At 43.6% G+C, this 125,634-nt stretch overlaps 1 protein-coding gene across 2 annotated transcripts; it reads right to left on the bottom strand.

Annotated features, from left to right (window-relative positions):
- Window positions 1-9,850: 9,850 nt before the first annotated feature.
- Window positions 9,851-99,583, bottom strand: SUSD6 (sushi domain containing 6). 2 transcript variants are annotated; one of them, XM_081140703.1, is made up of 6 exons: window positions 99,320-99,583; window positions 59,450-59,650; window positions 21,427-21,624; window positions 20,053-20,191; window positions 16,133-16,542; window positions 9,851-13,918 (listed from the first exon to the last, which is right to left on the bottom strand). In XM_081140703.1, the coding sequence occupies exons 2-6, from the start codon at window positions 59,568-59,570 to the stop codon at window positions 13,893-13,895; spliced, it is 894 nt and encodes a 297-aa protein (XP_080996829.1). In that variant the 5' UTR covers window positions 59,571-59,650; window positions 99,320-99,583; the 3' UTR covers window positions 9,851-13,892. The 2 variants fall into 2 exon arrangements, with proteins under 2 accessions (XP_080996829.1, XP_080996830.1); XM_081140704.1 differs by having other exon boundaries at window positions 98,948-99,339.
- Window positions 99,584-125,634: the final 26,051 nt, after the last annotated feature.

Raw genomic sequence — 125,634 nt, 5'->3', positions numbered from 1 at the left:
GTCTCCGGGATTCAGCCCCGATCTGCCGGCGTCTCCCCCCTCCTACCGGTCTCAGTGCTTCTTCAGTTCCCTGGTTGTAGGGCTTCTGTGCAGCCAGACTTCAGGAGGCTCTGAGTGATGGTGGTTCTGTATTTTAGTTGTAATTTTGATGGGTTGCGGGAGGCGGCGGTGCAGCTGTTACCTACGCCGCCATCTTGATTCCTCCTCGACCTATTAAAAAAATTCTTAACTAAAAGCTGGTCGTGGCCCTGGTCCAGTATCTTAGTGGTTAGAGTGTCCTCCCAATACTCCAAGGTTGCAGGTTCCATCCCCAGTCAGGGCACATACAAGAATCCCCAATTTTTTAAATGCACACAAGATTTGGACATTTAAACCAAAGAAGAAAAATGAATGGCAAATAAGCACCTAAAAAGATGCTCCACATCAGTAGTCAAAAATGTAAATACAGTGGAACCTGGGTTCTCAAACTTAATTCATTCTGGAAAGCTGTTCCAGAAGCGATTTGTTAGAAAACTGAGTAATTTTCCCCCACTAGAAATAATGCAAATTGAATTAATCCATTCCAGACCCCCAAATGATTCCCTGTTTTAACCTTTCTTATATACAGTACATGTCTAATGTACTGTTTAATCTATAAATCAGTATTTCTTTCCTTAAATTTATTGAACCGCCCCTACTAGCCTTAAAGAAATCACCCTGAGCACCCGCTCCAGGGGTCTTTCAGGTCAGCATGCAGCATCTTTGCTTTTTCACCTATCACTGCCTCCGAAATGCTGTCGCAGGCTAACTGCTTTTCGTTTATCTACAGTTTGTCTACCTCTTCAATTGCCTGTGATCATTGTTTCTTTCACACCCTTAGCAACATTAGTGCACTTGATGACCTCTTTATGTTTTAAAATTGTGCTAATCATTGATTTAGCCAGCAACAAAAACATTCTCTCCTTTGTGTGTTGCCTGAGAGACACTTTTTGTCATGCTGAGGTATCAGCATGAAAGGTTGTCAGGTCAAAAAACTGAAGTTTGGTTTGACAACCAAGACGTTCCCCCTACCCCGCCCCCACTCATGAACTACGTGGTCCAGAACCGAATTGTTCGAGATGGGAGACATTTGAGAAACGAGGTGTGACTGTAACCCAAACGTCCTTTAACTGATGAATGAATAAACCAATGATACATCTCTACATTGGATATATTTAGCGATAAACAAAATGACTTACTGATACATGTAAAAACATGGACAAAAACCAAGTGCATTATGCTAAGTAAAAGAAGCCAGACTCAAAAGCTACATAATGTATGATTCTATTTATATGACATCTGTAAAAAGCAAAACTATAAAAACAGAAAAATACACAACAGTGGTTGCCGGGGGCTGGGTTGGAGGAGGGGTTGGCTACAGGAATATAAAGGAAACAGACAAACTTCTGGTAGGACTGATCAAGAAAAAAGAGAAAGTCACACAAGTAAAGAATTTTGAAGCTTGAGAAACATAAAAGAAAACATGATTACAGATAATAAAATTTTATAAATCAAAACAGAATATCCTTGAACCACTTTATACAAATTAATTTGAAAAACATATTAAAACAGATAACTTTAGAAAAAAATCACCAAAATTATCTCAATAAAATGAAAAATACTAACGAAATCAATAAGCATTCAGGAAGTTTCACTGGTAATCAAAAGTCCCTCCCACCAAAAGACACCAGGCACATATGGTTTTATAGGTCAGTTTTATCCAACTGTTAAGAAACTAATAAACTTTATATCCTACAAACTCAGACAATTAAAGAGGGAAGCTGCGAGTGTCATTTTATGAGGCTTGTATAGCTCTGAAAGCAAACAAGGACCAGAAAAGAAAATTATAGACCATTTTCACTTATGAACATAAATACATCCATTAAAAACAGCAGTGCATTTTAAAACACACAAGCATGCATGCCTACATGCTCTTATCATAACCAAGGAGAGTTTAGCAAGGATACAAAGATGGTTTGATAGCAATAACTTCTATCAATAGTATAATATTCAATAGTATAATACATTACATTAACAGATTAAAGAAAAACATGTCAGCATCTTAATAGATGCAGAAAAGTGTTTGGTAAAATCAAACACTGGTTCACTGTAAACAACACTCAGCCAACTAGAAATTAAAAGACAGTTTCTTAACCATGTTGAAACCCAAAGCCAAAGACTATAGGGACACATCTCAAGTCACACAGACTGTGTTCCTTGGTACTTGTTGCCACAAGAGACATTGTACACCTTGGTGAGGAGATGCCACCAGGGGCTTATTTTGGAAGTCAGGCTTGTGTTAAGTATTTTGGGGGAAGTTCCAAGGCAGCGTGGTTTAATTCTAGGTGCTGCCAGAAAGTGGGGTAAGTCCTGTGATTGGATATTTTCATTTTTATCCAAGAGGCCTGCTGGTCTTCATGCACGGTCTGCACTACCCAGTGACTATGACACCTACAGGGTGCTTTAAAGCCTCCCAGGCTGCCCCTCCACCTACAGGATCATATTTACAACCATGAGAATGGCCCTCAGAGCCATTCATCAGACCAGAATCTCCAGGTCCCTGGCACTTGGCAGCAAGCCCCCACCCATATACTGGGTTCACCAAACTGAACTCTCCCCAACATCACAGCCCCATTCACCATTCCAGGCCCTAGTTCAAGTCACACTGTTAGCTCGGCCTGCAAGGCCCTGCCCCCTTGTCATTCCTCTTCTGCCTAGCAAACTCCCATTGCTGCAAGACCCAGCTCAAATGTCACTTGCTCTGCAAAGGCTCCAGCCAACTGTTCTGTGGCCTTTCCCCCGTGTCATCTCCCTCCTCACCATTCCCGCAGCCTTATTTCCCCTCTCCTGCCCTACTTCAGTGAAATGCTGAGCCTCTGGGCCTGCCCTGCCGGTGCTGAGGAGTCAGGGGTGAAGCAGGAGGCCACAGATCAGTGACTGAACAAAGAGTCACCCGTGAGCACCTCAAGGACAGAGCAGTGTCTAGTATTCAGCTCCGCAGGCCCTGCCCCCAGCACAGGCCTGGCATTTTGCAGGTGCTCAGGGAACATCTGTGAGATGAAAAGAATCTGTGCAGTCTGAATCCTGTGTCTCCCTCCCCCAAAATAAGTCCTAACCCCCAGTACCTGTGGATGTGACCTCACTTGGAAACGGGTCTTTGCAGATGTAATCAAGTCAAGATGAGGTCATCCTGGATTGGACAGGTCTTAACGTGGTCACCAGTGTCCTCATAAGTAGAGGGAAATATGGACACAGACACACAGGGAAGAACTCCATGTAAAGATGAGGCAGAGATTGGAACGATGCACATAAGCCAGCAAAGGCCAGCGGCCACCAGAAGCTGGAAGGGGCAAGGAAGGATCCTCTCCTGGAGCCTGCAGAGAGAAAACAGCTCCACTGGCACCTTACTGTTGGACTTCTAGCCTCCAGAACTGGAGAGAATACATTTCTGTGGCTTCAAGCCACCTAGCTAGTGGTGATTTGTTACCACAACCCTAGAAACTAATACAGTGCCTCCTTGCTCTGAACTCCTAGATTCGCGTTTCTACCGCGCCCCAAACTCCACCGCAGGCTGGTGCTCAGCTTCCCCCTCAATCCCACCCGCCCGCCTAAGCCTCCCCCCTGTGACCAGCGGCGGACCCGCCTCCGGACACTAGGTGGCGCCCGCGTGCCGAGCCATCCAGCCCCGTGGGCCCCGAGGGCAGCCAAAGGGCCTGAGCGTGGGGGGAGCCACGTGGGGGGAGCCACCTACGGGCCCAGCTCCCAAATTCAACACGAGGATCAGACGTCAACTTCTTTAAGTTCTTCCCAGAGAAGTGGCTTTTGTTCCGTCAGAGAGAGGAAATCGGATTCTCTCCCCTGCAGGCTGTCTTGCAGGCAATCGCTGTTCGCTCTTTCCGGCCTCGGAGTTTGAGTAGATGGGGGAGAGATCAGAAGGGGCAGATTAGGGGTCCCAGGATCTGCCTTCACAGGCTGGCTGTGCTTGGGTTCTTCCAGTTCCCCTCCATATGCCTGCGGAAGTCCAGCCATTCTGTTTTCACCCCAGATGCAATTCCCTGAAACAGGCTTTGGTGCTCCCACTGATTGGGTGTGATGGACTCTCCCTGGGTCTTGGTCTCTCAGTCCCAGGCTCCTCCATGACTATTTAGGTTCTTTTCAAATTGCAATGAATAGCTTGTACACGTAGAATATTTCAAATATAAGTAAGGACATCTGTAGGGATAATTCCTGAAAGAATTTCTAGGTTAAAGGGTGCATTGTAATATTTTTAAGTAAATAATTTTATTTAGAAACAATCACAAACTTACAGAAAGATTTCTGAACCATTTGGAAGTTTGCTGCCCAGTCCCCTTCAAGTACTTTAACATGTATTTCCTACAAACAAGAACATTCTCCTATATAACCACAATATAACCAACAAATCAAGGCATTAACACGGATACATGTCTACCCTCTAATCTTTGCAAGTTTTACCAACTGTTGCAATAAATAACATCTTTCATGACAAAGGGGTCCAGTTCAGAATTGTGCCTTGCATTTCTCCTTATGTATCTTCAGTCTCCTTTAGTCTGAAACAATTCTTCAGTCTTTCCTTGACTTTCATGACCTTCACATTTTGAAGATTACAGGCCAATTCTTTCATAAAATAGTACTCAGTTTGGGTTGTGTCATTCTTTCATGTTTGGTGGGAATATCGTGAAAGTGGTGCTGGGTTCTCTCATTGCATCCTATCAGGTGCAATAATGTGTCCCTCTTGATTATAATAATGTCTACCAGGCTTCTCACTGTCAACTTTGTCTTTATGGACTCAGGGTCTCCTATTCTATTCAGTGAATTGTAATCCATTATCATCACTGTTTTCATGCTCAAATTGTTCCTGATTTGGTCAGTAGAAGCCCCCTTGAGTGGGCGTCCTTTGGGCATGTGCTCATGACTCTTTAAGCACTTTCTTACTTTCTGATACAACAGAATGTTCCAGGCTCCTCTTGTAGTCTTCCTGCCTCGGCTCTGGAATCAGCCACTTTTCCAGAGCCCTGGTTCCTTTGTAGTGGAAAACAGTATTGAAAAGCCAAGATCTGAACTCTCTATGTGCTCCCTACCATTGAAGTGTCACTGCTCCCAAGCCCTCTGGGAGGAGCTAGGGAGTGTGTACATGTACATATGCATTATATCTCTATGCATTTCTATATCCATTTATGTGGATCGAAAACCATGAGTTCACACCAATACCTACAATTCCAATCTCATGCTGCAGGGTTCACCTGCTTGTTTTATTGCCCTTTCTGAATGTGTAGTCCTGCCTCCACTTAATCGCTTCAGAACGGAATTAATTGTTCAGGAAGAAGAGGGAAGATGAACTGCAATGGTGCTTTGACAGTTGTTGCCAAATTGTCCTTCATAGAGAAAGTACCAGTTCACACTCCCACTAGATATTTTAAAGCTTTTTCTTTTGCCAGTCTGATGGGCAAAAAATATTATTTCTGATGTTTTAACATTTTATTACTATTGTTATAAGTTGGCTTAATTATTTTTAATGTTTCTAATGAAAAACAGAAAAGAAACTTAATGAGGAAAGAGTGTTGTAACTGGATTTAACAACTGTCCCTCAATTTTTGGCCTAAGCAAAATAATAAAAATGAGCCAAAATGCCTGTTAACATTGGAATGGCTGCCTGGCTGTTGCTGGCAGAAACTTAGTTGTAAGCAACGGGTGTCACGGCTGTTGTTCGTCCCAAAGAGCAACCGACTTGCCCCGTACTACAGACTTGAACCTTTTACAGGATTTCTGAAGACACTGCCTGCAGGCAGGGGACAGGAGCTAGTGGGTTATACCCAGAAAGTCAGCTATGCTCAGTGCTCTATTTCTTCTTGTGATTAAAATAATTAAAGTTTAGGCAACCCAGAGAAAAAAGGTATTTCTAATTTTGGCAGATCTTTTTTTGTTTGTTAATCTTCACCCAAGGATATTTTTTCCATTGATTTTTAGAAAGGGAGGGAGGGAGGGGAAGAGAGTGTGTGTGAGGGAGATACATCGATGGGTTGTCTCCTGCACTCACCCTGACTGGGGCTGGGGCGCCAACCTACAACCCAGGTACACACCCTTGACCTGGAATCGAACCCATGACCCTTCCATGCGCAGGCTGATGCTCTAACCACTGAGCATGGCAGCCAGGGCTAATTTTGGCAGATTTTAATACAATTATGTATTAGGCTGAAATTGCCCATATGTGACTTTTTTTTATTAACCTGCAAAAAAATGGCAATTTCATATGATTCATAGTTTTATATGTTGGTACTTTTGTTCCTATAGGTCTCTACAGCCAAAAAGTCCTCTTCTTCATGCTTTCCCCCCCTACAGCTCCTTGTTCACTCACTTCTCAATTCATGCTGGAGCTCCATTTGAGCTTTCTCTTCTTAAATTCTGCCTTAAGTTGTAGATAGATGTTTAATCTCCTCCCACATTAGTCTGCAAACTCTCTGAGGGCAAAGACTGAGCCTTATTCACGGCTGTGCCCTGGACCTAGTACCAGGCTTTGTATAAAATCCTAAAAAATATTTTTTGTTGCTGTTGAATGAATTGGCAAATGAATGAATGAAGAAATGATTGCAGCTGGAGTGGGAATGGTCGTCCCACAGAAAGGCTATAGCACCAGAAGTTCCTACATCCCTTTGGAGCCCAGATGCTTAAGGGCCTGAAGAGACCACCCAGAAGCCTCAGCAGCACCCCCGCCCCAGCCCCACCTTAGTGTGTTAGTGTGTTTGGGTTGAGCCCTTCCTACACACACGCACGCCCAGGTGTTCAGCCCCAGCCAGCAGGCTTAACCTGCAAGCAGGCTGCCCTTGGGGGAGGCCGCCAGGCTACTTGCCTCCCCAGCGAGCTCCGCTGGGGGAAGTCCACCCTTGCTAAACCCTCTGCGCTGCCTGCCAAGTTGAGAATCATTTCCTGCCCGGGTCTCAGAGACAGCTCAAGCTGCCCCAGACAGGCTGCTCAGGACATTCCTATGTTGTGAAATTTCCTTCTCTGGGGCATTGGGTGTCATGGGAAATATGAAACGCCGAACAGCTGTACACCTCTTGCTGTGGGATGGGACTGTCCCCAAGCCCTGTAATGCCCCTGGTGCTCCTCTACCAGGGAGCTTGGAGGAGGGACCCAGGGCTTCCTTGGGAATGTGTCAGTCTTGCCCCAGGTTCAGATTAATTCCTTGCCTCAGGAATTTAAGATGAAATTATATATATATGGAAAAGTCAAAACTGTGATGCCCCTCTAAATTAAATTAAATAATCCACGTATTTTATATATTCCACAGTCCAATAATCCATACGTAATTCAGAGAGGAAATCACATTTTTTACTTTTCCTCTCAAACACGGACATCTTGGACATCAAACATGGACAGTTTTCAGTATGTCTTTGTAATAAAGGGTAAGCACACATATATTTTAAAAATTAATAAGACAAATGTGAATTAAAACAATATCATTTTCTTTCAACAGGCATATTTTTTTAAATTGATAATTGCCAATTCTGGTGAGGTTGTGGGAAACGAACACTGCCAATGAAAATATAATTTTGAATAACTTTCATTGTGGACAATTTGAGATATATCAAAAGCCCTAAAATGTGCATTTCTTTTGATCCAGCAATTTTCTTTCCAGCAATTTATCCTAAGAAAATAATTTAAAATGCTATCAAACTATTGGTTATAAGAGTAAAAAAGGCAACCTGGAAGTTCAAATTACCAACGTTAGAAAATTTTGCAGCCGTTTAAGTGATGTAGATGAATGTTTTATGGGATCCTAGACTGTAAAGTTTAAAAAATCAAAATACTATTAAAAAGTGATCTTTTAAAAGAGGAAAATACAGGCATAGAAAAAACATTGCCAATAGGGTGATTTTATGGGTGGCATTATGGGTGATTTTAATTTTCTTTCTACTGAGATAAAAATGTATTACTTTGGCGTATTTAAAGGCGTATTTAAATGTATTACTTTGGCGTATTTAAAGGTTTTTAAGGCATTTTTAAATACCCTTAGAAAGACGCTAAGAGCTTGTTACTGCTTTTGTTGCTATCTAGGGGTCTCAACTTTGCAAGTTGTAACATGGGGTTCAGCAGCAGGGCAGGAAATTCCTTTTCTCTCCTCCCATCCACCTTTCCCAACCCCAGGCAACCACTTCAAAGACAGCCCTCCCGCAGCAGCTCTGCAGGTTTTGTGGGCTTTGTTATCTTTGTCCCCACCCACCACCTGCTTTCGCCAATGGGGAGCAAGGCAGCAACCCCAGCTCCCCAGCTCTGACCCCATGTTGCCATCTCCCTTCCCCAGCATTCCTTACCTGCTGGGACACGTTTCTTCCCGTTTTCTACCTGAAACCGGTTGGTTAGAACAGACTCTGAAAGGCAGATGGGAGGCGGTGAGGGTCTTGAGAGGCAGGCCGTGTCTGATGGGGTAGGAAAGGGGCAGGGGCGGGAGTCATTTCAGCAGAACTGCCTGGGTTTGAATTAAATCCTGGCTCCACCTTAGGCAAGTCCATGCAGGTCTTCATGCCTTGGCTTTGTTATGTATGGCCTGGGGCTGCAGGCGATAATGGTGCCTGCCTTGTCGAGTTGCCTGTGGATTCCACAGTTTCCAACCCTGCCCGGTACATGTAAGTGGTTTTTAAGTATCAGCTATTATCACCATTTTAAGAGTCAGTGAAATGTTCTTCCCTTCACCCTCCTTGCAACTAACAAATGGCAACGGTGTTTGGGTGGACCCTCCTGAGGGTGGGTGCTACTAAGATTCAGACTAAAGTATTTCCCACCCAACACTGCTTGTTAGGAAAACACATCCTCCTGACCATTACACCCAGGGCAAGGGTCAGCATGGCCTGGTTTTTAACCCAAAATACCCTGTGCATCCCTCTGCTCACACCCTTACCGCCTGCTGTGACTGTCAGCCTCACCTACCTGGCAGTGACCTCTTTACCTCGATGTCCTCTGCCTTTTCATCTCTAGATCTCCAACATTCCCCCTCCCAACCGGCCTTCCGCTTTTCCATCTGAGGACTGCTGGTCAGGTGCTCAAGCTGTCTTCTCCCCCACAGACCAGCAATGTCTTACATGGCCTCTAGGTACAGTATGCTTTATCGGCCCAAATTTTCTCTTCCTAGGACCTGGGGAGAGCTTCCCCTACTCCCCCAAAATGCAGAGCTTAGTAAATTAATCTGCTACTTAAACGTGTAAGGCACTTTCCCTTGCTCTTAGGATGAAGAGAAACTTCCCAGCTTGGCTGGTGAAGGCCTCTACAACCCAGCCTCTGCCCCCCTCCTTCAGCTCATCCTGAGCCCCCCTCCTCTCAGCCCTGCCATATGGCAGCACTAGACTTTGTTTCTCAAACTGGCTGTGCTTTCTGCTGCCTTTGTGCTCACACACACGTAGTGTTCTGCCCCTTAGCCTCACTGTACCAGCCCTTCACATCTCAGCTTAAATGCCGTTTTGTCCAAAAGGAGTTTTCTGACTGATCACAACCATCACTGCATACTGTAGTGACTGCCTGCCTTCCCAGCACATCAGAAATCCATGCTGACCCCAAGTACATGGTCCTGCTCACTGCTGAATCCCAGCCTGAGAACAGTGGTTGGCACACAGAACATTTTAAAAAAGAGAAACTTATTTCCACTTACGTTTGTGGTCTCTCTTCCTTGTGGCATGGACCATCTCCCTGTCTCATCTCCTGTGAGGTTACCTGTCTCCCCAGAGCTAGTGCTTCATCCCTTCATGAGCTCCTACCCACATGCAATCTTTTCAACCTAGGGTTTCTATAAAAACTTTATGGAAGGATCACATCTCTCACAACTGCCTCATAAGAACTTTTTTATTATTATTATTTAGAAATGCAGTTATATACATAGAACAATTAAAATTAAATTAAACTTTATACAAATATTAAAATACTATCTTCACACCCACTGCAATGTACAGGATACCAAAAAAATATATATAAAATAAAGCAAACCCAAAATGATTGAGTGACATCCTGCACATAGTCAATTGATGCACGTGTTGTTTTAAACCATTATTTGAGTACCATTCTGCAAAAGATTCCATAGTGGTGCAATAAGCCAGGGCAGGGTGTGGTGGGCGGCCACGGAACACACATCCATCTCTCCCCCCTGCTTGGCAATCCAAGTGCTTTGCCCCTGCAGCCTCTCCAGAGCTCTGCTGCCTGGCACAGGGTTCAACTTTGGGGTTTTCATTCAAAATTCTACTGTTTTCAACTGGAGATTAAGAGGAGTTTCCCAGCAAATCTGAGCTTGCCAACCAAAATCCTCTCTGAGCCCTTCTCTGAGCATCAGTAATGACTGTCCCTATACTGAGCATCTGGAGCCCCAGCAGGCCCCATGAGAGAAGCTCCCAGCAGGCACATCTGGGGTTCAGCTGGAAAGCCTGCATACCACTTCCCTTCTGGGTCCTTTATTCTCTTTAGGAGGAAAACAGGCAGGGATGTAGAAATGTGTGCAGCATAGTCCACTCCTGATGCAAAGATGTAACCTGGGAATGGAAGTGACGTTATGGAGGAAGCAAGTGGTCTGAGGGCTCAGCTGAGGGTGGGAGGGGAAAGGCTGAGTGCTACCAATCCCTGTGCCACCACCAATGAGGCAGGAAGAGTATACCTTTGTCTGTCTTGCCATTCAGCTTCTCCACAGAACTTTGGGAGGGAAAGGTGAATGGGGAAGGTAACATTAGTTCCAGTTCTGTTTGCAAATGGAGTGTTAGAACACATACTGAAATGCCTTATGAAACCGAAAGAACTCAAAGTGGCCAGGACTCAGCCTGTTTCCCGGTTCACACTGAGTGAAATGGGAACACAGCACATGAAATTCAGAAGTGGCGAAAGACAGTGCCTGCTTGCTAAACCAAGGCATTGAAAGGGAGGGAAGTTTTATGTGATTTTTCACTATATACTGGCCCTTTTAAGTCACTGGAATGTAACTGCAAGTTGCCAGGATATAAAACCTGCATTGAGTTAGCTCACATGTGCAAAAAAATACCTTTTTAAAGAAAGTCCTTTGGTGCTGACCATTCTCCTGGACAAGCCCTCTGCTGGACTCCCCTAGAGGTGAGCCCAGAAAAGCCAGGCTATGGGCAGTTTTCCCATCTGCTCCAGGCTCCTCTGACAGCCTCCTTCCTAGCAGCCTGCCACCTGCCACCGTTCTGTCTCTTAGCCAGGCTCCACCTTAAGGCAGCTGTAAAGTCCCTAATCCCTTGCAAGGGACAAAACCCAGAAGCCCCTGAAACAGCAGCACTTGGCTGATGACTAAGAAACTACTTTAGGGAAAAGAGAACTAATAGCTGTTGTGGATGTCAGCAGGATGAGGCCTGCTTCCTGCACCCACAGGCCCTAAGCCTCGGAGGTGGGCCTCGTCAAAGTCAGTGACAAGGGGGGGAGGGGACTGGAGAGGAGAGGAGGTGGGGCAGAAACGGGAGGCTCCCATTTACTCTTCCCTTTCCTTCCAGGCACACAGCCTGGGTTTGGAACCCAGGACAGCGTGGATGGCGGGGAGTTGGAAGAATGCTTCAGAAGGAAGGCTTTTCATTTTCCCCAAGGCCTGAGCGGGTAACCTATGTGGCTGAATCAACCTGAAACAAAAGTGCAATCTCTCAGGGGGAAAGGCCAGGATATGAAAATGGGGTAAGATCTTTCATTAAAAGAAAAAATTCTAGGCTAGAATTCAGATTTTGGATGACTGGAAATAAAAGCTGCAGGTTCAGCCAACTCCAGATCCCACACCATTCACCCCTGCTTTCTTTTTTGAAGACAAGGGTACCCCTGTGGGGAAGGAGAGCCTATGCCTGGTGAGGCCGCTGGGTCATTAGGGACCCTCCAGATAGGCCCAGAACCAGCAACTGCTGGCAGGCACTCTCTAGAAATGGCCTCTTCTGAGGCCAAGGACAGCCCCCTGGTACATTTCATCTCCCTCAATGGCTCTGCGTTCTAGTTCTGGCACCTTTGACAATCTGTTCCATATCTAACCACGCTAGCCTGGGCTTTGGGCACAGCATTCTCGGGCTCCTGGGTGGGGCAGGGGAGAGAGGTGGAAGTGGCCAACAGGCACAGCAGGCACTGCCCTTACCCTGAGAGAAAGAAGACAACAGAGGCTGCAAGAGGCCAGGAACAAGCGGGCAGTAAAGTGCGTGTGAGAGTGGAGGCAGGAGGCTGAGAGAAGGCCATTCCCCTAATCTTCCAGGCCACCCACTCCTGGAGCTACCCTGTTTGGTCAGGTACTGAAAATATATCGGGCTCTTTATTACTTTTACCACCCCAAACAGAGAGGCTCAAGGGAGGAGCAGAGGTGCAGCATGGGGTCAGCTCTGAAGTCCCCCAGCCCCAATGTTTCAGAAACAACTATTACTTAACACTACATCTTTTGAAGATAGAAGCAGCCAGCTTGAGCTCTGCCATCCCAGCCTTGTCAGCATTCACGACATGGCTGAGGGAGAGACAGTGAGTGGAAGCATCTGGAGCATCAAGCCCACTCCTGCAATACCAGGCCCCAGGTGCCAGGCTGCTTTGCAACCCTTCACTCACTGTGGCCGGCAAGGTGGGGGGTGTGAAGACTGTCTCTCAACCCCTGCCCCAGGTGCCAGAGAAGACCAGGAAGTCATTTGTCAGCTGTGAACAGGAGTAGGGGAGAGCAGGGGAGGGCAGAAGTAAGAAAAGCAGCAGTGCAGCAAGCAGCAGGACGCTTCCTGGAACAGTTACTAAGGCACATGACTGTGGTGAGGAGGGCCCTCAGGACCGGGGCTGAAGCTGCCTGCAGCTGCCTGGGGACTTAGTCTGTGCCTCTCAGGTTCCCCTCCATCACCACGAACCCAGAACGGGCAACTTGCCCCAAATGTAAGTCACCATGTGGGCAGTCCATGGCATCTCAGCAATCTCCTGTCCCAGGGATAATTCACCTTGGGCCTCTGTGGGCAGCAAGGACGCAGGAGCTGCCCAGGTAAAGCCCAGGAGGCAGCATGCAACTTCCCCTTATACTCCAGGGAAAGAAAAAACGGAGGCCAGAAAGGCCAATGCTGAAGTAGGCGAGAACTTGCATATTAGGAAGACAATCATCATCAGCCACGTTCCTGCCCTCCCTTGGGATCTTCTGGATGTTTCCTGGAAACTCAATTCAGCAGGGCGAGGAGCCGGCACCTCTAAGCTAGACAGCTGGGTGCTGGGACAGCCCTGGCAGGATTTCTCACACCCTCCATCCCCAGCCAAGGAAATATGCTACCAGTGTCAACCAAGGGCAAGCGCAGGGACCCACACTCTTGCTCCAATTAAGAGTCCCTCTTGTCTCCCCAGCTCTCACTCTTGGATCTGCTCCTGGTAAGGGCAGTGGTGCCAGCCTTCAAAGGAAACAAGCCAGCCCCAGGCCCAGCCCCTTGTGTGACATGGGGCAGCAGTGCAGCCACTAAGGCTTGTAGGACAGCAACAGGCCTGCGTCACAGGGAGCCTGGACAGGGTGGGGGGAAGGCACAAGTAAACACAGCGGCTCTCTGGCCCATGTGGGCTGGTGGGGGCTGCCACCAAATAGCTGGCTGGAGGGGACCCAGAGGGCTCAGGGAAAGGAAGGGTTCAATCCAGCACATTCATATATGTTCCCGGCAAAGATGGGAAGGTTGGGCCAGGCAAAAAGCCAGCTCCTCCAGCTGTCCAGCAGGCAGATGGCAAGAATCTTCCTTGAGTTTCCAGCGAGGTGGGCTTACAGGCCCTCAGAGGTCCACAGATCCACAGGTGGCAGCTCAGATATCCGGGCAGGGTGGCTGGAGTACAGGGTGCTCAAACCCACAGGGAGAGGGGAAAAGAGCAGAGAGGATCATTGCAGAGAGGAGAGAGGACGGTGGCAAACCTCATGCTTCTTTCAACAGTGGGATATCTATAGGAAGAGAAGGAAAGTACTGTTTGTTACCTCAAATGGGTCTCCGCAGCACACCTGATCCCACTGCAGGGATCCGCATGAAACTCTTAGTTTAAACAAATAAAATGCACTACTCATACTCTCCTAGGTAGTCTAAATCCCGTGTCTCTCTTTTAGGACTTTCTTGCTTATCTTTCCCTCTACCTATGTGACAACATCTGAATGTTCAGTCTGGTATTCAAACTCCTTCTGGTCCTACCAACTTGAACCCTCCTCTGCCTTAACTGCTGGTCTGGTTGCTTCTCTTTCTGTCCTTAATCTCATCTGATAAGAGTACTAAGCGCTGCTTAAGTCCTACCTCCTCCTTAATGTCACTGTCCAGCTGTGTGAGTGAATAAATCATTCCCCCTCCCTGGGTCGAAGTCAGCAGGGTTAGACTGATGCCTCAAGGTCCTGACTTCCTACTGTACTGTCAGTCCCAGGCAGTCCCATGGCCTGCAACAAGCTTGAATACCTATGTGTTTTGTTTTTTGAATCCTTCATTCTGACACGGACCATATGATTCTTGGTTTCATTATTTCTTGAGTGTAAGCCCCGTCTTCTCAAGTGAATGACAGTCCAAGCAGACAGAGAGAATGTTTTATGTTTCTTTGTATCACCCCTGAAATCTAATCTGGCACCAGGAACAAGATGGGCTCTCAAAAATGCTTATTCAGCCTGGCCAGGCGTGGCTCAGCGGTTGAGCATCGACCTATGATCCAGGAGATCCTCATTCAATTCCTGGTTAGGGCACATGCCTGGGTTGCAGGCTTGATCCCCAGTGGGGTGGGGGGGCGGGGGGGGGAGGAGGCAGCCAATCAATGACTCTCATCATTGATGTTTCTATCTCTCTCTCTCCCTCTCCTTTCCTCTCTCTGAAATCAATAGATATATTTTTTAAAAACTGCTTGTTCAGTACATGGAACAAAGCAAGATAGCAAGAAGGGAAAGCACAGGCACCCTCTTGGCTCCTTAGGAAGGATAAGGGCCGAGATTTGCACTTGGGACATCTGTCAATCTGCATGGACATAGAATATGTGTGCACTTAGACAGACAGTATATGTGGGTGGCTACCCATGGGGTCAATGATTTCCACCTTTAAACCTGGGTCAACTATTTAGTGGCTTTTCCTAGCTCTATATCCTGCCAAGTAAAAGGAAGGCATGTTGCTGATAATTGGGAAACTCCATAAACATGATCTGCATTCAAGAATTTCCAATTTTTTTGCTTTCAGATATGCTAAACCATAGGCACTTTACTGTGCCTCAGATTCCCTGGAAGCATAACGTTTTCTCAAGGGGGTGGGGGTGGGGAAGAGGTTTGTAAGTGCAAAAGTACTCGCTGTCAAAAGGGAAATGTCTAGGTTTTGTCTGCATCCTGAACCACACTGGGATTTTATGTAAAGTGAGAGTCAATCCCAACATTCAACTCTCCAGGCCCCAGCAAAAGCATAGGTGTCGGGAGGTAGCAATTTTGTTCTAGAGCTGGTTTGCCACAAAGGACCTGGAGACATCTGGGAGGCAGCATGGCACCATGGGGTTATAAATGCAGGCTTTGGAACCAGATCCACCTGGCTTCATATCCCAGTTCAACCAATTACCAATGGGCAAGTGACTTAGCCTCTTGGAGCCTCAGTTTCCTCACCTGTAAAATGAGGACAGTAGTATATAGTAATACCTACCCCCTCAGGATCACTGTGAGGTTTAACTGAGATAGTGTAAGAAAACCAACTAGCACAAGCCCTGATACACTCCTATTTGAGATGAAGCAGCTGAATGCTATGGTAAAAAACAGGCACCAATTTTCTTCTTAATATGACCCCACAATACCTCATCATTCCTGTCCTTTCAGGAATATGAAAATTACGATGAGAAGACAGACCCCACCCTCACCTCCAAACAGCTGTCTACCCTTTGATTTAGCACAGCCATGGCAACGAATAATTCTGGAGATTCCAAACTATCAAAATTCACAGACCACAATGAAAGTCTCCCTATACAGAGCCCAAAGAGCTATGTGGAGCTAAAAGTAAAATACTGTTTTTCAGGCTAATACCCCAGGTATTATCTTTCTTTGCCCCTCCTCCGTCCCCCCCCCCCCGTCCCCCCCCAATTATTAGAGGCTCACATCCTTCCTTATTCCCAGCAAGGACCTGGAGCCACTAGTAACTCATGATCGGCGCAGACCACCTACCATCTGTGTAGTCCTCCGATGTGAGGGATAAAAGGCTTTGAATGTCACTGTTCTCTGAATCTGGGGCTTCTTTGTGTGCCAGTCGGCTGTTCCCTGAGCCGGCCACCCAGGAAGAGGTGGTTGCCTGATGCACTATCACAGTCTCTGAACCCCGAGAGCCCCAGGCTTCACACAGTCCAGACTGGCCTGGGGCCTCCTCCTCTCCACCTGGAGAGGAGCAGGCCTCCTGGTCCTGTAGCTGCTGTTCCCTTGGCCCAGATCCTTCTGACAGCACAATCTGCACTCTGGGGTCAGCGGGCGGCACACTGTGACCGGAACTGCCGTACACAGCCTCCTCATACGACGGTAGTGCAACTTGGACTCCATCCACTATGATGGAGACCTGGTCCCCAGATACCCCCTGGTCACGCCTGTATCCGGAGGAGGAAAAGACAAAGGAAGAATTAAAATACACAGACAAATAAATACCGTAATACTGTACTAACACCACCAACCATTTTTGAGCACTTACTATGCGCCAGACACTACATGCTTTATATACTTGATCACACTGAATCCTCACTTGAGCCCTTTCAGGTAAAACTTCACCAACAATGCAGATAAGGCTCAGAGAAGTTAAATAACTTGCTCACAGTCACACATCTAGTAAAGGAGGAAGCTGGGATTTGAATCCAGTTCCACCTGCTTCCAGAAACTGTGCTCTTAACCTCTGGGTACACAGGCACCTAGCTCTCTGGTTCTGTGCAAAACTAGGAATCCAGAGACCTGGAAATAAAGCCACTCACTCAGCACAGCTAGAACAGAAGTGAGAAAGGATGAAGGATGAAGGATGACTACTACCTGTGAATACAACTAAAAACCATTGTCTGGATACTTAAATGATATGTAAAATATAACTCCATAAAGCTGTTTTTATCTTTTTTTATTTGTTTATTATCCTCACCTGAGGATGTGTTTATTGATTTTTAGAGAGGAAGGGGGAGGGACGGGAGGAAAAGGGGGAGGAGAGCAGGGGAGGGAGGGAGGGAGGGAAAGAGAGGAAGAGATAGATTGAGAGAGAAACATCAATGTGAGAGAGAAACATCGATGGACTACCTCCCATATGCGCCCTGACCGGGGATCAAACTCTCAGCCTAGGTATGTGTCCTGACCGGGAATCAAACCTGCAACCTTCTTGGTGTATGGGACGATGCTCCAGCCAGCGGAGCCACCCAGCCAAGGCACTATAAAGCTGTTTTTTAAAAAGGAGAGGAAAAGAAGCACTATGGTCTTGAAATGGGTCATGTACTTGAACTGAGAAGAATTTTGTTCTTCTGACTCAGCCACTTTGATTGCCTTTTATTATTTTTTAAACTTTGTAAATTATTATATGTGAATTATAACACAAATATAGAAAAGAACACATAGAAAAACATGTAACTCACTGACTTATCCCAAGGGTAACAGTGTATCACCCCTACCTAGGTCAAGAAAGAGAACACTGCCAGCATCCTAGACACCCCTTGTACCTGTCCCAATCACTTCTCATTGCCTCATATCACACTAAGTAACTGGTATCCTAACTTTCATGAAAATCACTCCTTTGCCTTTTATTTTAATAGTTTTATAGCCTACATATGAATCCTCCCATACCAGTTTATTTTTGCATTTCTGAGATTTATATGAATGGGATATAAATGTGTGTGTGTAAACATGTGTATGTGTCTGGCTTCTTTTACTCAACATTACATTTGTAAGATTTGTTCATGCAGACACCTTTTGGGGAAATCACTTGTTACACACACACACACACATACACACACTTTTTAAAGTTTATCTGAACCATTTTGAAAGTTAGTTGAAGACATTATTGAGTATACACCTCCCAAGAACCTCGTCTCCTATATAACTACAGTATCATTACATCTTGGAAAATTTAACATTGGTATAATACTGTAACACAAATTTTTTCAACTATCCACAAATATATCCATTTCAGCTGTTTGTTTTCATCCAGGACCCAATTAAAAATCATGCACTGCATTTAATTGTCCTGTCTCTCTTATCTCCTTTAATCTGGAACAGTTCCCTGCAGCATTTTTTTATGACAATTTTTTATAGACTCCAGGCCAGCTGTATCCTAGAATGTCCCACATTCTGGACTTGTCTAATTAGATGCAAGCCAATTTTTGGCTAGAATACAACACAGGTGATGTGTCCTTCTCAGTGCATCACAAGAGGAGATATGTGGTCTATGGCCGAAGAGCATTACTGCTAGACTGTTATTAATTCTCAATTTTTTCATCTGTACTTGGAGATAAAATCTGTGCTACTCAATTCAAATGGTGTACACACTGTGAGGATGACAGATGTGGCTGATAAAAGTACTTAGAAGTTTCTGGAAGGAAGACAAACTTTGATGGCAAGGTGGCATAGAAGTGGTTTGTATTCTGGCATGTGCTTAACTTTCATTATTCAAAATAAAAATTTTTGTTTAAAACGTACACAGTACAAAATTTAAATAGGGTCTCAAGTGAAAACCAAATCTCCCTTCCACTCAAGTCAGGCAAAATCAGCCAGTTACTTTTCACAGACTTACTAGGTAACTGCAAAGGGGGAAAACTCCCTAATGTGAATTAAATGTCGAATGTATCAGCTTGACTTTATGTGGAAATAGCAGATTCCTCAAGTAAATGGTCCCTTCCAAATCCTCTTTATTCTACTAACTGCTTAACCACCTTTAAAATTGCTGTTATCCCCTCCCACAAACAAAACCAAATAAAAAGCAGAAAAATCACACATAGTACATGAAGATTAAACTGAGCCTGGTCCTTGTCTGTAATTCCAAACCAGAAGCATTTTATTTAATGCAGTTTAGTCTGTTCCTTCATTCCTTGAGCCTGTGAGTAACAACAGTGACTGATGAAGGGCCATGAATGAATAGGAACTGTTCCAGAGACAGGGAATGAGCTACTGCAGAGGTTATGATGGCCGAGGAGAGAAATCCATCCTAAGGGATCCACTCCCCACCATTTGCCAACCCCCTCCTAAACACACCCACCCAGCCTGGGATGATTTGTGGCTAATGCACTCAAGTGGAAAAAAATATTGGGCAAGAAAACCACCTCCTCTGTTTTAGTATGGTATAGGGCACTGGCCCCAAGTCCTAGCTGCAATTTCGAACCAACTGAGGAGCTTTATAAAACACTAGTGCCAGATTCCCACTCCAAACCCAATAAATCAGAATGCCTGGGGGTGGAGGCCCAGGTGTTGGTATTTGTTTTCAACTCCCAGCAGGAGTCTCCATGTACAGCCAGGATTGGGAACCAGGTATAGGGCAGTGGCTTGTAAATATGAGCCTGCAATGAATACCAGGAGGAATTGTGAAACCCTGTGACTGGGCCTCAATCCCAGAGTTTCTAACTCAGTTGGTTTGGGGTGGGGCTGAAAATTTGCATTCCTAAAAGTTCCCAGGTGATACTGATGCCGCTGGAATCACACTTTGAGAACCACTGATGTAGGGAAAAGGACATGGTTCTGGAGTTGGACAGATGAGTTCAAATCTCAGCTCTGTCATCATCTAGCGGGATGACCATCAGTAAATGACAACCTTTCTGAGCCTCGGTTTCCTTATTTGCAATGTTCCTGTGAGGGGTTTTTTAAAATTGAACTTATTGGGGTTACACTGGTTAATAAAATTATATAGGTTTAAGGTGTACAATTCTATAATACATCATCTGTATACTGTATAGTGTGTTCATCCTATGAGGATTAAGATAATGTATGCAAAGCAATAAGTGCAGTCTTGGGCACATGAGTACATGACAGAACCCTCCCCTTCCCCTGGGATCTACAGACCAGCAGAGTCTGGTACACATAACAGCAACCCTTTGCTAGTCAAAGGCCAGACCCCACAATGATGCCTGCCACCCCATGCTCACCTGCTGTGATGGAAAGACTTCAGCTTTGGCTGCAGCAGCACAAACAGCACCACAAGGAGGAGAATGAGTGCCACGGAGCTGGCAGTGGAAGCCACTATAGAAAGCGTGGGGACCCCGAGTGATGTCTTGGTGTCTTTCTCTACAAAAACAAGCCATCATCAGAAGAGGTTTGCATCCAGACACATACAACATGAGCCCCACAGCTGATCTTATCAAAGGCCCCCTACATGGTGCCATGCAGACACACACTTTTGCCAGGGCCATTTTAGGAGTAACAGTGCAAAGCAGTTTATACACACAAGAAAAGGGGGCCATTTCCCTATCCTGCTCCTGAATCTAATATCCCCTTCCCTGTGGGCCTTTGAGGACCATCTTACACCTACAATCACTCAGCTAGAGATCTTACCTTTATAAACCACTTCTGCTCCTGTCCTTCAGTAGACAGTTGGTAGACATCAACCATTTAAATAAACACATGCTTTTAAGTCCCACCTATCTTTTTCCTCACATGGCAGAAAAAATTTGTAAGAGCTAGGCTGTAATAACCCCCTGTTCTAAGATCCTGTCGCTCTGTAACTCTCAGGTCAGTCCCCACCCTTCTCTGGGTGTGATGGCCTCAAAGCCCAAGTATGAAGCACAAAGATGGCTGTATGACACATTCTTCCCTGCAGACAGCTGGATTTTCCTGTCATGCATGACAGGAGGAAGAGGAGGACTGGGAGAGGTCTTCTGTCCAGCTGGACTGTAGGTCCATAACAAAACAGTTCATTATCATTCAAGAAAAAATAAGATAGTCCGGCCAGCATGGTTCAGTGGTTGAGCAACGACCTATGATCAAGGAGATCAAGGTTCAATTCCCTGTCAGGGCACATGCCCGGGTTGCGGGCTCAATCCCTGGTGGGACCATGCAGAAGGCAAGCCGATCAATGACTCTCTTATCATTGATGTTTCTATCTCTCTCTCTCTCTCCCTTCCTCTCTCTGAAATCAGTAAAGATATATTTTTAAAAAAAGAAAGAAAAAAAGACACTATAAAAGGTGTTAGCATCGTGCTCATGTGTTAGTAGAACATGGTCAAATGTCACCAGCACTTGGCTAGGCAAATGAGATCATGAGCATCAAAGGGATCTTACATAGCAGAACAGATGCCACAGCAAAGCCACTGAGGCCCTCAGTGGCTCAGCTGAACCACAGTGGGACATACACCAGCAATCTCAAATGTCTTTCACAAAGACACATGAAATCCCAAAGGAAGGGAGTCTGCAGGGCATCAAAGGGCCCATACTGCCCCACATCACAGGATGCTCAGGAGGAAGTGGGCACTACTTCCCTTGAGTTAAAAGAAAACAGACCCTTTCTCATCTGCCAAACTGACCTTCATTAAGATGGCAGCTAATCTCCATGGCTGGTTTCCATTCGCCATTCTTACACGTCAGGTATTTGTAATCACCCTTTAACATGTAGCCTTCAGCACACAAGTACTCGATGACACTGCCCGAGTTCAGGGAGTCTTTGCAGGGCCGGGGGTGGCAGACGTAGCCACCATTCTCTGGTTCTGGGGGCAGGGAACACACTGCAAAGACAAAGAGAGAGTGAGTTACAGTGATGAGGTTTTCCAGTGGGAGTCCTCTCAGTGACTCAGAGGAGGGCAGTTCCAAAGATCTCAACAAGAAACACATGAGGAGCACATGGTCCGTTTCTTGGAAAGGCTGTTGGCCCAACTGTGGAAATGTAGGTTGCCACTGAGAGAGGGAAGAGCACTGGCAACGATGAAGTTTGGTTGTTTGCAACATGTCCCCTTCCTCTCCCCACTGTTCCTTAAGAAAAGTGCATCCACTATATCCTAAGAAACCCGAAACACCAATCAGAAAGAACTTATGCACCCCTATGTTCATAGCAGCGCAATTTACAATAGCTAAGATCTGGAAACAGCCCAAGTACCCATCAGTAGATGAGTGGATAAAAAAGCTGTGGGACATTTATACCATGGAATACTATGCAGCTGTAAAAAAGAAAGATCTCTTACCCTTTGGGACAGTATGGATGGAACTGGAGAGTATTACGCTAAGCAAAATAAGCCAGTCAGACAAACACAAGTATCACATGGTCTCACTCATATGTGGAATATAATGAACAAATAAACTGATGAACAAAATAGATCCAGAGACACAGAAGCATGGAACATACTGAGGAAACTCAGGGGGGAGGCAGGGGTCGGGGAGTGGGCGGGGAGAGAGTAATCAAAGAACCTATATGCATACATGCATAACCCACAGACAGATAATAACATGGGAAGGTCTGGGGGTGAGGCAGATGTAGGGTGGAGGGGATCAATGTGGGGGGAAGAGGACATCTGTAATATTTTCAACAATAAAGATAAAAGAAAAAGAAAACTGCATCCACAAGTGAATGGTAAACTCTGACCAAGTCCTGAACTTACAAAGATCTAGCACATAATATGGCTTTAATAACACCTACTGAAACAAACAATGAATCAATGAAAGGTGGTAAAATACTTTTAACCTGCGTGGGGGAAATGTTAGCCTTGTTTCCAGGATTGATACCAGAAAGGACTCCACCGTGTAATAAAAATGAGTTCCTCAGCGGCAGAGGGGATTTCTGATGGATTTTCTGGGAGCACTTCCCATTTCCTGACTGGAATAGTCACTGGCATCATTTGTCTCCGGCCCATAGTAAATCCCACATTTTTTGTTGGGTAGGGTAGGACTGTCTAGTTTTAAAAGCACCTTACCCAATACAATATATAAATGATGTATTATAGAATTGTACACTTGAAGCCTATATAATTTTATTAACCAATGCAAACCCAATAAATTCAATAAAAATATTTTTTAAAAAACAAAAGCACCTTCACCTCCTATCTTATTAATTCATTCTGACAACTCCATGAGGTAGTTATCCTGACTCCTCTTTGAAGACGAGGATACTGAGGCCCAATGAATTAAATGACTTTTAGCCAAGTGTAAGTAGACTAAATGGCAGACCTGGGAGCAGAGTCAAGTCAAATGGTTCCAAAACCTGTGCTCTTTTCACCAGCAGACACTGCTTCTACCCCATGAGCTGAGTGGGCCCTTATGAAGTGTATCAAGGAGATGGCAAGTGGTGCGTAAGTGTGGTAGGAACCTCAGTGTAGGGAAACTGAAGTAATGATAAGTCAGAGGAGCTGGAAGGTGGAAGGTCTGAGCAGTCCTGGAGAGGTGATTCCATGGCCTGCCCTTCCAACCCTGGACAGACAAAGCAGACCTGAAGTTCCAGGAAGTGGATTAAGCGGTGTACCTAGCCAAAACAGGAGGGACACAGTGTGGGCACTACGGGATCACTGTTTGGAAGACTAAGCTAGGGGAGAAGACCCACTGGCAGGATGGCCAGGCATCCACAAACTTCAACTTCCAAAGCCCTACAAATGCAAGAAAGATAAAAGTTTCCAAAGGACATTTGATTTTGCTGACAAATACCCTATTCTGAATACCACAAGGATATCAATATGAGAATAGGAACTGTGGGTTTCTTTTTTTTCATTTCCTCTAACAGACCTAGAGTGTCTGTCTGTCCCAGATAAGGTGCTCTCCCATTCAGAAGCTGACCCACCACTCTCTCTCAGATGTGCCCTTATAGCCTCTCACCAAATACCACTTCCCTTCAACCTACAAACTGCTCTTAAGCAAGCTGACAGTTGGTCCGGCTGGAGGGTGGATATCAAGTCTAAAAGGAGAGGACAGCTCCCTGTGCTGTCACTAAGATGGGGACAAACTCCATTTTTAAAGAGCTGTTAATAAAACAAAGCTGGGGTAGGTGCCACAGGGATCAGGAGGAGAAGTCTGAGCAGCTTCTCTGAAACTAGTAGATGAGTCCACAGGTCTCCTCGGTCCCCTCTAAGGACACACCTTCTCCAAACTGTTCCCACGCCACCCACCTCACCGAAAGTCTTGAACAGGACGAAGAGAGGCGCCAAACACTCCTTCTGGTGCTTCTTTAAACTTTGGCCAAATCGTTCAAAGAGCTGGTCAGCTAAATTTCCAAAGAAACCTCAGCAAACTGCTTCCCTCTTTACACTTTCTCTTTCGTTCAGGCAACAAGCATGCCGCACAGATCCCTCCAGCTCTCCTCCAACTGTGTCTAATTGGCTCATTTCCTCAGCATAATTAATGCTGAGCATCCCAGGACAGCTCCTGAAAGTAGGCAGGACCCACACACAGGTCCGATGTGCTGGGAAGGATGGTCTCTGGGGAAGAGCTGCTGATTCTCAAGCCACTCCTGCTTTGCTGGGAATTTATGCTCTTAAAGCCTACATCTTCACAGAATTTTTGAGCGAGACGCTGAAGGTTACCTAGCATTCATTTTTATAAGTAAAAAAAAGGAAGTCTACAAAGAAGTGACTTGCATTTGAATTTCATTTCAATTCAACTAGTATTTATTGATTATTCTGTAGGAGTCATTTGTGCCACGCTCTGAAAAAGGATTCAAACATAAGCACTTCGCCTGTCCAGTGTGGCTCAGTTGGTTGAGTGTCATCCCATGTACCAAGAGGTCACCAGTTCGATTCCCAGTCAGGGTACATGCCTGGGTTGTGGGCTCAATTCCCAGTGGGAGGTTTGAAGGAGGCAGCTGATCAATGATTCTCTCATCACTGATGGTTCTATCTCTCTCCTTTCCTCTCTCTGAAATCAATAAAGACATTAAAAAATTTTTTAAAAAAAAAGGTACTTTAGGATGCCAAAAACACAAGAGAAAAAAAAAATAGCCCTCTTGCCAATTCAAAGAGCATAGTGGGAGAGTGTTGGCAAAGGGCAGGTTTTGGAGAGGACCCTCTCAGTGATGCCTAGGGTTAGTAGGAAAGGGAAGATAAGAATAGCAAATAAATCACCTAGTGGCTTCCTGAAGCTACCGCTTGGGCAAGAGGCTGACTTAATCTGAGCATCAGGCTCACTCTCTGACAACCCCTGATCCGCAGAGGGAGTTTCAAGCTCTGTTCTCAACCCCAAGAAGACAATGAACTCATCTGATTTGGCAAAGCTGCATAATTTTAAAAAGAGAGGGAGAAAGCCAAAAGGTAGAAATTTTACAGGAAAAAAAAAATCAATTCTCCTTGCTTAGCTTTCTTCTCTGCTGTCCATTATCTCTTACAACCACTTAGGCCTCCAGTGAACACACAGGAAGCAGTGAGATATGCTTGGGGGGGGGGGGGCGCCTCCCCCCCCCCAGCATGCCTGACACATAGTAGTCATTCAGTAACAGACTAGCCAAACAGCTGGTGAGGGTGCAGACAGAGGAGAAGCAAAATGATCTGGCCGATATTTCCACCTTAGACCACTGCAGCCTCAAAACCTCAGCAGAAATTAACAAGAACCCTCAATCTGATCTTCAAACTTTTTTGCATTTGTTGTTTTGGGAATCAGCTTTTTAGGAGGCGGCGGCAACTTAAAACAAAACAAAACTTCATAAGATTCCATAAAAAGCAATTCAAAACAAGCTCCAGGAAAAACCAGGGGTCATGATGTTCAGTTTAACAAACTAAATAAATACTTAAGTTCCTTCAAAACAAAGTGTGGGGAGTAGGTCCTGTGAAGATCAGTTTGAGGTGGGGAAACAGATGTTTAAATACCTAGTGCATTTAAAAAAGATCTCAGTAAAAGAGGTTTCTGGCTGACGACAGATATCAAGAAAACAACACTCCTGAACACAGTGACTGAGGGCTTAAGAAACTGTCAGTGTTCACTCACAGATTTGAAATAATGTAGTTTAGACAAAATCAGTGTGGTAGAACTCAACTGGGCACAGAGAAACAGGGTGCTGAATAAAAGTTTGGCTGGAGAAAGATTTCCTGGGAATTTAGGGGAGAACAAAGAGATTCTCCAAACCCAGCTGCCAACATAGCAGTTGTAATCATGAGGGACACAGTTGAGGCAGTATCATAAATGTTCCTATTTGGTTGTAATTCCACCAAATGATTAAAACAGGCCTTTCCACACACGATGCCCTAGGAGGACCATAAAACTGAAGGTGACAGGACTGTGCCCTCAAAAAGCTTACAATCTAGGGAGGACACAGACATGCACACAGCCAAGTCCAACATAAATCAAAGAAGGAAATGTTCAAAGGTGTGCTTTTCTATTAGCCTGGGTATCCTTCTAAGCAGATATCCCATTCATCTGAGAACTGCCCGAAACCAGAGGAAGCAGGTAAAATTTATTTATTTACTTACTTATTTCTTATTATTTTTAATCCTTTACCAGAGGACATGCGGGAGGGAGGGAGGGAGGGAGGGAGGGAGGGAGGGAGGGAGGAACGGAGGGAGGAACGGAGGGAGGAACGGAGGGAGGGAGGGAGGGAAACATCAATCGGTTGCCTTCCTCGTATGCTTCCTGATTAGGGATCAAACCTGCAATCCAGGTATGTACCCTGACCAGGAATTGAACTGGCAACCCTTCAGTGCACAGGAAGATGCTCAACCAACTGAGCCACTCAGGCTGGGCTAAAATTTATTTTATTAATATATTTTATTTAACCCAATATATATGAAAGATCGATTATACCTCAACATGCAATTGACATAAAAATTTATTAATGAGATAATTTCTATCTTTTCATAGTAAGTTTTTATATTCACAGCACATCTCAAGGCAGACTAACCACATTTCAAGTCCTCAGTAGCCAATGGGGCTAGTGGCCACTGTATTGGAGAACACAAGTGCTAAGTGCAGGAGGAGTGTGTGTCTGAGAGTCACAGGATGAGTCTAGGGATCTGGAAACAGTGAAAAGGGTTCAGAACCACACCACAGGGAATGAAGTATTAGGTTAAACAATAGATGTGGAAAGATGATAGCACTGAGCACTGAGGGTCCCTTTGGGTTGTTTTAAAAAGCACCACTTATATATACTTGCTTTCAAAACCCTTTCTTGATATATGAAGGTCTAATTTCTACTTCTAACTCTAAATGGTTTGTTAGGGCCCAGCCGGCGTGGCACAGTGGTTGAGCATCGACCTATGATCCAAGAGATTGTGGTTTGGTTTCTGGTTGCGGACACATGCCCGGTTGCAGGCTCGATCCCCAGTAGGGGCATGCAGGAGGCAGCTAATCAATGACTTTTTCATCATTGATGTTTCTGTCTTTCCCTCTCTAAAATCAATAAAAATATATTTTAGAAATAAATAAGTAAATGGTTTATTAGGAACATAGAGAGCCAGAGAAAGATCAAGGTGAAAACAGGAAAAAAAAGGTGTTTAAATGAGTGTGTTTTGGTGAGGGGGCATGTGGGAGGGACACAGACATGGAAGATAATTACTATAAACAGTGTATTAATGTGCCAGGCACTCTACTGAGCTCTCTCATTATATGAAGCAGGTACTATATTTTCTTCACTTTACAAATAAGAGCATTGAGTCTTAGAGGAATAATTTGCCCCAAATCCCACTTTTGTAAATGATGAAGCTGGATTCAATAGGCACTATGGCTCCTAAGCTGCAGGCTTGACTGCTAAGCTAACCTGGGCCAGCTGAGCAGGGCAGGACACCAGGTCCCACTCTGTGGTTCACCCTCTGGAGCTTTTGTAACACCTAGCTCCTCTGTATGCTGAAAGGGAAAGTCATGCTATAGTGTAAACAGACTAATTCAAAGGGGAGGTGATGCTCTTCAAAAAAGCCTCTCAAGAAAGTTGGGGCTGGGCATTCCAGGCAAATGCAAATGAGGGGGAGGGGAATGAGCACATCTAATTACAGTCAAAGGTTTCTTCTAAGGCCTCTTTTAAATATCAGCAATAACATATTTATTGACCACCTATTACACACTATTATACACCTATTAAACACTAGTCAAAGCACTTTACATGTATAACTCATTTAAGCTTCATAAAATCCCTTTAAAAACATATTACAACAGCCCTAGCTGGTGAGGCCCCGTGTACTGGAAGGTCACAGGTTCCATTCTCAATCAGAGCACACACCCAAGTTGCAGGTTTGATCCCCAGTGGGCCACGTATGGAGGTAGGAGTCAGGGACAACCAATAGATGTGTCTCTGTCACATTGATGTTTCTCTCTCTCTGCCTTCCTCCCTCTCTTAAAACGCCCCCATAAAAACATATTACAGCATTAGACAGATAAGCAAATCGAGAGGTGAAGAAACTTGCTTATGGTCACTCAGCAGGGGGCAGTACTTGCTCATGGTCACAATGGCAGTAGGTAGTAACAAAGAATTTCTGAGCCCAGCTTCTCCCATACTCACATCCTGGAAAGGGAGCTAGTGAGGGGAGACCAGTGACAAAGACAATCTGGATATTGCCTATGGACACTAGCCTCTCTGGACCTCAGTTTCAGTACCTGAGGGCACTGAACCAGATGACTTCAGCGGTCTCTTCTAACATTTGCAAATTTGTCTCGAGTTGGGTGGGTGTCTTGGCTGTCCTGGCCTCACCATCTATTTGAGGTTCCTTCACTGAAGTCCTACAGCTGCTGTGGTTTTTGAAATGAGCATGGGGTGTGAGAGGGTTGAGAAGCATCCTCTATGTACAGAAGCTACTGCATCTGTCAGGGCAGGTGGGAGCAGGGAAAACAGTTCAATTTCTCAAAAGATACCCAAGGGCTCTTCAGTCTATGGCTCTCTCTGGCTTTCCCCTACTTTCTGCCTTCCTGCCCGTGCCCACCCCCCACCCCAACTCAAACAGTCAAAACTCTAAAAACAGGCTGCAGCAAGAAAGAGGAGAGGATTTCTCATGCCATTTGCAACGTTCCTCTTCCCTAAGACAAACCTTCCAAGCAGTGAGACAGGAAGCCCATTGTCTAGCCAGGATCCCTTTTCTCATGAGAACTTCCCACACAACGGGGGAAGGCCAGCCTTTCCCAGGGTGTGGCCCTGGGGAAGGGGTAGGAACAGAGGGAGAAACCACCCATGGCTTAGGCTGCTCCCTACAGCTCCTCCTAGGCCCCACCATCACTTTCCTAAGAGAGGGCAAGCCCAAGCCCTGCAACTCACAAGTGGGTCTGGCTTCAGAGCTAGTCCATCTTATTTTAAGTCCCTCCACCTCACAGGAGAAGGGAAATACCAACCAGCAGCTTCAGAGTCAACAAGAAGGAACAACATTTTCTTTATTGGACCCTGGCCCAAACATGAAAACTCTTGTCACCTGGAAGCAGCCACCAAAGTCCTTAGTCATTCTGGAAGAAGTTCTGTTTCTCTCCTCAGCCTGAAGAGCACCTGACCTGAAAGCACTTGTGGTCAGCTGAAACCCCACCCATCTTTCAAGATTCAGAACTGTCTTGCACCAAGAAACCCAAACCAGACCAGAAAATATTAGAGAGAATTAAGCAGCACAAGGTACAGCTTACCAGCATGGGCCTAAAATGAGAGTGCCCAGGTGTGTACTGCCTGACAGTTACCCACAGTGTGGGCTTGGGCAGGTCTTCCTACTCTTCAGTTCCCTCTGATTTGTAAAATGGGCATACTAAAGGTGTCTACCTCACAGGGTTGCTATGCAGATTAACCACAATTTTGCAGGTACAGTACCTGGTGTTGGGTCTGTAGCTTTATTATTCTTCTGTGTTCTCATAACAACCTCTTCACTCCTCTCTGTAAACTATCACTACACTGTCTCTGCAGTTAGTTTCTCACAAATCAGTCGTCCCTCCACCTCTCTACTATAGGGCAAGCATTTGTTCTGCTCATTTTTGTATCTCCAGTTCTTGGCACAGAATCTGAAAGAGGGGAGATGCTTAGTAGAAAACTACTAAACTTGCAAAATTTCGCCCATATTTCAAGCCACTGTCTTGTTTCTAACTGCAAAGGGTCACATGGTTTCTGATTTAAGTTTCAAGAACAGATAACATCAAAGAGGCCCCTAGGATCAAGGCCAAGGGGTAGGGTTGGGGGAGGTCAGAGCACGGTCTTGGGTGTCAGGCAGATTAATCTGGGTTTGACCAGGGGGTCCACTCTCCAACCCCGTCAACTGCCTGAACTCTTCTGAGCCTCACTCTTTAACAGACAATACCCACTTCTATGAAGTATTTGTAAGGACAGATAAAACTATGTACCTGAAATTGTTTGCATCATGCCTGGCACATACCAGGCACTGATAACTTTTGTACATTTATTTTCACAAAGCAAACCAAACCCTTACCTCTGGTTTTTGGACTGGGGTAAGGCAAAGAAAAGAAAAAGGACTGTTTCAGAAATTTCTGGATCTCTGGAGAGGGGACACTAGGGAATCTTGTTTTGCTCTCCCCTTGCTCCAGCTCAGTAATATGCCAGCCCCTTTCCCTACTTCCCTTCTCAGCAGAACAGACCAGGATGCTCTTGGCTGAAAAATGGCTTCCATATGGCCTGTTACCCTTTCACCTCCTCTTGTTCTCACAGCTCAGGAACTTAGGGGAGTAGGCTACCAGCTGGGGCTGCCCCTCCCCCTCCCCACACTGCCAATCCCACTATACGCCTGCCAAAAGAAGGGCAGGCAGGGAGAACCACTCTTCTTCATCTGACTGCTCCAGGCCTGGGTCATTCAGTGTCTAAATCCACCCGCCCAGTGCACTGACAGAGCAGAGCCCACAGTTGTCCCCCCAGCCTCATCCCTAGGATGATGGGATGACAGTAGGCCATTCCATGTGCATTAACAAATATTACTATGTTCCCCTTGACAGTGGTAGTTAAAGGGTTAAGAGAAAGCAAATGATGTTTATTTACTTCCTCATCAGCACTTGCTAGTTCCTGGACTTCTCTGAGTCACTGTATCATCTAACTAAGCTGCACTTGTATTTGCTCTCCCCCTTAGAATTCCCACCTCCAGGAGGATGCAGGCTGGTCCTCTGGAGAAGGCTCCAGTCATCTGCTTAAGGTACTGTCCAACCTCAGAAGGGTAATTGGTGAGCAGGTGATAATGATTTAGGAGTCTGCCTTGGAGTTTAAAACAGGGTTGGACTCGGGTACAAAGGTCACAGCTATGGATTCATTTCCAACTCCACAATCTAACTGAACTCCTAATGCCAAGTCCAGTGCCAAGAAACACACAGTAGCCCTCCAAGAAACACAAATTTAAATTTAAAATAAATTTTAAGATGTTTTACGTTCAACAGGGTAGAAGTGAGGAAAAGAGTTAACATTTATTACCAGGCACAACACTGGACACTTTAAAGCTGCCACCCTATTTAATTTTCCTGTCCTGTGAGGAAAGTGCTATAATTACTCAATTTGCTCAGATGAAGAAACTGAGGCTTTGAAAAATTTAGTAATGGCCTGAGGTTACAGGGCTACTAAGTATTAAGAATCTAAATTCAAACTCTGGCTTGCCCTTCTCTCTATTATAGGAAAGCCCCTTGTGATTACAGATGCCACTGAAAACATTTAGCCCAAGTCCTACAGTGTAGCATGGGCGTGGAGTACATCTGGGCAAAAGTAGCAGTGATCCCTGTCTGGAGAAGAATGTGGACTGGTGGGTTTACTTGAGCCCAAAGGACTCAGCTGATATCTCTAGTGGGGCCACATTTTTCCAGAGAAGGGGGGTAGGGAGGCAAGACAGACAGTTTCCTTCACTAATCTCTGAGCACTACGAACAATGGAGCTATTTAAGCATCACAGATACCAAAGCTGCAAATGAGAAAGATATAGGAGCATTTTCAGCTGAGAACACAGTCTTACAGGGCATCTCTACTGAAGCCCAAACTAAACAACCTCTGCCATGTACCACCAAACAGCGAGTCAGGAAGCGTTTTGTTTCTCCCAGGTGCTCAAAAGACCACTGTTAGGCACTGTAGCCTACATGGCTGCAAAGAATGAAAAGAAATACAGTAATCGGTAAACTAGTTATGGATATGGCAGAAATCTGCTGAGATGATCGCCTAAAACCAGCGAAACACCAGAGTTGTTTGAAAACCACTTACCAGTCATAGGTAAAGGTCTGAATGGAATTTTCTGAAGAAAGAGATGTGATTGTGTCTCCTTGTGACAGACAAATTATATCTAACAAACCATGATACTAAGCCATGCCATGATGTGAGCCCTGTACGTTCTGTGGATGCTTGTATTGGACCTGACCTTCCCGGGAGACAGGGACTAGTAAATATAAAAGGGAAGAGAAAAGGCAGATTTGTGGGGGGCGGGGGGCGGTGAATGAAGTTGCCAGGGCTATGGGTCCTGCCTTTATCACCTCTAAACCAGCTAGGATAAGAAACAGTGACAAGTGAGCATGGACAGATGAAGTCAAAAGTTATAAAGGCTACTGATCTGGACATTCTTCCTCCTTCCACCTTGTGGGGGATGGGATTCTCTTCTTTAAATCACCCATCTCAAACCACCCTTTCCCATGCAGCCACCACAGGAAAAGCAGCTTGTCACACCTTCTTGGTTTCCTTCAAACCTCACAGAAGCGGAACTTATCACCCTGTGCTATCATCAGCTGATCAAGGGCAGGGAGGAGTCAAAACCACCCAGGGTTGTTTTTTTCCCCTCTTCCTTACTCCCAACATTTGGGTCTTTCTAAAGATCTGGACCATATGAGGCAATAAAGGTCAATCGAGGGGTTGCATGCCACAGAGTACTCCTAGCAGATTCCTCTCCTCCACTCAGACAGCAAGGAAGAGCCTCTCCCCTCCTGTGAATTCTTCCCACTTAGTTTTCTCTGAGAAAGCCTTACTGAAGCTTCTTTAAGGAACTTTAAAAACAAGAATCCAAATAAACCTTCTGTGAGGTCCAAAGCAGGGCACTTGGTCCTCCCGGTGCTTTCCCAAGTGCCTGAGACTTGTTCACCTTTGATTTTTAACCTGTGATTTATTAGCCTGGCTCTAGCATATTGTTAAGACACCTTGATCGCTAACTAAACAGAGCAACCTCAAAACAGATAGATTAGTAAAACTTGGGCCTTGATCTGGTTAGAGTCAGCAGTAGACTCAACTCTGCTTTTAAGTCACACTGAGGCCCACGGCTTCCCTTTTTCTCTCTTGTTCTTTGGACTCTTTACTCTGGCAAGCCACTTTTGACTGACCAGACTGAGATTCCTGGTCAGAAGATTTGCCTGTTGCAGCCTCACCCATTTAATGCCGTGTGTCAGTAGATAACTATGTTCAAATGTCACATAGATGAATAGAAAATATCCTTTAATCTTTTGTTTTCCAAAGAATGGATTTAATAACTTTCACCCAGAAGAGAGGAAAAAACATTTACAAGTGTTGATTCTTATTCTCTCTGGTTTCACTTTCCTAATAGAAACTCCTTAATTAATTTAACAAATATCTATCGAGCTCTAGCAATGTGCTAATGTATCAGACTTTAGGGGGGAGTAGGATTGTGACCTTGTAAAAGATAGTGACTGAGACTGTGCCTGTGATAAAGGAGTAGGAAGAATGTGTAAGGAAGAGATAAGGGTACTAGCAATGGCAAAGAAGCAAGAAGAGGTGATATATGTATGGAAACCAGCAAATGATTCCAGGTTTAAAAGAAAGCTGGAAATTTAGAAAATCAGGCTGGCACCAGAACAAGGAAGGTCCTGAATATAAGGCAAAGGAATGAAAAATCTTAGGTTCTTCTTCCATAAAATGAGATTTTAAGGATCCTTCCAATCCTAAACTGCAAAGTCATATTACTACTAAGAAAATGAAAGTCTGTTCTATTGTACTAATCCAACCAAAGAAACCAGCCATATAAATCTTCCTGGGCCCTGTGGCGTGGCTCAGCAGTTGAGCATCCACCTATGATCCAGGAGATTGTGGTTCGATTTCCTGTCAGGGCACATGCTCGGGTTATGGGCTCAATCCCCAGTGGGGGGCGTGCAGGAGGCAGCCGATTGAAGACTCTCTAATCATTGATGTTTCTATCTCTCCCTCTCCCTTCCTCTCTCTGAAATCAATAAAGATATATTAAAAAAAAATCTTCCCGGGGACAGGGGAAGGACAATAGATTCATCATTCTTCTAAAGTTTGCCTAGGAGTGGCCCTGGCTGGGAACTCAGTTGGTTTAGAGTGTCGTCCCAATATGCCAAGGTTGTGGGTTCCATCTCCAGTCAGGGCACATACAAAAACCAACCAATGAATACACAAATAAGTGGATCAACAAACTGATGTTTCTCTCTCTCGAAAATCAATAAATAAAGTTTGCCTAGGAGAAGGGGGCCAAGAAAGAACTGGAGGGACTGGAGCAGAGGAAAGAAATACAAAGATACCTTGGGTCAATTTCTTTTCTCAGGGTTCCCTCACATGGCAGCAGATGGCCTATCCCTGGAGGATTAGGTCTCAAAAAGCAGCTGCTTCCAGGTCCTGATTCTAACAGCTAGGGTCACAGGACCTCTCTGCACGAGCTGAATGCCAGAAATCAATGGCCTCCATTGTGCCTGCATGCATGAATTCTCATATCCAGGCTCATGCCCTATGCCTGCCTGGAACAGAGGACTGGGAAAAATCACACTACACAGTTTGCACTTTATAATACTCTATCTTGCAAAATTAACGGAAGATAGAGTATTATAAAGTCCAATTTTATTTAAATTACCTTGATTTTCCTAGGAAACTATTGAGATGCTAATAATTTGAGAGATAAAGGACTTGCCCATAAGAGTTGGTCAAGGTGGGGAGGCCTCTGGGCAAAGGGGGCAGATCATAACCAGAGGAAAATCACTAATTACCTCTGGTCCTTCCTCTTCTTGCTGCCCAATGCACGGGGGAGTTTGACTCTGCCATACCAACCAAAAAGCAGGCTGGATGTTTCATGTAAGAAAAAGGGATTAAAAAAAATCCATGAAACGGCTCGGCTGACATGGCTCAGTGGTTTATGATCCAGGAGATCCTGGTTCCATTCCTGATCAGGGCACATGCCCAGATTGCGGGCTTCTCTCTCTCTCTTCCTCTCTCTGAAATCAATAAAGACATATTAAAAAAATTTTTTTAAATCCATGGAACGATGTGTGTACACAGAGGAGTATAAGTGTATGATTACATAATTAGACAAATTAAAGTATTTATACTGCTGAGACTAAAAGCCCCTATTCAAAGGCATTCCACCAAAGTTGAAAGGGGAAAAAGAAAATAGAAAATAAAGCATCTAATTGCAATCTTTCACAAAGCCAGACATCCCCAGCTGGTGCCACAGCTGAATTCTCTTAATTAACATGTTATAATGGCAAGTATGAAAGACACTGTATGCTTATCAACTCCATACTTCAGCCAGACAGGCATAGGAGAGGCCCGAAACACTGTTATAATTAGAGGTTTTTCTCTTTCTATTAAAATGGTAACCTGGTGTGGGGATTTTTTGTTTCCTTAAAAACTTAGTTGCTTAAAGCACAAACATACAACAACTCTGTATCCACAAAGATAGGGACTGAGACTGAAGAACATAAAAAGTTTATAATCTAGGAGATAGTTTATTTGTTGGTGGTTGTTTTCTCTTACCTCCCCAAACTTGGGGCTTTACAAAATAGAGAGGGCTAGCAATGTTTGAGCAGCCTAGTCTTTTAAATAGAAGCCCATCTGACAGCTTAAAATCATAGGTTAAATGTATCCAAATGGAAGAAAGTTGACAGAAATTACCATATAAATGAGTACAATGCAGGGGAAAGGCATTCATCCATCAAGGGAGTGGTCAACATGAAATGTATTCCAAAGAACATATTCTCACAGTTTTAGAAAGGCCTTGCACACCTACAAAAAGGGGTTTGTTTTTGCACAACTCTTAGTCACACCAGAACCTGGTTATAGGTAGTCCCCCCATTTCCCTGAAAAGGTCCCCCAAAGTCAAACAATAGGCTTATATATTATAAGTCGTGTTCTCAGAAAGCGAAATAAAATCGTAAAATGCCTAATTATACTCTGCTTTTTAGATACAATCTTGTACAATATAATTTGTGCGTTTTATATATTATTCTTTAACTCTTTTTTTCATCTTCACAACTGAGCAGGGCTATTGACTTATAGTCAGCGAGTGTTCACAGACACTTATGATTCCTTCCATGCTCACTAAATTTCAAAATCTTTCCCTCAATTATATCAACTTTAGAAAACCTACCCTTCTTACACCTACCGTCAGCAATGTCATTTTTAAAAGTCCAAAAATTCAAGTTACTGCACCAGCATCCGTGGCCGTACAGATGAAGCCAGTGACACTGCTCAGTGTGCTGTCGGCTGGCAGGCAGCAGCATCTCAAGACTGCTCAAGAGGTTTTCTCAGGTGCTGCGCAAAAGTCCAAATCCATTACACAAAGGTGACTGGGGTGTCAATGTATAACATACCATAGTACAGGTTGTTCCTAAGACAAATGTTTAAAAGCAGAGTACTCAGCATTGCTTCAAAACCACCTCACAGACTACCAAGTTTGGATCTCTTGCCTCCTCACTCCCCTAACTCCAAAGGCACAGAATCATTCTGGTAAGCCCAGAGAAAATATATTTAATGGGCCCACATACAAATGAAGAATGTGTCCAAAGCCAAGGATCTTTGGCACTCAGCAGCACACACACACGTGCATTTCACAAAGAAACCAGGACTGCATCCAGGGCTCAAAGGTTTGCATTGCACGAAGGGAAGTCAAACTGGTCAGCACCTGCCACAGGCCTGTTACTCAGGATGACAGGTCATCCTGGTTTCCCCAGCCTCTATGCTTTGTTGATGGAAAAGGCTTGTCACGCATGCAATCAGGGATCCAAAGTCCTTGCAGATGCTTCCAGCCAGACCTTACAATAGAATAATGTTAGTAGAACAATAGTTCCTTCCCCAATTGGGAGCAACTTAGCCTATGGTAAGAATCAGTGTGCCTCACATACTCTGCACATGGGTAATGTCCTCTAGAGCTAGTCCATTTGTACTTGCAGCCCTTCTGCAAAACCAAATGAAACCACACACCCCAAAATGGCACAGAAGTTGCAGAGTAACTGATTCTGGATCGGCTGCTTTCTCCCTTTACCAATCCCCTCAATCTTTCCAGCTAGCCTCATCTCTCAGAGGGACAGAGAAAAACAAAAGCAAAGACCACTGGGCTTTCTGCAAATTTGGGCAGGGCCACTGAAACTCAAGCCTTCTTTTAGGAACCACCCTGTTGCTCAACTGTAACAAAATGATTACTCAGAATGGTTTTAGTAGTTTATCTACCAGCCATCCAGAACAGAGTATCAGGGGCCTCACAGCTTTCACAAAAAAAGAAAGTAAGTGCTGGTCTTTAAAGGCAGTGACGTGAGGCAAAAGCTGAAGACTCAAAGCTCCAAGCTGTGTTCCTCACTAGCACTTCCCCTGCACAAGGGCTCCAAATCCCTCAGCGGAGAGAGCTAAGGCTGGCAGTGAAGCCTCTGCCTGGCCTACGCCCTGGCCTGGCAACAGGCTGGGATGATCCCCAAAGAGGAACTGCTTGCTTCCTAGAGCTGCAAACATGATGTTTTGCACTGGACATGTCCTGGGTCTGTGCCAGGGAGTTTGGGGTGGGTCAGCCGGGAGTGGCAGGTCTGGCCCAGGCACAGCAACTGGTATTGAAACTGTTATTCATTTTCCGATACCTGGGCAGTACCTCCCAAGGCAATCATTTACTTTTCTCTCCTTCTACTGGAAATTAATAGATCTTATGGTAAGCATAACATGTTTATGCTTTTTTGTCCCCACTGATACACTCTCTCTCAACAAAAATTTTCCCAATTTCCATTTTCACTAAGAGCAACTACTAGATAGATGCTCCATAAAGAAAAGCATTTTTTTACCTGTCCTCTTTGATTTTACTAATAATCCAAAGTTACCTGAATTCCTCATTTAAAATTGTTAAGGGGTACAGGGCACAGGTAAAGGTGATAACACTCAGCATTGGCAAAGGTTTTGGAAATAGCAATCTTTCACTGCTGATTAGGCATGAGGTGACTGGTGTCACCTGGACCTAAGCAATAATCCCTGGACAATCACATTCTAAAATGACCAGCCAAAGGCTTGGAACCTGCTGCATATTATACCTGGGCCCACTGGACCCACCAGGGGATATCACCTCCACACTGACAAGGGCCTAATCAAAGCTTTACTCTGGGTGGCACCCAATAGCTGGTCCTACTCAGCCAGCAACAACCTTATAGCCTGAGATGCTATGCCCTGCCAGGGGGAGCTGTAGAGGGCCACAGGCCACAGGTACTGTGGGACCATGCTCATGCAAGACAGGAAAAGCCTTCTACCAGGCCATCCTCCCTCCAGAGTACCTAACATCACAACTTCCTTCCAAGAACTACTGCACACCTGGAGGCAAATCCAATTTACTCTGGTAAGCTACTCTTCCCCCAAAATACATTTTTCCTAATGACTCTCTAGTCAGAATATTTAAAAGGCGGCTAATGTCTAAAAATGTTTCTGCTGGATATGCAAGGCTCTCCACAATTTGGCTTGTTCCGTTTCTCCAACATCAAGTCCTACTAGGCTACCCCCACTGGCCTCACTCACCCATGATCATGGCCTGAGATCAGCCTCCTGGCTCTTCTCAACTCCTTCTTCTTCCCCTCTCCTCAATATCCTCCACTTTTTCCTCTGTCAACTCAAACCTACCCACAATGCAAGGACTGATCTTAGTGCTCTCTTCTATAAAAATTTCCTTTCTCTGAACTAAAGCAACCATGGCCACATGATCCAGCACAGTTACATATCATTTGTCTACCACTGCTCTACATATGAGTTGATCCAGCCTCTCCAGGGTACCATAAGCATCTCAAAAGGGCAGAGAACCCACTTTCACCAGCCTGGGGACATTTAAGACAAATATCTGATGGAGCCTGTATCCAAAAGGGCTGATACCTCTTACAACACGGAATGACTAGATGCTTAAAAAGACCCCAGCTCTTGCTTGTATCTCATGGAGTCTCTCTTCTCTACATTCCACTCCTGGCAAACTCTGAGACTTCTGCCTGCAGACAGCCAGCATTCTTGCTCACATCAAAGTGGCAGACAAAGGATTTCACAACACCTCCACACCCCCTCAGGCTCCAAAGCTCTTCAAGGGCACCCTGTTTAAACAAGAGGTGCAGTATATTTTTGGGAAATGATGAAACAACTTCCCACAAGAGGCAAAAAAAAAAATTCCCCAAGTGCAAAAAGGCTTCTGAGAAAACAAACAGAACAGTTTCCCTGCCAGGACAGAGAAAGGATCTGACATCCAGGCTCTTCATCCTTGGCAAAGGAGCCTGTTGTGCAGGGCACATGAGACATGAGAGCTTGCAGTGGGGAAAAAAGGAAACAAATTCTTATGACCAGATGTAGAACTCAGCATAGTTTTCGGAGTTGGAGGCCCAACCAAATGCTTCGTTTGATACTGCCCAAGATGACAGTGGGAGTTCCCCCACCTTTTCTTTCTCTTACATACCTTGAAAAACAGATGTGATCCTAAAAAGTTGGGTGCTAAGACTATCATATTTTACATACACAGGAACACTTGCTATTTAAAAACAACTGCAGTGACTCCTTTGGTGGATGGTAAATCCTTTTGAAATAACAACGCTTTTTTTAAAATTGGGGGGGGGAGTAATCTTGTATTTCATACATTTGGTTTGATTATAAGGATTGTTTTCTCACATATTCTAGAGTGCCTGGGTTTCAGGGGAGGGGGGAGGGGCAAACCAGGGTAGATCATGTTGCTTGATCTGCAAAATTTATCTAACAACTACTCCTCATGTTTCATTTTTAAAACTACTACTAATCAAACATTACAGCAACATTACCAACACTCTTTAAGTAAGGACAAAGAAAAGCACCATCCACAAAGGAAAGCTCTCAGATCCATGTCAGTATGAAGACCTAAAGTAAGCGAGTAACACAGCATTTGTGAGTGTTCAGACGTCACTTCTTTGGCATAAGCCCTTTCTCCGGAACTTGGGAAGATCCACCTAGCCTGTTTGCAACAAATCAAATCCTAACTTTGTTCTCATTAGCAATGAGCCAAGGAATGACTCTTCCCCTTTTGCCATCTTATTTTCCCCATCTATTTAGTGACCATTCTCAAGAACTAATAAAAGGACCATAAACAAGCTGCAAAGAAAGTAAACTTTTTCAGATGCAATAATGAAGGTTCCTACAATCATACAGTCTCTGGCTTGATTCCCCCCTGCAGAAACTTCCCCTTCTCAGTTCCCCACTCCAGTCCTTTTACTGTATGTAGGCCACTGGGGCCTGTCTGCAGTCTTTCAAGCAGAAGGAACCCCTTTTCTCCATACCCGGGTGGATTCCTGCTGTAATGCTTTTTCAGAAAAATGAAAGTTAATCTACCTAATTTCCATCTCTAACATTTCAAGGTTTTGTGAAATTTAATTTTTTAGGCTGCTGAAGGGGAGGGAGGAGGCTGGGTGTGGCTAAATGGGAAAAACAGCACCATGCAGAACTCTTGCCCTGAGCAGGGCCAGCAGCATTAACTCACACATGCAACTTATGCACCACTTTTAAAGTATGCCAGTCAGTTTAAAATAATGTCAACTTACTATTTTTCAAAATGAGCAATAACTGAATTGGTGGTGGGGAAAGTGAGAGACTACATGTTTCCACCCATAGACCTGAAGACAATTCATCAGATGTCTGTATCAGCACTTTAACCACAGAAAAGAAATACCCTGCTCTTGCAGCTACTAAAAGAACTGGGTTCCAAAATGACTGAGACCAATCCTGTAAATAGAATTTATGCAGAAAGAACTTGTAGGGAAGGGGTGGAGATGTAGCAGCTGTCCCCTAACAAAGCCACAAGTGAAACAAAGACTAATGAAAATTAACTCTGAGTCTTCATTTTACTTGGAAAGGCTGAATCAGTCGGGAGACCAAGATGAAAAAGGAATCATCCTCTGCCCTGGCTGGTGTGGGTCAGTGGTTAGACAGTCAGCCTGCACACTGAAGGGGCACGGGTTTAATTCCCAGGTCAAGAGCATGTACCTGGGTTGCAAGTTCAATCCCTGGCAATAAACTAATAAACTCAAGGATCCATTTCAAGGACAGGCTGTTGTATTCTGCAAAATACTAGGAGGCTCTCTTGAACAAAAGGGGTCTGGAGAAGGTGACAAAAATCCCTGCCTAGCCTTCCCCCATCCTCTCACACTCCCCCCATCCCCCCAAAAAAGAAAAACTAAAAAAAAAAAAACTAAAAAAAAAATGCCTTTATAAGGATAGACGTGGAAAATGTTCTATTCAGGCTATATAAATGTTTTTGAGAAGGTATAAAAATTTAAAAACTATTCCTAGTGGCAGAAGGGCCTTGGAAATGGCATATACCACCCACAAAAATACATTCCAAAACTTCTAAAAGAAAATAAGAGCACATCCTTATGAAATTTGGAAAGCAGTTCTTAAACAAGATAAAGAAAACACATTCCAGAAAGGAAAAAAATATTAATAAAGCTGCCAGTGTAAAGCAGCAGTGGTTCTCAAACTCTTTGTTCATAGGGCTCTTTGCACAAGTGAAAATATTTGAGGACCTCCAAAGAGTTGTCTATGTGTTGCATCTATCAACATATACCATAGCTGAAAATAAAACTAAAAAAAAATTTTCTTTGTAAATTCGTTTAAAAAAATAAGAATAATAAGTATCAGAATGGATATGTCAATACATGCCATGTATCCTCTGGGAACTCCCACTACACACCTATGAAAGAATAAGTGCAAAAAAGGCAAATAGCATTTTAGTATTAATATGACAATAGTTGGACTACGTCACTCTCCTGAAAAGATCTCGAGGACTCTTGAGAACCACTGCCATAGAGAAAGTTAAAATAATCTACAAATCAGGAGAAGATAATCAAGGAAATACAAAATTAAAGCCACATAGGAGTTCCATTTTATGTACATCAGATTGGCAAAAATTAATATCTAACAATACCAGTTGTTGCAAAGCATGTGGAGACCTAAGAATTTTCTTGTATGTCACTACTGGTGTAAACTAAAACAACTGGTTTGGAGAGCTATTTGGCAATATGTAGAGTTGAAGCTGTGCACTTCTAGTAATCCAGCAACTCCACTGCTAGAGATGCATACATCAGAGGAATCTTGTATACATGCTTAGGATACATAGGCACAGGATATTCCTTACAATATTGTTCCTAACAGTGAATAACTGAAGTCACCTATATATCCATCAATGAGAGAATGGTTACAAATAGTTTGGTATGTTAATGCAATGGAATGCTATACTGCAGGTAAAACAAACCTGTCAACATGGCTAAATTTAAAAAAACAACAATGTTGAGTGAACAAAAGGAGGCTATGGAAGATTACATACACTTTAAAACATATAAAACAATACTCTATATTGCTTAGGAATCAATTTTTAGGGATGTAAAACCTGTACATGTAAATGTACAGAAACATAGAAACATGGTTGGAAGGATACATATCAACTAAGGATATTGGTTACCTCTGGAGGAAAACATCTGAAGCAAACATGGCAAAATATTAAATCTAAGTGGTATATACACATGTATGATATTAGTCTCTGCATTTTTAAATGAATGAAATATTTCACTGAAAAACTGAAATAGATTTAAAGTGGCTGCTTTAACACCAAATACATATATGTATATAAATTTTAAAACGGGCAGAGGACCTGAATAGACATTACTCCCAAGAGGACATACAGATGGCTAACAGAAACATATAAAGATTCAACATCACCAATGATCAGGAAAATGCAAATTAAAGCCACAAAGAAATAACCTCACACTTGTCAGAATGGCTATCATCAATAAATCAACAAATAAATTGGTGAGAATGTGAAAAAAAGGAACAAACCCTGGTACACTGTTGATGGGATTGTAAATTTGTGTAGCAACTACGGAAAACAGTATAAAGATTCCTCAAAAAATTAAAAATAGCGGTGCCACACAATCCAGCAATTCCATTCTGGGTATTTATCTGAAGAAAACAAAAACACTAATTTGAAAAACATATGCACTTCTATGTTCACTGAAGCATTATTAATAATGAAGACACGAAAGCAACCTAGATATCCATCAATAGATGAATGGGTAAAGAAGATGTGATACGTACATATACACACAATATTATTCAGCAATAAATAAGAGTGAAATCTTGCCATTTGCAATAGTATGGATGGACATAGAAGGTACTATGCTAAGTGAAATAAATCAGACAAAGACAAATACCATATGGAATCTCACATGTGGAATCTACAAAAACAAAATAAATTTATAAACAAAACAGAAACAGACCCAGAGACACAGAGAACAAACTGATGGTTGCCAAAGGGGAAGGGTGGGGGAATGGGAAAAAATAAATATAATGTGTGGATATAAAAAGAAATAAATAAACTTGAGAATTCAAAAACATAAAGTGGCTATTACCTGGAACATATTGCACATGTAAGTGTTAATTCTTTTCATTATATTTACAGGTATTTTTAACAACGCAAAACTAAGGCATATCATTTCTTAGCAGGGTATTTGGTAATTTTTCTAATCTTCACAACCACCCTATCCATTTGGTCCCAAAATACAGACAGAAATTGTAAAATTCACCAAAACTGCTAAATCCTATGGAAGACAAGGATTTATCTTTTCCAGGGATCTCAATGTATATGACCCTTAATCCCAGACCTGTTTCTACCTACACACTGACTGACTTCTGAACCCCTCCCTAAAACACACTCAACTGAAAGCTAAGCTACTAAACAATATCTGTAAAAACACTTCTCTTAACAGTCAGAGGAATGTGCAGTAACTCTGGGCATGGACTTTGTTTTAAAGGTACTCAGTCTCAATGGCCCCACCACCTACCTTCAAATCAAGGAAGCAGCCAGAATGACGCAGCTGCTATCAGAGTCAACTTAACTTATATCATTTAATATCCACTCCTCCCATTCCTCCTTAGTTAGGATAAACAGACCTCAGAAGTGGGATCTCTATGATGTCAAAACCCAAGTCCCCAATCCCTAACGATTCCTGCAACATGGAGGGTACCAGTATTCCCTTAGGGAACAGTGTTTCTCAAAGTGTGGGCTACTCTCACCACCTGCAGCAGAACTATGGGGGCAACAGTTCTGTCTCTGGAAGGGAACAAATGAAACCTGTACCCTTGGTTTCTTCTCTTCAAGGGGGGAGAACTGAATAGCTGGGAGACTGTTTCATATTATTTAAAAACTTTTAAAGAATGCAGATTGCAGGGCTACACCCCAGATCATATGAATGACTCTTTGTGGGCATGGGGTGTGGGGTGTGGGAATCTAATTTTAAAAGCACAGTCAAGCTGGAAAAGCATCATCCCAGAGGATATTGGTTTTCTAAGTTTGATGAAGGAATCAAACCTCACTACCTTCTCAGTATCCCATCCAAATGCCCACCAAACTCCCCTTCCCAGCACTCCCTAGGTTTGGATCCTACCTTCCCACCAGGCCCAGTGTTAAGTCTCAGCTCTTCTGGAAGCCTTCCTGGATGATGTCAGGGTTAATTCTCTTCTAAGAGCATGTAGTACCTGAACCACTCAAGGGGAACAAAGGTGTACACTCCACCTTATCTTTTCCCCCAATTAGACTGTAAGGTCCTCAGTTCCCGGCAGAGGGCCCAGTGTGTATGTAATAGCTTCTTAACATTTAAATGGTTGAAATAATGTTAAAGACAATGGCATGAGGAAATCAGTATTAAAAGAGCATGTGTGTGTGTGCGTACACACACACACACAATGTAGTACAAAAAATATTTGATTTGCAATGGGAAGACTTGGGTTCAAATCCCAGCTTTATCCTTTAAAGGCTATGATAACTTTATTGTGAAGACACCAATACTACATAATACAAGAAAGTGTTCTGCATCTTGTCAACTGCCAATAGTGGTAAGCTGTTACAGCTATTGCTACCCATTATTTCTCTGATCTCGAGGTGATTCATATTACTTATTCCTCTTTAGAGCCAAGAAAGGTAAAGTACAGAAATAGGCATTGCAACCATAAAAACACAGAGAATGAAAGTCTCAAAGACTACAGTTCCCAAGGTCTATGAGTAGCCACCACCCTCCTGAAACCTCGCCTACTTAGGCCTCTGTGCTTCCACCAGGGCAGGGAGGAGGTGCCAGGGAAACACTCAGGAACTAAAACAGTGCCTGGCACACCCCAGGAGGTCTACAACTACCAAATGATAAAAAAGTTGCATATACTGCCTGGGACAAGAGAGCATTCATGGGGACCCTTTCTACCTGCACACCAATAACTAAGTAAGCAGTTTTATAGGAGCAAAGTGAGCAAGACTGAGGCCTCCAAGTGAGTATGAACTTAAGCACAGCAACAGTCTTTACTTCTGGACTTACTGTGAAAGCCAGTCATTAAAATCATCTTCAAACTGCTCTTCCAGTCAATGAAAAAGCAGACTGCAGTATCCAGCTGCCTCAGATTAAAGCAGGGTAGGAGGGTGGGGGGATGAGAAACAGAGACAGGATTTCCCATTACTGCTAACAGGAGGGTGTTCAGAAGGGAGAAAACTAATGGAGCCATCAAAAGGCTGGTGATTTCACTTAATATGAATTAAATCGATCCAATCTTTCCCTGTTTCAACAAAGATCTCAGGTTAGTCAGTGCCTGAGCTGCCTGAAAGCTGCCCAGGTAGGATCAGAGGGGCTAAGTGACCATTAACCAAGGCTGGGAAATCTTCCTTGTGCCCCTTCACGCAGAGGCTGGAAAGACAGGGCCAGACAATGGTTCTGAGGCAGGATGCACCCGTGTCCTTTAGCCTGCCAATACCAACAGCAGGAAATAAAGGCCGAAAACAGGGTCAAATTCAATCAAAAGAACAGCAAACTCCCCTAGGATGGTGAAAACAATTCTGTAACTCACAGCCTAGATAAAGTGGGTGAAGAGAGAAGAGAAAAGAAAAAAGCCCTCTGGGTGTGACCCTCACACAGATGGCTTAAGTAGGATCTTTTGTGATCTCCACAGGCACACCCCAACCCTTAACACACTCAATATACAAACACTGATGGCCAGCTCTGCCAGAGTGCAGATGAGTTAAAGTGAGTACAGAGAAAGGAGAGGGAGGGAGGGAGAGGAGATGGAGAGTAGAAGGGCAAAGCAAGATAACATACGAAGCTAAGAAGGGAGAGAGAAACTAAAGGAAAGGAAAGGATACAACCTTCTATTTTATTCACCCAGCAAATATTGACACAGGCCTACCATGAGCACAGTGCCAGGCAGTGGAGAATGTGGAATGACAATCCCCAGCACCCTGGAAACTAGAATTGATCAGCCAGCCTGCAAAACCTTCCAGTCAAATGCAATGATCTAGAGTAAAGGGATCAGGACCCAACAAGAAGGCTAAGTCATTCCTCTCTGGGCACAGGTTTTATGGAAACAGCATAACTGCAGAGGCCACAGACTCTAAAAAGAAAAGTTACTCAATTCTCAAACTTTTCTCTAGTTTCACTTTCAGTAAGCCAGTCTCTGTATGGGATTCTGATTTAGTACAGCTTATCAACAGAAGTTCTCACACACATAAAAATAAATAAATAAATAAATAAATAAATAAATAAATAAATAAATAAGTAAATAAATAAATAGAAACAAGTAATAAGCAAGCAAAGCTCCTGAAACTGGGGGAGGAAGTAGTCAGAGGAATCCAGGGTATCAGAGTTCAAAGGGCCTTGGGTAGCTAATCCAACCCTCCCTTCACCCTTGAGCAAAGTGAGGGATCTTCAAGTTACTGCTCATTAGAGGTGGTAGTGGTGATGATGCCTGGGATCCCCAGTTCAGGGCTCTGTTCTTCATACCACGACCCCAAGCTGTGGGAAGACTTCCTAAAATTCAGACTTTCAGAGCTCATTGCTAAGAGGGCAGAATAAGAAGTGGAGGAAGGAGATGCCCAAGGTGACCCAGCTAGGGACTCATCAACCAGCCTGGCTCTTCTCTCTGAAGGATAACTGGCAAGGACCAAATCCAGCCCAGAAAAGATAAGAGAGAGACCTGCCAACATCCTCCTTCATCATTTAGTCTTTTCCCTGTTTTCAAATTAGGCTGGTCCATCTGTAGGATCCTACTTCTGAACCACCTCTCTCTCCAGTGGGTTAAAGTCCGCTCCATTTCTCTGTTCCCACCTTACCAAACAAAACGTACTCTGAAAAGGGTGAGATGAGCTTGTTTACCCCAAGTGCAAACTGGCGGTTCTCAAAGTGTGGTCCCCAGATCACCAGCAGCAGCAAGTAAGAACTTCATAGAAATGCAAATTCTCAGTCCTCATCACATGCCTGCTGAATCAGAATCTCTGAAGGTGGTGTCTTGCAATCTAAGCCCTCCAGGGCATTCTGATGCACACTCAAATTTGCGATCCAATGGAACACATAATCTAGAAAGTTGAGCCCGCTGATTCTCTCACAGGTATGTGACTATTAACTGACACACTTGAATGACTTCTAGAATTTCAAGCCTAGGAGCCCACATAGCTGCCACTGGAGGAAGGAGGAATGTCCCAACTCAGCATATCCTTCTCCTGCTTCCAGGGTTCAAGACCTTGTGCAAGAATGCACACAAACTGTCCTTTAAGCTTTGACCAGAGGCAGGAAAGCATGGGCTATGGGGAAAAGGTCCTGATGACCCTTTGGGCCTCACCTAGTAATGTGAAGGAAGCAGAACCTCTCTTCGCCAGCTCTAGACTCTTCAGGAGACCTTAGAAGGGACAAAGGTGGGCCAACAGGCCCAGGCCTCCATCTGGCTGGAGGGTTACATGAAGTCAATCTGCCAAATGCCATCTTGCTGTATGTAGGATACAGTGTTTGTTCTGCAGTAAAACTGCCCTGGGCCATACAGATACTCAAGGAGCTTCCTGAACCCACCTCCATAGTGTTTCACCATAGGACTGCAGAATAGAATAAGCAATTCTATTCTTAGAGGGTCTGAGGGTCCTCCTGACACTTCTTGGGTTACATCAGAATGGCAAGTGGGTTTCCACTGGTGTGTACCAGGAAGTTGGCATTGTGGTGCAGAATCTGGCACCTCGGGTACCACCAATCACAACCTAAACATAACAGAATTAAGAACTCTGCCAGCTCCCTTTCTGCTTCCCTGTTCTTTGCCCCAAACCTACTCTGATTAGCCCTTTGCTTCTCCAATTTACACCAGTCCTGATTCCCAACAGGGACTCTGTGGCTTCTCAGTGGAAAATGGATGTCAGATTTCCAGGTCTCTCAAAATCCTGACTATGACACCATTGTCTGATATGACCAGTTTGTGAGGAAAAATGCATTTTTTAAATGATCTCCTTTCTCCTCGGACCTTCTTTATTCCCAGGAATGAGGCATTATCATATTCAGAGGTCTAATCTTTAGACTTAGACTCCACAGATTTAGGTTTCAAACTATGTTGGAAACTTTAGTTTGATCTTATATACAAAGGAGGCTATTAAATGCCAGCCTCCAGCCCAGGGATGTATGAAGGATTAACCAGTTAGTGTTAACTTAAGTGCTTTGAGCAATTCAGAAAAGGGATACTGACTAAAAAATAGAGCATTTTCAGCCCGACCGCGTGTGGCTCAGCAGTTGAGCGTCAACCTAGGATCCAGGCGATCAGGGTTCAATTCCCGGTCAGGGCACATGCCTGGTTTGAGGGCTCAATCAATGACTCATCATTGATGTTTCTATCTCTGTCTCTCTCTCTCCTTTCCTCTCTCTGAAATCAATAAAGATATATTTAATAAAATAAAATAAAAAATAGAGCATGTTCATAATCCCCTCCATTGAAATACTTTTATTGTTGACCCAGCAACTTTACATATAATATCTCACTTAATCCTATTATTCACAATCTTAATTATTCTGGCAAGGCCAGGGTCTGGCATTACTGGCAACAGAATTTCTGAATGCCAGGGAGAGGGACTACAAAGCCTCTAAACTGCTAAGAACAAAGTACTGAGAACAATAGCATGGAGAACAGGTTCCTATGCTGAAAGCCACTCTAAAGAAACCTGAGACACACCTCTGCTGGAAGTCACAACAGTTCTTTGCACCCCTGAACACATCAAATCACAGAGAGTCCTCACCCCAACGTTTCCAATTACGCTGGCCTGATCCAAGATGAAATACATCCGAATGCCCCAGATGCCAGCAGCTCCTCCCTCTTCTTCCTTCCCCCTCAGTTAGGAACTTCCCACACCCTCTGGCCTCCCTGTGGAATCTGTGACTCCATCTAAGACCACATAGGATCCTGTGTGGTGGTGTGTCAGACTGGCTGAAGTAAAGTCCTTGTCAGACATGCCTCCCACAGGCTTGCTGGGCTGAGGAAGAGGATGAGGGGTCTGCCCTGAGTCCCCCTGCCCCCAACCTTGGGCAGGCTGGAAGGGCAGCCTCACTTAGGCAGTCACTTCCTGTTCCCCTGGGCAAACAGGAGCCTGATTGCCATTTTTCTCATCCCCAATTTTGTTCACAATTTGTACCAAAATCAACACACACCTCCAGCCCTCTTTATTTCCCTGTTTAGACTCATTCAACCCTTAATCCATTAACTGGTGTTTGTTTTTTCTTTAACCCTGTGATCTTTAGGACACTCCAGCACAGGGAGCTTGTTCCTCCTCCTCCTCCTCTTCCTTCTTCCTCCTCCCTCCCCTGCGATTCTGACAACTCAGGAAAGGTACCTATCTCCACCAGCAGCACCTCACCCTTCTGGTTGCTTCCCCCAAACTATGCTTTTGGTGATGTTGAGCCCAAATCTCTTAAACTTAGCCTGAGGCTACACTTTATTTATCTTTCTTTTTGAAACTCCAGCTTTACAACTTACTCCAAAGTAGAGACCACTCATTCACCCACCAAGGTGAGAGGCAAACTAATTTGGGGGATAGAGTATATTGGACTCCCAAAGTTTCAACAGAAGTGACATGGCAAGTTCCAAAAAAAGGGAATGTCAAGGTGAGCAGAGCAGATACTATCTAACTTTCCCTCTCCTCCCTCCAGACTGTGCCCAACATGCTGGCCGTACCTGCCACTGGTGAGGTGCCACATAATAACAAAGAGGGTAACACCACAATTTCACACAAATGAAAACCAAAGGACATTACCTTCGAGAAACTTGCTCAAAATTACACAACATGTTAGTGGCAGAACTAGGCTTCTAAACCAGCCTGTCTGGTCCGAGAGACTACATTCCTAACCTACTATACCACCTTGTCTCCCCTACTCACAGCCCCTACTTGCTGTCAGGTTTCGCTATACATTTTCCTTTCTCAGAAAAGTCTTCCATGACCATCCCAATCTGAGTCAGGAGCCCTCTGTATGTGTATTCCAGTATGGTTCAATGATTCCCTGATCACAGCATTTCTCACACAGAGCTAGCTGGTACAGTCTTGGCATTCAGCAGGAGCTCAACAAGAAACTGTGAATAAATCACAGTGCTAAACCGTCAGCTCTGTATTCTTCCTGGTGTAGAGTACTGTTTCTGGCTCAGCGGCCCTCTTCTCACAGGCTGGCCATAAGGACCAAACTACATGTGATAGCTTCCATCGAGATCAGTCCAGGACCTTGTCCCAGAAAGCTCTCCATGGCATCACATTATCTCCTGTTGTCCTCCCTGCCCACCTTATGTCAATACATACTGGCTAAATGAGTTAATGCCATTTAAGAAAATACCAAACCCAATCTGTCCCACAGCAACCCTGGCAACTCTCGGTGGTCGTTAGGAGCAAGTCTATAGGGTTTGTGTATCATGACCTACAGAACAAAGGGTTCAAAGTTCCCCAAAGCTACAATTCCCAGAAGTCTTTTTTTTTTTTTTTTTTGATTAATCCTCACTCAAGGATATTTTGTCCATGGATTTTTTTTAGAGAGAGTGGGAGGGAGAGAGAGGGAGGGAGAGAGAAAGAGAGAGAGAAAAAGAGAGAGAGAACATCCATGTGAGAGACACACATCGATTGGTTGCCGCCAGCACATTCCCCCAACTGAGCCAGGGATTGAACCTGAAACCCAGGTACATGCCCTTGACCGGAAATCAAATCTGTAACCCTTCAGTGTGAGGACCGACGCTCTAACCACTGAGCCACACTGGCCAGGGCCCCAGAAGTCTTAAAGAGCTGCCTAAACCCTTCAAATTAAAGTCAAGATTTTTGGAAATAGTATCCTGTTCATAGGAAACCTCTCTGACATCCTCCCAAAAGAAAGAACTGAGACCAGTAGCTCCTGCTAATTTCATTTAAAAAATATACACAAAGCCTACTCTCCTTCCTTCAGACCCTACTGATTCTAGGGTAAAGGGATGGGTGGTGTCTCACAAAGGAGGTGACTTTGAAACGGATCTTAAAGGATGAAGAGAAGTATGGGAGGGAGGATAAGAACAGGTTTGAAGGTGCTTATGTTCAGGAAAAGGTGAAAAAGGAGTCTCCTTAGCCTTTAGGGACTAAGCTACAGGGAACTGTGAGTGAGGAAGGGAAGCCAAACCCATCCAAGCTGCCCTTCCCCAGGCCCTCTCTAACATCAGGATAGGTTTTAGAGCCAGCATGGTTTTTATATGGGTTCCCCCACGTGTTCTTCACTCCCCACAGGCAATAAAGGTCTACTTTTCCTCCCTCCTCATGACCTAAGGGGACCTGCACTGGGTTCAAAGATCTTCATCCAAGTTGAAAGTTAGTATGCTCCACAATAAACTCTCCTGGGCAGCCTGCCCAGTCGTACTCCTTTCCCCTCAGAAGAGCCCCACCACCTGCATCCTGAGTCACGAAGACACTTTCACATGCTTCCTGACTTCCCAGGCTCTTACGGGGAACCATAAATCAAAAAGGTGGCCCCACAGGTGGCTGCTGCTCACAGGGTTGTGGACTTGTCCTGCTCATCCTCACATACAGGATAGGCCTCGATTCTGCACAATCCTGCCAGGAGTGACCTCCCACTTTCCCCCAAGCACCTTCTCCAGGATGTGCTTGTTGGGTCCACCTGGGATGATCGTTGGCCTAGTTACAGCAAAGTATAAAGAACTTTGTCCCTGCCTTCGAGGAGCTTATGTGCAAACACAAAACCAAGTATACAGAACAAGAACCAAGACTGAAAGACACATTTATATAAAAGAAGACCTCAAATATCAAAGACTGAAGGTGTCTACTGTATGAGGAGTGTAAAGTAGAGATCCACACAGCCTACTGAAATCACCAGCTAAATTCACAGGCCATTAATCAGCAATCCTGGGCAACCACACATGGTTATCAGGAGACTTAGTGGGGCTGCACTGGCTCAAAACACGAACACGGGGTCCTCTGCATTCTGGCCTCCAAAGTAATGAGATCAACTGGGAAGCAGAAGCATCCAAGGCTTCTCCCCACACTTCTGTGTTTAGCTCAGTGCTCAGTAAACACTGACAAGCAGCACCACACGCCCACTTAGTCCTTATTCATTGTGTGACAATCCCAGCAACATTCTCTTGTGCCTCCTCCTACCACTGCCAGAGTCAACAAAGCTAAACTGTCAGAACTCAAGCCAGTGACAACAAACACACAGGTCCTGCCCTTTCCCAAGGAGACATGTGCCTACTACACGTGAAGCACTGATCATCAGGCCCTCTGTATTTCATAAAGTGTCATTGTTACTCACAATAACATGGGCTATAGCAGAATTACTTTATAACCCTATTTGTACTTGGCCATAACTTCCTGAAACACATTTCCCCTCCTGGGTTGAAATGCCTAAAATAGTTCTGTGAATTTAAAAAGAAAAAAAAAAAGCTTTGCAAAGAAAAAAATCTTAAGGGAATCTGTTTATCTTCTCTGCACTGTGTCCAGAATTTTAAATTATCAAATGAAATGTACTTTTAAAAATTTGGCTATTGGCAAAGCTAGTAAGTCAAAGAAGTTAAACAAGGGAGAAATATCCAACTCTGGGAAAGCAAATGAATCTAGGTGGGAAAGGCTCTTAAAAGAAGGAATGCTGTCCATTATCGCTAAGAAGAGTAGGAGGTGGCAAAGGACTACCAAATGGAGAGAAGATAAGAAGAGTTCTTATTTTTTTTATTCTAATGTTGTATTCTCCCAGATGTGTTTAGGAATCTTTTAAAATGTAATCCTTCAATCACATCTTGGTGCTGATGAAATGAAATACATCTTTTAAAGAACAGACCCTTGGCATTCTCAACTTTATAAGGTTTCAAAAATGACTCCAAAAATTCCTAACAAATAGCAGCGTTGAGGAACCTGGGCTCAGAAATGCCAATAAGACAGCCTCACTGAAGGGAATGGCTTACTGTGAGGTTACCTAGCTGACCTTCCCCCACCCCAGCACCAACAATGCAAAAGTATTACTGCTCTTTTCTACTTGTCTTCATGTGTGGAATGCCAAGATGTGGCATTTGAGATTTAGAAATACGAATTATGAATAACTCATGCAGTATGCAGGATGTATTGAATCAAATCTGAGAAGAAACAAGGAGCATTTTCCAACCCTGGGTCTGTCTCTGAACTAGTGAGGTGTGGTGTCAGAAGAATAGGCTGTACCAATTGGTGCTAGAATTTGATCTTCCAACCTGGGAATTACTTCTTTGTATGCCAGGAATTGTCCTAAGTGCTTTACATATATGTACTATCTTATTCAATCCTTGCAACAATCTTCTGCACTATTATCATTCCTATTCTAGGGAAACATTGATAGTGAGGTTAGGAAAATTATCCAAGGTAACAAAGGTAGTTAGGAGTAGAAGCAGTACTCGAACCCAGGCACTCTGACTCCAGAGTCCATTCTTTTAACCAGACTACACTGACTCTCTAAAAACCAAGGGATGGGGTTGTAGCATAATGACAGCTAGTTATTATACTGAGCTGTACTAGTGACCTCATTGGCTGCAGGCGGTATTTGCCATTTATGAATTGAATCCTATTCCACCTGACAAGAGACAGCTATGTGAAGAAACCCTAAGGTTTTTCAATAGTTGTAATCTCACCCTCATCCTACAGTGAATTCACATTTCATGCTTTAGGTTTGTTTAAGGTGAGGTAGGTGAACAGGGCTGGGAGAAGTCAGTAGTCAGCACCTCTCTCACTCATACCACACCACAGACAGGTTGTCTCTAAATGCTGCTGTCCCTCTAAGTCCCCAAACTAAACATGAGGTAGGCCAAGGTCACTCCTGATCTGGCCACAGTCCAGGCAGCCAGCCATAGCAGCACAAGCCACCTGGACTGGGGGAGCTGTTCAAACCCTCTGCAGGTTCACGTTTCTGTGTGATGGGGAGGAAAGGAATCTTTCAGCGGGTAAGATATGCTGAGAAGAGTTCATCTGCAAACCTACCTAGGATTAAAGATTGAGTGCTAACCTTAGTTTTTTTATTAGCACTCTGTGACCCTTGTATGCAGAAAGAGTTGAGCAAATAGGATAACTTCCAAGCTCTACAGTTAGCCCGTGATAGTGGGGCACCTTTGCTTGGCAAATGGAATCTGTTTTTAATGAGGGCTTTAACCCAACTGAGACCCACTCTGGTTCCAGTTTGGTGGACTTCTGGTTTCTTTTGTTCAAAAGTTACAGTGCAAGGTCTGTATCATGTGTTTGCAATGTCCTAAACATGGCACATCAATTAGCCTGCAGAGGATAATTTCTCAATGTCTTTTCATGACACCAGGGTGTGACAAGCTCTATAATGATCTATCCAGCCTCCTACCACAATCCTCAAGTCTTTTTATAGTCACAGGTAATTGCACCATGGAGAGATTACATCACTTTGTCAGCAGGTTTGCAGCTGGCAGGAAGATGCTCTGCGGATGTTTTGGGAACTACATTCTCCTTTAGCAAACAATTTGCTGTGGTCCCTATTGATCCTTCCCAAGAACAGAACTACCTTGGCAAATCTTGTGCCTAAACTGAGATCCAAACAACCAAGGGCCATGGTAAAGAGAACAGAAACCACCACAGAGGGAAGCACGGTAACTCCTGCATCCTTTACCCAGGACAGAAAATAGATGGTGTCTGTCTTCCTTTGTCAAAATAATCTTCTAAAGGTGGATCTGAGTCCTCCAATAGAGCAACACAAGGAATGGGCCTCAGAGGAGCCTGCAACTCAGCACAGGGAGTGTAGTTCCCAGCAGATCATGGGCAACAGAGTCAGACAGACTGGGCACAAATCCCAACCAGCGTCACCACCTACAACTGCCTGTCTCTGGGCAAGTTATCTAACCTCTCTGTGCCTCAGTTTCTCATTTTTAAAGTGGATACATGATCACCTAGCTCAAACGCAGTATGAGAGCTCTAAATGGAATGATAACACAGATCCTGACAAATAAATAATGCTCTATGTGCATCAGTTTCCTACCGGTCCTCTCCTCTCAGGTCAGTTAACATTATCTCTGACTCCAGGTCCCTCAGAGACAGGGAGGTGAGCCAGGGCCCCCTGCCAACATCTTTCTGCCATAGCAATGTTAAGGGCCACAGCACATCGTCTCCCTTCGAGCCTAGTTCTCAACATTTTCCATCTTCAATGAACAAAGAGCCTGGCTTTCTCTCTGCTATGTAGGAATACTGGTGTCTGCTTTCCCTGCTACTTTAAATTTGCTTTAGGTGCTTATGTGATGTTTAACATGGCCTAAAGTGTCATGGCAACATTTTAAGGGGAATAAAGTCAGAAACTAATAAAATACTGAGTTTTTTCAGTAAATATGCTAAGGTGGGAAGTGAAAATCAAAAGCTTTTTATATGAGTCAGCAAGCCAACTTGGTTGAGACCATCAAACTATGCTAACATGGAAGACAAAGGAGATTCCAGAAGTAATCAATCCTTCCTCAACTGGTCAAATGTGACACCTTATCCCCAACCCAAAAAGTGACTTTGCATCTTCAGTTTTGTTTTTGAAAGATAGTAAGTGATGCTATTTGCATAGTCTCCTGCCCAGCATGACTCAACAGTAGGTCACATACCATCTCTGTTGTTAGTATCTGAGAATTACACTGCATATTTTATAGTCAAGTGCCTTCCAATCATTTTTATTAGTCTACATACCACCAAACTAGCATCCTTAAGTATCTTGTTTCTGTTTTATAGAAGAGACAAAGAGGTCAAGTAGATTTGCCTAAGGTCATACAGCAAGTTTCTGAAGATCACAGGTAAAGGGAAGGAATTGAGAAATCTGAGAGAGGCTGCACATAGCCAGGATCCTAATTCCTCTCTAGCCCCCCACCCCCACAAAGGCAAGTTGGGTAGAATGAGCATAGATCTTATTTTTAATTCTGATCTTCCCCTGCATGATGTTACCAGGTGTGAAGAGTAAGATAGGCTTCCTTTTGCCACTCCTAAACAGGAAACTCAATTTCCTCCATCTCTGCTAAAGGAATGACCTAGGTGGAATCTAGACCCAGTGCCACTCTTACACCTCCTTTATAACAACAAACCTCGAGCTATAGATAAATCAGAACGAAAAATTGAATCCCAAACATGACATAACTTTATTCCAGAACTTTCAACTGCCACTTTATAAATGATTCTCTTCTTCTACACCTGAGCAAGTATGACCAAGACTAGAGGGTGACTAGTATTTAGGACCAGAGACTATGCAGACAAATTGGCCCCCAGAATATGCACACTTACCTATGTCCAGTGGGGTTTTAGGTCATGAATGTGCATATACACACAAACATATTTAGGGTATACTAGAATCCACTGGATAACAAGGCTGTGTAGTTTACAAGCACCTCATTTAAAATGCCTCTAGAATGAGTGTTCAGGGACAGCTACAGAAGGCAAGAAACGCAGGATGATGAAGACAGGACCTTTCCTTAACTAAATTGCCTTTCCTTGGCTTCAGAATACCAGAGAATCTTAGTTTCTCGGCAAGCTTGCTTGGCACATCACTCACGGCAGGCATGGCCATACAGGTGTGCTCTGGGTTTCAGGCCAAGGACTGGGCACCTCCTTCCCTCAGAAACCACTCAAGAGAGGGAAAAATATTGGCAGCAACTTGGTGCACTGGATCTAAGAAATGGCAAAACCCTTTTTCCCTTCATGTACCCTGCTGTGTGCCAATGCACATGTTTCATGGGGATTAGACAGACTCGGGGAGGTCGGCAGGGGAGGGAGGATTCTTTGCAGATGGGGGAATAGAGAACAACAGAGAAAACTTTCTTATCCTGGGCTAAGCTCACACTATAGATATATATTTTTCCACACTGTAGAATAATAATCCCTTTTATCCAGGCAGTCTGGAACCATCAGTCCCTGTAATTGATTTCAGACTTTGGATGGAGACTTGGGAAGGTATGGATAGTTGGAAAATGGGAGGAGGCAGGGGTGAAGCCCATAAAAAGGAAGGTGAGGTGGGGGTATGGCTTCATGAAGGAAACTAAAGACTTCAGACACAGAAGGCAGACCCTAATACTGCCAGGTAACAAAATGAGACAGCTTCCCCAACGAAGTCTTGGAAGAGGATGGTTGTGGTAGTGCACCAGGCACTAGGCCAAGTTCTGGTCCTGGCCCTAAGACCCTGGGCAAATGTACAACCTCTAAAGTCCTTCCTAGCTCTGACCAGTTCTAGCTTCCTTCCTGCTCTGACAGTCATTCCATTCATGCACATACTTATTAAGCACTATTTGTTCTGGGCTAGGGTAGGATGGCAAATCTCTTCTATGAAGGGCAAAATATTTTAAAGTCTAAATATTTTAGGCTTTGGGGGCCACAGTCTATGTGACAACTATTCAACTCTGCCACTGTAGCACAAAAGCAGCCGTAGACAATATATACACAAATGAACACTGCTATGTTCCAATAAAATTTTATTTATGGATACTGAAATATGAGTTTCATATAATTTTTACATATCGTAAAATATTATTCTTTTGATTTTTTTCAACTAGTTAAAAATATAAAAACCATTGTTGGCTCACAGGCCATAGAAAAGGAAGACAGAAGGTAGGATTTGGCCTGTGGACCAGTTTGCCAACTTCCACTTGAGATACAGTAGTGAACAAGAGAGGGTCTCCACATTCTATGGTTCTATGACTACCATTCTCGAGGCCTCCTCTGGCTTTGGAATGGCACTATGAATGTAAGCCATGATTCATTTTGTTGCACACTGGTGTAAGTTGGCCTTCTGTTCCTTTGAAACCTCACATAACCATGATGTTCACATGGTGGGGCACCAATCTTGGTTGTACCAGGGGCTCCCATAGACAATGAGATCTCAGGTTTATGGGAAGGTTTCGGTTAAGTGTCAGAATGAGATGACTGAGAGATGGCAGCAGCAGCAGAAATCTGCTGTGGTGAGGAAAGCTATGAATTAGTAATTGTTTCTCCCAAAAATTCAGAAGAAAAAAATAAGATTAAATGAGATTGCACCATTATCTGTATGTGTTTAGTAAGTGGGTGGTGAAAGTTGATAGAAAGGAAATGAATGGGATAACACTGAGCTATAGAGACACTTAAAGCCACACTGCATCACACCAGCCTTCCTCCAAGACCCCTTCCAGAATCTAGCTAAGATCCCTCTCCAGAGAACGCTGGCCAAAGAAAACTGCTATATACATGTACCTAATGAACTCTGATAGGGGCACCACTACTGGTGAGCTAAATCATAATTGATTGAGACCCCGTTTACAGATACAGGGGCAGGGTTCTGTAGCATCACCCAGAGGCCTACAATACACACCCAAATACGCCCTTTCGAAAAAGGATACCAGGTGTAGAAGACCACATGAAGAGAACCTAGAAGAGTCTTCAGAGCACCGCTGAAGGCAACAATGACCATACAAACCCTAAAGGGTTCACTGCTGCATTTGTAGTCCATTAGGACTCTTCTAGCTTACAATCTTCAACCAGAAAGTCCTTAGAATCATGAAAGTATAGACTGAGGGAGCTAGATGTGACCTTAAAGCTTATCCAGGTCAATCCCTTCATTTGACAGATACAGAAACTGAGCCACAGAATGGTTAAGTGGCTTGTCCAAGATCACAAAGTTTGTAGTGTCAATGACCAGGTAGTGTTTCATTAAATTACAATACCTCAACTCTGTACTCATTTTGAGAAAACAACAACAACAAAATCCCAGAAAGACAAGAAACAAATAATAAAGAGCTAACAATCAGTAAGTGCTTATTGTGTTATCTCAATCTTCACAACTAGCTTATGAAATAGGTACTATTATTTTGCCATTCTGCAGCTGAGGAAACTGAGGTTTACAGAAATAAAGAGACTTGCTCAGAGTCACAGAACCAGCAAACAGTAGGACGGGTTCTGAACACAGGCAGTCTGGTTCCAAAGCCTGTACCCTTACCTGCACATCACCGTCTGAATTCCACACCTCCATCCTGCTGATAACTACAGCTGGGGAGAGGGGTGATCATGTCATCACCAGCAGCTTCCTACACAATCGTCCTCCATCTGGCTCATTAAGCCCCTTGGTGCCACACCAGCAGTACTGACTCCCTGCTATACCACAGCACAAAAGCCCCCAACCCTGCTCTCCCTATAAATACCTGACAGAAAATTCCCTATCCCAGCTTTCAGGAGAAACAAAGGTATTGTGTCTTTTCCCTCCCACAGACAGAAGGCAGGCCATGACTCACCTGAGGCAAGTCCGTCTCCAAGGAGGGTGCTAAGGATCACCAGTGGAAGGAACACTCCATGTCCCACAGAGGCCACGGCAGATGCTGAGGTGCTCTTTGGTGCTATCCTGCCATGGCACATCTTTTATCCGTCCAAGTTATTTTAAAAAGAAAAAAATTAAAATCCAGAAGAATTCCAAAGTCAGCCAGGTGTAGATTCACCTATAGAAAACAGACGAAAAACAAAGACATAAGTGAAGTGAAAACTTTATCCATATGTCATAAACAGGCACTTTGGTAAAGAAGCCACAATCACATACAAAGTTGAAAAAATTCTAGCAACTGAATTCCTCCCTTCAGAAAAAGAGACAAACACATAAGTGGCTTTTCAACTCCTTCCTGGGAAAATACCAAGGCCTCCAGCAAACTGCCTTCAGTGTCAGTACCTAGGAGCCAGATCCTTGCGATAGGACAAAGAGACAAGCACCGGCTCACCTGGAGATGTGTCAGTCACAGCAAAGCTTTCAGAGACTGCCCTGGCTCTTCCTGGCTGCCTGCCTTGGAGGCTCCAGCAGAGAGGAGGAGAGAGGGAGCAGTTGACACAGAGCTGCTACACCAGTGTCTGGCTTTGCCTTTGTCACCTGGACTCAGAGTAAGTCCAACTTAACCGAAAGAAAAGAGAGAGAGAGAGAGAGAATGCGTGTCTTAAGGGAGAACTACACCGCCTAGAGAAGGAATGCAGCAGTGTGAGCCAAGGGCCCCCAGCTTGGCCTGCTCAACTGCCTGAGGCTGGATGAGCCCGAGGATCTGACTCTGACTTAACAGCTCACCCAATACACCTGCGATCCCAGAAGCCATACTTGTTGTCTGTCCCTGACAATGCGTGGGGGAGGATGGCCACAATTGTTAATTGGCCCCACCACCCACTCTAGTTCAGACGAAGACTTCAGAAGAGTACAAACCAGTATCTTAGAAATAAAATTAAAAAAACAGAGGTCAAGACTTTTAAGAAAGTTTTTCTACATGCCTTCAGGGAAGCAGTTGGACTGATAATACATTATGATATATACATATTATATTTTACTTATTAACTCATTTGATTTCATTTATCCTAGTTTGTAACAGGTATTCCAAATAATAAGATTACACTTCCTTTTTTATTTTAATTCCTAATACCTCCATCTCCATTAAGAAGACCTTACGTAAATAGATAGGGGAGCCTGCCATCTACAACCCTAAAAAAGGATGCACCTGAGACTCTGTCAGGGATATTATCCAGACCTGACTTTAATCCATGTCTGAAGCCTTGACTCAGGCCTATGCTCCCCTTAAAATAAGAGTTATTGCAGCCCCGGCCGGATGGCTAGGTTGATTGGAGCATTACCCCATACACCAAAAAAGGTTGTAGTTTGATTCCTGGTCAGGGCACATACCTAGGTTGTTGGTTCGATCCCCAGTCGGGGCACATATGGGAGGCAACTGATCAATGTTTCTTTCTCACATCCATATTCTCCCCTTCCCTCTCTCTAAACATATCCTCGGGTAAGGATTTTTGAAAAAAGAGTGTTACTGCAAACAGCAATGAGTTGTCTCAGCCCAAAGGAAAAGCATGTCACAGTCTTTAATGAGTATGAGCTAGGGGTTCAGGAACAGAGCTAACCACTGGGTCCTTACCCACTACCCACAAATATTTGTAACTACAGTCTTCTACCCCCAGCTTTTACCCAGACTCCAACTTAAGTCTTTACATTTGTAGAACAGGATGGTTCATGGAGAGCACCAGGGGTGAAGTCTGTGAGTGACACAAAACTGTGTGTATGTAAACGTGTGGAATGTGTATATATTTATGTGGCTAAGAACCAAAGTCAGAATGCCAGAATTCAAATGTTTCTTCTATTATGGCCAAATTACTCTCTCAGCCTGTTTCCTCATCTGTAAAATGGAGACAGTAACCATACTGTCTTCATAGGGTCAATGTAAGGATTAGGATCAAAGTACTTGACACAGTGTCTGAACTTTGCAAGTTCTCAGTAAACACTGCCTGCTGTTGCTGTTGTAAGTAATAATAAGATTTGAGCTGCAGGACCTTGGAGGTCATCAGGCTTCATCCTCTCATTTGACAATGCCAAACCAAGGTCTGAAAAGGTTAAAGGACATGTTCAGGACCACCAGCTAGTTAGCAATGGGCCCTTTGGTGCTGCTGTTTTACATACAGCCACAGCTGTATGGTGACCTTACCAGGCAGTCACCGTTCCCTTAAGGCAACAACCAGTGGATCATCGAGAATGACAACTGAGAATGACATCACAGCATGTGCACAACAAATATTTTTGCAGTGAATGAATGAGGCCAGATTAGAGGGGTGCTTAGGTGTTCTATACAAGAGTAGAAATCATCAGGAAAGGCTACCCAGAAGAGGTGATGCTAAGCTCACTGCAAAAGGATGTGTCCAATGAAAAGGAAAAAAAGGAGATACTGAATACAGGGGGATCAAAGTAATGGAAGCACAGCACCCCAGCAGAGGCTAGAGGCGGAGGCTAGGCGAAGGAGTTCAAACTGTATCCTGAAACCATATGGAGTTTATAAACATTAGAAACAGGAAGTTACACCAAATTCATTTAGAAAGCTCACTCTGGCAGGGATTTTAGAAGACCGGGGGAGAGTGAAATGCTAAATGGTAAAGAATCTTAAATTTAGTACTTTATAATTAATGTAGAGCTCTTTGACAATATCTGTCAAAATGCACATATTCTCTGACCTATCAATACGACTTCTAGAATCTGTCCTCAGAAATCACATGTGTACAATGACATATATGCAGGATATTCAACACATTATTTGTACTGGCAAAAGGTTGAAGGGGAACTAGTTAAATAAGCTGCCACCCCCCCCCCTCCAATAGAATACTATGCAGCAGCTTAAAAAGAACTGCAGCCCTAGCCAGTCTGACACTGTGATTAGAGCATCAGCCTGTGGACTGAATGGTCCCCAGTTCAATTCCGACCAAGGGCACGTACCTCAGTTGCAGGCTCGATCCCTGGCAACTAATCGATGTTTCTCTTTCTCTCTCTCCCCCTGCCACTCTCTCCAAAAAGCAATAGAAAAAGTGTCCTAAGGTGATAAAAAAAAAAAAAAAGAACTGGGAAGTTCAGTCTGTAGTAGTATGGAATCACTTCCAAAATTAGTATGTGAAGAAAATCATTTGTGTGTCTGAGTGTATTTTTAAAAGACACACATGCGCCCCTCTACATGCATTGAAAATCCCTCTGGTATAATGTGCAAGACACTGGCAGCTAACAACTGCCTTCAGGAAGGGGAACTGAGTGGTTAACAGAGAAGGAAACTAATTTTTCACTGAATGTATTCCCTTTTAATCTCCTTGAGTATTGTATCTTGTACATGCACTACCTATTCAAACAGATAAAATATAAAATAAAAACTAATGTAGCAAGGCTGAACTGTAGGCCACCTGTTTCCTCCCTCAACAAACTGACATTCAAATAAAACTGACTGCTCCCTCTGCCAGGAATACAGTCACTTTCAGGGCTCAGCACAGGATCATCTTCTGGAAGAATTCTTTTTTGACATTTCACACCATGCCCACCTCCAGTAAAACTAACCCCCTTCTGACTCCCAAAGCGCCACTCTGATCGGCCTCATCCATTCACTACAGAAATATCTGTTGTGTGGACTTGCTGTGATGTGGCACAAGCAGGTATCATTCTTCATGATCCACTGGTTGTTGCCTTGAGGAAACAGTGACTGCATGGCAGGGTTACCTGTTGTGGCTGCATGTGGAGGAGCCAGTATATACTTGGGGGAAAGATGCACACATATGAACTCCTGTTTTGTTTTGTTTTGTTTTGTTTTGTTTTAAAGAAACAGCTGGCTCCTCCCTTACTGCCAAGGGACCAATTCCACCATGAAGACCTGATCAAGTACACAACAGGTGGGGTGATGAAAATGGGCCTTTGCAAAAAAAAGAGAAAGATGAATGAAGGACAGTCAATGGAGTGTTTACATGCAAGTCTGGGCCAAGGGTCAATGCTTCAGAAATAATACAGAGAAAAGCAAATCCCCACAACCCTTAGGGTATCGCCCACAACAGGAGAATCCAGCTACTGTGGAGAAAGGTCACAATATACATCCAGTAATTTAAAGAAAGAATCTGTTTTGAACACAGAAAGAAAGGGAGGAAGGGAGAACAGGAGGGAGGAAGGCAGGCAGGCCAGCCTGTCCTTGAATTGCGGCTTTGGATCAAATAACAAACACACTTTAGAACAAATTAAGAGTAGGTATTCATTATCCCTAGAAAAACACACAGGCAAAAACTTAAGGGGAAAAAAGAATACATTTCACTTTAGTATTCCTTAGGTATGTTAGTGACCACTTCCCCTAATTTTAAAAAAATTATAATCAAGTAGAGACAGAAAGTAGAATAGGGGTTATCAGAAGGGTGGGATAGGAAGTTATATTGTACAGAATTTCAGTTTTGAGAGATGAAAAGTTATGAAGATAGACAGTGGTAACGGTCACACAACATTATGACTGTACTGAATACTACTGAACTGTACACTTAAGAATGGCTGATGGTTCATTTTATTTCATTGGTATTTTACCACAGTAAAAAATAAAAGAGGGGAAAAATTATGATTAATGAGGAACCTGGAACTCAGCTTCATTTTCTAAAACTGCACTCACCCACCCTTAACAAGGCATATAACATCTAAACCTAGAGGTAAGAAGAGAGAAGGGTCATGACTCTCTGGCTGCCATTTCCACATCTCAAAAAGACTCTAAGGTCTCTTTCGGCCACAGAATTCTCAATGGCATCCAAACTTCTCTTTGTATACGCAATCTCTTCCTTCAGCAGCCAGTTTTCCCCTCCAAAACACAGGGTGAGGAGTGATGGAAAATCTGTATTCATCCTTTTTATTTTCTTTCTTGGAACTAGAGCTGCTGCCCCAAGAGAATGTGGTAAAGGGAGACCCCATGAGTTAGACTGTCAGCCCTTCAAGGGCAGGTTCTGGCCTTTCCCAGCTCTGTAAATCCAGAACATCAAAACCTGAGTGACTGTGCTCTGCTGAATGTGATGTCATGAACACTCATTTCCTGTCCACAATGACCCTCAAAGAGGAAGAACACTGCCCTTAAGCCATGGCTGTGATCTTGGGGAAGCCACTTACCTCATCTCTGCCTATGTTTCCTCATCTGTAAATTGGGGATGTTGTTTGCTTTGAATATCTTACTAGTCTCTAGTGAGGCCCAAAGAGATACAATATGAGGGGTGACTCTGTAAACTGGAAAAGACTAGGGTCTTTGTATTTATAGGCTTCTCCAAGAAGTCATGATAGCAAAAGGCTATTTGATAAACTGATCATAGAAATGATGACGACAAGCATGGTAGGTTTATGGTGTTATGGAGAACCTGGGACACAAGCCCAAAGTTCACATTTTTGCTTGTTTGTTGTTGCCACAGATGCTTCCGGGTTAACCAAAGTAAGATTAAAGTTGTCCTGGAAGTCATCTTAAAGAATGGCTCACAGCCTAGGGAGGCAGCAGTAGTAGGTGGGGCCAGCCATGAAACAGCAAGGACACCCTGTCGCCTAGACACCCTGAGGCCCACATCTCCTCAGGCCATCTGCCTGGCTACATAACGGTATACTCTGCAGAGAATGTCATAGTCCTGCTGGAGGGACAGGGTTGAGTCACACTCTACTGAGCTCTCCTCTGTGGAGGCAAAAGGGTCCTGACAAGCTTTGCTCCCAGATTCTAGGTGGGTTTCTCTGTACTTCTGTGAGGATAAGTTATTTCCTGAACCTTGGCCCATTTCTCCATTAATTAAGAGAGAGGACTGGAACAGTAAAACCAATATAAATCCTTTTCTTCCCTCAAACTAATCCAGAAAGGGGATGGTAGTGGTAGAGAGTCTAGAATAAGAAAGTTTATTACTTCGCTTAATCATCTTCCCTGACCCTGCTACTGCCATGTGATGGGGAAGACAAAGAGTAGTTCATGAAGTTGTGAACAGAATTTAATTTGTTAATTACATCTCAGAGTATAAGGATAAGAAGTCCTAACACTGTGAAGTCCAAAGTTCACCTGAGGTGTGATAAGAGAAGGGAGGCCCTCACTTACCTCTCCTTTTCTTCCCTTCAACGTCTCCCCTCTTTACTCCACCCGCTGTAAAGTGGCTGGGCCACAACAGCAAAAGATTTCTAAATGTTGATCAAATCTTAATGCCTCCCATTCATCCCCCCAAAATGACAAAATTAAGTTGCTTTTAGATGTCTGCAGTTTATTTTTCCCCCTATGGATAAATGTCTCCTTTCAATCTTGGTAACCTCTGTTTTCTTCCCCCTTCTTTTGTGCCACTAACATCTGAGTACCTCAACATGCACAGAGCCTTCTGTTGGACTTTGAGATCATTGAAAACCAGAATGTTACCTTATCCATTTCCTTCTAATCACCAGTTCCAAAGCCCAGAAGACACAAACATCAAACTCTTGATAAAATTCACCTCCTACAAATCACAATAATAACCCTTGATTTTCCTCTAAGTCATTTAGCCCGGGTAAGCCAGGTGTCAGAGGTTTTTTTTAATTGCTCTGATTTTCCTTGTATCCTTGTCTTGCTCCCAGAGAACTGCTCATCACATCCTCTGGTTGTCACACTTTCCCCCCGACCCTGTTCCTCAGGCTTTAGACAGCAGGAACACCATCCCATCCCTAAGCCTTCTCTTTAACAGCTTCCAACATCTCTCTTCTAGAACCTAACAGCAAGATGACTGCAGCATGAATCTGAATGTGGAAGGGAGCCTTAAGTTCCAGCTCTACCAACCCACAGTGAATTAGCCTCAGCTAAATCAATCATTCTTCCCGGTCCTCAGGGGTGGGCCTGGATGATCCCCAAATGCCCTTTCAATTCTGAGAAATCTGGAATGTTTTCTAGGGAATAGGAGGGGCCCAGAAGTATTTCCTCTGAAAACACAAGTCAATAAAAGTTCTGACTGGAAGGAAGCAATGTGAAATCTAGCCTCTTTATTCTGCATAAGCAGTCCTGTCCCCCTCTACATCTATCCTAACATCTATCTCCCTCTGCATTGCAGAGAACTAAGGAAACTCCACTTTCCCGTTTAGAGCTTAATCAATCCATCAGTACATGTGTATAGGCCATCTGTACACAATGTTCCTAAAATGCTTTCCAAAAATAACTTACGTCTTAAAAAAAAAAAAAAAAACAGAAAACCCAGCCTCCACACACAGAAGGATTAATGCAGAGCTCTAGCAGCCCAGGGAGAAAGAGAAAAGATGCAAGAGAGGACCAAAGAGAACAAAACAAGGCGGACCCAGGACAGGACAGAAAAAGGGAGAGAGAAGACAGAGTGCCTGTGAGGAGGAACTTGGCTCAGGCCATAAATTTCCAACACTGAAGGCAGGAAACCACTTCTCTAGGCCCAGCTTCATCCACTGATAGGCTGAAATAGGAAAAATCCCTTTGCCTCCCTAGGCCTCTTTGTTCATCAGTAAAATGAAACAGTTCAACTAAATATCTCTTAGGGAAGCTGCGATTGTGGAAAGATGCCTCCAGACTGGGCCAGAATCTCTCATCTGCTTGGATATTATTAGTTTGGTGGTCTAGGGAAAGTTATTTTCAGTTCCCATCTATAAATTGGATAAACAATACCCACAACACTGAGTTGTTACAGGGTAGAAATGTTAGGGGCAGAGATGTTGATCATGCTCTGTTGACCATGATTATACAATTCAACCCTGTCTCTGCTTAATTGGCTCAAGTGGTGATAAGCAGCCCAGACCCATTGTTGTCCGGTTTCAGAAAGGAGATGAACATGAAGGATGCAGGACAGTATCTGCAACAGTGGGCCCTTAAATCAGTGCCAGCTAAGGCCCCTTTCTCCTCTAACATCCTATGACTGAGCCCCCACTAGTTTCCCAAAGGGAACTGTTTCAGATGTGCTGGAAATATAGGCCCTGCAACTAGGCTCAAAACATAAGGTTAGTTTAGACAAAAGAACAACCAACAGGTTAAACAAGTGCATTGCCATGGTTTTCTCCCATGACATTATAAAAATATTTTTAAAGAACTTGGCAATCCTTCCCCCCAAATTAAATAATTGTGTATATGACTATACTAAAGTAATATTTTTGTCTCAAGGACCTAGGAAGTTTACTAGCCTGAATATGTTGTAGGGAAGGATGAAGGCAGGGAGCTTACATGTGTGTTTTACACACATACACACACGCATAACACTCACACACATACAGAGACTTGTTACCTCATTAAGTAGGTGCTATTACCACCATTTTACAGGTAAGTGGAATCCAAGGGGCCTAGAAGCCTTTCCTCCTGCTTTCCTATTGCAAAGGGCTCCCTGCTCTTGTGTTTTTTCCAAATACATGGTCAAGCTTAGTTGCCTCTCTTCTGGGAAAACACATCAATTCAGTCCACAATCATGAAAGGCTCTTCTGAGCCTTTAGCAGAACTGCCTGGACCATGAATGGGACAACCAATCATATCCCTCCCCAGGATCTACTCACAGTTACTTAACTGTTATATGCTACATTTACTGCAGGCAGTAAGTTCCTGTAGAGACCACCAATTCTGCCTCTTTCTGTGCCCCAAAGTGCTCAACATTTACTTGTTCTCTGAAGGGAGAAAAAACATTAAGTCCAAAAGATAATTTGTGTAGGCAATACGAGAAGGCAAACTAGCAGCAGATATAAAACCTAAAGTTTTGGCCAAGCAGCAAAACAGATGCTTGGCAAAAGCACCTATAATTGGTTTGCAGACCCCAGAGATATTTCTATGTGTCATCACACCCCTCTGTTTGGTTCCCATCAGAACTGACTGGAGCAGGCTTCAATACCCACTTGGCAAATATGTCTGAGGAGCTGATGTGCTAAATCTGACTTCTTAGGGCACTGTGTTTGCAGTGACTATACTACAATTCAGCAAATTAAATATTTACCAGCTGTCTTCAGTACAAGGCTGGGTGACCACAGATGAAGTAGGATACAGTTCTTACTCTCAAGGAATTCACAATTCACATGAGAGGAATTATATGTTTGTCTGTATAACACTGTGGACTTGTTAATAGGACCCAATAAAAAGGTTTAAAAAGTGCTATGAGAACACAGAGGAGACCGGAACAAAGATTGGGAGTACAGGGAAGGTGAAAAGAAAAAGCTTTGAGCTGGACCTTGAAGTCATGCACATATTTAGTGAGGTCTCAGGACAGTTTTGCACACACAGTGCTAATTATAAAGAAAGAAAAGGAAATGGAAGAATAACTCACCAAAAGGATGGCAGAGGGGGGGTGGGGGGAAGTGATAGTTTTGTCTGCCAAGACCCGTGGAATGCTGCTGTCTGGTAACAAGAAATAAATCTGTCTATATACATATTTACTCAAGGGGATGTTTAAGTGCTAGATTTTGGTTTTCAAAGTACTCATAACTGTGCAGGAAACACCTCCTCCAGGTCTCAAAAATAGTGAACCCAAGAGAACTGGCCGGTGCAGTTATGTTTACTTTTTATCATCTCTGTGGATCACTTTCCAAAGGCCTGCAAGTGGGATGGTATAAACAGGTCTGTGTCACTTCCTGGTTCTCAGGCCTTCTGCTACATTCCCAGTCAGTCTGGGAAGACTGCCTATTTAAAAATAAACTTTAAAACCTCACCAAAACCCCAATTCTAAACCACCCTTTCCTCTATTTCCCTGAAATTAAAAAAGGTTGAGCAAGAAATGAGACAAAAATGACCAAAGAGAATGAATTCTCATGTCAAAACAAAAATATATGCTCACTGAGTTCAAGGTCAGGAGATCTGGATTCTATGCATGTCTGCCTCTAACAGGAAAACTTGAGCTTGAGCAAGCAAGAAGCTTCATCTCTGCACAATAGCTGCTTCAGCAAACTCTTTTTTGTGTTGTTAATCTTCACACAAGGATATTTTTCTCCATTGATTTTTAGAGAAAATGGAAGTGGAGGGAGAGAGTGGGGTAGAGAGAGAGAAAGAGAGAACCAATGAATGGTTGCATGTGCCCCCAATCTTTCTAGAACTCTAAAATAGCACTAATAATAGGTACCTCATAGGGCTAGTTTAAGTATTATATGGGGAATGCATGTAAAGCACTTGGCATAATATCTGGCACTTAATGAGTTGTCAAAAATGGTAGTAGGTATTATAGTTATCACCATCTATCATTATCATCATCATCCTCTAAAAATCTAAGGGTTGAGCCAGATGACTGCTACTTGAAGAGCTTCTCTGGCTCCAAAATCCTCTAATTCTTTAAGTCACTTTCTGTTTGTTTTCTTTCTTTTTCTTTAGGGGGCTCGATGGAAAGGAAGGGAGATAAACTTGGCAAAGTATGACAGCTACAAACACATCCTCCACGTTTGTTAAAACACTAAAATACAACTAGGAAATTCATCAGTAACTAAAAAGGGAGCATATTACCCTTCCCAGTGGAAAAGTCTTAACCTATTCCTTGCATTAAAACCATAGTACATGGCAAGTTTACGCACAATACACTATCTCTACTCCCATAAGCACCAAGGACAATGCCCTCCTGGGTCAGCACAATCTGACTTCAACCTCATCTTAACTGTCAGCAGCTCCTTAGAGAAGCCCTAAAAGATAGCACAGTGGCCAATCCACCCATTTTAATAATGACTAATCCTTCCATAAAGTATTCCTGTTTTAAACAAAAAAGTGCCTTTTCCTTACTATAATGTGAATGTGGCCAAAAATCAAATGCCCTTCCCAAAAGTTAGCCTGTAATCAGAGGTATTCAACTTTATCAAGGCCAAAGTGCTAAACTGTAATTAAATTCTGATGAAATTACATTTTCTTTTATTCATTCATTCAGTGTCCATGATGTGCCAAACACAGAAGATGCCAAAAACTAACAGGATGGGATAAGTGAGAATAAAGATGAGGCCTACGTTTTTGGCCTAAGTGACTGAATGAACGGTAAAAGCTACCACAGGAGAAAAAGAACAAAGGTGGACAAGCAAATTTTGCTGAAGAATGTAATGAATTTAGTTCAGGTTATTCTTGGGTATGTTGAACTGTAGGTGCTACTTGAATGATATCCAGAGAAAAGTCTAGCAGGCAAATCAGAAATGAGTATGAAATTCTGCACAGCACTCTGAGCTTAGGATATAGCCCTAGAGTTATAAGCCTGTAAGTGATGGTTGAAGCCAAAATAGAAGAGCTTACCCAGGAGAGCAGAGTGAGAAGAGAAGAGTGTCAAGGACAGACCATGAGAAGAACACCAACTTTTTAAATGGGCATATTGGGGAAGGAGAGTCTATAAAAGACACTCCAAAAAGCACACAAAAAAGCACAGATGTCAAGGGAAGGATACAGGGATTCGAGGAGATGTAAGGGGTAGTTAGCAGATGCAGCAAAGGTCCAGTAAGATGAAGACTAAAAAATGCCCATTGGACCCGGCCACCAGATCACTGGTGACCTCATTAAGAGCAGTTTCATTAGAGTGGTAAGGACAGATCATACTGACTTTACCATGAATTCAAAGCAGACAAAATAAAGACAAAACTATTTGGTGGTGGGAAGGGAGAAGAAAGACTGGATGATGGCTAGAGGGAATTTATATCTTGTAAGTTGTGCCTTCTCAGTTAACCCACAGTTAAGGCTTCCTTAACAGTCCAGATAGCTCAGAGATGCCCTATAAAGAATCCCTCTGACATGACACTCCCAACAAGCTACGGATGGCCAAAGCTAGGGAGAAGCTGAGGGGATGATTATTAGAGTTACCTGCTTCTTTAGTGATTGACAGCAAAAATGCTTCTCTACCCTGTTGCCTCTCAACCCTGTCATCCCTCCTCTGAAACTGCTACCTCTTCTATAGACTTCTAACGGTAGGGCCAGAGAACTGACCTTTTCCAAGTGACTCTCAGGCCTTAAAATTCTCCATAATATGGTTCCAGTTTCTGCCATTTCCCTCCTTTCTATTCAAATGTCACCTGAATATTTTCTCCTGAGGTTCATTCAGGTTTAGGATTCTAAGAGCATGTTATATGCCTCCATCTACTGAAGATTAACAGCCCCAATAAGGTATGCACTTAAGCCAAACAAGACACTGTTTTCTCCGTCTTGTGTAAGTTCCAAAAAGCCTCCTAATTTATAACCAAACCATGACTCTTCCTGTCCTCTTCCTCACCAATTACCCAAACTTCCTGTAAGCTGTCAAGATTGCACTGTGAGGCCCCAAGCAAAAATGAGAAGTAGGAACTTGCCCACCATTCCTTCCCCTTTGATTAGTCACACACCCTGGCCCCCATTTGTGTCCTTCTTTACATAATCCTCTAATTGTACCGAGTTCCTACACCAAACCCGACATGCTTCCAGGTCTAGCTTCAATCATACTTCCAGCTCTCTCCATGTGAGGCTGTAAATCAGGAACCTAGAAGAAAGGAATCTGATTAATTCACAAGGGATATTCCCCTAAATCTCCACATAGAGACTCCAAAAGTAATCCTAAATTAGTCAAAGTTCAGACAGAGCCCAGCCAGGCGTGGCTCAGCGGTTGAGCGTCAACCTAGGATCCAGGTGATTGGGGTTCGATTCCCGACCAGGGCACATGCCCGGGTTGCGGGCTCGATCCCCAGTCGGGGGCGTGCAGGAGGCAGCTGATCAATGGCTCTCTCATCATTGATGTTTCTATCTCTCTCTCCCTCTCCTTTCCTCTCTATGAAATCAATAAAGATATATATTTTTTAAAATGGTCTGAAGTATATTTCACTTATACGTAGAATCCAATGAACAAAATTAAGTGACAAACAAAGTGGAGATAGACTCATGGATACAGAGAACAGACTGACAGCTGTCAGGGAAGGAGGTTGGGGGCTGGGTGAGAAAGGTAAAGGGATTAAGCAAAGGAAAAAAAAAATGAGGCTTGCCCAGACGCGGTGGCTCAGCAGAGGAGCATCAACCTATGATCTAGGAGGCAGAGGTTCAATTCCCAGCCAGGGCACATGCCAGGGTTTCGGGCTCAATGCCCAGCAGGGGGCATGCAGGAGGCAGCCAATCAGTGACTCATCATTGATGTTTCTATCTCCCTCTCTCTCCCTCTCCCTTCCTCTCTCTGAAACTATTAAAAACATATTTTAAAAAAACAAAAATCGCCCAGCAGGGCGTGGCTCAGCGGTTGAGCATCGACCTAGGATCCAGGCGATCGGGGTTTGATTCCTGGTCAGGGCACATGCCCGGGTTGCCGGCTAGCCGATCAATGACTCTCTCATCATTGATGTTTCTCTCTCTCTCTCCCTTTCCTTTCCTCTCTCTGAAATCAATAAAGATATATTTTAAAAAAACAACAACAAACCAACAAAAATCAAAATGAGACTCATGGACACAGACAACAGTATGGTGATTAGCAGAGGGAAGCAGGGTCAGGGGAGATAAAAGAAGGTAGAGGGGGAGATAAGGGGTGATGGAAGGAGACTTGTTTTTCAGAATGGAAGAATGCTCCTTGAGAAGTAGGTAAGAATAACTCAGGATGTGAATGAGAGTTGCTCAATTCTTAGCTACACAATCCAGTCCAAGGCAGCAAAATCTCTTCCTCATTAAGTACCATGGGCTGGCATCCCATTTTTCAGAGTCCAGCTTGGGGCTCTACGTCCTGGAGGGACCATTAAGATGGCAATTTATCTGTTCCATGCACTGGTTGGTTTGGTCTCCTCACTAAACAGTAAACTAAACTGTAAGGTACCAGGAAGGCTGGAGCCTTATCTGTTTTATGCTTTCTTTGTAACTTAACCCTGAAACCAACACAAACTCAAAAAAACCCAGAGTAAGTGCCTAAGAGGGATCCTCCTCCCCAAATTATTTGTTGCCTAACTAGTGGTTCTCAACTGGGGGCAATTTTATACCCACCTTCCAAGATATTTGGCAACAGCTGGAGGCATTTTTGAAAGTCATAACTTGACATCTAGTGAGTACAGGCTAGGGATGCTGCTAAGCATCCCACGATACACAGGACAACCCCCCCATAACAAAAAATTATTTGGCCTAAAATGTCAATAGTGCTGCAGTTGAGAACTGTGGCCTAAGTGAATGAATGCTGAGCTGCAGCAGTAGATGCCAGCAGATCTACCTTAGTTATACACATAGTGCAAATTCCCTCACACCACTGGAAAGCTTCTTGTCCTACCTCCAGTTGTCAGAAGAACATTTTGATTCTCCAGTTGTCCCTAACTCAGAGGGAGAAGCTCAGGAGTTCAGACATCTGGCTTTTAATATCAGCTCTGCTAGTAGCTATTTGATTCTGGACAGGTCACAAACTTTTCTGGGCCTATTTCCTCCTCAATAAAATACAGAGGTTAGGAAAGATGATTTAAGAGTTCTTCCAGCTCTAAAATTCTACTTGAAATGCTGTGTTTGGCTTTATCTATTTACAATGAGCCAATGAGAAAGAAGAAGAATCCAGTCTTGTATGCACAGCCACCCTCTGAAGGAAAGAGGTTCTTACATTGTGGGACACCAAACTGGGGCAAGGGGAGCTCCAAAGAAACCAGGATCAGGCACAAGGGACCCAGGAAAGAGCTCTGTAAATACTGGCTGAAAGCCCAGGCACGGCGCTCATGTTTAAAATATGAAAGTCCTTACTAGCCTCCTTCCTGCCTTCCCCGGGTCAATCTTTCTAATTGGTGTCAAGAGGATGATGAGAGCTAGGGCCTTGCTATTCAATGTATGGGTATGGGCTATCGAACAGCACCATTGACATCTAGGAGCTTATTAGAAATGCTGGGATTTCACCCTTTATCCCCAATCTACTGAATCAGAATATGCATTTTAATTAAGATTGCCCGGGTGATTCATATGCTTATGAAAGTTTGAGAAGTCCTGGTTTAGGGTTTGCTGCCCTTCTTTTCCCTGCTTTGTTTACCTCTTCACTTGGTAAAGATGACTTTTAAGACTGTCCACATTCTCCCCTGATCCCACCTCCATTTAGTTATACACACACACACCAGTTCAGAACCTGCAAACCCAGAGACACCAAGAGTAATGGGGATAGGTTACTTTCTCCTTGTCTCTTTCCTATGTCCACACAAGGCCAGAAAGAGCTTTTCCGAGTAATTCCGCCCACCCATGCTGTTCAGACTCCCCAGGAGGAGGGATGGAAAAAGGGGTGGTGAACCCAAAGGTACAAACTCTAATGAAAAGAGACTCATCATTTGCATCTGAACAGAGACCAACAGTACAGTGGTCCAAAGTTTCATTCCTCAAGTTAGCTGGTTTGGGGGGGTGGAGGTTTCTGCTGCTGCTACTGTCTTACATTACATAAAGCTTCTTGGGGGCACTGGCTAAAGGGCAAAGCACACACACAGAATAAATAAAAACACAGCAAGGATTCTCCTAGCAGAGTGGTGGGGAGCAGCAGCTGGAACAAAAGCAAGACCTCAATGAAGAGTAGCATAACGGAGCCCTGGGAACAGAGGATAGAATGTGGGGAGAAGGGGGGCTCAACTCTGCCGAGTTGTCAGAGCAGTGAAGGAGATTAGGTTGCTGCTCACCCACTGTCACAAGCAACAGATGGCCCACCCCCAGGCAGCTGGCCAAGACAGCAATCTGCACATGACTGTCTGCCCCTCCCCCAAGGCTAGAGATGTGGAGCTGCAGGACAAAGTCTGGGATCCATCCCAGGTGGAAGCTACACCTTGAAAGAGCACCTAGGGCAGGGTGGCACCATCACCCAGTGCTTTGCCACAATGAGAAGAACCTCCAAAACAACTCTTGGCATTATCTGAGGGTCTCCAACACCCACACACAGCTCATTAGGAAAAGGACCTTGGTGAGGTGGGGTTGGGGGAAGACACAGAACAGCCCCCAGAGTGGACTGGGGTGTGTTGGCCTAGGAGGAGTCATTTAATCATTCAACATTTACTGTACATATAACATATTCTAGGCACTGCACAAGCCAACTGGGGATATAGAAGTGATAGCAGACAGTCTCTGACCTCCAGAGGCTCACAATAGGGCCAAGAAGAACAAAGAAACAGACACAGGGGGGGGTAAGTACTGAGCACACAAAGATATGGCCACACAAAGGAGAACACTCCCACCAATATAGGCAGCAGTCTAAGTTGACACTGACTTTAGGAAGGTGTTAGCCAGGCAAAGCAGAAAGAGGTGGGTAAAGGGAAGATGAGATATTCCAAGGAGAAGGAAGAGGACATGCAAAAGCCTGGAGGCAAAAGAGAACTGGGAACTACAAGTTCTGTTCCAGCTTTTTCTGCCTCTGGTCACCCTCACCAGGAGCTGACTCATGGGCTTGTCTTGTAAAGCATAATATTTTTCCATTTTAAGAGGGGAACTGAGGCCTAAAGATGGAGGATGACCTCCCAGGGACACAGGGCTTATTAGTGACTGAACCAAAACTCAGTTCTCCTAACTCTTTATAAGCAAAGTTTGTTCAAATATCTTCCAATCAGAATATGACCACTGATACCTCTCAGACAGAGTGCCAGCCCAGCACTGTTTTCCACTGTGCTCCATCCATTCTGAGCACCCAAAGAATGGCTCATGTCCAGGCCCATGCCAGATGAGGAAGTCCAGCAGTATTAGTCTCCAGGAACTCCAACGTGGCGGGGGCAGCTCATGAAAAAACAAGAGTGGTACTTGCCTTTTCTAGAAAGGAGGCAGAAGGCACATTACATTCAGTAATACTCAAGGTAGACTGTAGTTCTGGGGGAGGATATTTCAGCAAAAATGGGTCGTATTAGAAATGAAGAAGGGTTGTTCTGAGAGCTGAAGGGAACTATCAGCCAACACAGAAATAGGAGGTGAGTCTGAGTTACTGCCAAACCAAGGAGGCTTAATTAAGAGTCCTCCACCCTCTTCCCCAGGAAGCCCATCCCCTCCCGCTGGCTGGTCACACTAACCTAGCTGGGAGAAGCAGTCATTTCAGGGAAGCTGCAGGCCTCCCTGTTGGCCCAGCCACAGGGGATGGGCCATTAGCCAGGGAGCCAAGTCACTGGAGCTTCAGGGCACAGCTGCCCTTACTGTCACCTCAATATACACCTTCAATAGCATTGGCTCTATGAAGGCCCCCCAGCCTCTAGCCCACCACCTATTTTAGATCAGAAAGTGTGCAGAATGGAAGAAAGTGCTCATTAGCTTTTCCAGTGTAACCTCTATAAAATCTAAATAGAAGGCAGTTACTTAACTGCAAAGCAGAATTCCTCCTCTGCTCATAACAAAACAAAGATGCGCATCAACAACCAGCTAGATGGTTAAAACAGAGCAGAAAGAGGTTAAGGAACGTTAGAGTTAAGCCCATTTACTAACCTCATCCAGATGCCTGGTGAACCTCAGCTCCAAGGTCTTGAAGCATTGGTATGATGAAAACATCCTAATGATCACAAACCTTTCCTGCCGAAAATGTTCTCAGATGCTGCCTCTGACCCCACACTCAAATGCAATCACCATAGGCTGGTCCTGGCCTTCAGGGCCAACACCAGCCTATGGATACTCAGGGCAAGAAAATGACCTGCCAAAAAAACTGACTGAAAAGCAATGTTAAGTCTAGTATAACAAAGGGGCCATAATGGGCACCCTCTGTTCTAAACTACTTCACATCTGCCATAAGGAACCTCTGGGTGAAGGGTGTGTATGTGTATGTGGTGTGTGCTGAGGGGTGTGCAATGAGGGATACAGCCAGACTTTCTTCTTTTTCACCCAAACAAACAACTCTTTAGAACTTATCTTCCTGAAAGGCAAACACAGTTCTCATTTCCAAACCTCACTATTTTAGAGAACTTCTTGTTTTCTCTCTCTGCTTTTTAAAAACAGATGAATGCTTCCCTAGTGGAAAAGCAGCTGTAAATACAGAAGAGGGTTGAAAACAAATCCTGCTATGAATTCCAGGGGAACCATTCTACTATTGAAAAGAGCCTTCTCAAAAGAAGCAACATACCCCATTCCAAACAAACAACATACAACTTCATTCAACGTGCTTCTCTAAAACGTAACCTTTGGACAGATAATTTCTCTATACTCCATGGCTGCTTTCTCCTCTACTCAACACTAAGACCTTCACATGTAAAGTGAGTTTCTTTCTGGGAGACTTAGAAAACACTTGCTCACAAATCAATCAGTGTACCTGTTACTGAGTATCTATTATTATTATGAATGAAAAGGGAATTATGCAATAAACCTGACAGGCTGGGGGGGGGGGGGGCACATGGTAGGCCTGACAAACTCAAAGACGGAAAGTAACCACACAGGATGGTCTGACCACAAATTCCTAACTTTGGGCAGGTCATAGCAGGCAGTCACTTTCCAAGCTTAGCAAAGGTCAATCTTTACCTTAAGTGAGCTCTGTCCATTGTTCTTAGGTATCTAGGATAACACGCCTTTAAAATATCAGAGTAATTTTCTGGAAAGCACAACTGCTGGCACCAGAGCAGGAGACCACAGAACCACTCATTATCTTGTTCCCTGCATAACATCTCTATGTGCTGTAAATGTTAATTGTTAACTACCCTGCAACCACCAATGTAAAAGTATGTGTTTCTCCATTTTGCCTTTTATCCAATCCTAGAGTCTCCCCACCCCACGCTTTCTCCCACCTCCTTAATCAATCACCAGTGAATTTCATGTAACCCTCCTTAGTCTCCTCCTTAGATTCTTAGGTATAAAGTTAGCTGCAAAACTGCCATTCTCCAGAGTATTTTCTCAATTGGTTGAGATTTTGCTTCCCAGCCTATGTCATCAGTTTGGCTCAAATAAGCTCATAAAAATTCTCTACAAATTTGGACATTTTCTTATATCAACATTATCATCATCATTAAAGGGCTAAATTCATTACCAAACTACTGCAGTCATTTAAGCAAATTTAACCCATCCTGTTTTTAGGCTGACTGAGGCCATGGTATTTACTAATTGAGAATAGAATGGGAAGAGGGTATAACTCTGAGATAGGCAGCCTGGCTTCTGCACTTATTATTTTCCAAAAAGAAGAGCATTTTTCAAAGGTTCAGAATTCTAGGAAATCACCCTCTGGCTTATTAAACCCCGCCATCACAACAATAAGACGGCTGCCACCCCAATACCCATTTGCCAAAAATAAAAATCTAAAGAGGTGTTTCAGAGAAAGTTTGTGAAAAGAAAATTCAAGCTGATTTTATTTTTCATACAAGCTACAATTAATGGCTTTGCCTTTGCAACCATACTTCCTACCTAAAATTCCAGTAAGTTTAGATGTGCCCTATAGATTTAAATTGGATTACAAGGAATTTAGTTAGCTGAAACTGGTTCCAGGCCACAGATGTTACTAACCTGTTTCATGGTGCTAGATGGGTCTGAGAAACAAAAGGGAGATGGGGGATGGAGGGGTTTCGGAACAATGCTTAAAAATCTGCCCAAGCCACAAGAGGAAGACACTGCTTTTAAATTCATGCAAGATTCTATCATTCAAAATAAAACGCAATATAAGCCTATAAGCTTCATCACTGACAAAGCAAAGAAAATGTCTGTATTTGTAGAATACATTCAAATCCTCAAACTTCCCAGAGGAATCAATACAAATGCCATTAATACAAATAAATCAAATCCTCAGTCTGACAGGTCTGCTTAATGTTGCCCCTTAATTGTTGTTCCCTTAAGCTATAAGCTTCCACCTAGCCAGAGACCTTTCACACCCTCCTTTAGGGAAGATATACCACACAGGCACCTGGCCTCACCACAATTCCCCAAGAACCCTGGTTAACTTCTAGGATGAACACATTTTCCATCAGGGTTTCAACAGAAGCTCAAAATGAACTCTTGGGAAATAAGCCATGCCCATTCTGTCCTTTCCATTTTCTCACAGGTCTTAATTTCCACAATCCTAAAACTCCTGGATGGTCTTCCAGCCTCCACTCAACAAATTCAACAAGCATTTACTAAAGGCCTACTATGTGAGAGGCACCAAAATATATGGTCCTCACCCTCACGGAGCCTGTCACCATGGGAAGGGCTGGTAATACTACCTCCCACACACACAGGGCTTCTTCACTCTCTTACCTAGCCTCACTTGAGACAAGAACAATGTTCACAGATGAACCTAGCAAGACAGACTGAAGTAGCCTGGGAGACCAGACAGGATGATGAGGTCTGACCAGGGTGGTGCTGCTGACAGAAACCTACAGAAGAAAGAACTGGCAGAAGCTGTTAATGACTGGAAAGGAGAGGCTCAGTAATGATGACATAAAAGTCAGAGAACAGAAAGACTCAGCTTTCAATTCCCAGATGGTGACATTATCTTTAAGCCATGCTTTGGCTCCCTGACCACCAAATGCTAAGGTCAGTCAGCTTGGCCATTCTGCCTGGGAATGGGGGTTACACATTCCATCCTTCCCATCTCCCCAAGGTTTTTTATGCTAGTTGTGATTTCCTATAATTTCCATTTGCAAGGGGGTAAAGGGGATCAATACAAAAGAGTTGACAATTCCCTTGTCCATCACGACAGTGATAAATACATCTCAATAGTCCTATACTAAAGTTTTACTGGCAGCTCTTATTCTGGGAAGAAAAGGGGGGGGGGCATTACATTTAAAAAGCCTTGAGGCAGTGTTCTCCTTACCCAGTTTTCCTCCTAGGCAGAGCCTTCCCGGCTGCATTTAGTGAGGTAGGAGGGATAAGACAGAAAAGTATCAACCCTGCGAGCCAGTACTAGTTCGTACAGCAGAAAAGAAGCCCAAGACCCCTCACTGTTAGGCTATGTGAAAATGAGCACAAAACCAGGAGAGCAGAATCTACATGAACCAGGCCTAATGCTGGAGTACGCAACATTGCTGGGAACCAGTAGTTAGCCTTCCACACTAACTGCTCTGAAGGGGAGAGGACACTGGAGGACAAAGGTGTTGCTGAGTGCTTGTACCAAAGTAGGGCTGCCTAGTATAAGGCTATGAGCCACAGGAGGGCCAGCTTGGCTCCCAGAAATGTGGTCCCTCTCTCTAATACCCTGTGGGCCACTCTGCCATTCCTGACCCTCCTAGACTTGTTATATAGGCAGTTAAACAGACATGAGCAGAGCAAGGACAATGGCCAGATACAGAAACTCAGCAGGCCAGAAAGCTCTGGATGCCTAGGCAAGGGGAAATAGTGGGAAAATAAGAACCTCACCCTCAGGGTAACCTTTCTTTCCCTAGCATATTGCTGGTGATTGAGTTTGGATCCCCTGGCTTTTCATATAGCCAGTCATGTGGTTTCAACCCCCGAAGTGTTTCCTCCCTAAAGATAACATCTAGACATCAGTTGTATTTCAGCTCCAGGCCCAGAAAAGCAGAAAAACAAGACATGACACCTTGGCAGTCTCAGGACCAGCTACATTGACTAATGACCTCCTGCCCTGGCACCAACCAATCAGTGGAGACTACGACCCTGAAAAAGCACACCTGGAACACTGATGAATATTCTATTGAGACACTCCCCTGAGACCTCCCCTAAGATTCCCACCCGAAAGGGATAAATATGCTCAAGACAAAGGATTCAGTGGGCGCTCTTCCCCTCACTCCCAAGGGAGCATGCCAGCACCATCTCCTTTTCCCTTCTGAGGGGACCCCACGAGACTTGCAATCAGGGGAGCAATGGACAGCAGCAACTTGTCCCAGGCTTACCCCTTAAACCTGTCTCCAAGCCCCCTTCTCTCTCTCTCACTTCTCAGTGAGCCAGAGCAGCCCAGCCTGGGCTCTCCTGTAGCTTCTTCTATGCACCTTCCTTGTTTCACCATCCTAAGTATATTTTTGCTGCGGCCAATTAAATTCTTACTTACTTTGCTGCACTTTGTCTCTTGACTGAAATCTTTTCTTCAAGAAGACAACAACTGAGGTCTTGTCTCCCTGTCTCCCAGGTAACAGACTGAAGTAGCAAAATAACAGGTGAACAGTGAGTGATCTCTGGAAGGGAAAATCACATGACTACAAGTAACCTGTATTTCCTAATCTTTCTTATAGAAAAAAATATAACTTGTGATTTCTTAAATTTTTTTAAAACAAGTAAGTTTATGGGGAAATTGAATATTATATGTGTACCTTTACAAAGGAAAAGTGCAATGAGCCCTCTTTCCTAACCATTAAACAAAAACAGGAGGGGAGGGGGGAGGGAGTACAGATTGAATGAAGAGCAAACAGTTGGTTAAAACAACTTGGTGGAGTGTCTGACATTTTCTGAACAAGTACTTCCTTCCCACCTGTGACAGATTCTGACTGCCTACGAACAGTCATGCTATACCCCCTTCACATATGGTCCTTAGAAAACTACAACTAGAATGTGACTGAGATTGTTATCAGAAAGCATTTTCCCAGTACTGAGGCTTCCTATGGGTGGCAAAGGTCTTTTTTTAAGTCTGTGTCTGGCTCTGTCAATGGGGAGAGAGATGTTTGGTCATCCTGCAGGGCTTGATTCTGTAACTGGGGTGTGGTTATACTCCTGGTAACTTGAAACCTCAGGATAATAAGAGTAATAGCATCATTATTAACTGGTCCTTGACTGCTTAATCACTGTGCATAGATTTAAGCATTTTCCATCTAATATCTGAATTCTCACAACGAACTTAAAAGGTAGGTACTATTACTATCTCCATTTTTAGGCAAGGCAGAGATAGCAATTCATGAGGCCAAGATTACAACTAAGCAGTCTGACCCCAAAGCATGCACTCTTGGTAGAGGTTCAAATTCCACGTTAATGTAATTCATTTTAAATATTAAAATTATCCTGGATATATTATGGAACAAGAGGCAAAATTCCCATTCATTATAAAAAGAAAACAGGAAGCCTTGAAGATTGTTCACACTGCTCCTTGCAGCTCTACACCCTCTTGAGGTAGGCTTGGGCTTGGCTTCCTAGCTCTGTATCAGAACCACAGCAAAAGGAAGTGTTTGGATACCAGGGTCCACAATGGAACTGATTCCCAAGACAGAGTGGGTGAGGCGATTCTAAAGCACACTTTAAGAAACACCGTTTTGGGGTATTCTAAGAAACTTCTGAAGCCACTGCAAGATTTGGGAACTAGGTCATTAGATGTTGATGGCTAACTCCTTTGAACTGCGAATGAACAGATAATCACTTCCGTCATAGGGACCACAAGCTAAAAAAGCTGTTGACAGATGGAATGGAGTGAAAGAAACGGGAATTCAGAGACATTAATTCCCAGAACTCTCTTTACCTGACAGCATGCATTTGATGAAGGGATTGCCTTCTCCATGATCTACATAAATGTTTGCCCCTAATCTTCCACATTGGAAACAACCTGGCTAGAAGTTGCCTCAAAAAATGAGCTTGATTTCTCTGGAAAATAACTGCCAAAGATGGATGCAGTGCATATTAATGATCAAATGCAGATATTCTTAATAGCAATTTCAACAGCAACAGGCTGAGAGTGAAAGAGGTTTTTGTTTGTTTGTTTGTTTGTTTGTTTGTTTGTTTAATGTGTGTTCTTTAAAAGTCCCAACACAAAGCACACTGCCTGGGTCATTAAAGAAGCTCTAGCTTTAAAATTTTGCCTCTGTTTTAGTCAGTCAAGTGTTCCATCCACATACTATGTGAGCTCACCAACTCTGTCCTTCCTCCTTGGCTTCAATTATCTATTTCAATTGCATTACTATCCAAGAAAGATGGCATCAAGTTCTGAACCGGTTTTAGTAATTTAATTAAGTTGTGCAGAAATGCTAATGCTTTCTCAAGCACCTGCCTGACCTTTCCCTGCTCCTTTCTGGTCTCTGAGGGTAAGTCCTGGCTACTGCCTCTCCTTTAAGTGGAATATCCCACCCCCTCCATTCTCTGACCTCCTCAGGGTCTTTACACAGGCCACAAGGTGTAGACAAGAGTTCAGACTACCTGGCTCTACTACTTACCATTCTGTGCATCCTAGAAGGGTGTTTTTAATTCCCTTCTGGCATCATTTTTCACAACTGTAAAATGAGTATAATATAAGCAACCTACTTCAAAATTGCTGTGAAAATTAAATAAGCTAATTCATATAAAGCACTTACAACAGTGTCTGGCACAAAGAAGAAAGCACTCGATATGTGTTATCTTTTATTGAGTCTACCTTGTAATATTAAGAAAGTTTTGCATGAATCTAGAGCTTTATATTTTTCGAAGCAGTCTTCAATTCATTATTACTCTAATGAATCCTCACAATAACCATTTAAGTTCGACAAAATGAGAGTTTATGAACATTTCCTGCTATAAGTAAAAAGAACTAGCCTGACCATTGGAGCTATTTACTCAGCATCCCCTCATTGGGTCAGAGACCTGTTTTAGTCATCTTTGTATACCATCCCCACACACACACACTAGCACGTGTCAATAAATCAGTGTTGAACTGTAATGCATGTAGGGCAGAGCAACCCCAAGTTGTGACAAGGAACTTGGAACAAATCAGAATCATCATTCTACGGAATTCCTGGCTAGCTTGAACACAGGCACAAGAGCATACCTTTCCCAGTCCTGATTCCAACTCATCCTTGAGAGTCTGAAAAGGAATATCTCTGCAGGAAAGGGTGCAGGCAGAGGTCACTTAGAGGTAACTGTCCCTGCACAACCTCTAAGGCAGCAGGGAGTCATGATAATATAATGGGGCATTACCCAGCCTCTCCAGCTGGGCCAAATGAGGATCTATAAATGTGGTGTTTCAAAGGCAGATAATGCTGCCTTCGTTAAATGAAATAGGAGTCGCCTTTCAGCAGAGTACAGGCCAGTCTATAAATACCAGGGATTAAAAGGCTTCCTGCAGGGTCCAACTGCCACCTGCCTAAATACAGAGGCTATCTGGTCCTCCAGGGCCCAAACAAACCCCACAGAGCTTTCTTCAGAGAAGAGCTGCCATCATACCAGTGGTATACCCACCTCCAAGAGATACCCCAACCTTTTTCTCCCCTTTGGTGTATTTTTGCTAACCAATCTCTCCTTTCCACACCCTTCACCCAGGATCATCCACTCCCAAGCATCCCTCGCATCCCTCCACTGCAGCTCCAACCTGGCCTTGCCCTCCTCTCTCCAAGCATTTGTCCTCTGTCTCCCTCACCACCTCATTCTCCACCCCGACTTCCAAATCCACATATATCTTACCTGCTATGAAAAAAACACAGGCTATGTAACCACTCCAACCTTGGTTCTAGCTCCCATCCAGTAAAATTACAGTACTTAACTTTTTAAGCTTGATTTTATGACCTGTGTAGCACCTAGCACAGGTCCTGGCACAGCACATGCACTCAATACTTCTGCCTTGTCCTAATCCCCACAGGATTTTTCCTCTTTCTTTTCTGAGCTCTGTGACCCTGATACAGTCACTCTTTCTAGGTATCACACCTGCTATGTTCAAGTCTTAATCCACAGGGATAACTCAAATGATGAACATTTTCATCACCAATGTTACCTGTGTAACAGGTACATTCTGGTCCCATCAACAACCTTCAAACTACACTGAGAGGACTGGTGATCTTATACCTCTCCACCACAAATGACCCATTTGGTGAGGAAAGTAACCAGAGGGGGTGCGAAGAAACAGAGTTGAGAGTCACTTCTGGCCAGAAGCAGGGGATAAATAAAGGCAAAGGTAGCATTAAAACCCCAAAAAGGAAGATTTCCATAATTCTACATTTACATGTTAAATAAATTTTTTAAATTAATTCTGACAGCAAAAAAAAAATCTACCAGTTTTACTAGAAACACCATCTGGTTCATTTTTTTTTTTTAATATATCTTTATTGATTTCAGAAAGAGAGAAATATCAATGATGAGAGTCATTGATTGGCCGCTTCCTGCACGTCCCCCACTGGGGATGGAGCCAAAAACCCGAGAATATGCCCTAACCAGGAACTGAACCACGATCTCCGGGATCATAGGTCAAAGCTCAATCTCTGAGCCACGCTGGCCAGGCTAGTTCATTTCTGATAATGCCCAGGCACAACTTCACATAGGCCAAGGACTGCCTACAATACATTTTCCAAAGGGTGGCATCCTATATGATAGATCCAAAACAGTGTGTCATTCCTCTCTTCCTGGTGCCCTAAAGTTGCTCCTACAAGTTCATGATTAGGCCTGAAATTAAACCGAGTTTGGTTCTTTTATAAGTATCTCCTCCAAAACTTCCAGGTATCACCCTTATAACCAGAATGAATTTAAACAAGTCTATCTTCAAAAACCAGATAAATACTACAGAAACATGATAAACAGCTGAACAATTTTTGTTTTAGAGAGATTTTCATAAAGTGGCTAGGAGGGTGGCTTCTCCACTGAAGAGTCTTATTTCGCGATTAGCTAAAAGCAGGAGGGTCCTTTCCATGAGGTCTTTAAGGTCCTCCAGGAATCTTCCTTTTGCCAAGCCCACAGGAAGCATTATGATGCCATAAATAAAGAAAAGAAACCAGACTGGGAGTCACAGCTGACTTGTCTAGATCCTGATGAGGAATTATAAATGTGAACTCAATGCCTACACCAAGCATACAATCCAAAGAAAAATGGACTAAAGGTTTACCAACTACCACTAACTGCAAATTTAGGAAAAGGTGTATTTGAAATACACAAAAACTATCAAGTGCAAAAGTCTGTACAAATACATATACTCCTTCATCCAGTCCACTAGGCAAACTTAGATTGGTACAACTTTTAACATTGCATTGCCTGTATTTTTTACCAACTGGTAAGTATTTCATGACCCCTGTGAAGAAGGGAGTGAGGCAAATGTGATTAAGTCTGATAAACAGAGAACCGAAAGGGCAAGGGTAAGAAGTATAAGTACTGTACAAACCCAAGGTGAGAAACTGGGGGCACGATCAGCTCTGGCCCCACAAATGAGTTTTGAGACAAGAATCTCTCTCTCTCTCTCTGTCTCTTGAAATAACACTGGACTAAAATCACTCCAGGTTTTTTTCCCCTCTCAAGATGTGAATATACTGGCCCGTCATAAGAAAGGGTCAATGTGAATATAAAGAACAGGACCCCACAGCAAAACTAAAAACCTATTTCCCACCAAGTCTGGCTTCAACTCAACCATTCAATCCCACAAACAGGCAGATAGTTACTCAGCAGGTGGGAAGTTATGGGCAGTACTAAAGTGATGTGGAGAGAAACACTGCCCTAGAGAAGCTGAGCCCATACTTGTGTAGGCCTTCCAGGATGAAAGAGAGAGAGAGGAGTAGACTCAGAGCTGTGAGGATGTCAGTATAGACTATAGCAGTACTGCATTTTAACAGAGAAGACCAGACCTGAAGGAGTTCAGAGACCTAAACCTACAAGGGCAGTGGTAAGGAGTCTACCGCCTGCCAAGCTAGGAGGATGTAAAGGAAAGGAGAGAGGAAATGCTAGATGTGGTCCACCTGCCTTGGGAAGTAGAGAAAGGACCTAGTCCTAAGTTGGCCTCTTCACCTCACTCAACCCCACCAAACTGACCCTTGATAATCCCCTCTATCAGATCAGTGGTATCTTTTACATCTGTGGCCCTGGCCAGTATTGATAACAGTCAATATTTACTGAGCAATTACTATGTGCCAGATACCAGGCTAGCTGCTTTACGTGTCTCTTCCAAACCCTCTATATGTAGTAAATACTATTGTTACCTCCATTTTCAGCTGAAGAAGCTGGGGCTTAACAAAAAAATTTACCCAAAGTCACACAAACCAGACACAAAATCTAACACTACAAGAGCAAGGCTTGACTACCAATTAATATCACTTCTTCCCCAAATAAACTGCCATTTGAGTATCTTTTGGTTGTCAGGTACTGTACCAACTGTTTTAAATATCTCATTTTATTCTATTTTTTTTAATTATTATTATTGAATTTAGAGAGAGGGAGGAAGGGGACGGAGGGAGAAAGAGAAAGAATGATTTGTTGTTTCATTTATTTATGCATTCATTGGTTGCTTCTTGTATGTGCCCTGACTGAAGGTCAAACCCATAACCTTGGCGCATTGGGACGATGCTCTAACCAACTGAGCTACCCTGTCAGGGCTCGATTTTCATAATAATCCCACGAGGGAGTACTTTTAAATGTAATTTTAATTAATTATTCAAGTTAGACACATTAGTGAAAAATTCAAATGACACAAAAAGAAAATTTAAGAATTTATAGTTTCCTGTTACCCTTCCTAACCCCAGAATTCCCCACCCTAGGTAATCATTAGTATTTTGGTAGCTACCCTTCCAGAGACAGATAATGTTGACATTATCATCTCCATTTTACAATAAAACTGAGGATCAGAGGTTAAATTTGGTCAAGGTCATACAACTAGTAAGTGGCTGAACTGAGGCTGAAAGCAGGATCAGTCTGATTCCAAGTCCCGCAGTCCTCCACTGCCTCCCACTCAGTACCCACTCCTTAAAACAATTGGCCATTTTCATTCACCATAGGAAAGGGGGAAACTATGCATGGCCCAAAGCCAATCTTACTCCTCCACTTTCCCAGCTAAGTGGAAAAAACAGACAGAGCTGGCCAAGCACACCCTGTCCCAGTAACATTAGCACTGTTTCATGCTTCCTCAAACCTAAGCTGTCATGGGTGAAGCATGGGTTAGACCTACCTTCACCTCTAACCTCCTCAGTGCCCACAAAGGCTCATCTTCTGCCTCTGAGAACAAGGGAAGGGCAATGGGGAGGAAGAAGTCAAGCCTCACCTACAGGAGACAGCCTGGGTCCCTGGGTTAGGAAAAAAAAAAGAGAGACACTCCTTCAAGAATTCTCATGAGTTCTGAAGCCAAGACATCCCCTCTTTAAAAACAGCATGGCGGGGGGGGGGGGGGACTCAAGGAGGCCCTACATCCACCTTTGTTCCCTGAAGTCAGAACACACCTGTAGAAAGACAGAAAGAAGACTGCAACAATGCAATACAGAGTAAGTTTGCAGAGCCACTCAAAATCACAGATTCCTTAGAACTCAAGGAACTCAGAATTTCTGCTCTGGCATACCCCCAATTGGACCCTCTAATAACCCAAAGACTACTTGATTTCTAGATACCAGGGTTTTGTCCCTATGGCCTCTCCTCCTCCAAAAAATAAAAATAAAAGCCCGTAAGGCTATATGGAGATGCTTTTTCCACAGGAGATGAAAGCTGACCTTTCAAATTATGTACACTTTCACATTTTTGTCCCATCAGTACACAAAAACATACTGACATACTGACCTTGAGAGTACCTATGCTGAGATCGGGGTGGGGGAACAGGAAAGAGGTTGTTATATTGCTTTTCATGAGCAAGTTAAAATTTATCCAGTCTGCAATTCCAGAAGGTTTCCTATTTCGCTGCATGGGATACCAATGTTTGATTGAGCCTGAGCCCCAATTGACTCAGAGTCACTATTTACATGTACAGTGGCTGCTAAAAGTCTACTGGTTATCAAAGGCTTTTGCTTTCCCATTTGTAAAATGGGACTAAAACCTTCCTCACAGTATTATCTGTCTTATGGGAAAGCACTTTGTAAAATGAAAAAATCTTTATTGTGATTAATATGGATACCCTGCCTGCAGAGGAAACTTAAACCAGCCCTTTCCATCTTTAAGGGGCTTGGAAACTATGAAGGTAAAAGAGACTAACCAAGCACTGGAGAACAACTCCAAAACTGTGCGCTGTAAAGAACCCCGGGGGGGGGGGGGGGGGAGGCTATATGCCAAAGAGAATTCACTAAATATTTGCTCAATTAATAAATGTGTTCAGATGCACTACTTGAAAAATACATACCTTGTTGCTATGCACAGAAAGTTTTACCAACACCAAGGCTCTGAAATATGTTTATTCTACTGTTGTTCATATATATCCCCCAAAAAGAAATCAGCATTTGTAGAGAGCAGCCTTTCATTCAAAGATGTAATTTTTCCAAAGCATACACAGACTTTCAAAGGAGATGACCCACATCATTATATTTTGTAATTCCAGAATAGAGCCACCCCCAAAAAAGCTCAATTCTGGAGAACAAACAGAGACAAGCCATCCTGTGTTAACTACTTCAAATTCACAGTAGATGCTAAATGTTTTATACACATACACGTAAATAAGGCCAAACTAAGATGCACATGTGCAAATTCAATTTAGGTCATGACTAATGCCTCCAGAGGCTTCTAAAAGAATGACAGAGTTCTAGAAACAAAGACCTGCATCTGAAAATTAGCAAGGGTATTCTGGTCTTGGGTCAAAATTCTTAAGGTGTCCTATAGTTTGTTTTTGACTGACCTTGCTAAAACATTCTGAACAACCTCCAACTCTTTCTTTCCGTCACCTCCTCCCACCTCCATGATTCCTTAGCTGTCTTCTTTTCCTGGCACCAGTCACAGTGAACTTGGTGAACGTTAACAGCATTTTATCACCTAGTTTATATTTGAAAGTTATTCAAAGCAAGCATCCCTCCAATATCTCTTTTTAGAATTTCATTACTACTACTACTCTTCGATTCCTCCTCATCAAGGCTCATATCCTCAAAATCACCTTGCCCTCTGATCTTTTACTTTAATCCTCTATACCTGGTCACTCACTTATCAATTAACAAATTAATCCAGGATCTGAGTACAAAGAAGTGGATGAGACAGTCACTAACCTGAGGGGACTTTCAATTTCACCTGGAATCTGGGCTACCTATGGAGGTAAAATACATGGGTATGTACGTTTACTGGGAGCCTTATTTTTGCCAGTATTGTACTAGCTCCTTTACTGCCCACAGCAAGTTAGAAAGCCACAGATATATCAGGATAAGAAATATCACAAACCAACATTTATATCTAAAATTGAGACTTGGGGGAGATGGGAGAAAAAAGATTCCCAAGGAATTCAAGCCACTGATCCTGTCTATTTCTCTTCTCCCAATTTCTCACTGTTGAATCCAAACCTGCTTTTCTCTTAATTTAAAAAAAAAGAAAGTTATTTCAGGGTGAGAAAACATTCCCACATGAAAACGCTGATTGGTTAAGTAAAGCAAGAAAACAGGCACCCTCCCACCAGACCAAACTCCTAGACATAGCTCACTCCGCAGTGAAAGGCAATTGCTTTCTTGCTAGGGAGGCAAGAAGGAATTCTCCAAGAATATCTGTCAAGCCCTCCTCCCTTCCACGGGGATACTGGTTTGGGGCACAGATGTCACTGAAAAGGTCGGAACTACTCCTTCAGAGTAGTCAAGCTGAAAGTTGACTGTACACAACAGATTCTTCAAATTAAATGATCCATGGGTATTCTCCCAGATTGTTAACTCCTCAAGGGCAAGTATTGTGTCCATTTTGTTCTGCTTGCCAATATGTACCTGGCACCAACCACAGGTATTCACTAAATACTTGCCAAACAAATGATTAGATTTCATTCCTTTCTGTTTCTGCAGCAATCAGGTACCTACCCCAGCTTGATGTCAGAGCCCAACCAGATTATCAGCTCACAAATTATTATGGCTTCAAGGTGCAAGTAAAGCGGGGGGTAGGGGAAGGAGGAGATGGACCAATGAACTCTTATGAAACCTAGAGCCTGTTTTTCTTGCCATACTGATGTGTAACAAGCAAAATCCCCACAGGACTGAAACAAGGAGGCAGATGGCTTTCACATGGCAGAGTTTCTATCTGGTGGCGGATGGCAATCAAGGACTGATAAGGTGTGGAACAGCCAACATACCATTTCTTAATTCTCTAGAAATGTCTTGAGCATGCCAACTGAAAGAATAGCACCCAGTGAACACAAAACTGCTCAATGGTTTTCAGGATGGGGAAAGTTATAGCATGTATGACCTCAGCTCAGGTAGCTTATTTCCTTCCTGGCTGGTTAGAGACACAGTTAGAGATGAGTATTCACACTGCATTTGGATGGATGGATGGCCCTACATAAAATAAACCTGAGGAGATCAGAACCACAGCCCTCCCAGACAGCATGTTCCCAATTATCAGGCAGTTCTACTACACCTAGGATGTCACCAGCTCTTGCCACTCTCCCAGCTGGGCAAGGGGGACCCAAAGTGGGAAATGACTCAAAGGACACATCTTATTGGCCTGGAGTCAGGTGTTGTTTTTGAATTGCAAAGAAGTACAGTACAGAGATAAAATAGTTAAAACACGCCCAACCTAAGAATAACAGTGCCCATTTTAAGAACAGTTCTATACTGAAAGACTCATTCCCCTTTGTAATTTCATTATTAGACTCAAAACCAAAATCACAGAAGGGGCATGGTTTGTTTCTAACAATATGAATCACACACCCTGCTGGGCTCCCAATCCCCTTTCCTGGGACAGGCCCAGAGAAGAGAAGTCAAACACACTGGGGTAGAAAGAGCACTAGACTAGGATCTGGAGCTCTGGCTTCTCCCCTGGCCCTGTCACCACTCAGGGAGGTGAGCTCTGAGCATCCACTTTCCATTTTTCCTTTCTATAAAGTGAGGAGGTAGAATGAGATGATCCCCAAAGTCCCATCCTTCCAACTCCAGCATCTCATGAGCCTATAGTCTCTCTGCTGTACAAGTTTTATAGTAACATCTGGATACTATAGTCAAGAATTCAGATCTTCAGATAAGTCTTATCTCACTTCACTCAGCCTTTTGAGACTCCTAGTACTTGGGAATAGTATTTGCATGAACAGGTAAAGCCCACTCCATATCCAAAACTTTGGGGAATGAATTGTGAAAGGGAAATTATGACTACTTCACACACATTTTACACACGGGAATTTTCTGGTGGACTGATCCTTGGGCTTGGCTCCAGGTACAGAAACCTAATACAGGTATAGGAGGAAACAATTCAAGTTCCTGGTTTCTGTCCTGTTTGTTGAACAAAGAGCACATGCCCTGTGACCCACATATTTCCCTGGGGTGGAACCATCTTGACCTTACAAAAAAAACCTTAGGTGGCCAGCATAAGCACGCTTGTTCTAGGAGCAGAGAAAGCAAGACCAGCTACTGCATTATTTCAATAACATGGCTGGTATAATGTAAAACCACTCGGGTAGATCCCATAGAGGAAATGACACTCCAGCAGCACCATCTGTTCCTCTTTGTGTCTGGCATGATCTACATTTTTAACCTCCAGCGGAAATGAGGTCCACCAGTAAAAAGCCCTTCCCCTCAATGGTTGGCTCTTTATTCAGCAAGCATTCCACTCCCTAGCCTAGCAGAAGCCTCCAAGCAGGTGCACCAACCCTGGCATGGGATTTTTCATAAGGAAAGGAAATGCTTCTGAGAACTATAAATTACATTTGATAAGGAAGGCTCTGTGGGGTTCATGGTAAAGTTCTCTCCATAAAACACAATGATGTGATTTAGAACTGAGGCTTCATGCTGAAAATACTCTTTAAAAAAAAAAAAAAAAAAAAAAGGTAGCCCTAGCCAGTCTGGATCAGTGGTTTGAGCACTGGCCTGCCGGCTGAAGGGTCCCAGGTTCGATTCCGGCCAAGGGCACGTACCTCGGTCGCACATGCGGGTGGCAGCCAATCGGCGTGTCTCTTTCACATCGATGTTTCTCTCTCTCTTTCTCTCTCTCTCTCCCCCGCCCTCCCTCTCTCTCTCCCTTCCACTCTCTCTGAAAAGCAGTGGAAAAAATATCCTGGAATGAGAATAAAAAATAAACAAATAAAAAGAAAGGCAGTGGTACATGTGCACTGAATTTAGGCACTACTGCATCTCTCAACTCTCACTACTGTTTACAGTTCTGCACCAAAGATTTGGAAACAATGCTATTGGAGAGTTCAAACTTCATAAACAAAAGATTCTGTGTGTGTGTCTTTGTGTAACATCTTTTTTTAATTCAGGGCAATGTCCTCAACACCAAGAGTTTTTCTTCCCCAAACTGCATAACCAAGTACAATAACTCCAAAGTAAAATTTAAACACAGCTTTTAAAGTATCTCCCTGAGAAATGAAAATACATTTCCACAGAAAACCTTATACATGGATGTTTATAACAACATCACTCCTAATAACCAAAAACAAACAACCCTAATGTCCATCAGCTAATGAATGGATAAACAAAAGGTGGTATACAACAGATTATTTAGCAATAAAGTGGGATAAAGTACTGCTACATGCTACAACATGGATAAACCTCAACATTATGCTAAGTGAAAGAAGTCAATTACTAAAGACCACATACTGTATGATTCTGTTTATATGAAATGTCCAAATAGGTAAATTGTGAGAGAGAACAGATTAGTTAGTGGTGGCCATGAGCTGGAAGCATTGTAGAGGAATAGGGAGTGACTATTAATGGGGTTTCTTTTTGGGGTGATGAAAATGTTCTAAAATTAGACTGTGGTGATGGTTATATAGCTCTGTAAATATACTAAAATCCACTGAATTGTACACTCTGAATTGAATTTTATGATATATAAATGGTCTCAATAAAGCTGTTTTTAAAAAAATACATATTAGACAAAATAAAATTACCCCTCTGAAAAAAAGCTCCTTGAGCAAACTTAGAAAGAAATGATTTAAGAGATATTTAAATCACAGATGATCTATTTGATGCAATATTATAAAGCCATTAAAAAGAATTACAAAAGGCTATGTGCCATAAAGAAAATGTTTATGGTATAGTGCTAAGTGAAAAACTACATATAAAATTGAATGTACTTGGATTACCAATTAAAAGAAAAAACAGAACACATGGAAATAATGTTTGTGTTAGGATAGTAGAATCACAGTGACTTTTTTCTCCTTTATTTTCCAAACTTTCTGTAAAACTGTCTCCAACAACCCAAATGTATTGATTAAAAAAACAAAAACAAAAAACCTCAGTCTTCCTTCAGATAGGTTGCCTAGCTACAATTTAAAATGCAAAATAAGCAAAACCACCTTGTTCTCTTTTTCAGGTTCCCAATCTTAAACCTCCACCCACTTAGTTCACTGAGATAAACTCAGAACAGCCCAAAGAAGGAAGAATGGGATAAATACTCCTATCCCATTCCCAGAAACCAGTTTCGTTTTACTGGCTAGTTCAGAAGCCAAAGCCTAGTGTAGCCAAAACTTCAGCAAGGAGAGTTTACACACAGAGCAACTCCACACCCGATCTTAAAATTCTGTGGGTGAAGGCAAGTCACTGCAGGCAGGAGGTTGGACTTGGAAAGACTGACGTTTCCCCCTCCTAAGACAGGATGATAAGAAAAGGAGGACTGGGAAAGAGCCCCTATCTGTGTCTCTTCTTAGGAGGTTTTGTGTCCAATCTCCAACTATAAGAGAAAAGAATCCTGAATCATTTCATTTTCACCACAGATCGTCTTCTGAGTAATAAAGAATTGTCAGTTACCAACTCTGCCGTCTGCACACCCACTGAGAACCTATTACTGTCATCAGGAATCCCAGACTAACTTTCCCCAAGTCAAGGCAAGGGGCCCTGGCAAAAAAGAGAAAAAGTATAATACTTGTATATGTGTGTGGGAGGTGGTAGTACATTTAAGGGCACATAGCTATCAGGTAATTTTAAGGATTTACTAACACTGGCGACAGTAACAGGGAATTACATCTGTTTCTCCTTGAGAAAAATGCTTCAATAATATCCTGTTTCTGATTCTTGGCATGCAGCCTTCAGATGTTTCAAGGGTGGCTGTTTTCTCCTTTTTTGAGATGTAAGAGCCAGGGAGAGAGAATACATCACAGGCAACACCAGAGTCTGTGAAACCCATTTAGTTTTCACTACAGTTGCATTTTCTGCTGTTGCTATACCAATAACTTCACAGGGACTCCACTGTCCCTCAGCCCTGACAATAGCAAAGGTGTCCTTTCATGGCTGACGTGAACCAGCTTGGTGCCACTGCAAGGTCTACCAGCAGAGTGGAGACTTCCACACTCAGGTAAGAACCAGAGGATGAGAGAACAGAGGACCCCTGCTGACTTCTAAGCCAAAGGACTGAAAGGGAAAGAAAAAGGACACCATCACGGACACACATGAGCACAAGAAAAAGGAAACATCCACAAGTGTCTCACAGGCTCTGCCACTAAAACCTAAGCCTTGTAAAAGGTAACTCTTTCCCCAGCAGCTCTACTTTTTCAGATAAATGCTTTTACACAGAGACACCAACTTACCATCACCCTAGGGAACAAAGGCTGTTGCCCTGAATCCAACCCAGGGTGGGAGTGAACAGATCTTGATACTCAAGGACAGTCACCCCAATGCTGTCCTGAAATTGCTTCACTAGTCTTAGATCCACAACTGTTAGCAGCTTCAAATACCCATCACAAAACCCCCAGCCCCAACCTCAAACAGCATCCTTCACTCCCACCAATATGAAAATAGCCCTTCCACATTACAGGCATTATTTCTCATTGCTCTTATTTCTAAGTTTCCTGCAATGTGGCAACCTAACTTAAGAATGTTAATTTTTGGTAAAATCTTTCTATCATGGTAAATATGTTGTATGGTTTTGTTGTTGTTGAGTTTTTTTTTTACAAATGTAGCAATTTCTCATTGAAACCACCATCCTAAGGGACCATAATAGATTTCATGGTTCTCCAATGAAGAGGAAAGGTGCTAACTAGCCCTGTGGCTCAAAGTACAGCCTTATAGTAACTATTTCCCTTTGAGGAATAAAGAGCTGACATTACTGCCTTAAAATTCCCTTTTACTACCAATAAAAAGAAACTTTCACACTTGTTTTATGAATAAAGTTTCTTCAGTAAAAAAAATATATATATTAATTTTTTTTTTAATTCCATTAAATTAAATCTCACTACAATGGGATATGTGGGTGGCCCCCAGAATGAAGCGATCTTGAGGAGAAGCTGGGGGAGTCTCTATTATCCTATGCATTTGTCCCAATGCTTACCCTTACTTTAACCCAACTGTCTTAACTCTCACTACTGGAGTCTGCACCAGAGCAATATTTGCTTCCAAAGTTTAAAAAAAAAAAAAAAAAGGGCACTGGGCTTCTTCTATTATTTGTTCCTTCTCACCTTTCTCCTACTGCTTGATGGAATGCCCTCCCCTAAACAAGACATCCCTACTCTCCAGGCAGACAGAAGAGGGAAAATGAATACTGCCTGTCAGCTTCAACTGGTGATCAAGGCAGTTCAGGAGCTCAGTAAAATGCTTCATGCATGGCAATTACACAACCTGGCCCAATGGATCTGCTGACATTCAGGCCTCCAAGTAGGCATTTCAGACCTTTAAGAGGGCATTATAGCCCTGGGGCTACCTCTCAGTGAACTGTCCCTTGGTAAATGGGGAACTAGAGGGAAAAGACAAGCAAATATGCTGTCTGACCTTCCTTCTCTGCCTGCAAGGGGCTCTGCTAAAGACATTCTCCCCTGTTCACTTGTTTGGGTAAGGAAATGAGTAAAATTATGTGACTAATTTTTTTTAAAGATATTTTAATTCTCTAAGCCCACAAACAGATACCAGTAGTTACCTGGTTGTCAAAAAAGCTAAGGATATGGAAAAAGAGCACAAGAAAAGATTTAAACCATAAGGCAAGTTTTTATCTGGGGGATGGAAAAACACGGGGAGAGTGAAACAATGCTTAGTAGCAATAAACCTGAAACAAGGTCTTATTTTTAAGAAGCCAAGTGACTTATTACCTTTGGAAGTTGCATACGTATATATGGAGGGGGAGGATAGCTATAGGAATTGCTGCCCCAGCAACAGCAAAGAAGGAAATTCCCTGCCAGGAGATGTACCATTACATAAGAGCACATGTTCAATCACCAGGAGATGGAGACCTGCCAGGAAACCAGACAAAGTGTTGAGGTCTCATCATTTGCCGGCCTGCATCTGTAACACCTTCCTCTTCTGTAAGCCCAAATTCTGGGCTTTGAGAAGGCACACCTCAGCAAATAAGTTGAACTCTGCCATCTGACAGTGAGCTTGCTCTCAGGGTTTAAACACTGCAGGGCAGAGGTTGGGGCAGGCCCTACTCTGAGCACCCCACAGCTCCAGAACAGATGAGATCTCCAGCTGAAGCTGACTGAGACCTGCCCTCAGTCTAGCTGTAGGTGAGGATTTGTTTCCCATGCCATTTCTACTACAGTATCCAAAAAGTCAGTGTGGACAGAAGTCCTATCTATCAGGCCTCTAGTTAAATCATTGGGCAAAAGTTCCTTTAGCAGTAAATGACCACCAATGAAAATTGACAACATAAACGAAAACAAAATTGACTTAAAGACTGTGAACTCCACAGGGGCATGGCTGGGTTCTGTCTTATTTATTCCAGTATCCCCAATACCTAGCCTGACATACATTCTATATCATATAAATACCTGTGAGTACTAAATGGAAGAATGAATGAATAAATTAGTGTTGTGCAAACACACCAAAAATGTGTACCTTGGTGAAAGAGGTGCTCAGGATCTGAAAAATAGCCTGAAGAAGTAGTGCTTTGAAAAGACTCTAGAATGACTCCAGTTTTACCAAAAGGTAAGCAAACTAGAAACAGTAGAATCAAGTAGTTACAGTGTGGGTTCCACCACAAGCTATCTTTGTGACCTTGGGCAAGTTATTTGTTTGGCTTTGGTCTCAACTGGAAAAAATGCAAATAACAATATCTACCAAAAGTTTGTTGTTTATTTAAATGAGATCAAGAAAGTAAAGTCCTTGGCAGAAGGCTTGATGTACATTAAGTCCTCATCCTCAAGAATTTCTCCTATTACTGCTATCGTTGTTGCTTTACTAAATACCTCCTTTACTGAAGGGGAGGTAGACACCTCCTCTCAAACTGAAAATTTTCACTTCTGCTTGAATATGCATCTAGCTAAAAATGCAAAGCCCAAAAAATTTTGACCTCAATGCCAAGCACATGCCTCTACTAGCCCTCCACTAGACGGTGACAATTTGGGTGTGGAATTCCCAAAACAGAAAGTGTGTGTGTGTGCGTGTGTGTGTGTGTGTGTGTGTACATCATTCATACATACATTTTAAACCAGAGGTATAAAAAAAGCAAAAAATGAATTAACGACTGTGAAGGACAGAAAGACACACCTCCCACCTCTGTAGATGTAGAAAGGGAGTAAATATCTACAGTTTAATTGAACTGAGTAGTTTTATTGCACCTCTGTACAAAGCACACACAAGCCCAGTTACCAAGAGCAACAAAGCCCAATGAGTGGCCTGCCACCGAGAGAACATTCCGTGGGAACAGCATTAGGCCTCTTTGCCAAAACATGAACTTCCCCGGAACCAACCAAAGACCTGATTTTGACGCGTCTTTTCTCCAGTGTCTTACAGTTCCCCAAACCACCTCTCCCTCCTCATCTCCTTACAGGTAACTTTTTCCACTTCAGCAGCCCCAGAGCCACGACCCTACCGGAGGGTCAGACCTACACTAATATTTGGAGTCTCTAAAAAGCAAGAGTCAAAACGAAAGTCTACATACATAAACAGGAAATGGTTTCGGTGAGTCTCAGCCGGGTATAACAAGAGAAGTTTTGAGATTAAAGACCAGATGGGGAGTGAGGGCTGCAGAAAGCTCCAGGACTCACACATACGAACTCCAAGGTTTGCTCCGGAAATCCACAGTCGCTAAGCAAACCCTGCCCCAGCTGGGGACCCGCAGCTTTAGTCGGCTGACGAGGAAAATAGTAATAATAGTAAAAGAAAAGGGGCCTCAGCCTACCTCCTTTCCAGCGATCGGCCAACCGTGGTCTCCACCCTGAACGCCCCGGCAGCGAGCACGACCCAGCACGCCCGGGGAGGCCAGGGCGGCGTGCCCCGATCCGGCCACTAAGCTCCTGGCCGCAAAACGGCCGTCCGGTCCTCCTTGCGGCCTCGGCACAGACTCCCCGGCCGCCCGCCCCGCACCGGGCCCGGCCGGCCCACGCGGGTGACAGCAAGACAGCGCAGAGCAGCTGACGCCAGGCAGCCGGCCGGAGCTCCCCAGCGTCCCTCCCGGGCGGTGCGCGCCAATCCCGAGACCCTGACAGCCGGCCGGGCGCGCCAGGGACACAATGCCGGACTCCGCTGCTCCCCGGCCACGGTGACAACTTACCGAGGAACGGCGCGGCGACCTCCGGGAGGGAGGAGCTTGCAGTTTCCGCGGCTCCGGGATCCGCTCCGCCGCCTGCGCGCTCCCGCAGCCCTCTCGGGTGTAGGCGAGGCCCCGCGTGCCCCGCGTGCCCTTGTCTGGCTGCAGCTCGCCGGCGCCTGGGGAAGGAGGCGGGAGGCAGGGCGCGAGGCTGTCGCCGGCTGAGGAGAATAGAACTCGGCGGCGGCAGCTCCCGCGTCACTGGCCCAGCTGTACCTCGCGGGCGGGGGAGGCCCGGGGAGGGAGGAGGAGGAGAAGGGGAAGGGAAAGGGGCGGGGCCGGGCGCGCACGCAACAAGCGCCGACGCCGGCGTCGCGGCGCAGCGACCGCTCCGCTGGGAGGCTCTGGCGTTCGACCGCCGCCAGCACGCACGCGCCGCCTGTGGGGGCAGCACACCCCGGGGAAGGTGAATGGGGTGGAGGTGGGGTGGGGGTGGGGACGTCAGGGCCTTAAAGGGACAGTCACGTCAATTGTGCTGGAGCGGATTGGGCGGTTATACTGGCTCAGACTGTGTCGCGTTTGCAGTGCGTCCTCCAGCTCTTTTACATTATTATTTAGATATTTTGGGTATTATTTGGATTATGGGTTTCTATTATTTGCAAAGAATTGGTTTGCTCTCAGGTCCACAAGGCACTTTCTTGCTTGTTGCCTTATTAGCTTTTAAATCACTCGCCAGACCCGTGGTTGAGGCAGGTCATTATCTCCCTATTGATCAGTATATTCCCAAACTGTGGTGCGTAGCCTGCCAACGTCAAAATTGCTCGGAGGGGTGGAGTGGGTGTAAAAATGCAGATTTGAGGGCCCACCTCCAACCCTTCTGATTCTGTAAGCTAGCGTCAGATTCAGGAATCTATTTTAATGAGCATTCGGAAGTGATTCCTCAGCACGCTAAAAGCACACGACGAATCTCAAGGTTGAGAAAACTGGAGTTAAGAGAGAGGACAGGCAGAGGCGGAGCTAGAAGCCCGCCACACTCCTAGGTTTATTTCCCATCCAGAGTCTTGCTGCCTGAGGCTATTTTCCAGCACTGTGGCTATTGGTGATCGCGTTGCGGTCCTAGGAGATAAGTACTCAGCTGTTGTGTTTACAGAGCTCATGGAAATGGTTGTGACTTTTTATCTTTGTGCCCAGGGCCTTGTACAGTGCCTGTCTCAGAGGTGCTCCTACTTGAGAATCTGTGCCAGCGTCTGCATTTGGACAGACTTCAGCCTTTGCTGCAGTTTGTAGAGAAGTCAGTCCGTCCCAGTTTGACTGGGGCTAAGGGATTTCAAGGAACTAGGACTTCCAGTTCTAATACTACGACACTCCTGGGCAAATCGGGAAAATCTGGTCACTCATATGGTATGTCTGAAAGCACAGTATTCCTTCTCTCTCTTGCAGAAATCTAACTAGTAGCCTGTGCCTGGACCACTTAGAGGACAGGAAAAAGGAGCCTGGCTCCCTGAAAGTGAAGGAGAGAAAAGGTTCAGAATTAGTATATTGTATCTCTGTTGCTGTCGTTTTTACTTATAAGAACAGGAATGACAGCATCTATTATTGAGCACCTACTGTGTGCCAGGCCCTGGGTAGGGATTTTTATACATGTAACCACTATCAAATGAACTCAAAAAGAGCCTGGAGGCTTTGGCTAGAAATAAATGATAAAGATTTATTAAAGGGTCTTTTGGTTTATAAACCTAAAACACAATTAGGACATTCCCAGAGTGTTCCTAAGAAGAAAGAAAAACTAAGAGTTCTTATAGTAAAAAGTACATTCTTGACAAGAATCAGTTCTGCATTCTTAGACTCTGGATTAATCTGAGATGGTAATCCTCTAGATGATCTGTGGTCTGGATAGCTGCACATTTTTTACTTAGTCCTTCAGGAGGTAATCAGAAGGTTATTTGAAGGTTTGATATATAACCAGGCGTTGGTACAGGACTAGGAAGTTCAAAAGTTTAAGTTTCCAGACTAGTTAAAATAAGAATAGAATCCTTTCCTTATGCCTCAACCTACTTGATTTTAGTATTTAGTGGCTTAACTATAGGGACTCCATTTTATTTCTTCATTCTATTATTCACAACTAATTTTGATAACAATCCTCCAAGTTAAGTATCATTAACACCATTTTCCACATGAAGACACAGGTTCAAAGAGATTTTTATGACATCAATAACTACATAGCATGTATGTTGTTACAAAACCAGAATTCATTCTTGTTTGTTCCAAAAATCACACTTTTTTCTAATAAATATATGGCCCCTCCTACTCCCAATAAAAATAGCAAATAGTGACTTAAATTGTCATTACATATCTCTTGATCTTTTAAAAAGTGCTTTCTTGCACACCAGCTCATTTTATCTGCACAACATCCTCATAAAATGAGACATTATTGTTCCCAGGTTTTACCTATAAGGAAGTTGAGGCACCAAGCAGATGACTGGCTTGTCTGACCTGAGACAGGAGTTAGCATGGGGTTTACCTGTTTTGATTCAAGATTCCTTGGGCAGCCTTCAAAACCCCAAGGAAATAAACAAGTAAATCTGCTTGGCCCCAGGGGAGGTGGAAATATTCAGGCCATATCACCTCAGAAAGTCAGAGTCCAAGATGGGTGACCCAGCAGGCTGGGCCAGCACGGCTGAGAGGCGGTTCCTAGTTCTCAGAAGGAAGATCCTGAGTTCAGCAGATTGTCTGAATATGTGGGCCTAAGCTATCACCTGGGACACTCCTCCTCTGACATGTCAGGAACCAATGAGAGCCAGGCTTGGTGTCCCAGTCCCTGCTGGCCACTGGTCTGGATCACCCTTCTTACACATACCTGACAATGCCCAGTCAGCAGATGTGTGTAAATTCTTTGATTAATCTCTCCCCAACTCCCACTCCCCACCCCTGCCTTCCCTCTGAAATTCATCAGACTGCTCCATACTTCTATGTCTCTGTATTTATTTTGTTCATCAGTTTATTTTGTTCATTATATTCCACATATGAGTGAGATCATGTGATACTTGTCTTTCTCTAACTGGCTTATTTCACTTAGCATAATACTCTGCAGTTCCATCCATGCTGTCCCAATGGGTAAGAGATGCCTTTTTTACAGCTGCATAGTATTCCATGGTGTAAATGTCCCACAGCTTTTTTATCCACTCATCTACTGATGGGCACTTGGGCTGTTTTCAAATCTTAGCTATTGTAAACTGCACTGCTATAGGAGTGCATAACTTCTTTCTGATTGGTGTTTCAGGTTTCTTAGGATATATTCCTAGAAGTGGAATCACTGGGTCAAATGGCAGCTCCATTTTTAATTTTTTGAGGAACCTCCATACTGCTTTCCATGGTGGCTGCACCAGTCTGCATTCCCACCAGCAGTGTACTAGGGTTCCCTTTTCTCCACACCCTTGCCAACACTTGTCATTTGATGAGTTGTTGGTGGTAGCCATTCTGACAGGTGTGAAGTGATATCTCATTGTTTTATTTTGCATTTCTCTGATGATTAGTGACTTTGAGTATTTTTTCATATGTCTCTTGGCCATCTGTATGTCCTCTTTGGAGAAGTGTCTATTTAAGTCCTTTGCCCATTATTTAATTGGATTGTTTGTCTTCTTTTTGTTAAGTTGTATGAGTTCCTTATATAGTTTGGAAATTAACTCCATATCAGATGTATCATTGGCAAATATGTTCTCCCATACAGTGAGCTCTCTTTTCGTTTTGCTGATGTTTTCTTTTGCTGTGCAGAAGCTTCTTATTTTGATGTCGTCCCACTTGTTCTTTGGCAACATTTTTGTCTCTGATACAGACCATGTAAGCTGAGTAAAAAGTAGGAGCCCTATTTTACACTCAAGGATAAGCCAAGGTAGCAAAGGGAGTATCTACCTGCTGTGTCTTCATAACTGCCCAGGTTCCCCCTCCAGCCTGATTACCGGTTTCTCCTTCCTGCCTCTTGCCCAAGGTAGTGGCCAGCAGTTCACACAACAACATGGATGAATCTCACAATATGATTTTGACTGAAAGAAGCCAGACACAAAAAAAGCATACACTATGTGATTCCATGTATATAAGATTCAAACACATAGGCAAAATTAATGTAAGGTGTTAGAAGTGGTAGAAAGGATGGCTGTTACCTTTAGGGGGAATTGTGACTAGAAGAGAATATGAGAGTGCTGAGAATGTTCCATTTCTTGATCTAAGTGCTGGTTACACAGGGGTGTATTCACTTTGCAAAAGTTCATAGAGGTTAATACTTATGACTCACTTTTTTGAAGTATGTAGTTTTTCAATAAAGAATTTACTTAAAAAAATTAATCGATCCAATTATTGCACCTAAAATCACCATGACTTGATCAACTCTAAGTGGATGGATGTAGGTATATGGGTTTAGTGACTCATATACCTTGAGCAACGTTGCTGCCTATTGTGTTGTTTTTCTGAGATGCTGAGCTCTTGGGAAAGTGCTGAAAAATAAAGCACACTCTTCCTGCAATATATACGAGTGTTGTTATTTCTGATCATTATAAACAGGTTTTTTTCCTTCTACATAAACATCCAGTTGGGGAAGAGTCTGTGGAACACAAGATGGTTCCTTGCCGTGTGGGCTGTCCTGTCCGTTGCAGATGGACCAGCGCCCCCACACCACCAACGCCACTTTCGCTGAAATGGGGATGATGGCAATATCTACCTTGAAAGGCTATTGTAAAGATTAAGTGGTCCTAGCTGGGTAACTCAGTTGGTTAGAGCATCGTCGCCATTCGCCAAGGTTGCGGGTTCAATCCCCAGTCAGGGTACATGCAAGAATCAACCAATGAATTCATGAATGAGTGGAACAACAAATATCTCTCCCTCCTTCTCTCTCTCTCTCTCCTCCCCTCCCCTCCCTTCCTCTCTCTCTCTCTAAAATCAATAAATAAAAATAAAAAGATTAAATGAGTTCATTTCAATTAAGTGCTTGGAACAGAGCCTAGCACATAATGAGCACAAAACGGATGCTTGATATTATTTTGATCACCCTGACACCCCATCCACTAAATGCCAATAGTGCTTTCAATCAACCAAAAACACCCCCACAAAGTATCCAAACAACCCCTACAGGGTGATAACTGCCTATTACAAACCATGGCTTTAAGCCCACTGGTTAACCAGAGCTTAGAACAAGTAGCAGAATGATAAACTCATTCATTCACGCATTCATTTATTTATTCACCAGATGTGCTGAGGACTGCTTTGTTCTCGCCCCACCAGGCCGAGTGGGGAGACGAAGATGCCCACAAATAATGACAACACAAGGTGGTGTTTGCCCAGTCCAGCAGCAGCAAACTGTCTCTCTGAGGCCCTAGCCGCCTACAGAGGGGTTCGGTCTGCGTTGTGGTTTGTTTAATCTTTTATTTAGTTGCCAATATTTGAAAATCAGATTTCACATTAAAAACCCAGACTTTCTGCTTCTCTTAAAAAATTCAAAGCTTTGTAAACACTGGGCCTGCATTTGTTTATAGACTCAGGACCCCTGCATTTGCCAGAGTTTCCACCTGACCTTCATTTACTTTCCCTCCCATGAAGACCCTGGAACTTGAGGACACTGTCACAGGTCTGTCTGCTGTTAGTTATAGGGACCTTGAGGAAAACTGAAAGCTTCCAGGAGGGACAGACAAGTGAGTCTTGAAGGCTCAGCCAGAGGCCGTTAAAGTGGGAAAGGTCATTGTGAAGGAAACAGCACTCTCAAAGGCTGTGCCCTGAAAACAGTGGCATGCTAGAGGACCAGGCCCTAGTACGTGGAGGCACAGCGGAGAGTCCTCAGGCCCAGAACAACAGAAGGAGGCCTGGGACCAGCTGGGAGTCGGGCCAGAGCTTTGACATTCCTAGGTCTGAAACCAGCCTGCTGTCTTTTCTCTGCATACTTGCTTGACAGAGGTACAAGTTCAAAACCAGAGCGTGCTGGGACTGAAGTGCTGTCAGATACTACTGACAGTGTTCTTGCACCTGGGCCTGCCTGTCACATGCCTGTGGGGGGCGGGCGGCAGGGGGAGTTGGGAGATGAGCAAGAAGCATAAAGAAAGTGTCAAGAACAGCATAATCCCTGGGGGCCTGTAGGGCTGGCATGACTGAAGAGGCAGAGAAGGGCTCCCTCCCACGTCTGCCATTAGTGATTCACATCCCGTAGCTCAGTGCTTCCCAAACTTTTATGTGGACACCAATCACCTGGGGACCTTGTTAAAATGCAGATTCTGATTTAGAGGGTCTGGGCTGGAGACTGAGAGTCTACATTTCGAACAACCCACCAGGGATGCTGCTCTGCTAGCCCAAAACCACAACTGGAGACACTAGATCAGGGTTTCTCCACTGCAGCACCATTGATATTTCAGACCAGATAATTCCTTGTTGTGGGGGCTGTCTGCACATTGTAGGATGTTTAGCAACATCCTTAGCCACATGCCAGTAGCAGCCCCCTAGTTGTGACTACAAAGAATGTCTCCAGATATTGCCACGTGTCTCCTTGGGGGAGGGACAAAATTGCTCTCAGTTGAGAACCACTGCTCTGGAGTCTAGAGGAACTCAAACTATAAGAGTGTCTATGTCTATGTACTTTGCTGAGATCTAGAGAGCCTTCAAGGAACTGAGGCAGGGCAGAGCACATAATGTGTGGGGCCCAGTGCAAAATAAAACTCCCTTGTTCAAAGAGTAGGAAAAAAGTGCTGCTAAAGGTACTACAATATAAAGCTTTGCCTTTAGAAATATTTTATTACTTATGAAAGGTTATAGGGGTGCCTGGCTGGCATGGCTCAGCAGTTGAGCATCCATCTATGATCCAGGCGATCACGGTTTGATTTCCAATCAGAGCATATGCCTGGGTTGTGGGCCTGATCTCCACCAGTAGGGAGAATGCAGCAGGCAGCCGATTAATGACTCATCATTGATGTTTCTATCTCTCTCTCCCCTTCTCCCTTCCTCTCTCTGAAATCAATAAAGATATATTTAAAAAAACAAAAAAACAACATAAACTCACAAGTTGTAATAAAGTATTTTTGGTGTCATATTTTATAAATGTAATATATAATAATACTTCATTAATGTTCAATCTTGATTGATCATAAGAATTTCTGGCTTTTTTGCAAATTCACTTATTAGGTGATCAAAATTTGTAATTTAAAAAAATTAATTTTAGCAACTTTATTTTTAATCAGTATAATTGAGAATGATGTTAGCTGTTCTTTGGCAAATGCAAGATTGCGAATAATTTTCAATAATTTTTAATTTTGAGGAGTTTTCTGCTGATACAACTGTTACTGAAGCTGTTAAGAGTATTTTATGGGCTGTGGCAACCAACACTGGAATACACTTCTGATCATTATTTCAAAATATAAATTTCAGTGCACTTAGAGCTGATGATTCTCATGGAACAATTTTCTAAGCAGATTTAAATCTTCATACATATCAGTTTCACACAAAAGTCTGAATTTTATTTTAAATGTAAGTTTGTACTACAGCCTTTTTTAAAAAAAATAATTTTTTTTTTATTGATTTTAGAGAGAGAGGAAGGGAGAGGGAGAGAGAGATAGAAACATCAATGGGAGAGAAACGTCATCAATCTCCTTCACTCCCCCTGTTGGGGATTGAGACTGAAACCTGAGCATGTGCCCCAACTGGGAATTGAGCCACAACCTCCAGGTTCATGAGTCAATGCTCAACCACTGAGTCACACTGGCCAGGCATATACAACAGCCTTTTAATGTTTCCTCTGACATTTCCTTGTGGAGATCATATAAGAAACTGAAAGAGATTTCATCTTTTGAATATAATTTAAAACACCTATTTATGCATTCTTTCATTGTATCTTCAATTACAAGGGAAAAATTAATTTTCAAATTGTCTTGCTTATTAATTGGTTTTCCCAAGTTTCATATGAATATAGTGTTCTTTTCCATTGAATGCAATGACCTTTAAATCTAATTTCTCTTTCTAAGCCTCTGATACTTGCTTTGCAATTTTGCAGCAGTTTTTATTATTTTTTTTCTAAAGAAAAGTTTATTGATTTTTTAAAAATATATATATCTTTATTGATTTCAGAGAGAGGAAAGGAGAGGGAGAGAGAGAGTTGAAACATCAATGATGAGTCATCATTGATCAGTTGCCTCCTGCATCCCCCCAACTGGGGATTGAGCCCGAAACCCGGGCATGTGCCCTGCCCAGGAATCGAACTGCAATCTCCTGGATCATAGGTCGATGCTCATCTGCTAAGCCACGCCTGGCCGGGCTATTGATTTTTTTTTTTTAGCCAGAGAGAAACACTGATGTGAGAACAAAAAATCGGCTGCACCTCCCTGCCAGGTATCAAGCCCGCAACCTGGGAATCAAACCAGCAACCCTTTGGTGCACAGGACAATGCCCAAACAACTGAGCCACACTCGCCAGGGCTCTCAGCAGTTTTTAAAATGGAAGATTCTAAACATCTTGAAGAATTCTAATAATTCCCTAATGTGGTCTCTTACGATACCTATTTATATGCTTTTATTTTGTAATAATTTACTGACAAAGTTTACTGTTTGCAGGCCAGCAATTCTGGTCCAGGAGCTCAGGCGAAGAGCTATTTGCATAGACATTGCAAGGATGGGCTCCAGGGGCACAAGTGGTCCTCACACCTGGGGTCCTAATGCTGCTTCCCTGTAGATCCCCTCTACTCTCCTGTGGTTGCTGCCAACAATCTGAGCCCAGGTCCTACCCAGACACATTGGGATCCAGTAGAGCCCCAGACTTCCTAGGCACACATGTACATGCAGGGCCACCAGGCCCACTGCTCTTGGTTCCTGTTGCCTGCCCTGCCATGTGCTGTCACCAGATGTCTTATTTCATGCATGCTCCATTGATCCATTGGATTTCACTTACAAAACGCTCATCTATTTCAAAATTAAAATTATTAAGAATTTCAAGATGATGACAGAACAAGAGCATTAAGCCAAGGCAGGGTCCTTCTGAGCAGGGGACTTTGTACAGTTACACAGGTGATACACCCAGGAAGCCTGCCCTGCACTGGGTAGTGACAGGCAGGGCATGAAATGGGCCTTCGCAAACAATCTGTAGTCCTCTCAAGGCAGCTGGAGGGCATATGGAAAAGGAAGCCAGAAGACTCTATGGGCCAACATGGCACTGATTTTAGAATCAACACAGAGGCATCCCCTGCACAGCTCCTTGGGGGCAGGCTGCTCTGCATCCTGGCAGGGATGGGAGACCCTACGAGAAAGCAGCTCCATGGGGACTCCTGGTTCCCACAGTCACTTAGGGAGTGACCCTCCAGTTTCAATCGTCAGCAGGGTCACTTCTAACTCCCTGCATTTCATTTGCTGCTCTCACCCCAGTCCCTGTCCCTGACTTGACGCCAGCTTTTTCTCTCCTCTTCCTTCTCTGTCCTGCCCTCTCTGCAAATTTTTCTGGGGGCAGACCCAGGTCTTCCTTGGTGGTATGAAATACTTCGAGAGAAAGATCACTTTCAGGGGAGCTAGAAAGATGAAAACCTTCTCCCAAGGGCCAAGAACCAATGGAAAAAACATGACAAAGGGAAACTGGCCTCAAAATGCAAATACCTTTTGAAGCCTTCAGTGAAATCCAAACCTCCAGCCTCTCAACAGCTTGCAGGGAGTGTCACCTCAGTTTCTGAAGTAACTGCCCCAGAACAAGCCAGGGGTTTGGGCTGAGATGAACAATGACAGCAGAGAGAAATTTGCTCGCTGATGGAACATCCTGGCCCCAGACATGCATTGGCAGGGATGACTCTGGGGCCATGGCCTCTAATAAATCACATGTGCGCACAAGGTCTCAGTAAAAAGAACATGTTCACATTCACAACAGCCCTGGAAGGCAGGAATCACTAGCCTGCTTTCACAATGGCAAATGGGGGCTCAGAAAAATCAAGTAACCAGCTCAAAGTCACCCAGCCAGTTCATGTCGGAGCCAGGATTCAAACCTGGGTCAGCCAGACTCCAAATCCAATGTTCTTTTCCACACTCAGCAAAGTGCATCTTTCACCAGGTCGTCTCAGGCCTCCTGGTCCCCCCTTTTTGCTCTCTTCTTTGCCCTGACTGCACTACCTGGAAGTGGAATTTCAAGCATTGTCACATGCCATGGAGGGAAATGTCCTCCAGTTGGCATACCTGTCTGTTCCCTTAAATCACCTCCTCCCAAAGGCAGTAAGATCAGCTTTGTCTGAGCTGCTGGACTTTGTGTGCAAAAACGTGGTTTATGGATATGGCGCCTACATTATTTCTACCATTTCTCAAAGCCTGACTCATTTGCCAATTTCAGGAATTATGTTGTTCCCATTTTTAAAATGGGGAGGTTGAGTGTAAAGTTGGGAGAGGGAAGGCTATCCACTGAGTACTGCGTGAGGGAGGGGTTGGGAGTGTCCACAGGGACACTTGTTCTGTGCCCTTTCTTACCATCTGAAATGACTCACTGTGATTCCAGTCTCTTGGGCACTGAGACTGGACTCCTGACAGCTGACCCTTCCTCGGCCTTTACATCAGCGCAGTGTCTACAGGTCTTTGTTCGCCAATTTTGTGAGCTACCCAAATCCCAGTCCACGCCTGCTGCCCACACAGCTTTCTGAGTGCTGGCAACTCACAGGCAACATCTGCTCCAGAGGCTTAATCTAGCATTTGGAAGGTTTCCCTTCCAAAATCGCTGGCCTGGCACCACTCCCAGGCCCAGTAAGCAAAGAGCTGCTGCGTTTGTGTGGCTTTTCCAGCAATGGCTTTGTATGGTCTAGGGAGTGGCTTTGATCTCCACCGAGCTGGAAGGGCCGGGATGGAGGAAGCAGGCACAAAGATGAGAAGAAAGGAGGGCCTGCGCACACTTGCTCAGGCTCCCGCCTTCCACCCAGCGCTCGAAGGCTATGTACAACCCCAGCGAACCGACAGGTGTGACTTACACAGTTAAAATTCAATTTTCATACCAACCCTCAGGCAGACAGTTGTCAGTTCTAGAGATATATTGTGGAATCTGGAGTCAAGAGAGGTGTCTATAAATGCACCTTTTCATCTAGTTACAGGGCATTTGAATATTCTGTGATCATATTAACAAAGACATTCTTTCCACAGTACTGCTCTCTGTCCTGCTTTACAGATTATACGCAAGTATTGCCTTATAATATGCCTCAGAAGAGGATAGGCTTTTGTGACAAGTGATGACATAGATGTTCAAAAACAACTAGTAATTTGACAGAGGTCACAGCAATTTTGCAGAGAAAGCCTAGTATACTTAATTAACAATCCAATGACTTGCAACAAACAATTTAACCAGGGCTGAAGATCCCCATGGTCTTTCTGGCCTCAGACCTGTAGCAAGTCCTCCAGACTCCTCTACCCAGTTCCAGCCTTGAAGAGCCCTCCTGCTCTTTCCCAGTGAGTCCTCTGTAGCCTTTCTAGAAGCACTAAGTATTCACTTTGAGAAACCATCCTAGGATCTCTCAGGCTTTCTCCCACCACATGCTGTCCTATAGCCTGCCTCGGGCTCAGCCCTCTAACCCTAGCCCTCTAGATGTCTAGTCCACCCCCAGGGCCCCTCAGAGCAAAGGCTGTCAGCACACACACACTCCATCCCATCCCAAGCTTTATAGGACTGGTTCTCTCAGGACCTGTAGGGTTTGGCAATAGGATTGGGTGCCTGACTGGTCATTTTCCGCACATTCTCCAGGAAGCCAAGGACCCTCCTGGGTTCTTATACCCACACCCTAGAGGCCTTATTCCTCTCTCCCTAAAACTGGCATTATTGGTTAGAAAACTGAGCACAGTAAGGTTCCTGAGTGCTTCTTTTCCATGGCAAGCTCTAATGGAAGCTGAGGGATTGCCAGCTAACTCCTTCCTGTTGGGCATGTTCTTTTTTTTAAATTTTTTCTATTGCTTTTCAGAGAGAGTGAAAGGGAGAGAGAGGAAAACATTGATGTGAGAGAGGCACATCGATTGGTTGCCTCCTGCACTGGCCCCAACCAAGGCTGGGGATCGAGCCTGCAACCAAGGTACATGCCCTTGGCTAGAATTGAACCCGGGACCTTCCAGTCCACAGGCCAATGCTCTAACCACTGAGCCAAACTGGCCAGGTCTGTGCATGTTCCTAACATCATCGGAATATCTCCATGAGCACCACATCTCTTTGTGTGTGCTCTTATGGGCTTTTATGACACTTATAAGTCTTCAGGCAATTTATTAGGCCATTCCTTGAGTTAGTATTACCTTTAACAGAGATGTAACTACTGTGGCTTAAACATACTCAAGATAGCTGCCATAGCCCCAGCCATCACATCCACATTCAGGCAGTAAGAAGAAAATGGGATGGGTTCTTGGAAGCCCCACCCAGCCACTTCCAATTACATCTTATTGGCCACTTTTATTTGCTAGGAAGCGGAATATCTTAGCTGTGCACATTTCTAGTCTCAATAAAACCAGTCAGGGTTTTGTATTAAGCTAGATGGTAAGAACGGATATTGAGTAAGCAATTAGCGATCTCTGCCCTACTACTTTTTATACCTAAGTAAAATAAGGTCCTTCTTTCTTAGAGGAGTTAAGTAACTCACTTAAGGTGAGTAGCTATAAGTGGTGGAGCCAAAATTGGAATACGGGTTTCTGACTCCAAAGCAAGTGCAAAGGAAAAGAGATCTGTAAGAGTCCAACTTGCTATGACAATGCTCCCAGCCACATTGAAACAACACAGGAGTGGCTGCTTACAGAGAGGTCTGCTTCAGGGAGATATTTAAGGCAAAGTTTTACAAATACACTTCAAATGCACATGGATAAACTTAATTCGTAAAGAAACCAAATGTTGTATATTCCCAACAGACTAGTCATTTTATTTTTTATATGGTCCAAAGAATCTATTCTTGACCATTATTTATATAAAATTATACTTTTTTAAAAAATGTATGTTTTTATTGATTTTTACGGAGAGAGGAAGGGAGAGAGAGGGAACCATGGTTCAGTGGCCTCCTGCACACCCTCTACTGGGGATTGAGCCCACAACCCAGGCATGTGCCCTGACTGGAAATCAAACCAGTGACCTCTTGTTGCATGGTTTGATGCTCAACGACTGAGCCACACTACCCAGGCTATAAAATTATACTTTTATATTACATGTACATGGTATGAAATTCACAATGTACCAAAGTGAAAAGTAAAACTAGTCTCCCACCAATTCTTCCAAGAAACAACTGCAGTGTCATTTTTGTGATCTTTCCAGAGGTTGCTCCTAACTTAGAAATTACCAAATGTTATCAGTGGTTGTCTCTAGATAATGGAATTAAAAGTGCTTTATTTTCCTTCTTTATATTTTTGTCTACTTTTTAAAAATATTTTTATTTATTTATTTTTTAATTTATCTTTATTATTGGAAGTGTTACAGATATCCCTTTTTTTCCTCATTGATCCCTCCACCCTGCATCCACTCCCCACCCCAGGCCTTCACCACACTATTGTCTGTGTCCATGGGTTACGCATATAAGTTCTTTGCTTAATCTCCCCCCACCCACTCCCCCACCCCCACCTTCCCACTGAGATTCATCAATCTGTTCCATGCTTCTATGTCTCTGGATCTGTTTTGTTTCTCAGTCTATTTTGTTTATTAGATTCCACATAAGAGGGAGATCATGTAAAACTGAATCAGGAAGAATCAGAAAACCTGAATAGGCCAATAACAGCTGATGAAATCAAAGCAGCAATAAAAAAAAAAGCTCCCAGCAAACAAAAGCTCTGGTCAGGACGGTTTCACAGGGAAGCTTTCTAATTCTTTAGGGTTAGATAGTTCACTAAAAATTTTTCTTGCTTTTTGAGGTAGGCTTGCAGTGCTATGAACTTCCCTCTTAGGACTGCTTTCGCTGTGTCCCATAGATTTTGGATGGCTGTGTGTTCATTTTCATTTGTTTCCAGGAAGTTTTTGATTTCTTTCGTGATCTTATTGGTAACCCATTCATTGTTTAATAACAGGCTATTTAGCCTCCATGTGTTTGAATGTTTTTGAGTGTTTTTACTGTGGTTGATTTCTAATTTCATGCCCTTGTGATCTGAGATGCTTGATATGATTTCAATCTTGAACTTGTAGAGACTTGTTTTGTGTCCTAACATGTTCTGTCTTTGAGAATGATCCATGTGCACTTGAGAGGAATGTATATTCTGCAGCTTTGGGGTGAAATGTTCTGTAAACATCAATTAAATCCATCGGATCTAGTGTGCCATTTAGAGTCACTGTTTCTGTGTTGACTTTTGGTCTGGAAGATCTATCCAGTGAAGTCAGTGGGGTGTTAAAGTCCACGACTATGACTGTATTGCTGTTGATCTCTCCCTTAAAGTCCTTAAGTTTATTACTGATAGATTACAATTGCCATTGTAAATCTTTATCCCTATGTTTCTCTATTTCTTCTTATTACAGCAGTCCCTTTAACATTTCCTGCAATGCTGGTTTGGTGGTGATAAACTCCTTTAGCCTTTTATTTGTCTGGGAAGCTCTTTATTCCACCATCTATTTTGAATGATAGCCTTGCTGGATAGAGTAGTCTTGGTTTCAGATCCTTGTTTTGCACTATGTTGAATACTTCATGCCATTCCCTTCTGGCCTGTAGAGTTTCTGATAAGAAGTCAGCTGACAGTCTATGGGAGTGCCTTTGTAGGTAAAAGATTGCTTTTCCCTTGCTGCCTTTAAGATTCTCTTTGCCTTGAATATTTGGCATTTTAATTATGATGTGTCTGGGCATGGGCCTCTTTGGATTCTTCTTGCTTGGTACTCAGTGCCTTCTGAACTTGTGTGACTTTTTCCTTGACCAGGTTAGGGAAGTTTTCTGCCATTATTTCTTCAAACAGGTTCTCTAACCCTTGCTTACTTTTCGACCTCTTCTGGCATGTTACTTTTTATGCTGTCCCACAGTTCCCTCACACTGTCCTGTTTTTTAATTGCTTTTTCTTTCTGGATCTCTAATTGAGTGATTTTTTTCTACCCTGTCTTCTAATTCTCTGATGCAATCCTCAGCTTCCTCTAATCTGCTGTTTATTTCTTCCAATGTATTCTTTATTTCTGCTATGTCCTTCTTCATTTCTGACTAGTCATTTTTCATAGTTTCCATATATTTTTTCATGCTGTTGAGCATCCTTACAATCAGTATTCTGAACTCTTTATCTGGGAGATTGCTTATGTCCATTTTATTTACCTCTTTTTTTGGAGACTTCTCTTGTTCTTTCACTTGGGGCTTGTTTTTAAGTCTCCCCATTTGGCTGCCTATTTGGGTTTGTTTCTAAGTATTAGGTAGATCTGCTAGGACTCTCAGTATTTTTGGAGGGTCTCTGATGCAGGCCAATGTCGGACAGTTCATTGGCCTTGAGTACCTGGTTGGACCTCTCAACAACCCTAGGCTTGAGGTCTCCTCTGCTGGGGCTGGGTGTGTTTGTACAGGACCAAGATGCCCATCAAAGTCTGCTTTTCCAGAAGCAGATCAGGCAAAGACTCAAAGCACTCTGGAGGTCTACCTCTGCCTGCAGGCTGATTAATCTGATTCTCTTAAGGAGCCTCAGGCTGTAGAAGCTCCACAGGGTGGGGCGGCTGGTTGTTATCAGTCTGTTAATGAGCCTCAGGCTGTGGAAACTCCTCTAGGTGGGGCAAGAGGCTTTCCAGCAGGGTGGGGCAATTGCTTCTCCCTCAGGCAAAAGCTTCTTGGAAAGTAAATGTCTGCCTGTGAAAGAAGTCCTCTGCAGTATGGGGGAATGGCTTGGCACAGGAACCCAAAGGGGTGCCCTCTGAGCTCTATCTCCAGAGCCCGCAACTCTAGATTCTCCTCACACAGCTCTACTCCACTCTGCTCTCCCTCTGCTGGAGCCCAAGGTGAGTGGCTGCACACAAAACTCTGTGCATTGGCTCTTTAAGGCGGTGACTGCAGTTCCAGCCGTCTCTCTCTGGTAGACAGAAATCCAGCTACTTTTCACAGCCAGATGTTATGTGGGCTCCTTTCTCAGTTCTGGTGCTCTTGGCTGGGAAGCCCAGCCTGGGGTTTATGCCCCAGAGTCCTCAGTGGGAACCCCCCACAGCTGAGATCTCCCTCTCAACCTTCAGCTGCTGCCTTTGGGAGCCCAGCCAGACCCCTCATGCCTCTGCACTTCCTATCAGTCTCTATGTGGTCTCCACTTTTTCTCCTTGGTTATGAGGGTGCTCTCCAGCTCATCTTCAGTTACAGTTGATTATTCAGGGTGGTTTTTCTATATTTTAGTTGTAATTCCAGTTTGGTCCTGGGAGAATGTCAGTGTAGCTTCCACTCAGTTCACCACCATCTTTAATCTCCATTTTTTTCTACTTTAGAAAATGTCTGCACATATTCATTTTATCAGGGGGAAAAAAAGAAAAAAAGAAAGAAATCTGATTTCTTAAAACTCCTTCCCATAGATCCTAGATTTTTCTGGAGACAGCTTGCATGCCTCCCTAAATATTCTAGGAAAATGATTTTCTGACCTGTCCTGCTCTCCACCCTGGTGTGGCAGTCCTCTAGGGCACGGATGGGGAACCTTTTTTCTGTCAAGAGCTATTTGGATATTTATAACATCATTCTAGGGCCATTCAAAATTATCAACTTAAAAATTAGCCTGCTATATTTGGTCAAACATTTAATTAACTCACCCTCTTGTGATGGCTGGAACTGCTTCTCTTTGGTGAGGCCTTCACAGGGCCAGACATTCCCCATCCCTGCTAGGGGAACAATCTAATGTATCAATTGACCTCTTAAAGTACAGTGTCCAGAGCACACACAAATCTCCAGGTGGGGTCTGACTTGCTCAGAGAAGACAGGGTCATCCCCTACTTCACCCCAGGCCCTACTTTTATCAGAGCAACTCAAGATTATGGGAGATCCTAGATGGCAGCAGAATGAGTGGAAGCTACACTCATTGGTCTCCCAGGACCAATCTGGATTTACAACTAAAATATAGAAAAACCATCCTGAAAACTAACTGAAGACTAGCTGGAGGCACCCTCATAACCGAGGAGGAAAAGTGGAGGCTCCATAGAGACTGAAAGGAAGTACGAACACGAGAGGGCTGGCTGGGCTCCCACAGGCGGCAGCTGAAGGTCCAGAGGGAGATCTCAGCTGTGAGGGGTTCCCACTGAGGATTCTGGGGCATAAACCCCAGGCTGGGATTCCCAGCCAAGAGCACCGGAACTGAGAAAGATGCCCATATAACATCTGGCTGTGAAAAGCAGCAGGGTTTCTGTCTACCAGGGAGAGACAGCTGGAACTGCAGTCATCTCCTTAAAGAGCCAATGCACAAAGTTTTATGTGCAGCCACTCACCTTGGGCTCCAGTGGAGGGGGAGCGGAGTAGACTGGAGCTGTGTGGGGAGAGTCTGGGGTTGTGGGCTCTGGAGAGTGAGATCAGGGGACGCCCGTTTGGACTTCTGTGCCAAGTCATTCCCCCAGACTGTGGAGGACCTTTCTTGGGAGGACAATTTTCGGCTTTTGCCTTAGGGGGAAAGCAATTGCCCCACCCTGCTGGAAAGCCGCTCACCCTATCCAGAGGAGTTTCTACAGCCTGAGGTTCATTAACAGACTGATAACAACCAGCCGCCTCGCCCTGTGGAGCTTCTACAGCCTGAGGCTCCTTAAGAGAATCAGATTAATCAGCCTGCAGGCAGAGGTAGACCTCCAGAGTGCTTTGAGTCTTTGCCTGATCTGCTTCTGGAAAAGCAGACTTTGGTGGGCATCTTGGTCCTGTCCAAACACACCCAGCCCCAGCAGAGGAGACCTCAAGCCGAGGGTTGTTGAGAGGTCCAAACAGGGTACTCAGGGCCAGTCACAAACTGTGTCTGACATTGGTCTGTACCAGAGACCCTCCAAAAATACTGAGAGTCCTAGCAGATCTACCTAATACTTAGAAACAAACCCAAAAAGGTAGCCAAATGGGGAGACCAAAAAAACAAGCCCCAAATGAAAGAATAAGAGAAGTCTCCAAAAGAAGAGGTAAATAAAATGGACATAAGCAATCTCCCACATAAAGAGTTCAGAATACTGATTGTAAGGATGCTCAACAGCATGAAAAAATATATGGAAACTATGAAGAAAATGAAGAAGGACATAGCAGAAATAAAGAATACACTAGAAGGAATAAACAGCAGATTAGAGGAAGCTGAGGATAGCATCAGTGAATTAGTAGACAGAGTAGAAAAAAATCACTCAATCAGAGACCCAAAAAGAAAAAACAATTAAAAAACAGGAGAACAGTCTAAGGGAGCTGTGGGACAACATGAAAAGTAACAATATTTGCATTATATGAGTGCCAGAGGAGGTCAAAAGTAAGCAAGGGTTAGAGAACCTGTTTGAAGAAATAATGGCAGAAAACTTCCCTCACCTGGTCAAGGAAAAAGTCACACAAGTTCAGGAGGCACAGAGAGTCCCAAGCAAGAAGAATCCAAAGAGGCCCACGCCCAGACACATCATAATTAAAATGCCAAAAATTCAAGACAAAGAATCTTAAAGGCAGCAAGGGAAAAGCAATCTGTTACCTACAAAGGAGCCCCCATAAGGCTGTCACAGGCCAGAAGGGAATGGCATGAAGTATTCAACATAATGCAAAACAAAGATCTGTAACAAAGACTCCTCTATCCAGCAAGATTATCATTCAAGATAGATTGTGAAATAAAGAGCTTTACAGACCAAAAAAAAGGCTAAAGGAGTTTATCACCACAAAACCAGCATTACAGGAAATGTTAAAGGAACTGCTATAATTAGAAATAGAAATAGAGAGAATGAGAAACATAGACATAAAGAAATAAAATGGCAGTAGATAATTATCTTTCAATAATAACCTTAAATGTAAATGGATTCAATGCCCCAATAAAAAGATATAGGGTGGCTGAATGGATAAGAAAACATGACCCAAATATATGCTGTCTACAAGAGACCCACCTCAGAACAAAATACACAGGATGAGAGTGAAGGGATGGAACAAAATTTTCCATGCAAATGGAAATGAAAAAAAAGCTGGGGTAGCAATACTCATATCAGACCAAATAGGTCTTCAAAATGAAGACCATAATGAGAGACAAGGAAGGTCATTACAAAATACTACAGGGATCAACCCAATAAGAGGACATAACCCTGATAAACATATATGTAACCAATATAGAAGCACCTAAATTTATTTTAAAAACTTCTAGAGGACTTTAAGGGAGAGATCGACAGCAATACAGTCATACTAGGGGACATTAACACCCCACTGACTTCACTGGATAGGTCTTCCAGACCAAAAAATCAACAAGGAAACAGTGAACCTAAATGACACACTAGATCAGATGGATTTAACTGACATTTACAGGACATTCCACCCCAAAGCTGCAGAATGTACATTCTTCTCAAGTGCACACGGGACATTCTCAAAGATAGACCACAAGTGAGGACACAAAACAAGTCTCTACACGTTCAAGAAGATTGAAATCTTATCAAGCATCTTATCGGAACACAATGGCATGAAATTAGAAATCAACCACAATAAAAACACTCAAAAACATTCAAACACATGGAGGCTAAAAAGCATGTTTTTAAACAACGAATGGGTTACCAAAGAGATCAAGAAAGAAATCATTGAAATAAGCCAGGCAGAGAAAGACAAACATCACATGATCTCGCTTATACGTGGAATCTAAAGAACTTGATAAACTGATGAACAGAATAGATTCAATGACATGGAAGCATAGATCAGACTGACGAATGTCAGAGGGATAGAGCAGGGTGGGTGGGTGGAGGGTGAGAGATTAACCAAAGAATTTATATGCATATATGCACAACCCAAGGACACGGACAGTGGTGGGGAGAGGGAGGGGGTGGAATGGGTCATTGGGGACATCTGTAATATTTTAAACAAAAACAAACAAACAATAAATAAATAAAATAATAAAATAAAAAAACTTCCTGGAAATAAATGAAAATGAACATACAACAACTCCATATATATGGGACACAATGAAAGCAGTCCCAAGAGGGAAGTTCATAGCACTACAGGTCTACCTTGAAAAACAAGAAAAACTTCTAATAGACTCTCTCACCCTACAACCTAAAAACTTAGAAAGAGAACAAGAAGAAAAGCCCAGAGTAGGTAGAAGGAAGGAAATAACAAAGATCAGAACAGAAATAAGTGACATAGAAACTAAAAAAACAATACAAAAGATCAATGAAACCAAGAGCTGGTTCTTTGAAAAGATAAACAAGATTGATAAACCTTTAGCCAGACTCATCAAGAAACAGAGAGAGGACCCAAATAAACAAAATCAGAAACGAAAAAGGTGAAATAACAACTGACCCAACAGAGATACAAAGGTTTGTAAGAAAATACTATGAACAAACTGGACAACCTGGATGAAATGGACAAATTCCTAGAAAAATACAACCTTCCAAAACTCAATCAGGAAGAGTCAGAAAACCTGAGTAGGCCGATAACTGCTGATGAAGTTGAAGCAGTAATCAACAGACTTCCAGCACACAAAAGCCCTGGCCCAGATGACTTCACAGGGGAGTTTTACTAGACGTTCAAAGAAGAATTAACACCTACCCTTCTCAAACTATTTCAAAAAATCCAAGAGGAAGGAACATTTCCAAATTCTTTTTTTTTTTTTTTAATATGTTTTTATTGATTTCAGTGAAAGAGAGAGAGAGGGAGTGAGAGATAGAAACATCAACAATGAGAGAGAATCATTGATCGGCTACTTCCTGTACGTCTCCCACTGGGGATTGAGCCCACAAGCCGGGCATGCGCCCTGACCAGGAATCAAACCGAGATCTCGTGGATCATAGGTCCATGTTCAACCACTAAGCCACACCGGCTGGGCACTTCCAAACTCTTTTTATGAGGCCAGCATTAGCCTAATTCCAAAACTAGATAAAGACACTACAAAGAAAGAGAATTACACGCCAATATCCCTGATCAACATAGATGCTAAAATCCTCAACAAAATATTAGCAAATCAGGTCCAGCAATATATTAAAAAGATCATACACCGTGACCAAGTGGGATTTATTCCAGGGATGCAAGGCTGGTACAATATTCACAAATCAATAAACGTGATATATCACATAAACAAATTGAGAGACAAAAATCACATGATCATATCAATAGATGCAGAAAAAGCATTCAGTAAAATCCAACACCCATTTTTGATAAAAACTCTCAGCAAAGTGGGAATAGAGGCATCATACCTCAACATAATAAAGGCCATATATGACAAACCTACAGCCAACATCATACTCAATGGGCAAAAACTAAAACCATTTCCCCTAAGAACAGGAACAGTGGTGTCCATTTTCAACACTCTTATTCAACATAGTACTGGAAGTCCAACCACAGTGATCAGACAAGAAGAAAACATAAAAGGCATCCAAACTGGAAAGGAGGAAGTAAAACTGTCATTATTTGCAGGTGACATGATATTGTACATAGAAAATCCTAAAGATTCCACCAAAAAATTACTAGATTTAATAAATGAATTCAACAAGGTAGTAGGATACAAAATTAATACCCAGAAATCGATGGCATTTTTATACACCAATAATGAACTCTCAGAAAGAGAAACTAAAAAAACAATTCCATTTACCATTGCAACTAAAAAAATAAGATACCTAGGAATAAGCTTAACCAAAGATGTAAAAGATGTATACTCGAAAAACTGCAGGACACTTTAAAAAGAAATAAAGGAAGATATAAACAAATGGGGAAATATACCATGTTCGTGAACTTGAAGAATTAACATCATTAAAATGTCCATACTACCCAAAGCAATCTATAAATTCAATGCAATTCATATAAAAATACCAATAACATATTTCACAGATCTAGAACAAACTTCAAAAATTTATATGGAACCAAAAAACACCCCGAATAGCCATGGCAATCTTGAGAAAGAAGAACAAAGTTGGAGAGATCATAATACCAGATATCAAAGCATACTTCAAAGCCACTGTAATCAAAACAGCCTGGTATTGGCACAAGAACAGACATATAGATCAGTGGAACAGAACAGAGAACACAGAAATTGAGCCATGCCATTATGGTCTTAATGTTTGACAAAGGAGGCAAGAACATAAAATGGAGTAAAGACAGTCTCTTCAATAAATGGTGTTGGGAAAATTGGACAGGTACTTGCAAAAAAATGAAACTAGACCACCAACTTACACCATACACAAAAGTAAACTCAAAATGGATAAAAGACTTACTTGAAAGACGTGAAACCATAAAAATCCTAGAGGAAAACATAGGCAGCAAAACCTCAGACATCTCTCGTAGCAATGTGTTTGCTGATACATCTCCTAGGGTAAGAGAAACAAAGGAGAAAATAAACAAATGAGACTGCATTAAAATAAAAAGCTTCTGCACAGCCAAAAAAAACCATCAACAAAACAAAAAGGAGCCCACTAGGTGGGAGAACATATTTGCCAATGACACATCTGATAAAGGGTCAATATCCAAAATATATAAGGAACTCATACAACTTAACAAAAGGATGACAAACAATCCAATTAAAATATGGGCAAAGGACCTAAATAAACAGACACTTCTCCAAAGAGAACATACAGATGGCTAAGAGGACATACAGATGGCATATGAAAAAATGTTCAACGTCGCTAATCATCAGAGAGATGCAAATTAAAACCACAATGAGGTATCACTTCACACCTGTCAGAATGGCTCCATCAACAAATCAATGAACAAGTGTTGGCGAGGGTGTGGAGAAAAGGGAACCCTAGTACACTGCTGGCAGGATTGCAGACTGGTGCAACCACTACGGAAAGCAGTATGGAGTTTCCTCAAAAAATTAAAAATGGAACTGCCATTTGACCCAGTGATCCCACTTCTAGGAATATATCCTAAGAAACTCGAAACACCAATCACAAAGGACTTATGCACCCCTATGTTCATAACATCACAATTTATAATAGCTAAGATCTGGAAACAGCCCAAGTACCCATCAGTAGATGAGTAGATAAAAAAGCTGTGGTACATTCACACCATGGAATACTATGCAGCTATAAAAAAGAAGAATCTTTTATCCTTTGGGACAGCATGGAGGGAACTAGAAGGTATTATGCTAAGTGAAATAAGCCAGTGAGAGAAAGACAAGTACCACATGATCTCACTTATATGTGGAATGTAATAAACAAAATAAACTCACGAACAAAATGGATCCAGAGATATAGAAGCATGGAACAGACTGAGGGATCTCAGAGGGAAGGTGGGGATGGGGGAGTGGGTGGGGAGAGATTAATCAAAGAACTTATATTTTCTAAGTATAACCCTTGGACACAGACACTGTTCGGGGAAGGCCTTGGGGTGGGGTGGATGCAGGGTGGAGGGGATCAATGGGGTAAAAAGGGGACATCCACAACATTTTCAACAATAAAGAAACTTAAAAATAAATAAAAGATTATGTTAACTACCACATCAACTGAAACTCTGGCTTCTCTCACCCAAGCCCAGTTTAAGCAAGTCCATCATGTCCTGTGTTTAGGCAGTTGCTGTTCTGAGCCCAACTACAAGATTTTACATTTATTCCAATGAAGTTCTTGGAACTCAGAATTATGGCTCACTTAAAACCCATTAAAGTCCAGCACTCTGTTTCTCAAAGGTGCCAAACCCACTTCTGCCCAAGGACCTTCCCCCAGATCTGCCACCGTGGCTCCTTTCTGCACAGATGTCACTTCCTCAGAACCATCTTCCCTGACCATTCAGTCTAGAATGGCCCTGTTATTATCCCACTTTATTTTTTATAGCGCTGCTATAAATCTATCCTTTTAACTTGTTTTATTCTTCACTAGGATGTAAGTTCCATGAGAGCACAATCTATCTGCCTTACTTCAAGCACTGCCTGGGACATGGAAGGAGTTCAATAAGTTCTCTGTTGAATGAATGAATGAATGAATGAATGAATGAATGAATGAATGAAGCTTATCAATGCTGGTGAAGAGCTTTAGATGGTTTTCCAAGCCCATCTCACCACTTGCTAGCTGTGTGACCTTGAACATTTTAACCCAAGTCTGTTTCATCTGTCAACTGGTCACCATGAGCATTAAATAAAAAGTAAGAAGTATGTGGCCAAGTGAAATGTGCCTGGCATATAAATGCTAGCTACAATCGTTTTTATTCTCTCTGCCCACATTAACATCATCTTTGATCGTCCTGTCTACATACAAGTTGTGGGTAAAACCCTTGAATAGCACAGCATTCGGGATAGCACTGCCACTAGAGATGACATCATCTGGCTATAGTCTGACCAGGAACATGCTTCCCTGTCCCACCCATGAAGCGTGTCCAGGATCTTGCCTTTGATTGCAAGCAATGCCCTGATCTGCCAGCCTGCTCAAGAAGAGGAAATGAAAGCAGCCTGGCTCTGTTCTCGGTGAGGCTTCTTTTTCTTTTGAGGTTCACAGACCATCTGTTGGCTGACCTCACCCAGGGCTGACATCAAGTTCACTTTTGCCCTGGGCTGGGCACCATTGCCCAGCAACAAAACACCTGCATGCCCTCCCTGTCTCCTGGGCAGGAAGGACAGGCTCTGGGTGTTTCTGGTGGGAGGAAGCTAATGGGTCCAGTGACTAGGGAGAGAAGAAAGACTTCCCTGTGGTTGTCTTTCTTCAAGAAAGTGCCTGAGCCCAGCCAGCATGGCTCAGCGGTTGAGCATCGACCTAGGATCCAGGCGATCGGGGTTCGATTCCCACTCAGGGCACATGCCCAGGTTGTGGACTCGATCAATGACTCTCTCGTCGTTGATGTTTCTATCTCTCTCTCCCTCTCCTTTCCTCTCTCTGAAATCAATAAAGATATATTTTAAAAAGGGAGGGAGGGAGGGAGGGAGGGAGGGAGGGAGGGAGAGAGAGAGAGAGAGAGAGAGAGAGAGAGAGAGAGAGAAAGGAAGGAAGGAAGGAAGGAAGGAAGGAAGGAAGGAAGGAAGGAAGGAAGGAAGGAAGGAAGGAAGGAAGGAAGGAAGGAAGGAAGGAAGAAAGAAAGAAAGAAAGAAAGAAAGAAAGAAAGAAAGAAAGAAAGAAAGAAAGAAAGAAAGAAAGAAAGAAAGAGAAAGAAAGAGAGCCTGAGATTCCCAGTGTTTGGAATATGTTCCTTAAAGACAGTTCTTTTGAATGCATCTTTGAGAAGGCAAGTGCTCCTTGAAAGGGTCACATTTCTCAGCTGCCATCTTAGGGTGACCTCCTTGGTGAGAAGAAGACCAGTTCCTGCAGTCAGTTGAGAAGAGGGCCAGTGAGGCTAGGCTAGGATGTTTGGGAGATGACACACAGGGAGAGCTTTGTGACAGGGAGCTCTGGGTGGAGTGCACATGGGCACCCCACGAGTGAATGGGGAAAGAAGATGAGCTGCAATGAAGGATGGAAGGGCCCTCTTCTCCCCATTCTCTTGGTCTGCTAATTCCCATTTGTCCTTTATATCCTGGCTTCAAGGTCACTTCCTCAGGGAAGCCCTCCCATCCCCCAGACTAGGTTAGAGTACCGTAATTCCCTCTCATATCCCACACTTTTCATTCATAGTCCTATCCCTTGTTGCAATATGCACCTCTCTCCACCACCGAGCCCCAGCACTGAGCCCCGTGCCTGCACACAGAAGAACTCAAGAATATGGAGTGTTGGGTGAATAAGTGAATGGAAGAATCAACAAACAGAACTGGGAGGGCACAGTGCAGGGGTCCTGCTGCCCTTCTCATTTTTCCTTGGCCAGTCTGGCCTCCGTTATCAGAATCAGAGGGCATGGGTGTGCAGGGAGGCTGATGTCCCATTTCCTGTGCCCGGCAGGGAAGTCCAGTGTTGCCCAAAGATCCATGTTGTCATTGTCCCAGCTACATAATGAATCACAGCCATTCTTCCCCAGGGATGAAGTCACTTTCCTAGAATAGAAAAAAACCCACAGAAAAGGAAACTAGTATCTACTGCACACCTACTATGTGCCAAGCAATTGGGTATCTTATTTAATTCTCGCAACAGCTCTGCAAAGCAAACAAGTTTTATTTTTACAGATAATTAACTGAGGCTCAGAGACATTAAATAATTTGCCATGTTCATTAAAAGGGAAAACAACACAATGGCTGAAATGTGGATACTTGTGTGTGGTTCCAAAGCCCATTCCAAACTGGTGAAGGGTGTCATGTGAGCCACACTTAGTCCTGAGTGCTGCTGGGCGTGTCCATGGCTGCTCATCAAAGGCTGGAAGTATAAATGGCGAGAGCTTCCCAAAAACAGGAGGAAGGAAAGGGGGGAAGAATGTGAACAGAGACATGGGACCAAGTGTACTTCCACTTATTCCTCAAACTTTCATTGAGTAT

This window comes from Miniopterus schreibersii (assembly GCF_964146895.1).
Source record: "Miniopterus schreibersii genome assembly, chromosome: 1".
Lineage (NCBI taxonomy): Eukaryota > Metazoa > Chordata > Mammalia > Chiroptera > Miniopteridae > Miniopterus > Miniopterus schreibersii.
This window is presented reverse-complemented; position numbering and strand designations above follow the sequence as displayed.

Excerpts from the sequence above, each read along its gene's own strand:
- SUSD6 (XM_081140703.1), bottom strand. The coding sequence starts at position 59,570 with ATGTGCCATGGCAGGATAGCACCAAAGAGCACCTCAGCATCTGCCGTG. Across the intron at positions 21,625-59,449 it reads TGGAGACGGACTTGCCTCAG|TGTGTTCCCTGCCCCCAGAA; the intron begins GTGAGTCATGGC and ends TTGTCTTTGCAG. Across the intron at positions 20,192-21,426 it reads TAGCTGCCATCTTAATGAAG|AGAAAGACACCAAGACATCA; the intron begins GTCAGTTTGGCA and ends TTGTTTTTGTAG.